The following is a 144,179-nucleotide window of genomic DNA, read 5'->3' as shown; positions in this document are numbered from 1 at the left end:
ATCCTGAAAGATGATGCTGTGAAAGTGCTGCATTCAATATGCCAGCAAAGTTGGAAAACTCAGCAGTGGCCACAGGACTAGAAAAGGTGTTTTCATTCGAATCCCAAAGAAAGGCAATGCCAAAGAATGCTCAAACTACCACACAATTGCACTCATCTCACACGCTAGGAAAGTAATGCTCAAAATTCTCCAAGCCAGGCTTTAGCCAGATGACACCACCCTTATCGCAGAAAGTGAAGAGGAACTAAAGAGCCTCTTGATGAAAGTGAAAGAGAAGAGTGAAAAAGTTGGTTTAAAGCTCAACATTCAGAAAACTAAGATCATGGCATCTGGCCCAGCACTTCAAGCTGGTTTTAGAAAAGGCAGAGGAACCAGAGATCAAATTGCCAACATCCACTGGATCATCGAAAAAACAAGAGAGTTCCAGAAAAATATCTATTTCTGCTTTATTGACTGTGCCAAAGCCTTTGACTGTGTGGATCACAATAAACTGTGGAAAATTCTGAAAGAGATGGGAATACCAGACCACCTGACCTGCCTCTTGAGAAACCTGTATGCAGGTCAGGAAGCAACAGTTAGAACTGGATATGGAACAACAGACTGGTTCCAAATAGGAAAATAGTACGTCAAGGCTGTATCTTGTCACCCTGCTTATTTAACTTCTATGCAGAATACATCATGAGAAACGCTGGGCTGGAAGAAGCACAAGCTGGAATCAAAATTGCCGGGAGAAATATTGATAACCTCAGATATGCAGATGACACCACCCTTATGGCAGAAAGTGAAGAGGAACTCAAAAGCCTCTTGATGAGTGAAAGAGGAGAGTGAAAAAGTTGGCTTAAAGCTCAACTTTCAGAAAACTAAGATCATGGCATCTGGTCCCATCCCTTCATGGGGAATAGAGGGGGAAACAGTGGAAACAGTGTCAGACTTTATTTTTTTGGGCTCCAAAGTCACTGCAGATGGTGATTGCCGCCGTGAAATTACAAGATGCTTATTCCTTGGAAGGAAAGTTATGACCAACCTAGATAGCATATTGAAAAGCAGAGACATTACTTTTCCAACAAAGGTCCCTCTAGTCAAGGCTATGGTTTTTCCTGTGGTCATGTATGGATGTGAGAGTTGGACTGTGAAGAAAGCTGAGTGCTGAAGAATTGATGCTTTTGAACTGTGGTGTTGGAGAAGACCCTTGAGAGTCCCTTGGACTGCAAGGAGATCCAACCAGTCCATTCTAAAGGAGATCAGTCCTGGGTGTTCTTTCGAAGAACTGATGCTAAAGCTGAAACTCCAATACTTTGGCCACCTCATGCGAAGAGTTGACTCATTCGAAAGACTGTGATGCTGGGAGGGATTGGGGGCAGGAGGAGAAGGGGACGACAGAGGATGAGATGGCTGGATGGCATCACTGACTCGATGGACATGGGTTTGAGTGAACTCCGGGAGTTGGTGATGGACAGGGAGGCCTGGCGTGCTGCAATTCATGGGTTCGCAAAGAGTAGGACACAACTGAGTGACTGAACTGAATCAATGATATTTGCATATTTGAAGAAAGCCTGACGTTCTGGTGGGAAGGAATGGGTGTCTGACAAAAACCAGAAGGCACAGACCCTGAGGGGAGCTTTAGGCACTAGAAGGCGCTCTTACTGCAGGGAGAGAGGGAAGGCTGTCTCCCTAGGGTTCCTGCTGCTGCTGCTAAGTCACTTCAGTCGTGTTCGACTCTATGTGACCCCATAGACGGCAGCCACCAGGCTCCCCCATCCCTGGGATTCTCCAGGCAAGAACACTGGGGTGGGTTGCCATTTCCTTCTCCAATGCATGAAAGTGAAAAGTGAAAGTGAAGTCGCTCAGTCGTGTCCGCCTCTTCGCAACCCCATGGACTGCAGCCTACCAGGCTCCTCCATCCATGGGATTTTCCAGGCAAGAGTACTGGAGTGGGGTGCCATTGCGTTCTCCCTAGGGTTCCTAGAACCCCCCAATGAAGGATCTCATCTTCCAGAGAGGCAGTCCCATCCTTGGGGGAGTGACCATAGCTCCCAGTGCGCTGGGTGTAATCTTACCTTTTCTGCTGCTTGCAGGAAAGAATATCAGAAGTGAGCATGAAAGCAAAGGTGGTTGCTGGATAACTTGCTTCTGCTAGAATGTCTTTTTAAAAAAGTCGACTTGCAACAAACTCATAGCCCCTAATTCTAGTGGCCCACATAGTCTTGTAATTATCCTCTGCACAACCACCTTTAATCATGATGATGACAACGATGATGGCTGACATCACCAAGTGTATCCATTGAGTCAGGGCCTTTGCCTTTATTGTATCATTTAGATCTGGCAAAAGCCCCATGCGGTACTAATTACGATCCTCATTTCACAACAGAGTAAGCTGACACTCAGAGAGCAGTTTACCCAGAGTCCCAAGGCTCCCCTGACTACTTCAGCCCTTAATCACAACCCTATACCACCTCTTCCCTGAGAACTTGGATAGGAGTCCCTTCTCGTCACGTAGACCCCATTGTAAACGTGAGCAGAGTAATCCAGCAATTCTCTTTCGGGAATTGGTCCAGCTGCTTGGTAGGCTATTTGCCTGTAGGGGGAGAGATTACCTTGGGAAAACATTTCCTAATTTCCAACAAATTGCTTGCTGGTTGGAAGTGGAGGGGGAGATCTATGCAGGAAGATAGGTAATTAAGGGGAAGAACTTTTGATTGTCTGTTGTTCAGTTCATCAGAACAATTGCTTAAACAGACTGTTATGAACTGACTGTATAGTTAACTGATTCAAACCTTCCTTCCTCTCTCATACAAAAGTCCCTTCAGTAATCAACAAGCATGCACAGAGTTCTTCACCAAAAGGGATGGACTTCCTTCCAGTGTTTGTTATCAAATATGAGCCCGTCTTCCTCCCGTTAAATTATCAATTAGGTGAAGACTTTCTATGAAGAAGAATCTATCATCTATTGTCCCACCTCTTCCTACTTTTGATCTTTTTTTGTTTGTTTCTTATGCTAAGAATACACGCAAGAGCTTATATAACATTTTATGCTGCCTCTCTACAGTTTTTTTGCTTTTAAGACAGGTAATAATAAACAAGCACATTTAGAAAAGGTCAACAGGAAACGGTTGAACACAAGCTGAGAAGGCTCTTAAAAAAGAGGAAGTGAGCTAGGGACTATAGAAATTTTGTGTCAGGAGGGTCATCAAAAAAGAAAAGGCTTTAAAAAAAAAAGGCCACACCTCTTGCCTGGTCTCCACACAGCAAGTCTAGACTATCAGCAGAATTTTCAGCTGTTTCCTGAAATAAGCCCAAGCTGCCAGTTAGACTGACCACAAGTTGCCTCCAGGGCTAAAGATTGTGTCTTTTATAATCAGTAAATTCCCCCAAATTGCCTGTGCTAGTTTTGGTGTGTTTTAGATACTCAGTAAATACTTAGTGAGTCAAAATGGACTTTGTAATCAGAATACAGGCTTCAAGAATCAGGGTGCTTTTATTGGTGAAACAGCACAAGAAATGAGAAACTACAGACTTCCTTTCAGAGTATGAAGGGGAGACTGTATGGTAGTAAATGCACTCCTCTCGTTGTATATGAATGATAACTGTACAAATGCAGCCAGCAGGGCATAGGGAAAGTTTTTCAGGACTTGTCACAGCTGCCTTCAAATTTAGCTGTCTACTTTCACTGTACAATTAACTGAAATAATTATTTGATTAAAAAAAAAAACCCATGGTGTGTGTGTTGTTTAATCCAAAGAAGCTAGTATTGAAAATAATTTTTAGGATTTGGCCAGTTCTTACCACCAGAAGTCTGAGGTCACTCATAGGGTGTGATGTGTGAGAAATTCTCAAAGACATCCCTTTCTCTTCCTAGGTCTCCCAAGCTTTTCTCCTCAAGCTTGTGACTGCTACTTAAAATCCTGAGCGGGGGAGGTAAAGTCTTGTCTCTGGATGACATCTGTTAAAATCATGTATTTGGGAAGAAGGGAGGAGAAACCATCTTGGAAGGGAGCAATTATTATGTGCCAGGCATAATGCTGGCAAATATGCACATGAAAAGGAAGCCTCATTAGTCATTAGGGACATTCAGATGAAAGCCATAGTGAGATACTACTATGTACGGATCAGGATGGCTAAAACAAAAAGCAAAGCTAAAAACTGATACACTCGGAATTCACTGGCAGTCCAGTGGTTAAGACTCCACATGCCACGTGGCCAAAAAAAAGTCAGGATCCCTTGCCTTCTGTAACTATCCAAAAAGAAATAAATATTTAAAACTAAGCAAAACTGATACTATCAAATGCTGAGAAGGATTCAGAGTATCTGTACTGCTTGTATATTGCTGGTGAGATATCTTTGAGGAAGCAGGAGGAAAATGTGGAATAATTTGGTCTCTTGTCTAGAATGGAGGTTTGTGTGTTGTTGTTGGGGGCTACCATGAAGTATTGTTATAAGCAGAGGCAGCAGCTCTAAACAGCAGTGACCAAGTGTTATGTGGTGACAAAAATCATTCTTAAGGAAAATGAAGAACCCTAGAGAAAGAGTAAGCTCATGATCTTAGCCTGAAGCCTGGTCCAAAGAGGGGGCATTTATTTGACATTTTTTTCCTATTAAAATTACACGGTCTCCAGAGGTTAGCCTAATTCAGTGCTGCCTCTAATGAATGCATCACACTGCCTTTTAATGCTCAGGTTTATGTACAGATTTGCTGTGTCCTGAATTAGTCCCAGCACCCTAACTTCCCAGGACTGGTGAAGGTTGGAGAAAATCTCTTGACAAGGGGATGCATGTGATCACAGGATTTACAGTACCTGTCACTATCAGGACTAATGACTTCCCCTCATTGATGGCTTTGGCTTTCATTTGAGCAAGAGTAGGGTACTTCCACGTCCAAGGTAAGAGAAATTCAAGTAAGATGGTAGGTGTTGCAAGAGGGCATCAGAGGGCAGACACACTGAAACCATAATCACAGAAAACTAGCCAATCGAATCACACGGACCACAGCCTTGTCTAACTCAATGAAACTAAGCCATGCCCTGTGGGGACACCCAAGACGGGCAGGTCATGCTGGAGAGGTCTCACAGAATGTGGTCCACTGGAGAAGGGCATGGCAAACCACTTCAGTATTCTTCCCTTGAGAACCCCATGAACAGTATGAAAAGGCAAAATGATAGGATACTGAAAGGGGAACTCCCCAGGTGCCCAATATGCTACTGGAGATCAGTGGAGAAATAACTCCAGAAAGAATGAAGGGATGGAGCCAAAGCAAAAACAATACCCAGCTGTGGACGTGACTGGTGATAGAAGCAAGGTCCGATGCTGTAAAGAGCAATATTGCATAGGAACCTGGAATGTCAGGTCCATGAATCAAGGCAAATTGGAAGTGGTCAAACAGGAGATGGCAAGAGTGAATGTCAACATTCTAGGAATCAGCAAACTAAAATGGACTGGAATGGGTGGATTTAACTCAGATGACCATTATATCTACCACTGTGCGCAGGAATCCCTAAGAAGACATGGAGTAACCATCATGGTCAACAAAAGAGTTCAAAATGCAGTACTTGGATGCAATCTCAAAAACGACAGAATGATCTCTGTTCGTTTCCAAGGCAAACCATTCAATATCACAGTAATCCAAGCCTATGCCCCAACCAGTAACGCTGAAGAAGCTGAAGTGGAACTGTTCTATGAAGACCTACAAGACCTTTTAGAAATAACACCCAAAAAAGATGTCCTTTTCATTATAGGGGACTGGAATGCAAAGGTAGGAAGTCAAGAAACACCTGGAGTAACAGGGAAATTTGGCCTTACAATACGGAATGAAGCAGGGCAAAGACCAATAGAGTTTTGTGAAGAGAATGCAATGGTCATAGCAAACACCCTCTTCCAACAACACAAGAGAAGACTCTACACATGGACATCACCAGATGGTCAACACCGAAATCAGATTGATTATATTCTTTGCAGCCAAAGATGGAGAAGCTCTATACAGTCAGCAAAAACAAGACTAGGAGCTGACTGTGGCTCAGATCATGAACTCCTTATTGCAAATTCAGACTTAAATTAAAGAAAGTAGGGAAAACCACTAGACCATTCAGGTATGACCCAAATCAAATCCTTTATGATTATACAGTGGAAGTGAGAAATAGAGTTACGGGACTAGATCTGATAGACAGAGTGCCTGATGAACTATAGATGGAGGTTCGTGACATTGTACAGGAGACAGGGATCAAGACCATCCCCATGGAATGTAAAAAAGCAAAATGGCTGTCTGGGGAGGCCTTACAAATAGCTGTGAAAAGAAGAGAAGCGAAAAGCAAAGGAGAAAAGGAAAGATAAGCATCTGAATGCAGAGTTCCAAAGAATAGCAAGGAGAGATAATAAAGCTTTCCTCAGTCATCAATGCAAAGAAATAGAGGAAAACAACAGAATGGGAAAGACTAGGGATCTCTTCAAGAAAATCAGAGATACCAAAGGAACATTTCATGCAAAGATGGGCTCGATAAAGGACAGAACTGGTATGGACCTAACAGAAGCAGAAGATATTAAGAAGAGGTGGCAAGAATACACAGGAGAACTGTACAAAAAAGATCTTCATGACACAGATAATCACGGTGGTGTGATCACTCACCTAGAGCCAGACATCCTGGAATGTGAAGTCAAGTGGGCCTTAGAAAGCATCACTACGAACAAAGCTAGTGGAGGTGATGGAATTCCAGTTGAACTCTTTCAAATCCTGAAAGAGATTGCTATGAAAGTGCTGTGCTCAGTATGCCAGCAAATTTGGAAAATTCTGCAGTGGCCACAGGACTGGAAAAGATCAGTTTTCATTCCAATCCCAAAGAAAGGCAATACCAAAGAATGCTCAAACTACCACACAATTGCACTCATCTCACATGCTAGTAAAGTAATGCTCAAAATTCTCCAAGCCAGGCTTCAGCAATACGTGAACCGTGAACTTCCAGATGTTCAAGCTGGTTTTAGAAAAGGCAGAGGAACCAGAGATCAAATTGCCAACATCCGCTAGATCATGGAAAAAGCAAGAGAGTTCCAGAAAAACATCTATTTCTGCTTTATTGGCTATGCCAAAGCCTTTGACTGTGTGGATCACAATAAACTGTGGAAAATTCTGAAAGAGAAGGGAATATCAGACCACCTGACCTGCCTCTTGAGAAACCCGTATGCAGGCCAGGAAGCAACAGTTAGAACTGGGTATGGAACAACAGACTGGTTCCAAATAGGAAAAGAGTACGTCAAGGCTGTATATTGCCACCCTGCTTATTTTACTTATATGCAGAGTACATCATGAGAAACGCTGGGCTGGAAGAAGCACAAGCTGGAATCAAGACTTCCGGGAGAAATATCAGTCACCTCAGATATGCAGATGACGCCACCCTTATGGCAGAAAGTGAAGAGGAACTAAAATGCCTCTTGATGAAAGTGAAAGAGGAGAGTGAAAAAGTTGGCTTAAAGCTCAACATTCAGAAAACGAAGATCATGGCATCCAGTCCCATCACTTCATGGGAAATAGATGGGGAAACAGTGTCAGACTTTATTTTTGGGGGCTCCAAAATCACTGTAGATGGTGATTGCAGCCATGAAATTAAAAGACGCTTACTCCTTAGAAGAAAAGTTATGACCAACCTAGATAGCATATTGAAAAGCAGAGACATTACTTTGCCAACAAAGGTCCGTCTAGTCAAGGCTATGGTTTTTCCTGTGGTCATGTATGGATTCTGAGAGTTGGACTGTGAAGAAAGCTGAGTGCTGAAGAATTGATGCTTTTGAACTGTGGTGTTGGAGAAGACTCTTGAGAGTCCCTTGGACTGCAAGGAGATCCAACCAGTCCATTCTAAAGGAGATTGGTCCTGGGTGTCCTGGAATGGTGTTAAAGCTGAAACTCCAGTACTTTGGCCACCTCATGTGAAGAGTTGACTCATTGGAAAAGACCCTGATGCTGGGAGGGATCGGGGGCAGGAGGAGAAGGGGACGACAGAGGATGAGATGGCTGGATGGCATCACCGACTCGATGGACATGAGTTTGGTTGATCTCCAGGAATTGGTGATGGACAGGGAGGCCTGGCGTGCTGCAATTCATGGGGTCGCAAAGAGTCGGACATGACTGAGGGACTGAACTGAACTGAGCGTACTTCCCTGGTTCTGTAATTTCCCTGACAACTAAGAAGGTTGTCAAGGTTACCCACTTATCTCCACCTGACTCAAATCACCCTCCTGGCCTGGGAGCTCTGGGTAGCTTACTAGACAGATGTTGTCACGGTTGCCTGACTACCTGCCAATATGGTTAAAGCAAGCAAATAAATATGCTCTCTGCCTTTTACCTCCGGAAGGAACCTGTCTGGAGCTAATTGAAGTAGAGAGCATCAAATAATCTAAATAGATACACATTGTGTTATACAGAGCCACTAAATCAAGCTGAAGAGTACTCTGAAGTGGAGTCCGTGTTATGACATGCCTGGATTGTTCATGTGGAGATCATTTCCTTGGAATGGAAAATGGCAGATGATTGTACAATCAATGGGGTTGCCATCTGGTTGATTGTATTCCAGTTACTTTGGCTGAATACCATTGGTCAGAAAACAATTCATCTGACCGTGGTCATTTCTAATTGTTCTGACAGAACTGAGGACTTTTTCAGCCATGGAAACAGACTTGTTTTTGTATGGTTTTGATATGTAGGAATTTGGAACCCCTTCCCTTTATAAAGGATTCAAAAGTTCCATCCTTTTTCTAAAAATAAAACATATATCTGCATAAAGGCTGAAAGTTTGCTACCTATTTATATAATGAAATCAGTAAACACTCTGAAAATGATCTTCCTTTTCACCTCAGATTTTGTATCATCTTGTGAAGTGAAGTGAAGTGAAAGTCACTCAGTTGTGTCCGACTCTTTGTGACCCCATGGACTATACAGCCCATGGAATTCTCTAGGCCAGAATACTGGAGTGGGTAGCCGTTCCCTTCTCCAGGGTATCTTCCCAACCCAGGGATCGAACCCAGGTCTCCCGCATTGCAGGTGGATTCTTTACCAGCTGAGCCACAAGGGTAATATTTTGGGGGTGACTTTAATATCTATATCCTGTCTCCATCTAGAACATTCTATAACTCACAGTATCTTATAGGGGCTTGTTCAAATGAGGGGCCCTGACATTTACTGGAAGCTTTATTAGCTTCTTTTAGCTTTATGGTAAAAATCACTCTACAGAGCACCTATCTTAGCCTCGAGTTATTAAATCATTAAGGTATGAATTAATATCTATCTCTCCTAGTAGACTGAGTTCTGAGAGAACAGAGACTATGTCTAATTTTGCTGACCATCAAATCTTTAGTATTTAGTGTGGTGTCTGGAGTTCTCACTAAATATCTGTTTGTCCAGCACAGTGCCTCATGGGACCTGAGGCAGGGCTGAATGAAACAGCAGAAAGAAGCCCTAGCCTTCTCAAACTTGCTGTAGGCAGAACGCCAACCCCCAAATAGCTGAGGTAATCAATGGGATCTGGGCAGATTTCTGAGTGGGGGAATGAGGAAGGAAGCAAGTCACATGCTTAGGTTGGACTAGACTGGCCTAGACTAGGAAGCCAGGGGTATTATGTGAGTGGGGCGGTACCTGTCACACACTAGTGCCTCCCTCTAAGCCTCATCAGGGATGAGCAGGAGGCTGTTTCTCACAGCAAATAAAAGGGAAAAGGCACAAGGAATCGGAAAGCAGTCAGAGAGCATCACTAGAATGGCCTAATAGTCATAAGAACTGCCATTTACCAAGCTTCGGGCAAATGCTCAATATTTTCCCAGATAGTATCTCATGTCTTCCTCATCATTGCTCTCTAAGAGGGATCTCATCTACATTGCATGCTGTGGAAACTAGGGCTCAAGTTGGTCTGGAATGCATCAGCATTCCCAAGCAAGTCCAAGTCCCTCTATGCCTGGTCTTTCTGAGTTCAGAGCCAGAACTCTGTTTGAACCACTATTCACTGGAAGAGGAATCGAGAAACACACAGAGCCTCCCGTGAGTGAGGGTGAAAGTAGCTGCCAGAGTACACTTGGGTTAGCTGCTGGAGAACCAGACAGACAGGTTTCTTGCCATGTGGGAGCAGGGTTTGGTTTCAGTCGTAACTAGGGCTGGAAGCAGGGTGGTACTGGGGAAAGACAGCTGTTGCTAAGTCGCTTCAGTCGTGTCCGACTCTGTGCGACCCCATAGACGGCAGCCCACCAGGCTCCCCCTGTCCCTGGGATTCTCCAGGCAAGGACACTGGAGTGGGTTGCCATTTCCTTCTCCAATGCATGAAAGTGAAAAGTGAAAGTGAAGTCGCTCAGTCGTATCCGACTCTTAGCGACCCCATGGACTGCAGCCTACCAGGCTCCTGCATCCATGGGATTTTCCAGGCAAGAGTACTGGAGTGGGTTGCCATTGCCTTCTCCCAGGGAAGGACTGCTACTGCTAAGTCACTTCAGTCGTGTCCGACTCTGTGCGACCCCATAGACGGCAGCCCACCAGGCTCCCCCGTCCCTGGGATTCTCCAGGCAAGAACGCTGGAGTGGGTTGCCATTTCCTTCTCCAATGCATGAAAGTGAAAAGTGAAAGTGAAGTCGCTCAGTCGTATCCGACTCTTAGCGACCCCATGGACTGCAGCCTACCGGGCTCCTGCATCCATGGGATTTTCCAGGCAAGAGTACTGGAGTGGGTTGCCATTGCCTTCTCCCAAGGAAGGACTAGGCCAAGACAATTAAAGGAAAATATCCAGAACCTAGGCGAGCTCCCGGTTTGGTTCTCAGTGGGGTAAAGCTGGATATGGCAGGGCTACTGGCTCTCTCCTTGGCTCAAAGAGTTTCCCTAGGTCAAGCAATCTATTCAGTGTGGTCACTGGGTGGCCTGAGCTGCCACTGTGCGCAGCTCATAAGTGGGAGCTCTGTGTTAAGATGAGACATGAGCCCAACTTCTAAGTTGTAGCCCTCTGAACCCGGTCCTTGCCCTGAACTCTTGAGCAATGGAAACAGCAGTGACAGCTGTGGAAACAAGCAACCTTGCTCATCTTGGCATTGAGTTATACAGTACATCATCATCACAGAGGGAATCAGTAACATCTGTCTTTCCTGGCCCTTATTTAACTTATTCTAGTTGTGAAACCTCTCCATGTTCCCACTCTCTAACTACTGTAAATGATGCAAAAGGGGAGCGAGAGACTGAAAGAGGGACGGAGAATTAATTTACCACTGGGTGAAATGAAAATGTACTGAAGTGTAATGGAATTTCATTAACTTTGGAAACTATGATGAATGCTGTCCAAATAATTCTTACTAATGCATAATTCACAGCTGAAAATAGAGCCAAACTCTCCTAAAAAGCACATCCACTTATGCCCCCAAATTAATTTGGTGTGTTATTCAGAATGGTTGACAGGATAAAAGATCTACTATGAAATGTAATCATCTATTAAGATTGGGAATCTATGAACCTTTCTAGTTTAGGAGAAGACGGTAGCTGATAACAAGTGGCATCTTGAGAGGCAGACACCCACAGTCCTCATTCTCATAATTTGACTCTCCCCAAAGACATCATTTTAGACATAACGAGAGAGAAGATAGGATGAGCTTTGAGATCTCCATAGCAACCATGGCCCAATTCATATATATCCCCAAAGCAAATTAAAATCAATTTCAAAAGATTCAAATGGGGTCAGGAAAAGGCCTATACCTTTTCTGACTGGAAATGCTTTTACATTATATGTTTATAGAGTATATAAATTATATAGACCATATAGGATATGCATTTACATATAACTACACAGAAAGATTTAAAAATTCCTTTCCCATTTTGTGTAATAGTATCTATCCTGTTCCATAAACTCTCAACTGACATTTATCTCTTAACATCTTAAGACATAATAATCCCTTCATTAAAACTCGCTTATGCTTTTCCTATACTCAGGAGAGTGGTAATGGGAGAGAGACCTTTTCACCTTTAGATCTAACACAAACCCCCACGTGGTTGGCAAAGAGTAACTCTTATTAAGTAGGAGGGCAGCTATTGGTCCAGCTCCCACCAATGGGAATACGTAGATTCAGAGGCCAGTTGACATCTGACAATGGAGGCATCATGGTTTCCCCTGCTCCTCTCTGGGTCCCTTCAGCCAATTAGAGAGAACCTTGGTCAGACACGTGCATAGTAATGTCAGCAATGGCTTCTGGAACCCTCTGAACTCCTTTCCCAAGGTAGACTGCACTAGAGGTGGACGTATAATGAAGGAGCACTACTTCCAAGATCATCCCTATTTGTCTTAAAGGCCAGATCTTATGATTTGGGCTGCTAGAGTGGTAAATAAGCACAGGGACTGCTGATACAGAGTATGTGACTAAGTAGGAGGCAGCTTTTGGGCCAGCTTCCACCAATGGGAGATCTTAGTTTGAGAGGTCAGCAATGCTTCACATTGGAGGCTACCTGGCTCCTCCCCCTCCCATAGCTCCCTTCAACCACTCAGAGAGTACCCTAGACTTGACGTTTGGGGATAATTTCTCCTACCTCTCAACTCCTTCCCATAGGGCAGGGTGCAGAGTATGGAAGTGGAGATGTCATGAAGGTAGCACTATCTTCTAAGGCCAACCCTATTTCTTCTCAAAGATCAGAAACTAGGATCTGAAATTCTAGGGTAAGATGCCAGCACATGGCTGCTGGTAAAAAGACTGTGAAGACAAGGAGAGTAGCCATTGGGCAAGCTTCCACCAATAGGAGACCTTAGTTTGAGACGTCTTGGAAAATTGGCCTTGGAAGATGGTTGTCCCCCAAGACACACCCACTTTCATTCTCCAGACCTAGTGCTAGGAAAAGAACTTGAAAGGGTAGCAGAAAATATTCCTGATATCACTATTCACATGTGAACACAAGGTGCTCTCTGATTGGCTGAGGGACTCAAGGGGTGTGGGGAGGAGCCTTGACACCTCCATTGTGAGGCATTGATGGCCTCTCAAACTAAGGTCTGTCAATGGTGGAAGCTGACCAATGGATGACTCTTACTTAATAGCAAACTCTGTATCAACAGCCAAGCTGCTCGATTTGATGGCAGCACCCCATGTGACAGGCCATTAGTAGTAATAGAGTTGGCCTTGGAAAGTAGTAGTCCACCTGGACACCCACTTTCATTCTCCAGACCTAGCCCTAGGAAAAGGACTTGACAGGGTAGCAGAAGCCATCCTTGACATCACTATTCATATGTCAGCACAAGGTGCCCTCTGATTGGCTAAGGAACCCACAGAGAGGGAGCGAGGAGGAGGACAGAGGAGCCATGATGCTCCCATTGTGAGGCTTTAATTGTCTCACAAACCAAAATCTCCCATTAGTGGAAGCTGGCCAATGCCTATCTCCTACTTAATCACGTGTTCATAGTAGAAATCAGTGTTCTTGCTTCCCACCTCGGCGCCCATACCACAGAAACTAGCTGTACCTAGAAGTTAGTACTCCCCCATAACACTTCCATCTTAACACAATGCTCCCTACCCCAGGGGAAGGAATAGAGGGTTGTATTAGTCATCCCTAACATCACTATTCACATATCAGCAGAAGGTGCTCCCTGATTGACTAAAAGGCCCCATGTGGGGAAGATGAATCATGCCTCCATTGTGTGGCATCCTGGCTCCTCCCCGCTCCCTCTCCACTCCACCTCACCATGGGCCCCTCAGCCACTCAGGCACATGAATAGATTTGTCAGGGAATGTATCTCTTTTCTGAACAACCTCCCTTGGGGCACAGGTACAAAAAGTAGTTATTTACTAGGGGGTCTCTGAAATCTCTCATGGTCCCATTTTCTCACCCTCCATCCTTGCACATCCCCACCCATCCTGCCCGCTGCTATTCTGTGATGTCACAGTCTCCCTGAGTTACAGTAACCAGGCAACCCTTGGTAAAGACAACTCTGCCCATTCCCATACCTAGGTGCACTCACATTGAGACACTACATTTACCTCATTATCCAATGTATTTTCTAAGGCCCATCTAAGTTTCCCCTACTTCAGAACCTTGACAACTTTTGAGTGATGGAAAAGCAGGCATTCATTAAACTCGCTGTGTAATTTGTCAGTTTGTTCTCCCTCTAGCCTCATCCATCTCCCAAGGCTCCTCCCCATCATCTTTGCTCTAGGTGCTTTACCCAGACCTAGTGTAGGTGTTAGAGCTCAACCTCGGCCTGAAATGGCTTTTAACTTCATCTCCACCCACACAAAGGCCACTTATCTTTCAAAGTCCAAGTCCATTCTTTCCTTTGAAGCCTGCTGCTGCTGCTGCTAAGTCGCTTCAGTCAGTGTCCGACTCTGTGCGACCCCATAGACGGCAGCCCACCAGGCTCCCCCGTCCCTGGGATTCTCCAGGCAAGAACACTGGAGTGGGTTGCCATTCCCTTCTCCAACACGTGAAAGTGAAGTCGCTCAGTCGTGCCCGACTCTTAGCGACCCCATGGACTGCAGCCCACCAGGCTCCTCTGTCCATGGGATTTTCCAGGCAAGAGGACTGGAGTGGTTTGCCCTTGCCTTCTACTCTAGTTCAAATTCTGTCTTTGCTGCTGGTTTGAATTGAGACCCAGCAGCATAACTGCATCTTTACCTTGCTCCTGGACTAGATTACCTGCTTTGTCCCTTTAGTCTTTTGTGCTGTATCTTACTCAATTTAAAATTTGTTTGGATGACTCTATTGAATGAATCTTTATAAGCTGTCTCCAACTCTTTTGGCCGCAAATAGAATAAATTAATAGTAAATAGAGTCTTGGAGAGTTTCACCTCGAAACCTTAGCCCTGCTGCTTCCTCCATGTACCCCATTCACTTTCTCTCCTACCTTGTTCTTTTTCAGGCAGGTCTGCTTCTGATGGGACTTGATAGATGTCAACTGCAACCCCAGGTGAGTGGATAGATGTTAGTGATTCTCTGGATGTGAGCCTAGCCACGCAGGTGGGCTTCTGATGTCTTCATCTAGGCCCTTCTTCAGAGACTGAGCTCTCACAAGGAGTGACCCTCTATTTATACCCTGGCCCTGCCCAGATTGATTGTGTGCTCATCAACTATTATGACCCGGCCTTAACTGTGATGTAACTCAGACCAGGACCAGGTTATATGTGAATGTGTTTTAATGACTGAGTACTTTTCAAGGTAGAAGAAACATATTATTAGATAAGCACAAAGACTGATACAATAACTATTAACCACAAAATGTTTTCAAGAATTCTATAGCTTCACAAGCCTACTTCCTCTATGGTTCATAAAGAGTGTGAACAGGCACTAGGAGTACTGCCTTAGCTCCTAGGCACTAATCAGAGCCCTGGGGCTTATTTCAGCCTTTGATTAGACCCTGGAGCCAAGACGTATCCCACTTCCTTAAGAACTGGAACAGCAGTAGCAACACATGTGAAAACCTTATGAGTTTAGTTCTAAGTAAACTTCATGGTTCTCCATGCTGTAAAACCTCTTGTATTAAAAAAAGTAGTGCTCACCATTTTTTAGCTTGTTATCTACTTCCTATAAAGTGCTGTTGCTTTCCTCTTCAAATATCCCTGTCCATTGCTGCAATGCTATAAGCCCAGCCTCTTTGCTTTGCTTAAAAAGAGAAACCCCATACCCTCTGTTGAAACAAAAAATCCAACAGCAAAAAAGTATCCATTGGGGCCCAGAGCAGGCTACCTCAAAATATGCTTTAATGACATATTAAATATTTTTAATAAAAGTTACTCAGACATGGTCAGTATAAGAGGGACACCCTGACCTCCTTTCTGTCTCCCCGAAAGAAGGAAATAAATCTCCTGTGAAAGGTATACATCTGCATCTGGAGGTAGGATGCTCTTAACACCAGAGGTGGGGAATTTAGGCTATCTCTGGTTTGTATAAACAAACTTTGTAGCTTCTTCCATTGATTACCCCAAGCTTATACTCGGTTTAGATTCCTCTTTAACTGAGCACCCAAAATCTATATTTCTTTGTCCTGTCAATTCCTTACAAATGTATTTCTTCTTTGTCTAAAAAGTATAAAAGCTGCCTGCTTTGGCTACTTCTTAGATCCTATTTCTATGACACTTTTGTACACACAAATTAAAATTTCTTTCTTTTCCTCCTTTTAATCTGTCTTGTATCAATTTTATTATTAGTCCAGCCACAAGAATGTAAGATGGAGAGAGGGGGAAATTTCCCCCTCCCCAACACCATATACTGTAGAGAACTTCTAGAACCCTCTTTGAGTAATGTTAATATAATAGTTAATTGTTCATATATAAAAAGTAAAACAAAAGTTGACAAACAGAATATACAATCACAGACTTATATTTACTTTTAGAATATAAACCTCTCATATAAATTACATCTATTCAGGTAGCTTAATTGGTTGCCCTCACTTAGATTTACCAATTGACAAAGGATAAAAGAAAATATTTACATTGGTTGTAAGTATATGGCTTTAGGTTCATATGACTTCAAAATGCTTTGAAACACAGAGGTTTTCTGACCTCAACAGAAACACTTGTAAAAATGGACAAATTAAAGAACTTTTAGAGGCTATTAGCTTACAGAAATAGTTACAATAAAAGTGGAGCATCATTCAAAGTGCAAGGACCCAGCATCTCATGATAAAACCTTAGCTGATCATTTTCGCCACTAAATAAGCAGCTTTTACTAAGATAATTGCTCCTGTAATGACTCAGAAAGGAGAGGCCTTAATATTAATCAACTCCTCTAAGTTTGTTGTTTGCTGTTGTTTATTGTCAGATAGAAGCTTCTAATTTGGAAAAAAAAATCTGGAAAAGTTTGAAGGCTCATTTCATAAAGACAATATTTGGTACTCTTGGTATGGCTAACTGGTTATGTCAAATTCTTTCAAATGGATGTTAGCCAGAATTCTTCATGATATTAACCATAATAGCAGAGATAAATTTGCCATGATGTTATACTTAATATTGTTGGGTTGGGGTAATTTTAGAGGCATGTTCCCAAAACATGCTCTACCTTCTAACAACATAAACCTGGTTAAACTGTACAGTTGGGTTGTGGACAGGAATAGAAGCTTTAAGGGCCATTTGAATACCTCCAAGTTAATTTCTACAAATATCTCCTCACGAGGCTATAAGTAGGCTTCCCGGGTGGCTCATTGGTAAAGAATCTGCCTGCAATGCAGAAGGCACGGGAGACATAGGTTTGATCCCTGGGTTGGGAAGATCCCCTGGAGGAGGAAATGGCAACCCATTCTGGTAGTCTTGCCTGGGAAATCACATGGACGGAGGAGCCCGGTGGGGCTATAGTCCATGGGGTCACAAAAGAGTTTGACACAACTGAGTGACTAAACAACAGTAACAAGGCTGTGAGTATCTGGTTACTGTTCATTTTCAGGGTGGTTAAAACGTTTTCTGGCAGAGGGTTACAGCCCTGGATTAGTTTGCTTGGGCTGCCGTAATAAAGCACCGCAAACTAGGTGGCGCCAACAACAGGAATCGACAGTCTCCCAGTTCTGGAGGCTAGAAGTCCAAGGTCAAGGTGTGGGCAGGGTTGGCTTCTTCTGGGGCTGTGAGGCCTTTCTCCTTCGCTCGTGGATGGCTATCAGTTTCCCTGTTTATGTGCCTGTTTCTGTGTCCAAATTTCTCTTTTTATAAGAATACTAGTCATACCGGACTAGGGCTAACACTGATGACCTTTCAACTTAACTAACTACATCTGCAAAGATTCTACTTCCAAAAAATCACTTTCTGAAGTTCTGAGGGTTAGGACTTCAACATATGAATTTGGGTGGCACACAATTAAACATGCAGTAGGTTCTAACTGGAAAAAATAAAATCTTAATCTCATTTTTTTCCATCGTGAGGCATTCCAACTTATGCCTGTAAGTCATAGTGGAACTCCTTTTACCAACGCCGTTATTAAGAAGCTCGGTAAACTTTTCCTCTTTCACCCAGAAACTTCCATTGTCCTTATCAACCAGCATCCTCATAAAAAATAGAGAGAACTAATTAGTATAAACTAGTAATGCTGTCAGAAACCCTAAATCTTGTATGACCTAAAGTATTGCATTAACTTTAATGTCTGTAAGGTCACTTGCCTCTGGGACCTACAAACTAGCTTATGAATTACTGAAGGTTAATGAAATAATAAGCTCTCTGTGTTTGGGAATTTCACCCTCAGCCTTCAATTCTACTCTGTTAATGCAAGGGATTCAGACAATGCCTCTGGCTTTATCACCTATGTGTACAGTCACATTGCCAAAATATCTAACCTGAACAGCCTTGATGTGCTCTGGCAACCAGGAGATTCATCTTCTGGAAAAGAGAGTGGAGAAAAACTGCTCTTGAGCCTCAAAAGAGAAGACCTTATCAGGTACTGTTAACACATGTCACAGCTGTATGGCTCCAATATATTGATCCTTGGGTTCATGGTTCTCAACTCAAAAGATACATGTCAGTTCATCCTGATTACAAGACATCCACTCTACTTGGAGACCTGAAACTTTGGATTCTTAGGAATCCTCCCAAGTCCGTTGACTTCAGAGGTGGACAGCTTCTATCCAAGATGACAGGACAAGTTGCTGACCTCTAAGGTGAACAGCATTTGCCCCAGATGACAGAACAGGATGAATTTTCTGATTCTTCTACCTTCTTTTCTATTCCTTTCCTCTTTCACTAAACCTCCCTATTATTCTACTTGATGCCTTTTAGAACACTAATGGGACATCCCTTATTTCCATCCCATGATTTTTGTCACCCTATGTCTCCTTCTATCACTTAAGAAAAAGCAAGACTTTCTTATGTGTTTTCCTGTAACCAGTGCTCTGAATTTAACTGACTGCGGACTCTGTTACCCGCTCCCTAACTCTGCTGGCAACAATTTAATAGCTATTCCTTGAAACACTTCAGGAGGTAGATTCCCTTTTACAAGTCCCTTCTGGTACCTGTTTTCCTCACAGCATTAACCTCAACCTTTAGTCTTATGAAAATTGGACCTTGATCTCACCTCAACCTAATGTTTCTGCTGAAGTTGTTATAATCCTATCAGCAAGGCCTGGTCAATCAGGAGTAGATGCTAATATTGAGCATATTTTGATTGCAGTGGTCTGTTTGTTCTCTTCCACCTGCTTTGTGGGAACTATTTAACTCCACTAAAGAGATATGTCCACCTTGAGAGACACAAATCGGCTCACCTCTGTTGTAGTAAGTGATAGTTGCAGCCCTAACATTGCATAACATAATCTGTGCCCCACGAGGCACCACTTCTCATGTGGACATCAGCCTTCCACCTTGAGAAGGATGCCCAGAAGCCTCGAAAGTGAGGCAAACACAAGTGATTCAGGAGTACTTCCAAGAAGGAGAATTGATTTCCTTTCTACATCTGCACTATGAGCTGAAATTCCCATAATGAGGATAATTCAACTAGAATAGGAGTCTGAAATTTGTCTCTGCCACTAATGGAAGTTGTAAAAGGTATGCTTCTGCTCTGGAGACTCAACAAACTCATCTAAACCTATTAGCCAGAGTTGTCCTGGGCAGTCACATTGCCCTTGATTTCCTCTTAGCCAGCCAAGGGGAAGTCTGTGCTAGAGCAATGTTACTTGTTATACTTATGTAAGCACTACAGGGCAAGCAGAAGAGTTTGTGACTAGGCTAAAAGAAAAAGCCACCTGCTTGTCTAAAACCAACCTGACTGAATTCTGAAACATGTTTTCATTATCTGGGTTTTATATTCTAGACTTCTGACTTCAAGACCTATTACTGGTCATGGATTCTGATGATTGCTTGTGTTACACTTGGCTGATGCAAAATACCCAAAGTCCTTTTATATTGACTTCTTATTGTGCAGTCATTTTCATATCAGAGCATGCAGCAACTCACTCTGCAGAAAGCAGGAGAGAAAAACCCCAGTTCCAGTACAGACTGTGATTTCAAAACAACCTCCCAGTCTGCAGCGGGGAAATCTGGCTACCCAAGAGTAATGCCCTGCAGCCTGACTTAACCTGCCTTGGGCCAAAGGAGAAGGAAAAGAAGCAGTCCCTGACAACCAGGAAATTGTCTGATGCTCACATCTGAGCCTCAGTGTTGGTATAGGTTGGACTGGTACTCACAGCTAGACCATGGTCTTCTCCTGTGAGACATAATTTTACAGAACACCACTGTCAGATAGGGCTTTCCAGGTAGCGCGAGGAGTAAAGAACCCACCTGCCAATGCAGGAGATGTAAGAGACAAGGGTGCGATCCCTGGGTTGGGAAGATCCCCTGGAGGAGGGCATGGCAACCCACTCCAGTATTCTTGCCTGGAGAATCCCATGGACAGAGAAGCCTGGCTGGCTACGGTCCATAGGGTCGCAGAGTCGGACATGACTGAAGTGACTTGGCATGCAGTGTCAGATAAGATTACTCCAAGACTACAGTCAAGTCAGACAAAACAAGGTCACTTCATAATTTTGTCTAAGCACAAACAAAAACAAGGTCACGGTGCAACCGACACACTGCCAAACATCGCCTTCTCCTGGCTAATCTCAGTGACTGCTGGTTACCTACCAATGCTAGCTTCAGCCTTTCCCAATTCTAGCTTTAGCCTCACTCTGGTCAGATTTACTGAGATACCCAACGATACACTGGTCCCCGCTTTCTGACAGCACCTTATCTACAGCAAACCCTTTCTTTCATGATTTTATTTATTTTTGGCTGTGCTGGGTCTTCCGTGCTGAGCGGGCTACTTTCTAGTTGTGGTGCGGGGACTTCTCATTGCGGTGACTTCTGTTGCAGAGCGTGGACTCGAGGGCGTGGGCTCAGTAGCTGTGGCGCACAGGCTTAGTTGCTCCACTGCCTGTGGGATCTTCCCAGATTAGGGATGGAGCCCATTTTTCCTGCAGGGACAAGTGCATTCTTTACCACTGAGCCACCAGGGAAGCCTTCCTTGCTTTCTTAAACTCTCCCCAAATTACCCAACCCAAACCCAAACCCTGTAATTAGTCTTTTCTACCTCCCTCTGACTGAGACACCTTATGGTTCCTCATGGTGTGCATTCTCCTTCGTGGCAACAAGTAATAAAAGCTCAACTGTGACTGTGTTCCCGGTGGCCTGTGGCTGGAGGGCATTGACATTAGAGCACTTTGATAGGGACCCAAGACCTGCTCATGAGACTCATCTCTAAGACCCCGAAGGAAGTATTTCAGAAAGCTAGATCTTTGCAAGAGGACCAACTTGAAGCATTTTACAGTGTTCCAGCTGGTTTAAAGGCTGTGATCTGACCTACTTGGATGACCGTAACTCATTGTCAGATAACAAGAGGAATAACGTTATTGCTGGGCTTCAATAAGATTTGGAGGGCACTAAGAGAAGGGCTTCCATCTGAAGGGACTTCCCTAGTGGTCCAGTGGTTAAGAATCCACCTGCCAATGCAGGGGACACGGGTTCGATCCCTGGTCCAGGAGGATTCCACATGCCACGGAGCAACTAAGCCCATACCACAACTATTGAGCCTGAGTTCTAGAGCCTGGGAGCCACAACCACTGAAGCCTGGGAGCCTAGAGCCCATGCTCTGCAACAAGAGAAGCCACTGCCAGGAGAAGCCCGTGCAGCACCGCCAGAGCAGCCCCTGCTCACTGCAACTAGAGAAAGGCCTGTGCAGCAACAAAGACCCAGTACAACCAAAAATAAGTAAAACAATACATTAATTAAAGAAAATGAAAACAGAGTATGAACAGAGGGAATAAACAGGGAAAAACTCAACTGAATTATTTCTCCTAATTAGTCAATTACTTCCCTCTTCCCTGTGCCCCAGGCTCCTTTGAATTCTGGCCTACCCATCTTCCTATGGTTGTCTCTGCAGGCCTGTGCTCTCCTGAAAGTCCTATTACCTCTGTTTAATGTCAAGGATTCCAGCCTTGGGGCTTCACTTGTACTATGGGGCCAGGGTCTAGTGAATCTGAGCTTCTGAAGGCCTCACACCTGAGGGCCAATCATTATAGTTGATAAATTAGGACAAAAGGAACCTGAAAAGGTGACTTTTCTCCCTTCCGGAGTCTAGAAATTTGACTGAAGGAAAGGCACTATCTCATGATGGCCTGAATGATCATTTATACCTAGGATGGGATGCAAGTAGAGGGAATTGCTCAGGGAAGGCTACACAGAGGAAAAAGATAGCTGTACTGGGGCTTCCCTGGTGGTCCAGTGGTTAAGAATCTGCCTGCCAATGCAGGGAACTTGGGTTTGATTCCGTGTCTGGGAAGATCCCATGTGCGTTGGAGCAAATAAGCCCCACAACTAGAGAGTAGCCCCCCGCTCTCAGCGACTAGAGAAAAGCCCTCAGCAATCAAGACCCAGCGCGGCCAAAAATAAATATATATATTTTTTAATTGGTGTGTTGCGTCTTGAAGGATGAGTGGGAAAATCGTTAGATAATTAAATGATAATGATATTATTTGTTGAAAAATTTTGGCAGAAGAGTCACATACTCAGACTGGCACTGCAGAGAAAGAAGTCTACTCTGTCAGCACCAATGCATCTTCCTGCTTTCTCCCTCATCCACTTAGAGTCAATTGTTAGCACGGCATGCTGAGTGATCCTTTTAAAACATGTCAAATCATGTTATTCTTCAACTCCAAACTATGTCATGACCCATATCTTGGCTTCTAGACATTATTATCCATTAAATGGAACCAGGGGTCCTAAAAGAATGGCAGACTGTAAGTCTGAGGCAGGGGAAATACAAGATAAACCTGGAGTACCTTGTGCAAGAAGGTAAGAAGTTCTCAGAGAATCACAGGCATGTGTTGGAACTTCTCTGGTGGTCCAGTGGCTAAGACTCCATGCTTCCAATGCAGGGGGCCCAGGTTCCATATCTGGTCAGGGAACTAGATCCCACATGCCACAACTAAGACCCAGAATAGCCAAATAAATAAATATCAAAAAAAAGAATCACAGGGATGTGTCAAAAGGACACAGAGCCCAGCTTGAAAGAGTTCCTGTTGGCAATTTGTCCCATTTAGGACTATGTGAACAACAAAATAATAATAGATTGTAAACCACTCAATAAAGTAAGAATCCATGAGTTCATACTGATAAAAATGAATGAATGAATGAATGAATATGGGAGAAGGGAAAGCTCTTCCTTTCTGTAGAAAACTTGCTAATAAGTGAAGGACAAATGATGGAAATAGAAAATTGGCATTTGGCAAACATTAGGCAAAAATTAGCAATGACTGCTAAAACTATTGATCGAAGGTTTAAGGAGTGCTATACACTGAATGTTTGTGTCTCAAATTCATATGTTGAAGCCTAGTCTACAATGTGATAGTACTAGGAGGTGAGGCTTTGGGAGGTGATTGGGTCAGGAGGATGGATTCCTAATGAATTGGATTAGTGCCCTTTTAAGAGGCCCCAGAGAGCTCCCTCATTCCTTCTGCCTTGTGAGGACACAGCAAGAATACAGCTGTCTATGAACCTGGAGGTGGGCCATCACCAGACACCAGATCTTCTGGTGCCTTGATCTTGGACTTCCCAGTCTCCAGAACTGTGAGAAATAAATGTCTCTTGTCTATAAGTCACCCAGTCTCTGGTAATTTTTTATAGCATCTTGAGTGAACTAAGACAATGAGGAATAGGATATTTACACAGACTAAGTATAAGGAGAAGTTGTGAGCAACCTAGATAGCATATTCAAAAGCAGAGACATTACTTTGCCAACAAAGGTCCATCTAGTCAAGGCTATGGTTTTTCCTGTGGTCATGTATGGATGTGAGAGTTGGACTGTGAAGAAAGCTGAGCACCGAAGAATTGATGCTTTTGAACTGTGGTGTTGGAGAAGACTCTTGAGAGTCCCCTGGACTGCAAGGAGATCCAACCAGTCCATCCTAAAGGAGATCAGTCCTGGGTGTTCATTGGGAAGACTGATGTTGAAACTGAAACTGCAATAATATGGCCACCTGATGCAAAGAGCTGACGCATTGGAAAAGACCCTGATGCTGGGCAAGATTGAGGGCAGGAGGCGAAGGGGACGACAGAGGAAGAGATGGTTAGATGGCATCACCAACTCAATGGACATGGGTTTGGGTGAACTCCGGGAGTTGGTGATGGACAGGGAGGCCTGGCGTGCTGCGATTCATGGGGTCACAAAGAGTCAGACACGACTGAGCGACTGAACTGAACTGAACTGAAGTATTTTCTTACAGATCACTTACAGATTACAAATGGAATAACTTTCACATGGAGAAATCTGTCAGACATCATCTTGACCAAGTGATCACAGTTAACATCCTCAATAATGGGACAAAATAACACCATGTGTGTCCTGTGTGATGCACTGAGAAGGACACATCACTTCTGTGCTATTCCTGCCCAAAATATATAACCTGAACTATGAGCAAAAATTATGCAAAACCAAATTGAGGGACATTCTGCACAATAGCTGCCTGTACACTTCAAAAATGTCAATGTGATTAAAGTCCAGTACAGGTTGAAGGAATATTTCCAGATTAAAGGATACTGAAAACTAATAACAGCTAAAAGCAGTGTGTCATCCTAGACTGGACCCTGGATCAGAGGGCAAAACTTCAATAAAGGACATTAGTGAAACAGTTGGTTAAATACGAATATGAACTGTATAGGAGATAATAGTACATCAAGGTAAGTTTCCTAATTTCGATAAGTGTACTGTGATTATGTAGGAACATTTTACCCCAAATAGCTAAGCTGGCCTTTTGTTAGAAATAGTATTACATGCTGTCGAGGGATGCCTACGTATAAAGCAAAAGTAGGAAGGTACGCACAGAAACCACTGCCAGCAGGGAGTTGGTGGGATGGTAGGTAGTGTTTGAGGTGTGTCTGTGTTAATCACTCAGTCATGTCTGACTCTTTGTGACCCCATGGACTGCCAGACTCCTCTGTCCATGGAATTCTCCAGGCAAGAATACTGGAGTGGGCTGCCATGCCCTTCTCCAGGGGATCCTCCTGGCCCAGAGATTGAGCCTGGGTCTCCTGCATTGCAGGCAGATTCTTTACCATTTGAGGTACCCAGGAAGACCCCAGTGTTTTTGGTAGCAATCAAATATAATCAAGATTGTCGTTGGAAATCCCTTAGGAAGTCACCCATTCAGATGGTTTTTCCTCCAGCATTGGACTCTTCCACTGTTTCTACGGTTCAGCCCTGAATTCAGTAGTGTGCTTGTGTTTGGGGGGCCATGTTGTATGGAAACCATCAGACTCCTAACTGGCCTGGTGGGATGCTCATTGCAGGAAAGGGAAGAGGGAATGATGACAGCCTGGACCTTCACCAGATTAAGGGTCTATTGTATTGTCCAAAACAGGGACAGAGTGTCACCAAGCTCAGCACTTTGTGTGGGAGGACACTTCAATCAGCAGAGCCATATGGCTCTCTAGACCTTCGAGTTTCCAGGAATGGATGGCTCATAACATCCTGTGATAGCTTTTTCTGGTGTTGATCAACCCCTATTGTCAATAATAACTTATTTATATTTAACTCATATCTCCCACTGCAGTTTCAATCCATTTCCTATTACTATATAGATATGGAGAACATTCTCCTAATAACCTTCCTGAGAATGGAAGGTAGCCATGAAAGCTCTTCCTCCTCAGGTGGCCTTTTTTTTCCTTGACCAAAAGGTTCCAACTTCTTTATTTTTTTTCCACATTTCATTTTCTAGTCAATTATTTCATTTGCACTACAACCAAATAAACTAAGCCTCAGTGTTTTTCTTTGAAAAAGCAATACATGCAGATGATTAAAATTCTAATAGTACAAAAGGGGTGATTCTATACACCCCTTCTTCCCCCTTCCCCCATGGAAAACCTACAGATGATAGGTTGACTCAGCCTCTTTTTAGATGGTCTTTTCCCATTTACGGTGTGAGGTGGAAAGGAAAATGCACTGGTCTGGGAGTCAGGAGCCTCAGTTCTCGTTCCTGCTCTGCCTCTCATAAGCTCCATGACCTTAAGCAATTCATTCTACCCTGTGGACCTCAGGGTTCCGATCTTGGAAATGCAGAGGGTGGCAGGAATCATGTCTGGATGGTTGATGGGATTTAGTATTTCCATCATCCCCAAAGGTCTTTACTGACACCTTCTGGGGCAAAAGCTACCTCCTCCATCTTGAGAATGACACCAACAAACCAGTTCTGGAAGTTTACTTCTTTTCAAGGCAATTTGAAGGCTGGATCTGCAGCGAGGGTAAACAGCTGGCTTCCCTTTACTGACAGTGTGAGATGTGAACAAGTTAATACTTCCTTGGCCTCTGCTTTCTGCTTCTAGTTCTGAACATCACTACCCCTTCCTCCCCATTGTCTTAATAAAATGAAACGAGCTTAAGTGAACAAGTGTCTGTTTAATAGATCCAGTTTACCAAAGCCATAATCAACTGGCAACTGAAGATAATCGTTACTGAAAACTGGGAAAGAGCCCTCAAATTAATGGGTTATTGCAGGTGTGTGTGATATACCTGAGAACTTTACTCCTGCTGATTTCCTGCTTGGGAGAGCAGCCCCGTGACGTGCTACCAGCCACAAAAAGGGGATGTGCCCAATCAACAAGCCCCATAAAGCTAAGAGCAGAGAGGCTGATCTGATCCACAGAAGAAGGTGACTGAGGCATGGCCAGCAGATAATGAACCTCCTGCTTTTTTATTTTTTTTATTTTTTTGCTTGTCTCCTTTCACATCAAATGTAGGGATTCAGAAACCAGATCTAGTCATTGGAAAAGCAAACTCATCTTCTGGACTCCACAGTGACACAGGGGTGGGAGGCTAAGGGAGTCTAGTCCTCAGGTAAGTGTCTTCCTTCCTTCTTTCTCTTTCACCTTCCTTTAAATTTCTTTAAACTACAAAAGTAACAGATATTCATCATAAAAACCAAATTGCATGTAATTGTATGAGACATAAAAGTCCTTAATTTCTACCCTCTCTTCTCTCTTGCCCTTTTCTTCCTTTCCTTCTTTCCTTCATTTTTTTTTTAAATTATGAAAGTAATGCAGGATCACTGTAAACAGTACAAAATGGTATGAGGCATACAGGAAACCCCTTTCATTCCCATTCTTCCTTCCTATCTCTGTTGTCCCCTTCCTTCCTGTTTCCCCTCCCTTCCTCTCTCCCTCCCTCCTTTTCTTTCTCCTTTCCTTCACGTTTCAAAATTATGTAGGTAATGTATGCTACTTATGAAAGAATTACGCAGTACAGAATTGTATGGTATTCTTTGTATATGTCAGTCGTCAGCCCCCCTCCTACAACCCAGCTTTCATGCCTAATAAACATAGAGACTTACCTTATTCCTTTTAATGACTGCATAGTATTCTGTAGTATGAATGTTCCAGCGTTTATTTATGGGGTGCGAGGTAAGTTTCTGAAATATACCTTGAAATTGTTAGAAAAGTTTAGAGGAAATGCAAGGAAGGTATAAATTGGATTGTTTGCTGCTGAAAATTCCATTTTATAGATAGCAATCATATCCATTTCTATAGCACTTTATACTTTGAAAATTGCCTTTGAAATATCACCTCATTTGATCCTCTTTTGTAGCAGCTCTGGGAAATAGGCAGATTATTATCTCCATTTTTACAGATAAGGAAACTGAGGCCCAGGAAAATGAAGGAACGGCAATAAGCAATACAGTCTCAAAGCTAGTTACGGATTCTCAGTCGGATCCTCTTCCAGCACTGGAAATTTAACCTGCATTTCATCTCGCAAGTCATAAAAGATTTAGACAGCCCCTTACTTCTAAGCTTGTAGTTTAGAAAATCCATCCAAGTCATACAAATTTCCTTATTATTCTAATGAGAATAGCAGTAGCACACTTGGTAAATATGAAGAGCTTTATTAACGGCTGGTGCTCATAGCACGCCCAAGACTCATTTGGTTTCCTAATTGGCTTCTGTTACTTTAAATATAAAGTGAGTCAATTCACTCCAAACCCTGCTTAGAAGTGGAAAGAAATATAATATGTTGCCTTATTCTATAGAAAAAAAATGTGAAAATCAGTGGTAAATCATTCAGAAGTGTATTTTATTTAAAATCAGAAAATACCCACCCGTGCCTTACTGCCAAGCTTTTGTAATAGTTTCCATAGGATTTGTAGTTTTAATACCACTTTTGGTTGGAGCAAGGGGGACTTCCAGTATGTTTCCCAAATAAGCAGCTTTGGTTATGATTATTTAAGGAGAGAAGGTGGGTCAACATAAGAAAATAGTCAGGTTTCTCTAAACAGATGTGCTTTTAGAAATAGCAATGATTTGATGAGTTACTTTTGTCTATCAGATCTTGCATAATGCTTCCTCCAAAAAGTTTAGCATCATTAAAACGGCAAGTTGGGTTGAAGTTGTGCGCATTAAGGTTGAATATATCACCTTTGGGGAGGGTGGGGGCGGCTCAAAAGGGAGGGGATATATGTATACATATAGTTGATTCACTTTGTTATACAGCAGAAAATAACATTGTACAGCAACTATACTCTAATTAAAAAAAAAAAAACGGTTTCTGAGATTTAAAGGAAAAAGGTTGAATACATCACCTTTTGTAATTATACATTTAATGACTGAGTTCCCCTCTGGGCTAACTGCCCCATGAAAGCAGGTATCTCTGTCTTGTCTTTCCAGCACTGTATTCCCAGTGTGTAACACAGTGTTTGACACATAGTAGGCACTCAATAAAATGTGTTAAGTGGATATGCAAATAAATCAGTCGATGAGGTGGCAGCCAAGCTGCATAACTCACAAGCATCTATATTGTGGCCGACTATGTCAGCTTTGGGTCTTCTCTAGTGGCTCAGTGGTAAAGAACTCCCTTGCCAATGCAGGAGACACAGGTTCGATTCCTGGGGCAGGATCCTTGAGAAGGAAATGGCAACCCACTCCAGTATTCTTGCCTAGGAAATCCCATAGACAGAGGAGCTTGGAGGGCTACAGTCCATGGGGTCACAAGAGTTAGACACGATTGAGGGCTAAACAGCAACAATAAATGTTGGCTTTGAGCAACAGGAAAAGTCTTGTGTGGGATCCGAAGGACAAGTATAGTAACATGCACTTGGAAATCGTTTGTTCTGACTGAGCTCAGCTTATTTCTGGTTTTTCATTGCAGGTTTAAACAATGAAAGAACACATATATCAGAAGCTTTATGGAACCATTCTCATGTCGAGTTTTATCTTTCTCTCAGGTAAGAAAATGTATTCTTATTAACCCTTTTAATATCTCATGGACAGTAGGTTATCGAAATAAAGTATTTGACAAATTGTTGGGTTGCCTCTTAATGGCCTCCTGTTAGTTCATATGGCTAGAGGACAAGTTGGAGCTTCAGCAAGTGAATCCACTCACTCAGGATTACCTGTGATGGATGGAGAACTGGCCTCAAGTAGACAATAGCTTGGACTACTGCTGTCTTTGACATTTCTTAATGAAACTCTGAAATGCCATTTGGGGGCCAATCTGCACTTAACTGAAGCTTTGGTTTTACTTTTAGACTGTTTTCTTTTATGCATAATGCTGTATTTAAAGCTCCCTGGAGTACTATGATATCATCTTCCTATCTCTATTATATATATAGCAACAATCATAGAATACACATGGGAAAGCTGAGGTGTGCCAAAAGCTGGTCACTGATTCATGGTAAGGAACGCGTATCTGATCTGGGAGGCCCAACCCTTGACTGGACTGTGATCAAAACAGAGACAGATTCTGTCTTTGTTTCTATTCTGCAGCAAATAGATGATTGAGAAAGTTGAACTGCAGTAGCTGGTAATTTGGAAACTTGAGAATGAGATCGTTTTGGAAGACTGCAGTGTCATCCATGTTAAGTGAATTCAGTACGATAACATTGCTCATTTAGCACATCAGTCTTTAGCTAAAAGGCCATACATGCCAATGAGTGACAATTCCTTGATGAAATATACTTCGGGTTTAATTGGAATGGCCCTCAGATTTGAGAGCTGATCTTCTGGAAAAATACCAAATCATCATCACCATCGGCAACAAACACTGACTGTGTGCAGGGCCTGATGGGAAACTCTGTTTCTTATCATGAAGCTTGAAATTGGATCTAGGGGTCACAGTGGCAACTCTGTCGCCTGGCCTTGACTACTTGCTAAGATGTTGACTTATCTTTTCCCAGTTTCCTCAAAGGCAGGATGTTTGTCCTGTTTCTTTATCCAAAGCATCCAGCATAGGTCTTGACACACAGCTGAGGCAGTCAGTACATATTTGTTGATTTAATAAATTCATGCGGTTTGAAATTATAAAACTTTGAACACCTGTATGGTGGTGGTGTGTGTGACACAAACTCTAAGTGGATTTTGTGTGTGTGGTGAGTAAAGAGGGATCTGGGAATAGAGGGACCTAGAAGTCTTTAGTGAAGTCATGGAAGAAAAAGTTGAAGAGTAAAATGCGTTTTGTGAGGATTGTCATTGATCAATAAAAATTACAATAGATGTATTGATTTTAAGCCTTAAAATTAATGAATCAAGACAATGTTTCTTTGAGGTTCAGTTCAGTTGCTCAGTCGTGTCTGACTCTTTGCACCCCATGAACCACAGCACGCTAGGCCTCCCTGTCCATCACCAACTCCCGGAGCCCACCCAAACCCATGTCCGTTGTGTCGGTGATGCCGTCGAACCATCTCATCCTCTGTCGTCCCCTTCTCCTCCTGCCCTCAATCTTTCCCAGCATCGGGGTCTTTTCAAATGACTTAGCTCTCCGCACCAGGTGGCCAAAGTATTGGAGTTTCAGCTTCAACATCAGTCCCTCCAATGAACACCCAGGACTAATCTCCTTTAGGATGGACTGCTTGGATCTCCTTGCAGTCCAAGGGACTCTCAAGAGTCTTCTCCAACACCACAGTTCAAAGCATCAATTCTTCTGCGCATAGCTTTCTTTATAGTTCAACTCTCACATCCATACATGACTACTGAAAAAACCATAGCCCTGACTAGATGGACCTTTGTTGGCAAAGTAATGTCTCTGCTTTTGAATATGCTGTCTAGGTTGGTCATAACTTTCCTTCCAAGGAGCAAGCGTCTTTTTAATTTCATGGCTGCAATCACCATCTGCAGTGATTTTGGAGCCCAGAAAAATAAAGTCAGCCACTGTTTCCCCATCTATTTGCCGTGAGGTGATGGGACCGGATGCCATGATCTTCGTTTTCTGAATGTTGAGCTTTAAGCCAACTTTTTCACTCTCCTCTTTCACTTTCATCAAGAGGCTCTTTAGTTCTTCTTCACTTTCTGCCATAATGGTGGTGTCATCTGCATATTTGAGGTTATTGATATTTCTCCCGGCAATCTTGATTCCAGCTTGTGCTTCCTCCAGCCCAGGGTTTCTCATGATGTACTCTGCATATAAGTTAAATAAGCAGGGTGACAATATACAGCCTTGATGTACTCCTTTTCCTATTTGGAACCAGTCTGTTTTTCCATGTCCAGTTCTAACTGTTGCTTCCTGACCTGTATACAGGTTTCTCAAGAGGTAGATCAGGTGGTCTGGTATTCCCATCCCTTTCAGAATTTTCCACAGTTTATTGTGATCCACACAGTCAAAGGCTTTGGCATAGTCAATAAAGCAGAAATAGATGTTTTTCTGGAACGTTTGTGCTTTTTCCATGATCCAGCGGATGTTGGCAATTTGATCTCTGGTTCCTCTGCCTTTTCTAAAACCAGCTTGAACATCTGGAAGTTCACGGTTCACGTATTGCTGAAGCCTGGCTTGGAGAATTTTGAGCATTACTTTACTAGCATGTGAGATGAGTGCAATTGTGCGGTAGTTTGAGCATTCTTTGTCATTACCTTTCTTTGGGATTAGAATGAAAACTGACCTTTTCCAGTCCTGTGGCCACTGCTGAGTTCTCCAAATTCGCTGGCATATTGAGTGCAGCACTTTCACAGCATCATCTTTCAGGATTTGAAATAGCTCAGCTGGAATTCCATCACTTCCACTAGCTTTGTTCGTAGTGATGCTTTCTAAGGCCCACCTGACTTCACATTCCAGCATGTCTGATTCTAGGTGAGTGTGAGTGATCACACCTTAGTGATTATCTGGGTTGTGAAGATCTTTTTTGTATAGTTCTTCTGTGTATTCTTGCCACCTCTTCTTAATATCTTCTGCTTCTGTTAGGTCCATACCATTTCTGTCCTTTATCGAGCCCATCTTTGCATGAAATGTTCCCTTGGTATCTCTAACTTTCTTGACGAGATCTCTAGTCTTTCCCATCCTATGTTTTCCTCTATTTCTTTGTATTGATCACTGAGGAAGGCTTTCTTATCTCTCCTTGCTATTCTTTGGAACTCTGCATTCAGATGCTTATATCTTTCCTTTTCTCCTTTGCTTTTCGCTTCTCTTCTTTTTGCAGCTATTTGTAAGGCCTCCTCAGACAGCTATTTTGCTGTTTTGCATTTCTTTTTCTTGGGGATGCTCTTGCTCCCTGTCTCCTGTACAATGTCACAAATCTCTGTCCATAGTTCATCAGGCACTCTGTGTATCAGATCTAGTCCCTTAAATCTATTTCTCACTTCTACTGTATAGTCATAAGGGATTTGATTTAGGTCATAACTGAATGGTCTAGTGGTTTTCCCCACTTTCTTCAATTTCAGTCTGAATTTGGCAATAAGGAGTTCACGATCTGAGCCACAGTCAGCTCCCGGTCTTGTTTTTGCTGACTGTATAGAGCTTCTCCATCTTTGGCTGCAATGGATATAATCAATTTGATTTCGGTGTTGACCATGTGGTGATGTCCATGTGTAGAGTCTTCTCCTGTGTTGTTGGAAGAGGGTGTTTGCTATGACCAGTGCATTCTCTTGGCAGAACTCTATTAGCTTTTCTCCTGCTTCATTCTGTACTCCAAGGCCAAATTTGCCTGTTACTCCAGGTGTTTCTTTTTGGTTATCCAACAATTAGTTTTCATTGTCCTTCAATTGGTGAGAAATTCATCATTTTTCCTGGAAAAAAAAAATCGGTTCTTGAAACAGTCCCCCTCGGACTTCAGATGAGTCTCCAGCTTCCCAACTATGAGGGTCTGTGTGGGAGACAGAGTGAGGTCAAGCCTAGATCGGGCAGAAGGTGATTCAGATGCCATCGTTGGATGAGGCCAGAGTATGGAGGAAAACCATGTCCATGGAAAGAATATCAAGGGTCAAGAAGAAGAAACCAAACCTGTCATAAGGCCTAAAGGGTGAGAGCAGCACCAGCAAGGAGCGGGTGAAGACTGAGGTCAGGACCTGAATGGCTGCAGAATGGAGGGGAAGGGGAAAGAGAAGGGAAAGAATAAAGCAGAAATAGCTGCTGGGCTCCCTGCTTTTTAAAAACAATTTTTTATTTTTTTTTAATTGGAGTATAATTGCTTTACAATGTTGTATTAGTTTGTGCTGTACCATGAAGTGAATCAGCCATAAGTATACATCTATCCCCTCCCTCCTGAACCTCCCTCCCGCCATCCCCCATCCCACCCTTCTAGGTCAACACAGCTGAGCTCCCTGTGCTGTCCAGCTGTTTCCCAGTGGCTATCTATTTGCAGGGCAGGAATAGAGACGCAGACACAGGGAATGGACTCGTGGATCCCAGCTTTTACTTTTGGTCTTTGATAGCCTATTCTCAACAGAGCAATCAGAGAAATCCTTTAAGGTACTAAGTCAGTCACTCTTTTACTCAAAACTTGTCAGTACATCTCCATCACAATTAGGATACTCTGTAATTAGCCCTAAAAAGCGCTGCATGGTCTGGTTTCCCAGTGCCTCTTGGGCCTCATTTCCTACCACACTTCCCCTCTCTCACTCCAGACACACCTTCCTAGTCCTCGAGTGTGGCAAGCACAGTCCCATCTCAAGGCCTTTGCATATACTATTACCCATGTCTGGGTCGCTCTTACTTCACATCTTTGTGACCCTAGCTCTTTTTTATCCCCTAGGACTAAAGTGACTCTTCTTCACAGAGGTTGTCCTTAACTATCTGATTGAATGTAGACATTCCTGACCCCCCGCCCCCCATTTTCTAGCTCATCAGCCTTTTAATTTCCTTCAGAGCACAGTTCAGAGTTCGTAATTCTTCTCTTGTTGAGTGATTGCCTCTCTCTCTCTCTGGAATGTTAAGGCCAGGGACCTGGTGTGGACATGTGTTCACTCTACCACTGTATTCCAACACTGCCACATGATCAGGGCTCAATGACCATCATTGTTCAGTAAATGAATGTTCCAGGATGCTTTTGGCTTTATGAATAAGAACATCTATTTGTTGAGTGAGACATGGCCTTGGATGCAAGATTTGAAGGGACAATCTCATTACCTTTGTGAAGGTGATTCCTCTGCCTCCTATTCCAAGAACTCTTGGCAAGCCACATACATGATCTGGAGGAGAGGCCATGTTGGATAACTCTGTGACTGGACTGGTGAGAGAAATGAGGCTCAAAGTTGGGTGCTTCTATATACAGAAGATCTGTTTTTTCATTTTTGTTTTTACATTTGTAGGGGGCAAATTTATTCATTGATGGTAGGAATTTTTTTTCTATATGTAAAGTTCCAGGTTAGTATACCATCTGTTTTAATTAGTTAAAATTTATTGAAGTATAATTGATTTACAATATTATACTAGTTTCAGCTGTACAGCATAGTGACAATATTTTTACAGATTATAATCCACTAAAAGTTATTACAAGATAATGACTAGAACTGCCTGTGCTATATAATATAGCCTTGTAGCTTATTTTGTACATAGTAACGTGTAATTCTTAATCCCCTACTCCTATATTATCCCTTCCTCCACTGCTTGTTTATTTCCTATATCTGTGAGTCTGTTTTGCATATACATTCATTTGTGTTACTTTTTAGAGTCCATGTATAAATGATATCATACTGTATCTCTCTCTGTCTGACTTATTTCACTAAACATAATATTCTCTAGGTCCATCTGAGTTGCTGCAAGTGGCTGAATTTCATACTTTTTATGGATGCATAATATTCCATTGTGTGTATGTGTGTGTGTATATATAAATCTTTTAAAAATGTTAATACTTATGTAAAATATTATTGTCGATAATATAAAAATATTAGTAATACCGACATTGTCAGGATACCTTTGCCTTATTAAGCTGTATCAGTATTAAGGTTCAGTTTGGAAATAGTACAATAGGTAGCACATCTTCTTTATCTGTTCATCTGTCAGCGGACACTTCGGTTCCTTCCATATTTTGGCTTTGTGACTAGTGCTACTTTGATCACTGGTGCATGTATCTTTTCTAATCAGTGTTTTCATTTTTTCCAAATATATACTAGATGGTGGAATTGCTGGGTCATATGGTAACTCTATTTTTAGTTTTTTGAGGAGCTCCACACTGTTTTCCATAGTGACTGCACCAATTTGCAATCTCACAAACAGTGTACAAGGGTTTATCTAAAGATAGTTGGTTCCTCACAAGACCAGAGAGAAGTATAGGCAGTGGATGGCAGTAGCCATCATCATGTGGACGGTTGTCTATATGATGGCCACAGTGATGTGGGTCATGGAGCTCCCCAATATCAAGCACGTATCTACTATATCTACTTAGACAGCCAAGGCTGGTCTACTAAATTTTTCAATGCTCTTGGATATTCTTTTGCAAAGATTTGTGGACTAAGAGCCAGAAGAGCCCTTTTATGAGTAATGACTTTTCCTTCGTTGAGGCAGGCATGGTATACCCTTGGCAGAATGTTCACCTTCAGAATTGGCAGATTCTTTACAGGATTGGTACAGCCCACGACTCTAGGGAGCCCCTTCCCTCAAATCAGCTCTGATTTCTCTCCTTCCTTGGACAGGAGGTATTGCCAGGTGGTTAGCTGGGCTTTGAGCCTTATGCAGTATTATGAGTTGAATTGTATCCCTCCCACAATTCATATGTTGAAGTCTTAACCCTCAGCACCTGAGAATGTGACCATGTTTGGACATAGGGTCATTACAAACGTAATTAGTACATTATTAAAAAGATGAAGTTACACTGTAGTAGTATGGGCCCCTAATTCAATATGACTGGTGGTCCTTATACAAAGGGGACATTTGGACACAGATAGGCACACAAGAAGAAGGCCATGTGAGGATAAAGGCAGAAATTAGGGTGATGTAGCAGAAGCCACAGAACACCCCATATTGTCCATAAACCACCAGAAACTAGGAGGCCAGAAACAGATTTTTCCCTCAGGGTCCCCATAAGGAAACGACCCTGCCTACACTTTGACCTCAGACTTCTAGCCTCCGGAACTGTGAGACAATACATTTCTGTTGTTTGTGGTACTTTGCTTAAGTACCTGGCTCCCTGGCAACTTATTCCACTCAGACACTCGGTCAGGGTCTCTGGATCAGAACTCTTGCATCAAGTAGAGGAAAGCAGGTTACTTTATAGGGGAGAAACAGAGACCAGGTCATGCCCACAGTGCCTGGCCAGGAAGGAACCCCATTTGTTGACTCCTCCTAAGATGGTGCAGAGCAGCGCTCCTGAAATCTCAGTCCCCTAACCTTTGAAACACTTTAACATTTCAAGGAGAATCTTTACCAAGAGAGGACAGGAAAGCTAGTATAGAATATATCTGATGATTACTAATCCTGTCTTCAGAAAACAAAGGGGATTTTGTTGAAAAAAAAATCATTCTGATTATCTACCTCTCAGGGTTCTAATTTTTTGTGTGTGTGGCCACATGGCATGTAGGATCTTGTTCCCCAACCCAGGATCTAACCCGTGCTCCCTGCAGTGGAAGTGTGGATTCTCAGCCACTGGACCACCAGGAAAGTCCCTAGAATTCTAAACTTTTTATTTACTGACTTTTACTTATTTTATTTTTTAAAATTTGTCTATCTATCTATCATCTATTTATTTTTGGCTGTGCTACTTGCAAGATCTTAGTTACTCGACCAGGGATTAAACCTGGGTCACAGCAGTGACAGGGCCAAGTCCTAACCACTGGTCTGCCAAGGAATCCCCTCACTGACTTTTGCAATGAAGGTATTTGTTACTTTTGGGGTCTGATAGGGAGAGTGAACTCTCTCCTGATATTTTGCCAAAGATTTTCTAAAACAGAGGGCCGGGCACACAAGTTCAGTTTGTAGTTCAGAATTTGTCATCCTATGCCAAATGGGATGCTTCACCCACATCGCTGATAACTTTTGCACAATGGACAGCCCTCCATCTACCCACTTGTTCGTCTCCAAGTCAGTGCCCTAATACAGTGCACAACCATTATATATTCAGTATGTAGCAATAAATGACCTACTATGTGCCAGCTGTTATGCTGGGCACTGGAAACTGGCAGTAGGGGCCAAGGCTCCAGTTATCCTCCTGCCCTGAAAATCAGATAATAAAAAGCAGGAGCCTTCTGGGGGAAAGTGGCATTGTTTAATGCTCAGTGAATTCAATTCTGCTTAAAAATTGCTTAAACTTGGCATCATCAGGCAAACGGCTTTGGAATTTAGCAAAAAACAAAATTACATACTGAGTAACAGACCTGGGGCATGATCTTGCTGTATCAATCTGCTAGAGTTTAAAAATGGTAGCTGATAGATGAAGACATCCTGAGAAAAGAAAAATACAAATCAATATCCCATATGAATTTAATGCAAAAATTCTTTTTTTTAATTAATTAATTTATTTATTTTAATGGGAGGCTAATTACTTTACAATATTGTAGTGGTTTTTGCCATACATTGACTTGAATCCGCCATGGGTGTACCTGTGTTCCCTATCCTGAACCCCGCTCCCACCTCCCTCCCCATCCCATCCCTCAGGGTCATCCCAGTGCTCCGGCCCTGAGCGCCCTGTCTCAGATGCAAAAATTCTTAACAAAATACTAACAGACAAAATCCAGTAGCATATTAAGAGGATTATCTACCCTGACCAAGTAGAATTTATGTCAGGAATGCAAAGGTGGTACAACATATAAAAATTAATGTGTCAATACAATACACTGCATGAATAGATTGAAGGGGAAAGACACATGATCATATTAATTGATGTAGAAAAAGTATTTGACAAAATCCAACACCCTTTCATGATAAAAGCATTCAACACACTAGAAATAGGACATAACTTCCTCAATTTGTAGAGGGCATCTATGAAAACCCCATAGTGAACATCATAGTTAATGGTGAAAAACTGAAAGCTTTTCCTCTAGATGAGGAACAAGACTAGAATATCCATTTTCACCACTTCTATGCAATATTATACTGGAAGTTCTTGTCAAAGCAATTGGGCAAGAAAAAGAAATAAGACATCCAAACTGGAAAGAAAAAGTAAAACTATATTCACAGATAATATAATCTTACATAAAGAACATCCTCAGGAATAAAAAAAAAAGAATATTTAAGTTAGCAAATAAATTCAGCAAAGTTGCAGGATAGAATATCAACATATACAAATTAGTGGTATTTCTATGCACCAGCAATGAGCATCTGAAATGAAATTAGGAAAACAATTTTGTTTACAATACTATCTAAAAGAATAAAATGCCTAGGAATAAATTTAACCAAGTAGGTGAAAGATTTCTACACTTAAACCACAAGCATTGCTAAAATAAAGAAGACCTAAATAAATGGAAAAGCTCCCATGTTTATATATTTAATATTAAGATAGCAATATACCGCAAAGAGATCTCTAGATTCAATGCAAACCCTATCAAAATTCCAATGCTCTTTTTTACAAATATGGAATAACTGATCCCACAATTCATATGGAATTGCAAGGAACACTGAATAGGCAACAAACCCTTGAAAAAGAACAAAATTAGAAGACTCATACCTCCTGATTTAAAAACACATGTGTACCTGTGGCGGATTCATTTTGATATTTGGCAAATCTAATACAGTTATGTTAAGTTTAAAAATAAAATAAAATTTAAAAAATAAAAAAAATAAAAAAAAATAAAAACTTACTACAAAGCTACAATGATCAAAACAATACATTATTGGCATAAGGATAGACATGGATTAATGGAACAGAATTAGAGTCCAGAAAGAAACCCATATACGTCTGGTCAATTAATTACTTTTTCCTCATTGAATGGTCTCAAGGGTACCAAGACCATTCGATGAGGAAAAGTAATCTTCAACAAAAAGTGATGGGAAAACTGGATCTATAAACATATATCCATTGTATACATAAAAATACATGTAAACACAGGTAAAAGAATGAAGTTCACACCATATAAAAAAATTAACATGGATGAAAGAGCTAAATACAAGAACTACAACTATAAAATTTGTATTAGAAAGCATAGAGGTAAATCATCATGACCCTGAAGTAGATTTGACAGTAGATTTTTAGAAATGACACCAAAAGAACAAGAACAAAAGAAAAATAGGTAAATTATACCTCATCAAAATTAAAATCTTTAGTGCATCAAAAGACATTAGCAAGAAAGTTAAAAGACAGCCTACAGAGACTTCCCTCGCAGTTCAGTGGCTGCTGTGCTGGTTCATTTGCCCAGTTGTGTTTGACTCTTGGCAATCCCGTGGACTGTAGCCCTTCAGGCTCCTCTACCCATGGAATTCTCCAGGCAAGAATACTGGAGTGGGTTGCCATGTCCTCCTCCAGGGGCTCTTCCTAACCCAGGAATCAAACCTGCATCTCTTGCATCTCCTGCATTGGCAGGCAGATTCTTTACCTCTAGCACCATCTGGGAAGCCCCTGGTAGTTCTGTGGTTAGGACTCTGCAATTTTGTTGCAGGGGACGTGAGTTCTATCCCTGGTTGGGGAACTAAGATCCTGCATGCCACATGGCATGGCCAAAAAAGAAAAGAAAAAGAAAAAAACAGCCTACAGAAGGGGAAATATATGCAGGTCATATATTTCAACATATTTCATAAGGTCCTAGTACACAGAATACATTAAGAGTGCTTATAACTCAACAAAAAGACAATCCAGTTTAAAAAATGGGCAAAGGACTTCAATAGACTTTTCACCAAAGAAGATATGTAAATAGCCAACAAACGCATGAAAAGATGGTCGATATCATTAGTCGTTCAGTTCAGTTCAGTCGCTCAGTCCTGTCTGACTCTTTGCGACCACATGAATCGCAGCATGCCAAGCCTTCCTGTCCATCACCAACTCCCAGAGTTCACTCAGACTCATGTCCATCGAGTCGGTGATGCCATCCAGCCATCTCATCCTCTGTCGTCCCCTTCTCCTCCTGCCCCAATCCCTCCCAGCATCAGAGTCTTTTCCAATGAGTCAACTCTTCACATGAGGTGGCCAAAGTATTGGACTTTCAGCTTTAGCATCAGTCCTTCCGAAGAAATCCCAGGGCTGATCTCCTTCAGAAGGGACTGGTTGCATCTCCTTGCAGTCCAAGGGACTCTCAAGAGTCTTCTCCAACACCACAGTTCAAAAGCATCAATTCTTCAGCGCTCAGCCTTCTTCACAGTCCAACTCTCACATCCATACATGACCACAGGAAAAACCATAGCCTTGACTAGACGGACCTTTGTTGGCAAAGTAATGTCTCTGCTTTTGAATATGCTATCTAGGTTGGACATAACTTTCCTTCCAAGGAGTAAGCGTCTTGTAATTTCATGGCTGCAGTCACCATCTGCAGTGATTTTGGAGCCCCCAAAAATAAAGTCTGACACTGTTTCCACTGTTTCCCCATCTATTTGCCATGAGGTGATGGGACCAGATGCCATGATCTTCTTTTTCTGAATGTTGAGCTTTAAGCCAACTTTTTCACTCTCCACTTTCACTTTCATCAAGAGGCTTTTGAGTTCCTCTTCACTTTCTGCCATAAGGGTGGTGTCGTCTGCATATCTAAGGTTATTGATATTTCTCCCAGCAATCTTGATTCCAGCTTGTGTTTCTTCCAGTCCAGCGTTTCTCATGATGTACTCTGCATAGAAGTTAAATAAGCAGGGTGACAATGTACAGCCTTGACGTACTCCTTTTCCTATTTGGAACCAGTCCGTTGTTCCCTGTCCAGTTCTAACTGTTGCTTCCTGACTTGTATACAGATTTCTCAAGAGGCAGGTCAGGTGGTCTGGTATTCCCAATTCTTTAGGGAAATGCAAATCGAACTCACAGTGAGATGCCACGGACACCCTGTAGGATGGCTATAATATTTCTTAAACCCCAGAAAACAATGGTTGGCAAGGAGGTAAAGAAGTTGGGACCCTCATAGATTGCTGCTGGAAAACAGTTTGGCTGTTACTCAGTAAGTTAAACATAAAATTACTCTATGACCCACTCCTAGGTATACACACAAAAGCAATGAAAACATGTTCAAGCACAACAAATAGCATGAATGTTCATAGCAGCACTATTCATAATAGCCAAAAGGTAGAAACAACCCAAATATCCATTAATGGATTAATGAATGTTTGAAATGTGGTATACCCATGCAATGGAATATTATTCAGCCATATAAAAGAATGAAGTACTGACACATGCTATGACATGGATGAACCTTTAAGACATTATGCTAAGTGAAATAAGCCAGACACAAAAAGGCACATTGTATGATTTCATTTGTATGAAATGTCGAGAATAAGCAAATCCACCGAGACAAAAGGCAGATTAGTGGTTGCCAGGGGCCAAGCTGAGGAGAGTGACTGCTTAATTGGTACAGGGTTTCCTTTGGGAGTGATGAAAATGTTCTGGAAATAGATAATGGAGATGTTTGTACACCATTGTGAATGTATTAAATGTCACTGAATTGTATACTTTAAAATGAGTAAAATGGTGAATTTTATGTTATATGTGTTTTATCAATACAGATACAATGGTGCCTGGCACTCCTGGTGGCTGTAACTTTGTCATTGAAATGAGGTTTACGATAGGGTTTTCCTAACACGGAGAACACATATATCATAATGTTAAGTGAGGAAAGCAGGGCACCACATTTTTCACACAATATGTTCTCAGTAACATAGAAACAAGCAAAAACCATGTATGGAACAAAGCAAATATTGTAAAATGTTTACAATGGTTGTCTCTGGGTGGTGGGACTCTGGCTGACTTTGTTATCTTTTTACTTTCTAATACTTTCCATTTTTTTTCTTTTAAAAAACATGTACAGTATTACTTTTATAATGGGAAAAAAAAAACACTTCTTTTTCTAAAATGGGAGAAACAATAAATGTAATTTAAAACAAAAGGAAACAGAGGGTAGAGGCAAAGAGACACAGAGGAGCCAAATCAAGAGAGAACACACTTCAGGGGAGCAATCATGCAATTTGAACTTGAAAATTGCCAGGGAACAGATGGCAGCATCCAAGCAGACATCTGCAGTGCATAGTTTAATCATATGCAAAAACACAAGTGGCTGTGAAGCAGGCCCTGGAGAGGCCCAGCAGAGAACGCTGGTTGGCTGGCCAAACAGAAGGACAAAGCCCCTGTCCCACCTCATCACAGCCTGGCCTCCTTGGAGCCCTGCTTGGGGCCTGGAGGCTGCAGAAAGGGCTCAGTGTGGATGCGCTTGCATGTGTGACGGCGCGAAAGAGCTGGTGGGAGAAGAGACCTCTGATAATGACAATGGCGAACAGGGCAGCTGACATTTATATGGGGCTTTACAGTTTACCAACTTTCTCACATATGTGACCGAAGCATTAGTTATTGCCTGAATTTGTTACTTATTGCATCTACTTTCATGACATCCCTGCGAGGTAGGTCATTATTCCTCCTGTTTTACCTTGGAGGAACGAGGCATAGAGAAGTGATGTTAGTTTATCTAACATTCATATAGTGCTCACTATGTGCCAGATACTGTCTTAAAAGCTTGCACATGGGAGAGGGATAAATTAGGAGTTTAGGATTAACATGTACACACTACTATATACACACTATTATATACAGCATGCTGCTGCTGCTGCTAAGTCGCTTCAGTCGTGTCCAACTCTGTATGACCCCATAGACAGCAGCCCACCAGGCTCCCCCGTCCCTGGGATTCTCCAGGCAAGAACACTGGAGTGGGTTATATACAGCATAGATAACCATATATCACAGGAAATTATATTTAATATCTTATAATAAGCTATAATGGAAAAAAAATCTGGAAAAGAATGTGTGTGTGTATATATGGGCTTCCCTGGTAGCTCAGACAGTAAAGCATCTGCCTGCAATGTGGGAGACCTGGGTTCGATCCCTGGGTCGGGAAGACCCCCTGGAGAAAGACATGGCAATCCACTCCAGTATTCTTGCCTGGAAAATTCCATGGATGGAGGAGCCTGGTAGGCTACAGTCCATGGGATCACAAAGAGTTGGATACGACTGATCAACTTCACTGGTTCACTGGTATATATATATCTGAATCCCTTTGCTGAGCACCTGAGACTAAACAACATTGTAAATCAACTATACTTGAATAAAAAATTTTAAAATATTTAAATGCTTTTACCTGCATTCATTTCCCATGTTCATGCAGCTAGGGAAGGGCTAAAACTGGGGCCTGAATCTGGCCTTTATGGATTTCACCACACCACACTTCTGCTCAAAGTAGCTCAGATAGTAAAGATTCTGCCTGCAATGCAGGAGACCCGGCTTCGATCCCTGGGTTGGGAAGATTCCCTGGAGAAGGGAATGGCAACCCACTCCAGTATTGTTGACGGGAGAATTCCATGGACAGAGGAGCCTGGCGGGCTACAGTCCATGGGGACGCAAACAGTTGGACATGACTGAGGGACTAACACACACACAAGCAGAAGTTACCTCTATCTGCAGGACCCCAAGTATGGCCACAGGTGGTTTCTATCTATCTATCATTTATCCATACATCCACCTTTTTTCTGATTAGAAATATAATGCCTTATTTATAAAGATTGTAAACATTACTGAAATAAATAACATAGAAAGTAAAAATCCCCCTAAACCCTCAAACCTAAAGATACTCAATTCTTACCTGTTTGGTATATATTCTTTCAGATTTTTTCTAGTGTTTGCCAGCACACACATTTTTCTCTTATTTTTGAAATAGGATCTGGCACATAGATAATACTTTCTGCCATTTATGTAACTCCCATTTCACATAATAGTAAGCTTTGGAAATCTCTCCACGACTCTATACATCTACTTTGCTTTATGACTCCATTGTATACAGATAACAATTAACTAGTCACTTCTTGGAGAAGGCAATGGCACCCCACTCCAGTACTCTTGCCTGGAAAATCCCATGGATGGAGGAGCCTGGTAGGCTGCAGTCCATGGGGTCACGAAGAATCGGACACGACTGAGCAACTTCACTTTCACTTTCATGCATTGGAGAAGGAAATGGCAACCCACTCCAGTGTTCTCGCCTGGAGAATCCCAGGGACGGGGGAGCCTGGTGGGCTGCCGTCTCTGGGGTCGCACAGAGTCGGACACGACTGAAGCGACTTAGCAGCAGCAGTAGTTACTTCTTGATAGACATAGAGATTTTCCTATTTTTTTCTCAGTTACAAACAATGCTGCAGTAAATATCCTTGTTCAGTTCAGTTCAGTCTCTCAGACGTGTCCGACTCTTTGTGACCCCATGGACTGCAGCATGCCAGGTCTCCCTGTCCATCAACAACTCCCGGAGCCTACTCAAACTCATGTCCATTGACTCGGTGATCCATCCAACCATCTCATCCTCTGTCGTCCCCTTCTCCTTCTGCCTTCAATCTTTCCCAGCATCAGGGTCTTTTCAAATGAGTCAGTTCTTCCCATTAGGTGGCCAAAGTATTGGAGTTTCAGCTTTAGCATCAGTCTTTCCAATGAATATTCAGGACTGATTTCCTTTAGGATGGGCTGGTTGGATCTCCTTACAGTCCAAGGGACTCTTAAGAGTCTTCTCCAACACCACAGTTCAAAAGCATCAATTCTTTGGCATTCAGCTTTCTTTATGGTCCGACTCTCACATCCATACATGACCGCTGGAAAAACCATAGCTTTAACTAGACAGACCTTTGTTGGCAAAGTAATGTTTCTGCTTTTTAATATGCTGTCTAGACTGGTCATAGCTTTTCTTCCAAGGAGCAAGTGTCTTTTAATTTAATGGCTGCAGTAACCATGTGCAATGATTTTGGAGCCACCCAAAATAAAATCTGTCACTGTTTCCATTGTTTCCCCATCTCTTTGCCATGAAGTGATGGGACCGGACGCCATGATCTTAGTTTTCTCAGATCATGTTGAGTTTTAAACCAACTCTTTCACTCTCCTCTTTCGCTTTCATCAAGAGGCTCTTTAGTTCTTCTTCACTTTCTGCCATAAGGGTGGTGTCATCTGCATATCTGAGGTTATTGATATTTCTCCTGGCAATCTTGATTCCAGCTTGTGCTTCATCTAGCTCAGCATTTCTCATGATGTACTCTGTATATAAGTTAAATAAGCAGGGTGACAATATACAGCCTTGATGTACTCCTTTTCCTATTCGGAACCAGTCTGTTGTTCCATGTCCAGTTCTAACGTTCCTTCTTGACCTGTATACAGATTTCTCAAGAGGCAGGTCAGGTGGTCTGATATTCCCATCTCTTGAAGAACTTTTCACAGTTTGTTGTGATCCACATAGTCAAAGGCTTTGGCATAGTCAATAAAGCAGAAGTTTTTCTGGAGCTCTCTTGCTTTTTTGATGATCCAGAGGATGTTGGCAAGTTGATCTCTGGTTCCTCTGCGTTTTCTAAGTCCAGCTTGAACATCTGGAAGTTCACAGTTTATGTACTGTTGAAGTCTGGCTTCGAGAATTTTGAGAATTATTTTGCTAGCATGTGAGGTGAGTGCAATCAAGCGGTAGTTTGGGCATTCTTTGGCATTGCTTCTCTTTGGGATTGGAATGAAAACTGACCTTTTTCAGCCCTGTGACCATTGCTGAGTTTTCCAGATTTGCTAGCATATTGAGTGCAGCACTTTCACAGCATCATCTTTTAGGATTTGAAATAGCTCAACTGGAATTCCATCACTTCCACTAGCTTTGTTCATAGTGATGCTTCTTAAGGCCCACTTGACTTCGCATTCCAGGATGTCTGGCTCTAGGTGAGTGATCACACCATCGTGATTATCTGGGTCATGAAGACCTTTTTTGTATAGTTCTGGATATTCTTGCCACTTTTTCTTAATAGCTTCTGCTTCTGTTAGGTCCATACCATTTCTGTCCTTTATTCTGTCCTTCATAGATTCTGCCTAATTGCCTGTCAAAAGACTGGACCAATGCACATGTCCTTCAGTAATGTTTGAGAACACACATTATCTCACTTAATCCTCAATCAATCTTGTAAGGCTGATAGGTGGGAGACTTATTTGGTGGTGACCTTGGGTTGTGCATTCATGCAACTTTGTGCTCCTAAATTCTCATTTTACTGAAGCAAACATTGATGCAACGGGAGGTTAGGTTACTTGCTCAAAGTGACCTACCTGGAGAGCGTCAGAGCTGGGATTCCAACCCAGGTCGTCTGACTCCAGAGTCAATGGTAACCAGGTCCATGGCCATCTTGAGCCTCTTAAAGCTGCTGCAGCCCTCTTAGAGAGGAAACGGTAGGAGGGAATCAGGTTGCACTCCGGGCAGTGCCACTGCACCCCTCCTGAAGGCAAACAGAAGCCCTGCAGCTCCAGCGTTGTCCATACTTCAGGCCCCTGTTAGTGCCTCAGTAAGAAGACATCTCCAGAGGCAGAATAAATCAGGTAATTTGGATCAGCAAAAGGCATTGGAGAAATAAATTGCTGTTGCAGTGTGAATATAATAAGGCAGTTAGGTAGATGGAAATGGTCATCTTTTGATTGTATGAGTGAGTATTACGTGCAGCAAATTTTAAGTCCAAGCTGCCTTTTCTTGGCCTCTCCCCACCACTAGCCACACACTTCTAACTGCCCCCTGCCCCAAATTGTTCAGTTGGTGTGTGCTGTGGCCTCTGGGAACACTAATCTAACTTTTCATACTATCCCAGGCTAAATATAATTAGGAAGAAGCTCTTCTGCCAAAATAAAGTCAATGTCAAATAGAGGTGATTTTTTTTTAATATCTACTCTTTTGGCTGACGCGCACCAGTATTGACTCATAATAGTCTTGTACAATCTGGATTTGACTCTATGGCTGCTGCTGCTGCTGCTAAGTCACTTCAGTCGTGTCCGACTCTGTGCAACCCCATAGATGGCAGCCCAGCAGGCTCCCCCGTCCCTGGGATTCTCCAGGCAAGAACACTGGAGTGAGTTGCCATTTCCTTCTCCAATGCATGAAAGTGAAAAGCGAAAGGGAAGTCGCTCAGTCGTGTCCGACTCTTCGCGACCCCATGGACTGCAGCCTACCAGGCTCCTCCGTCCATGGGATTTTCCAGGCAAGAGTACTGGAGTGGGGTGCCATCGCCTTCTCTGGACTCTATGGCTAAGGAAGATGTTAAAATTGATTTTTTTTGTTACTGAAATTTCATTTGTTTTCTCTTTTCCCTTCCCCCAAATGTGGACAGATGCACTCTCACTGAAAGGAAAAAGGCTGGATTTTTATGGCAAAGCTGATACATATGGCAAAGCCTGACCAATATTCCTGGACTAAGTCAATTCACAGTGGGCCTTGACCTGCGATTTGTGAGTGTCAAATCAAGTGATTGGATGGCTTTCTCCTACATTACTAATATTATTTATTATTAGTAATATTACATTACTAATAATACTTTCCTGGGCAGAGAAGACATAGAACTTGAACTCTCAGGAGATCATCAGCATGTAATTGTGTACAACTTTGGTGAGACCTTTCACATCTGTTACCACCTGATTCCATTTCAGTGGCACACAGTATGGTTAGTATGGAATTGTGTGAAAGGCAGATTAGAGCTATTCCTGAATAAGAAAAGGATACTGGTAATTATGGATCAACCACAAAACCTAGCGCCTAATGGGACTCTGGTTCTAGGACATTTTCTCAAGAAAGGCAATGACCAGGTTCAAGGCCTGGTTCTTAGGTTCACCAGCAGCTTGTACTACTTTCAACTCTGGGACCACATCCTGGGAAATGAGTTTATGAAGTATCTGAGAAGAAATGTGTTTAATTGGGAAAAAGATGTTTGGCTCGTCAACAAGATCATTCCAACTGTTGATGTGAAACTGCGCTGCTGTGAGTAACTGATGAATTGTCTTTCTTAGCAAGGATAGTGACGGTACAGAACTCTTCTGTTCGCTACTCTAAGCAACCCACTCCTCGGCTCAGGTTCTGTCTTCCTCAGGGGGGCCTAAGGTTGCCACAATTTTGTCATTTTTCTTTTAACTTAGAGCAAATATTATTTTCTGTCTTGTATTTTGATATGATTTCAAACTTACAGAAAAATCTCAAGAATAGGACAAAAAATTTCTATATATTCTCTACCCAGCTTCACTGACTGTTCCAATTTCCTCCTATGTTTTATCTTTCTCCCTCTCACTCTCCTTATTTTCCCCCACTCCGTGCACACATTCTCTCTCACACCCACAACCACACCCACACACACACCCCCCCACACACACGCACATACACACAAATTATTTCTTAATAATTTGAGATTAAGTTGCAGATATAAGACTTCATTTCAATCCCTTAATATCTCAGTGTGTAATTCCCTGAGAATAAGGAAATTCTCTTACAGAACCACAGTACAGTGGTCAAAATCAGGAAGTTTTACATTGATACAATACTAATATCTAATTCATAGTCCATATTCAAATTTATCCAATTGTCCTAATAATTTCTCGTGTTTTACTTGGTCCAGGATCCAATTCAGATCATGCATTTGATTTAGTTATGAGTCTTTATAGATTCTATCTGGAACAGATCCTTTGTCTTTCCCTGCCTTTCATGATGCCAGTTGGTCTCATTACTGCTGATGGTAACTTTGATCAATTGATGCTGATAATGACTGTTAGATTTCTCCACTGCAAAGTTACTATTTTTTTCCTTTGTAATTAAGTAATTTCCTGGGAGATATTTGGAAACTATGTCAATATCCTGTTCTTATTAAACTTTCACCCAGTAGTTTTATATCTATTGATGATTCATGCCTCACTCACTTATTATTATAATGACTACAAAATGATGAGTTTTAGAACTCCATCATTTTCCCATATTTATTAGTTAGTATTCTATTGTGAGGAAGAGTCTTCTTCTTTCACATTTACTTATTTATTCCTCTGATTGTTCATATGTTTATATCAGCATGAACTCATGGACTCTTAGTGTATTCAATGGGTCACAATCTGTTGCTATCATTTATTTTCATGCTCAGATTGGCCCAGATTTGGCCAGTGGGAGTCCTTCAATCTGGCTCTTGTGTCCTTTTGACATATTCCCATTATTTTTTGAGCACTTCCTTAGTTTCTAGCACAATACTAGTGTTACAGGCTCATCTTGTACTTTTCCCACTCAGCCCAAGACTCAGCCATTTTACCAAAGAACCCCAGTCCCTTTTAGTGGGAAACAGTATTGGTATACCAATTACTTCTTCTTTTGAAAGCAATAGTGATGTGGGAGAACCATTTAAAACTAAACTCTTGTAAGGAAATTGGGTTTTTGGAATTACACACGTATTTCTTTCCATTTTTAAGGAGGAAATTTAAGATCGTTTTTCTCTGGATGTCCCCACTTCTCAAATCCAATCTTCTCCATCATTGCCGGCAGCAGCCAAAGCGTGGGCGAAGGCATTGATAACAGCATCCAGATAGAATTTTTTCTCATTTCCTGAAATGTTCATTTGTTCTTAGAGGAATATTATTTACTGTTCTTATGGATTTGGGAGGGGGTAGAGAGGGATTCGGAGAAGGCGATGGCACCCCACTCCAGTACTCTTGCCTGGAAAACCCCATGGACGGAGGAGCCTGGTAGGCTGCAGTCCATGGGGTCGCGAAAGAGTCGGACACGACTGAGCGACTTCCCTTTCGCTTTTCACTTTCATGCATTGGAGAAGGAAATGGCAGCCCACTCCAGTGTTCTTGCCTGGAGAATCCCAGGGACGGGGGAGCCTGCTGGGCTGCCATCTATGGGGTCGCACAGAGTCGGACACGACTGAAGCGACTTAGCAGCAGCAGCAGCAGCAGCGGCAGCAGAGAGGGATTAGGGGCTATATCCATGCCTAATAGGGCTCTTACTGACTCTGGAGATAGGTTCTCACCAATGGTCTGGATGCTGTTTGAGTTAATGGCAGAGGCACATTCCGGAAGCTTTCTGTATTTCTTTGAGCTCAGACTAATGTAAAGGAACAGGAGAGCTATTCCTTTGAGCCACTACCTGAAGGCATTTGGTTTTTCTCTGTTGTGAAGGCTAGAAAATGAAAGCCAAAAGTCCAGGCTGGCTCTGCTTACAAAAACTGAGCTAGGAACTAGTAGGTTAAGCCTGAACAGCTCACTCAAAGCAGTTTCAAGTAACTTTATCTTTGATGGAAGGAACCAGAAGTATGGCTCTATTAAATCCATATACTTCGTGGTGGTCTTTGAAAGCCTAATCTGGCCAGTGAATGGCAATGGTCTTTCCTACACTTTGCTGGTAAAGGACTAAATCTAACAGAAGTGTTAAAGTGTTAGATGGCCCTTATTCATTTTGCTCTTTTGTACACTTTTTAATGTACAATCTATCCTCTTGTTCTCATGAAGTCCTGGTGGACATAATATACAAATAATCCAATACAATGAACAAGCAAAAGAAAACACAACCTAAAATAACAGTACAAGGAGTAGAAAAAAAAAGAAAATGTTATTTTTAGTATTCTGGTGTCTTCAAATGTTCTTTTCAAACCTTAGACCAGGGGTTTCTAACCTGAGGTGCAGAACAGCTTTGACGGGTGAGCAAAACCCTTGAGATGGTATGCACCATGCTAAAAATGTAAGGTGAATTTTTTTCCCCCGAGGACAGTCTGTAGTTTTCATCATATTCTAAAATAACATAATTGCTGCCTTTTACTGAGTCCTTGCTGTGTGCCAGGCACTTTATGAATGAGGAAAGAGAGGCTCTGAGAGTTTAAATAAATTGCTGAAGGCCACCCATCAAATAAGTAGTGGAGCAGGGATTTGAACAAAGATCTGTCCTGTTGCAAAGCCATTCTTTTCACCCTCCATGGCTTGCAGGACTACCTCAAAGGAGTCTGTGGCCCCCCAAAATGTTATGAGACGCTGTCTTAGAAGCTTCCTTTGAAGTGAATTGCTGCTGCTGCTAACCCACCTGGTTATCAGCTACGATCACTGCCTGCTCCCCACTGAAGGAACTAGAACACCACAGAATTTCTTCTACCTCCATGCTGCCGTCTGACATCTGGGAAAAAGAGGGCAATTATCTGAATAAATAGGAGTGGTTACTACATGTCTAGCTTCAGCTTTTGCCTAATAAATTGTTATTTATGTTCCATAGAAAGATTATGACCTTTCAAAAATAAATTGTAATGAGCACATTACTAGGTTGTAATTCTCAATAAATCTATGTACTCATAAATTATATATGTATATATTTATATATTCATGAGAACAAGGCTTTGGGGGAACGTTTGCTGAAAACCATGAACACTACCTGAGTTTAATAAACAAGTATTCATTGTAGTTGTGGATATCTCAGAAATAAACAAGGGGTTTATTTTAATAAAGGTGTTTATTATTTAATAAGAATCAAGGCAAAGGTGCTAATCATTAGTAATTCCGTTTTAGAGTAGTTTTAAAGCATCTCTTTATTTAAAAATATTGTAAATGCAATCCATATTGTTGTGAATAAAATAAACTCAAATAATACAGAAGTACATGAAGTATATAGTAAAACCTACCCTGCATCCTCTCCACAGAGGTGTCATTTTTCTTTTAGAATTTTTTCCTGTGGATTTATAATGTGTGTATGTTTGCACGGGTGTTATGTGTGTATAGTTTAAAAAACAAAAATAATATTCGCATATGTACACATAGTTTTACAGTTTGATTTGTTTTAGCTTAATATGATGGACACATGTTTAGTAATATACCCACCTCATTCGTTTTGGGGTTTCATATTAATATATCCATTGTACTACAATTTATTTGACTAACTCACCATCAGTGGGCATTTAAATTGCTTCCAACTCTGCAGTTACAAATAATGCTATAGTGAATTTTCTTGTACACACATCTTGGTATGGGCTTGTAATTTCATAGGACACATGATTAAAAGTACAATTTCAAGACAAAAGGATATAAGCTTTTATAGTTTAAATTGATTTACCATTTTTGCTAGTTATCTTATTAATTTAACTATTCATTAAAATTGATTCAGTTTTTAAATTAAAAGTAATGACATGCATGGCTAAAATTCAAACAATGCATAAAGATATAAAGTGAAAGTCTCCTTCCACTTCAATCCCTTAGCCCAAGTGCTTCTCCCTAAAAGTAATGATTAATTTTTTTACATATCCTTGCAGAAACAATTTAAAACTGTGTTTCAGTGTAAATATTCTTCATTTTTCTCTTTCACATTTGAGATCATGACCATAAGCATAGTCCTCTGTATTTTTTTTTACATTTTATAGTATATTTTGGAGATATTTCAATATCAGAAAATATAGGGCTTTCTGATTATATAGAATAGAGCTATGGTATAATTTATTCAATGAGCTCCCTTTGAAGGACTTTTAAGTTGTTTCCAGGCTTTAGATATGACAAAAGTCTAATGTATTTTTAAAAGGAATGGATGGTGACCAAAATTTCTTGAAGTGACAATTAGGGACTGATCACAAACTAAAATTCCTCTCTAGGTATGTTGAGCATAATTGCCTAATCTCAGCTCAGACACATGATCCAACAAAGATTTGCTCTGACTTGGGAATGTATGAAGGTGAGGAGTCTTCCTAAAGGTATGTAGATTAAATCACTCAGTTAATGCATTTGAAAAATCCCTTCTTGGAAAAGAATAAAGTAACATGAACTGAGTCAGTTCTGCAAAATCTACCCTGTATCAAAGCATAAGGTCGTTGTGTGCATGAAGCTGTTGATTTGCTGAGATTTATGAAATTAATCCATGGAATTCTCCAGCAAGAATACTGGAGCGTGTAGCCATTTCCTTCTCCAGAGGATCTTCCCGACCTGGAGATCGAACCCGAATCTCCTGCATTGCAGGGAGATTCTTTACTGTTTGGGCCACCAGGGAAGCCCATTAATTAATCTAATGCTCCAGCTGTTTTGAATTACTTTATGAACTAACCATTCTTAAAATATGCACTGATTGATTTTATAGTTTACATACTCTCTAAGACATTCGTCTGGCCCACTGTTAAGCTTTCTGTCCAATTACCAGTTCTGATAGGACGCTCTGATGGGCTCTTCTAGGTAAAATGCGATTTGGTTTTGCCCCTGTACATCAATTCTCTGTGTGATACTCATTTTTCATCATGAATGATAAGCAAGGGCTGTTTGAAGTTCGTTCAAACCTCCTTATTTGTATTCTCCTGTACAGGGTGACATTCGTCTATGGATTCAGAGATGGAAACTTCTAGCCTCTCTCTCTCTCTATTGCAGCATTCATTTTTTGTGTCCTTGCCTGGAAACTGAATACAGACACCATTTTGAAAACAATTTTTTTTTTCCTCATCATCTTAAAGATGCTCATTTTGTATTTTTTCTACCCCATAGGCAGATGTGTCTGTGACAGTTTCTGGTCACCATTATCTCTCACAAATCTAATAAACACACTCTGAATTATATTTCCAGAGGTCGTGATTGAAAGAAAAATCAGATGTGAAATGTGGTCTAGAAAAATGCAAAGATTTAATATGAGGTGATATACCCAAATCACAAGCAGAATTTGGTACCTTATCAAATGTTCTACTTAATATTCTGTGGGCAGGTACATCCGCAACAAAATGCCTCATGAATATTCAGCTACTCCATACCTCTGTCCTCTAGCTCCCAATGGTTACAATCATACAATTTGGTCCAAAGTGAAGGAGCAAATGGCAATGAAGTCCACAGGCCCCTATGAATTAGTATGGATTATCACCACTTTAAAATACACAGGCAGCAAAACTCATGCAGGTCATTTGCACAAGTGATCTCTTGTTCACAAAAGGTGAATGAGATGAAACACGTTCGTAAGCCCTTCAAAGATGGAGGCCACTCTCCATGGCTTCTGTGGTCTCTCCAGTACAAACGGACATTCAGTTATTGTTCAACTGCCTGCAGGGTGTAGACTTTTGGATTTGCTTCTTTTAATGAATTTTCATTGAGATAACTGTAGGTTCACATGCAGCTGGAGATCCCTTGTACCCTTTGCCCAGTTTCCCCCAATTGTAACGTTTTTGTAAAGCTATGACATAACAACCAGAATATTGACCTAGACACAATCCACTGATATTATTCAGATTTCTCTAGTTTTACTTGTACTCATTCGTGTGTGTGTGTGTGTGTGTGTGTGTGTGTATTAAGTTCTATACAGTTCTATCACCTGTGTTGGCTTGTGTGTCCATCAACACAGTCAAGATACAGAATGGCTAATGGTTTCAACACTGCAATGATCCATCATGTTGCCCTTTTATAAACATGCCCACCTTCCTCCCTTTCCCCACATCTCTGCTTCTCGCATCCCTAACCTTTGACGACTACAAATAATCTGTCCTCTGTTTCTAAAATTTTGTCATTTCAACCACATTAACAAATCGAATCATACAATATGTAACCTTTAAGGATTTGCTTTTTAAAAGTTTATCTATTTATTTATTTGTATTCTTGGCTGTACTGGGTCTTCATCGCTGTGCAGATTTTTCTTAGTTGTGGCAAGTGGGGGCTACTCTCTAGCCACAGTACCTGGGCTTCTCATTGTGGTGGCTTCTCTTGTTGCAGAGCACGGGCTCTAGAGTGCGTGGACTTCAGTAGTTGCAGTACACAGGCTCAGGAGTTGTGGTTTGTGGGCTTTAAAGAATAGGCTCAATAGTAGTGGGACATGGGCTTAATTGCTCCACGGCATGTTGGATCTTCCCGGATCAGGGATTGAACCTGCGTCTCCTGCACTGACAGGCAGATTCTTTACCACTGAACCACCTGGGAAGCCCAGGATTGGCTTTTATTGACTTAGCATCATTCCCTGGAGAGTCATCCAGGTTGTTGTGTTTACCCATAGTTCATTTCTTTCCACTGCAAAGATTCCATGGTGTGGATATAGCACTGTTTAGCCATTCACCTGTTAAAAGGCATCTGGGATGATTCTAATTTTTTGCGATTACCAAAAAAACCTCTGCTATGAGTATTTGTGTGCAGGTTTCTGTGTGAGAATAGGTTTTGGTTTCTCTGGGATGAATGCCCCAAAGTGTAATAGTTGAACATTTCATTTTATATAAAACTGTCCGATTGTTTGCCAAAGTGGTTGTACCATATTCTATTCTGCCAGCAGTGTATGAGTGGTCCAGTTTCTCTGCATTCTTGTCAGCATCGAGTATTGTCACTGTTTTTCAATTTAGCCATTCTGGTAAGTGTGTAGTGATGTCATATTGTGGTTTTAATTTGCATTTCCCTGATGCCTAAGAATGTTGAACCTCTTTTACTGTGATTATTTGCTATCTATATAACCTCTTCAATGAACTATTCATGTCTTTTGCCTATTTTCTCTTTTTTTAAAAATTGAAGTATAGTTAATTTACAATGTTGTGTTACTTCTAAGTGTACAGCAAAGTGATTCAGTTATACACATATATATTTTTCTACAGATTCTTTTCCATATAGGTTACTACAAGATATTGAGTATCGTTTCCTGTGCTATACAAGTCCTTATTGTTTAGCTATTTTATATGTAGTAGTGGAAAACCCCATGGATGAAGGAGCCTGGTGGGCTGCAGTCCATGGGGTCGCTAAGAGTTGGACACGACTGAGCGACTTCACTTTCACTTTTCACTTTCATGCATTGGAGAAGGAAATGGCAGCCCACTCCAGTGTTCTCGCCTGGAGACTCCCAGGGACGGGGGAGCCTGGTGGGCTGCCGTCTATGGGGTCGCACAGAGTCGGACACGACTGAAGCGACTTAGCAGCAGCAGCAGCAGTGTATATATGTTAATCCCAGAGTACTAATTTATTTGCCGTTTTTAAATTGAATGTATTTACTGTTGAGTTTTGAGAATTCTTTATATATTTTAGTCCTTTGTTGGACATATGTTTTGCAAATCTTTTCTACTAATCTGTAGATTATTCTTTTATCCTTTTCACATGGGCTTCCACAGAGCAAAAGCTTTTAGTTTTGATGAAGTATAATTTATTATTATTCTTTTTGTGGATCATGCTTTTGGTGTCAAGTCTAAGAATGCTTTACTTTGTGTTAATTTTGTGTCCTCCAACCTTACTGAACTCACTTTTAAGTTTCAGGAGGGTTTTTTGTGTGTGTGTGTGTGTGTTTTTTTTAGCTTCCTTGTGATTTTCTGCATGGACAAGACAATCACTTAATCTGCAATGCCTACTATTTCTTTTCCTTTTTTATTGGAGTGCCTCTAACTTTCCATACTATTTATGTTGAATAAGAGTGGTGAGAGTTGACATCCTTGCCTATTTCGCAGTGTTAGTGGGAAGACATTCAGCCTTTCACCATTATGGTTGATGTTAGCTGTAGGTTTCTTGGTGATCTTTATCAAGTTAATAGAAACACCCTCCATTCCGAACTTGCCAAGATATTTTTTTTCATGAATGGATGTGGGATTTTGTCAAAAGATTTTTCTGCATCAATTGAACAGGTTTGCTAGCCCATTCTAATTAGTTGCTAGACTTAGGGTTTGAAAAGATCTTTAATTCCCATGAATCTTGGTTAAAAAGCTTCTGACGGGATTAAATGGACTCTGTTTGGGATATGAGTGATTATTCAAGGAATATTGTTTCAGTTCAGTTCCGTCGCTCAGTTCTGTTTGACTCTTTGCGACCCCATGGACTGCAGCATGCCAGGACTTCCTGTCCATCACCAACTCCCAGAGCCTACTCAGGTCCATCAAGTCGGTGATGCCATTCAACCGTCTCATCCTCTGTCGTCCCCTTCTCCTCCTGCCTTCAATCTTTCCCAGCATCAGGGTCTTTTCAGATAAGTCAGTTCTTCTCATCAGGTGGCCAAAGTATTGGAGTTTCAGGTTCAGCATCAGTCCTTCCAATGAACATTCAGGACTGATTTCCTTTAGGATGGACTGGTTGGATCTCTTTGCAGTCCAAGGGACTCTCAAGACTCTTCTCAAACACCACAATTCAAAAGCATCAATTCTTCAGCACTCAGCTTTCTTTATGGTCCAACTCTCACATCCATACATGACTACTGGAAAAACCATAGCTTTGACTACATGGACCTTTGTTGGCAAGGTAATGTCTCTGCTTTTTAATATGCTGTCTAGGTTGGTCATAACTTTTCTTCCAAGGGGCAAGACTCTTTTAATTTCATGGCTGCAGTCACCATGTGCAGTGATTTTGGAGCCCAAGAAAATAGTCTGTCACTCTTTCCATTGTTTTCTCATCTATTTGCTAGGAAGTGATAGGGCAAGAGGGCATTATCTTCATTTTTTGAATGTTAAGTTTTAAGCCAGCTTTTTCACTCTCTCTTTCACCTTCATCAAGAGGCTCTTTAGTTCCTCTTTGCTTTCTGCCATAAGGGTGGTGTCATCTGCATATCTGAGGTTATTGGTATTTCTCCCAGCAATCTTGATTCCAGCTTGTGTTTCATTCAGCCTGCCATTTCGCATGATGTACTCTGCATAGAAGTTAAGCAAACAGGGTGACTGCACACAGCCTTGATGTACTCCTTCCCAATTTGGAACCAGTCTGTTGTTCCATGTCCAGTTCTAACTGTTGCTTCCTGATCCGCATGCAGATTTCTCAGGAGACAGGTAAGGTGGTCTGGTATTTCCGCCTCTTTAAGAATGTTCCACACTTTGTTGTGATCCACACAGTCAGAGGCTTTGGCATAGTCAATAAAGCAGAAGTAGATGTTTTTCAAGATGTTTGTTTAAATATAAACAACATTGTTTCAGAGCATGGCTATAATTTGGGATTCCCAATGGGTTTCAATGCCAAGGCTTGCAAGGTGTCTTCATGTTTTGGTTTAACACTGTGATGATCTCTTCTAAAGTTTGTATCTGACTGTTCTGGGTGATTGCTTTCTGTTGAGCAGTTCAGCATCTGCACAACCTGGCTTTTATTATTTAAGTTTTCCAATCCTTGATTCTTCTAGATAGAGTCCCTTCTTTCTCCAGGGTTTGTGGTTTTCTGTGTAAATTGAGGGCATGCACTTATGGGTACCGGATAACTGAAGTACCAGCGCACACAGTCTTATTTCTTCTCTACATGTTTCACCTGTGGAAATCTCATCTTTTCAACACTGCACCTCTTTGGGCCTAATCTCTAAGTGAGGGGATTGAATACAATCTCCAAGGCAGTTCTAAAATTCTGTGCTTTAATTACAGAAGACTTGAGTCTTTATTAAAAACATTTCATCTGAAAGATTCAATGGGATTTGTTTGCTGAAATATACAAATCCAGGTTTTAAGTTAAAATGTGTGCGTGTGTGTGTGCTCAGTTGCTCAGACTCTTTGCTAACCCACAGACTGCAGCTCACCGGCTCCTCTGTCCATGGGATTTTCCAGGCAAGAATACTGGAGTGAATTGTCATTCCCTTCTCCAGGGGATCTTCCTGACCAAGGGACTGAAGCCCTATCTCCTATGTCTCCTGCATTGGCAAGTGGATTCTTTACCACTGAGCCACCTGGGAAGCCCCTAAGTTAAAATGAAAGTTGCATTATTTCCTAAGCAATATCTGGTACTTAAAACGCCACCTGCTTGGCAATTTTGTTCAACTCATTTGTCTTTCTTTTTCTCAATCTTTTGCTTCTTTTTGAGATGCTTACAAGAAGTGTTAATAACAATTAACATCTATAGCTCAGCCCTCTCTAGATAAAATACCATGCCTAATTCCCATCCTCTATGTTCTAAAAGAGTTTCCCGTTACTTGTTAAGGGTTTCTGTAACAGTGCTGTTTGAATGCTGCATCAAAGAACATAACTTAGGCTTTTGTGGTATTTAGTGTATTATTGTTTTCCTAAAAGTGAATGCAGCTCAATCATAAATCATTTGTTAAGGAATGGGAATTGTGAACCCTTCTATCGATAATTAGTGCATTCATGGGGAGTGATTAAGGCCCTGGGATGCCACACTCCTCCAATGTGATATAAGTGACACTTTAACAGGTTTGCTAAGCCAATTGGCTGTGATAAAGCCATCTGTAAAAATGGGAGCCCAGATCCTGACAATTCTTTTACTTGCAGTTATGGTCAAATCTGAAGGCAGAAAGCTTGAAATAACTATTGTGCTGTTATAGCTTGATAGGATGTGAATCTCTGATAATTGAAATACTGTTGTAAAATTAAGTTAAAAAGCACTTCTTATACCATTTTGTTTTCTTTTTCTAAATGTGTGAACTTTTCAACTGATCTATACAGTTAGTGGCAGGTTTCTGATTGTCACTCATTCTATTTGCTGAGGACCACAGAATCTCAAAGAACATCCCACGCACATCTCAGAATTTCTGTACATGCAAATTAAAAGCAATTTTAATGCCTGAGACAGTGAAATAAGTTAGTAGATTGTCTACCACCATAGTTATTCCTATATCATAGATGGTGTGCTTCCCAGGTAGATTCAAAATAATAATTTCCCAATGGTAAATATGCATGATTTCATTTTGGGTGATTTGAACTGCAGAAAAATTATGACCCAGTCTTGAATTTTACTATGTACTGTTTTCTCTTAGATTTTCCACCATCATTCCAAATTCCCCTTATCCAAGCCTGAAGTGGGTGTTTTCCTTCTGAATGAGGCTGCTCTCCCAATTTTCCTAGTTCTATGACTATCACCACTGTTCTCCAATTAGTTCAAAAGCAGAAGCCAAGTTCCCTGAGACTTCTCTATCTTCATTTCTTAAACCTCTTTGCTAACATATCCTGTCAATTCTTCCTTTCCAATAGCTGTAGGATTGGGATTTCCCACACTACTCTCATCTTATTCCAAACCTTCATCATTTCCACTTGTCCAGTTAGTTAGCAAATATATATTGGACATCTACCATGTGCTGGGCACTGTATTAGGCACTGAGGATGCAATGGTGAGTGAGCAAAGAAAGACGAGGTCCCTACCCATACAGTGTAGTGAGAAAGACATATATTAATAAGCACACAGGCACACATGTAAAATTGCATCTGTGACAAGCACTATGAAGAAGAGGTATGAGGGATGTCATAAGAAGGTTGTCATAAGAGCCTAGAATAGATTGGTTTGACCCAGTCATGGAGGTAAAAGAAGGTAGGCTTCCTTGAAGAAGTGATGCATGAGCGAGATCTGGAGGATGAATAGATGTTAATCAGATGAAGAAGGGTGGGAAGATCATTCTAAGTAGAAGAAGCAGCATATGTAATGCTTTTGTGGTGGGAGAATAATGCCAAGTATTAGAGGATTAAAATGAGGCTGATGGGTTGAAGCCCAGAAAACAAGGGAGAAACTTAGTACAAACTGAGAATGAAGAGGTAGGTAGGTAGGGACCAAACCATGCATAGTTTATTTAAGCTCTGTTAAAATTAAAAAAAACACAAAACTTTATTTATGTATTTATTCGGCTGCCTCAGGTTTTAGTTGTGGCACGTGGGATCTTCACTGCAGCGTCTGGGATCTTTCATTGTGGTGTGTGGACTCAGTTATTGCAGTTCATGGGCTTAGCTGCTTTGCCGCATGTGGGATTTTACTTCCCTGACCAGGGATCAAACCCCCATCCCCTGCATTGCAAGGCAGATTCTTAACCACTGGACCACCAGGGAAGTCCTGACAATTTTTCTCTTTTAATCCTATAAGTAACACAAGGCCACTAAAGGGAGCTAAGTATGTGAAGGTGTGTGTGTGTGATACATGATCAAATTTGCATGTCAAAAAGATCATTCTGATTGTATTATGGAACAGATTGGAGGAGCACCAAGAATGAAGGCAGAATCTAGTTGGGAAGCTACTGTCATAGTCTAGGTGAGAGATTGATGGTGGCTTTTGGCACAGTTGTAAGTGATAATGATGGAGAAAAAGATGGAATCTAGAGATGTTTAGCAGGTAAGATCCATAGGACAAGATTATGAGTTGGCTATAGCAGATGAAAGAAAGCAAAGGAGACAGAAGGAGAGAGTTTTGACTTGCACAGTGTAATGTATGATGATGTCATTCACTGAGGGAATACTAAAAGAGAACCCAGTTTGGAGAGAGTTCAGATTGGGGCATATTGAGTTGAGGTGTTAATGAGATATATATGCAAGAGATGATGTCAAGTGAGCAATTGGTTATATAAGTGTGGAGTTTGGAATAGAGATCTAGTCTAGAAATATAACTTCAAGATTCATCTGTGTATTGGTGTAAGTTTGAATCCAAGGGGTGAAGAAACCATAGAGTGAGAAGAAAAGAGGTGCTGGGACCGATCCTTGGGGAACCCTGATATTTAATGGCCAGGTAAAATAAAGTATGTCTGCAAAGGTGATAGCCAGAAGGAGTGGCCAGAGAAGTAGGAGAAAAACCAAGAGTGCATTATGTCTTGGAAGTCAATTAAAAGAGTATTTTAAGAGGGAGGGAATGGTCAACGTTATCAAAAGCTGTTGAAAGGTCAAGTAAGATGAGGACTGACAAAGTATTCATAGTATTTGTATTCATAGTATTTGTCTACATGGAGGCCACTGGTGGCCTTAGTGAGTGCCGTTCAGTTGAATGATGATGGCAGAAGCCAGCTTACTGTGGGTGAAAGAATGGGTCAGGGGAACATGGATATAGCCAGTATCGATAAACTTTTTAAAGATTATTAGTTTTATTTTATTAGCTTATTATTAGTTTTATTTTATTTTATGGTGGCACTGCATGGCATGCAGGATCAGTGCCAGTGAAATTGCTCAGTCGTGTCCGACTCTTTGCAGTCCCATGGACTGTAGCCTACCAGGCTCCTCCATCCATGGAATTTTCCAGGCAAGACTACTGGAGTGGGTTGCCATTTCCTTCTCCAGGGGATCTTCCCAACCTGGGGATCGAACCCAGGTCTCCCGCATTGCAGGCAGATGCTTTACCATCTGAACTCAACCAGGGATCAAACTTGAGCCCTCTACAGTGAAAGCATAGAGTCTTTACTGTTGGACCGCGAGGGATGTCTGATAAACTTTTTTTAAAAAAGTTTGGGTGTGACGGGGAGAAGAGTGAGAGGACAGTACCTGTAGAAGGATATAGAGGTTTTGTTTTCTTTTGCAAGAGAGTGGAACGTGTTTAAAATCAGGAGGGGAAGTCAGCACAGCTAAGTTTCTGTCCAATGACTTCTATTGTTTTTTTTATGAAGTGAGAGGCAAGGTTACTTGATAAACATGTGAGGGTAAATCTGAGAATGGAGAAGACTATCAATAGTTATTGCAGAGTAGGAGCATAAATTGACTAGAGAAATGTACTAGGCTGGATGCACAGTGTAAAAGGCTTATTTGAGGTTGGTGATCATGAATTTATAGAAATATTAATTCATCCTCCTATATGGCTATGTCCAGCAGTGCTTGTCTGCTCAAGTGCAGGTGGAGTGGATGGCTGGGTTGGTGGGAGTGAGGTGGGGAGGAGGACTCTATCAGTGTTCTTAAAAGTCTCCTTGCCCTCAGTTTCTTCCCATTCCTATCCATCCTGTACACTGCCATAGAATTCATTTTCCTTAAAGACTAAGTCTAAGTGTTAGTCACTCAGGTGTGTCCAGCTCTTTGCGACCCCATGGACTGTAGCCCACCAGGCTCCTCTGTCCATGGAATTCTCCAGGCAAGAATACTGGAGTGAGTTGCCATTCCCTTCTCCAGGGGATCTTCCCGACCCAGGGATTGAATCCAGGTCTCTTGCATTTCAGGCAGCTTCTTTACCATCTGAGTCACCTTTTAAAATTTACTTTTTATCAACTCAATCTCCTTGTTCAAGAATTTACATCTTTGCAAATGGTATAGTCATTAAGACCATAGATGATAGACCTCCAAGTGTGAACTTGAGCAATTAATTCATGGAAAGATTCTGACACTCAGTTTCTTCAACTCTAAAATGTGGTTAATTGTGATATCTACCTTATAAGGTTGTTAGTTGCATTAAATATGAGAGCAAGTAGCACAGTGCTTGGCTTGTAGTAAGTAAAGCTGCTATCTTATCTTCTCCTATCTGTCTGCCCACCCATCCTAGTCTGACATTCTTCTGTACCCCTATCCAACATAACTCCCTTCCAGTTAGACTGGTCCTTTCAATGCCTCTCTATTCATTGCTGTGTGAGTTTGCTTTCACTATCCAAACCTTATCATTTCTCAAAAGGCCCACATGTTCTAAAAAAACGCTTCCTCATTAGCTTGGAGCTAGTGCACTGATCGCCCTTTGTATTGGGTTGACCAAAAAGTTCACCTGGGTTTTCCTGTAACATCTTATGGAAAAATCCAAACAAACTTTTTGGCCAACTCATTACTTTAGAGACGTGAAACCTGAGTATATTCCATTGCTCACTTTATTATCAACTGTATTATTTCATTGTGTTTTTACTGTTTTGTTTTTAAAATATTATGTTACATTTTGTCTAAAAATTTTTCAGTAATATAAGATTTTCCAATAAAAGTGTGAGCTCTCTGAGGGAAAAAATCATGCCATGAACTCTATACATTTCTCACAGAATCTACAATAGTATTTACAATACTTGTTCAATTTAATTGACTTGAATTGAGACATACGTAGGCTCCAGTGGTCTTCAAAGTGAGGTACACAATTCTAGGGAGCATACAGATAATACATTAGAGTGCAGGAAGAAAATATTGGGAAGTTTCTATTTATTGTTATCATTCTTTTGACATATTTTGACTATGTTTATAATATATATAGTGTAAATTTATTATATATATATATACACATTATTTGTAAATATACATACATAAATGGCATATGTTCAAGAAAATTTAAATCTTGGTGTCCCAGATCAAAACATTTTCAATCTACAGTATTGAGATGAATATAAGCAGTTGACAACAGTTAATCATTTTTGAGCACTTACTGTGCCCCAGGTGCTATGCTAAGAGATTTTACATGCATTAACTCAATTCTCAAAACAATTAAAAAAAATCTTTATTTATTTGGCTGTGTCGGGTCTTAGTTGTAGCATGCTCAGTCTTCGTTGCAGCATGTGGGATCTTGTTCCCTGACCAGGGATTGAACCCAGGCCCCCTGCATTGGGAGCTCTGAGTCTTATCCACTGGACCACCAGGAAAATCCCCTCGAAATAAGGTCAGTGTTATTATCTCTTATTAGAAAGGAGGAAAGTGATGCACAGAAAGGTAAACTAACTAGCCCAAGATTACATAATGAATAAGTGAGGGAACCATGATTTAAAAATACATCTGTTTGAATCCAAAGCCGATCTTGTTTTTTGGAAGACTTAAGGACATAATCCAACTTCTGTAATAGATACAGGACTATTCAAAGTTATCTATTTCTTCTTAAGTGAGTTTTTATAACTTGTGTCTTTCAAGAGATTGATTCATTTCCAAAGGTAATCCTCTTAATCAGTGTGCTACCATGCATCCCTCTGTTAGGAATGCCTGTTTTTTTTTTGTTTGTTTGTTTGTTTTAATGAAGATATAATGGAATTGATGTCCTTTGACTTGTTACTTAACCAGGGCATTATGAGAACCATATATAGATTTTTGGAAAGTAGAAAATCATCTTAAGAAAAACCAGGTACATTTGACCCTTCAACAAGGGAAAGTGAGGAATGGCAACCCTCCAGAGCAGTGAAAACTCCAATACAACTTACAATTGGCCTTCTGTATCTGTTGTTTCTCTGTATCTGCTGTTCCACACCTGAGGATTCAACCAACTGTGGATTGTGAATTACTGTAGTTTATACTATTGGAAAAAAAATCCATGTGTAAGTGGACCCACACAGCTCAACCCCTGTTATTCAATGGCCAATTGTAACCACATGATTGGATTTATATCTGATACTTATGTCCTCTTAAGAATATGAAAAGCCATTATAGAGCTCTTTCTTAAAGAATCTTTTCTGACTTCTAAAGTTGAATCCAAACTAACATATGCTTTGTAACTTTTCAGTTCTTTCTGAAAATATAATAATTCAAGAAACAAGTTCCACTCTTTCACAACAAATAGACTTGACAATTCCATCCCAAGTTACTGGACTAAAACCACAGAAGACTGCATATTCTTCTACAGTGGTGTCTAAAAGCATGCCTGTATTTGCAACTGATTATACAATTTGACCATATTCCAATACAACATCTCCACCACTGAAAACAATGACTGAACCAATTTTTTAAAATAAAATTTAGCCATATATCAACATCCTACACCAATTTTTTTAAAGACTTCCATAGTCTTTAAAAAATGAGACAGCTACATTTGCAGCAGACCTTTTGTCTACGTCAGCCGCCATTGCTCTGTCTACCAAGAGTACCTTCGTAGGCCCTACTACCAATTCCATGAAAATAACGAAATCCCCATCTTCAGAGAGCACAGGGACAACCAAAATGGCTGAATCCATTGCTACTGAGACTTCTCATTCAGCAGTAGCTACTAATTTCCTGTACACATCTAGATTTACCAACAATTCAATTGTATCCAAACCTTCAGTAACTGGATCTCAGTCGGCTGTTAGGAGGACAGCATCTTTATTCTCACCGATTGAGTCAAAATCCATGTCTACAATATCTTGGCCCAAACACAAATCCCCAGGTACTGGGGCACTCCCTATTGCCACAGCTAGCCAGGAGTTTCCTGCATCTGCAGCTGCTAGAAGTGTGCATCAGTCCACAGTGGATCCGACTTCAACTACAGCTACTCCCATTGGGACTGCATCAACACTGTCACCTGAGTCTGTGCTTATCTCCACAGCTGTTTCAATGGATTCTGTATTTCCTAGAAATCAGACAACCCAGGGACGGGGGAGCCTGGTGGGCTGCCGTAGATGGGGTCACACAGAGTTGGACATGACTGAAGTGACTTAGCAGCAGCAGCAGATAGCATCCACGTTGGCCACAACTGAGGTGGAAATACCATTTTCAGTTTATTCAACTAAGTCTATTGAGATGCTGCTGCTGCTGCTGCTAAGTCGCGTCAGTCATGTCCGACTCTGTGCGACCCCATAGACTGCAGCCCAACAGGCTTCCCCGTCCCTGGGATTCTCCAGGCAAGAACACTGGAGTGGGTTGCCATTTCCTTCTCCAATGCATGAAGGTGAAAAGTGAAAGCAAAGTTGCTCAATCGTGTCCGACTCTTAGTGACCCCATGGACTGTAGCCCACCAGGCTCCTCCGTCCATGGGATTTCCCAGGCAAGAGTACTGGAGTGGGCTGCCATTGCCTTCTCCCTATTGAGATGACACCTGTGCTAAGAACAGCTGAAATAGAATCACCATCTACAAATTTCCAGGCTGACTCTTCACCCACCATGGAAGACGCAATATCTACCTTCATACCAAAAGAGGCCTCTTCTATGGCACTTTCTTTCAGGACATCCTCTCCATACACCAGAGCTCAGGGTGTACAGATCGTTATTGATGTTGAGACGACACATACAGCCTTGACTCCTGGGCAAACACTTGCACCTACAGTGGCTGAAACTATATTCCCCACAATCACGGGGCCAGTATATGCACAGAATATACCCACAGGTGGTGGAAACATGCTTCCTCTGATTTCCACTAGATCAGCTTCCACATCCAAGGAATCTGAGTCTGGTCCCACATCAACAAGTGATGAAGGTATCCATCTATTCTTCACAAATGAGATCACTTGGACTTCCAGGCCAGATCAGACCTTGTTGACATCAGTGTTCCATGGGAGTCCTTCTAATACAGAGCATTCATCCACAGCTACTAATGTTATCACCCAACCAGAAGCATCCACAGAGTGCAAGGCCACCACTATGGCTAATACTACTACAGACAGATATACAACAGTTCTATCCAAATTGACATCTCCATGGCTCACTAACTTCTCCATGGTTTCTGGAGTCACATAAGTAACCAAACTGCCTGAGTCTAAATTTAGCACCTTACTACTCAAAACCACCCCTGCATTCACAGGACTTGGAAATGAACTTCTTTCAACACCAAGGGAGACAGGTATTCCACTTGTAGATAGAATATCTACCCTTGCTGATGTGGAACCAAGTTTTTCCACTGAGGAGAGTGCTTCTGAGAACACACAGAGACAAATGGTACAATTGCATTTGGAGAGACAACAGCCCCTGTTCCAGACTCTGCAATGATACAAAGATTCATTGCTACTGTGCCAAGGAAAGAAACAACTTCCCATTATCTTGAGGGAAAATCACCTCTAGCAGTGATGATGAAGGTTTCTCCATTTGCAGCAATGCTGGAAGCAACAGATGAGTCTATTTCCCCCTTTCCTGATGCAGAGAAGCTGACTACCCGATTGGATAATACAACAACTGCTGAGGTGAGAAAAAGTTGGTTTTCTACAAAATCAATGAAAACGACCCCTAAGAGTTCATACAACGAAACTACAGATATCTTGAATTCCACCCACATCTACATAGCACCTTGGACTTCAGAAACTCCACCTGAGGGGAATCCAGCTCCATCTCCCACTTCTGGGAGCACAAAGACTCCATCTACCTCAACCACAAGTAACACAGAGGAGGTCCATGTTTCAGAAATGTCTACTGGTCTTGGGAAAACAGCTCTCCCTTCACAGGCTCTGACAATTACCACACTTATATCTCCTGAAAAAGGGAGCATGAGTGCCCTCTCAGTATCTACTCCCAGGACTGAGAAAAAGATAGTAAGCACCACCTCTGTGACTCACCGTTTCTCACACCGCCAGGACAGCTGCTTTGTAGATACCATAACTTCTGGGACAACCAGGATATCAAATCCTATAAACAATAAAACAACTTTTTTGCACTTGCTTTCACCTGGGACTCAGCCTGAGGTGTCTTCAGTTGCCTCTCTCATTTCTGAAAGCACACAGACTTCCCCTGAGTCCCCATCTCCTTCCACAGCTCGACTATCTAGTGCCAATTTTATAGCTGTGTCTACTGACAGGATCACTACAGCCCTTTCTGCTTCAAATGTATCTATAGCACTTCTTGGGAAAACTTCTATGATAACGTCCATTCATATCTACTAGATGTCCTCACGGCCAGTTAGTGTCACTCCCTCCACCTCTAAAAGGGTTTTGGGCACTCCTACTGTACTAATGACTGGATTTTCTAAAACGGACATTCAGATTGTTTGAAAAGTACCTCTGTAGCCACTTCTGGGCCAGGTCTGAGATGTCCTCAATGTCAGTTGATGTCTCTGCTTTTCCACCTCCTACTGTTTCTTCTGATGCTTCCACAACAGGTGGATCACTCTATACTTCATTGTCTTCAGTTACCCCCAGGCCTTCTATGACCATGCAAACATTGTCATTAGATGTCACACCTTTGACATATGCTGGGTCTGCTTCAAAAAGTTCAGTGGCTTCCGTTGCTTTCACTACTTCAGAAATAACTAAAGTATCATCCAGCATCACACCTACATCCTTTTCCTCCCCAGCAGAGCCAACTTTTCCCTCTGGGAAAACCATTCCAACCACTGTCATGGCTGGGACAGTGACTCCATTCATAGGCATCCCTGTCTCTCCTCTACTCAGTTCTAAGAACACGGAACCTATTTCTTCCATTCCAAAGACCACATTTTCATCATTTCTATCAACAGCCCAACAATCATCACAAAGATATCAGGGCACCAGTCTGGGCATATTTCCTGGGATTACTAACAGCTCCCTTTCAACTGTAAGCAGTGGTAAAGTAACAGCTCTCATAAATACTCATTCCAGAACTGGTGCCCCTGAAAGTGTGCTTTCATCTACTCTGGAAAATCTCCACACTTCCTTGAATATTCAAATTTCCCCATCTTTGACTGGCTTTAAGAGCACTCCTGGATCCACAAAAAGTGTAAAAATTACCATTTATCATTCTTCAAATACAGAAAAGAAGACTTCCTCATCAGAAAATACTTCAACAGCTGAACTGACAAAAGGTGCCATGTCTGTGAATACACCTCTTTCATACCCTCCCTGGATTCCATCCGGTACAACTTCACCCTCTTCGACATTAGTTCTTTTTTCACCTCAAAGTACTGAAGCCAAGTTCTCTACTCCAAAGACTTCTCTTCCTCCTATGTCCCAAAGAGTTGAATCTCCAGTTCTACAAACAAGAACCACATCTAGTAATGCCCAGTCTCTGCTTTTGACTTCCTGGAACACACCCACAGCTGAAGATTCTGAATTTTCAGCTTCTACCACTGCTCATGTACCTACATCCCACAAGAAGCAAACAGAGAGTCCTTACGTTAGTCTAGAGTCTTTGTCAACATTCCCAGTCTCTCAGACTGGTCTTGTACTTGGAGATGTAATGGCAATGTCATCAATTTCCACAACAGGAACTCTTCCTACCTTGGGGATGTCTGAGAGCCCTTCATTATCAATATCTTCAAAATCTATCCCTATTACTTTGGCTGACATTAAGCACACATTTGAGAAGACAACTACATCTGTAACTCCTGGGACCACACTCCCATCAAATATTTCCGATGCTGCTTCAGAATCTATCATTTCAAAGGCTGCTGCTTCACCCATGTTGACTTGGATCTTATCTAGTCTTCCTTCAGGTTCACCTCTGGCAACTAGATCCAATACTCTTCACATTATATCTTCCTCTCCAGAAGAGATAGTCAGTTCACTTCAGTTCAGTTGCTCAGTCGTGTCCGACTCTCTGCAACCCCATAAATCGCAGCATGCCAGGCCTCCTTGTCCATCACCAACTCCCGGAGTTCACTCAAACTCATGTCCATCGAGTCGGTGATGCCATCCAGCCAACTCATCCTCTGTCATCCCCTTCCTCCTCCTGCCCCCAATCCCTCCCAGCATCAGAGTCTTTTCCAATGAGTCAACTCTTCACATGAGGTGGCCAAAGTACTGGAGTTTCAGCTTTAGCATCATTCCTTCCAAAGAACACCCAGGACTGATCTCCTTTAGAATGGACTGGTTGGATCTCCTTGCAGTCCAAGGGATTCTCAAGAGTCTTCTCCAACACCACAGTTCAAAAGCATCAATTCTTCAGCACTCAGCTTTCTTCACAGTCCAACTCTCACATCCATACATGACCACAGGAAAAACCATAGCCTTGACTAGATGGACCTTTGTTGGCAAAGTAATATCTCTGCTTTTCAATATGCTATCTAGGCTGGTCATAACTTTTCTTCCAAGGAGTAAGCATCTTTTAATTTCATGGCTGCAGTCACCATCTGCAGTGATTTTGGAGCCCAAAAAAATAAGATGTAATGGCAGTCTGACACTGTTTCCACTGTTTCCCCATCTATTTCCCATGAAGTGATGGGACCACATGCCATGATCTTCATTTTCTAAATGTTGAGCTTTAAGCCAACTTTTTCACTCTCCTCTTTTATTTTCATCAAGAGGGTCTTTAGTTCCTCTTCACTTTCTGCCATAAGGGTGGTCTCATCTGCATATCTGAGGTTATTGATATTTCTCCCGGCAATCTTGATTCCAGCTTGTGTTTCTTCCAGTCCAGCATTTCTCAAGATGTTCTCTGCATATAAGTTAAATAAGCAGGGTGACAATATACAGCCTTGATGTACTCCTTTTCCTATTTGGAACCAGTCTGTTGTTCCATGTCCAGTTCTAACTGTTGCTTCCTGACCTGCATATAGGTTTATCAAGAGGTGGTCTGGTATTCCCATCTCTTGAAGAATTTTCTAGTTTATTGTGATTCACACAGTCAAAGGCTTTGGCATAGTCAATAAAGCAGATATAGATGTTTTTCTGGAACTCTCTTGCTTTTTCCATGATCCAGCGGATGTTGGCAGTTTGATCTCTGGTTCCTCTGCCTTTTCTAAAACCAGCTTGAACCTCTGGAAGTTCACAGTTCACGTATTGCTGAAGCCTGGCTTGGAGAATTTTGAGCATTACTTTACTAGCATGTGAGATGAGTGCAATTGTGAGGTAGTTTGAGCATTCATTGGCATTACCTTTCTTTGGGATTGGAATGAAAACTGACCTTTTCCAGTCCTGTGGCCACTGCTGAGTTCTCCAAATTTGCTGGCATATTGAGTGCAGCACTTTCACAGCATCATCTTTTAGGATTTGAAAGAGCTCAACTGGAATTCCATCACCTCCACTAGCTTTGTTCGTCGTGATGCTTTCTAAGGCCCACTTGACTTCACATTCCAGGATGTCTGGCTCTAGGTGAGTGATCACAGTATTGTGATTATCTGGGTCATGAAGATTATTTTTATATAGTTCTTCTGTGTATTCTTGCCACCTCTTCTTAATATCTTCTGCTTCTGTTAGGTCCATACCATTTCTGTCCTTTATTGAGCCCATCTTTGCATGAAATGTACCCTTGGCATCTCTAATTTTCTTGAAGAGAGATCTAGTCTTTCCCATTCTATTGTTTTCCTCTATTTCTTTGTATTGATAGCTGAGGAAGGCTTTCTTATCTCTCCTTGCTATTCTTTGGAACTCTGCATTCAAATGGGTATATCTTTCCTTTCCTCTTTGCCTTTCACTTCTTTTCTTTTCACAGCTGTTTGTAAGGCCTCCTCAGACAACTGTTTTGCCTTTTTGCATTTCTTTTCCATGGGGATGGTCTTCATCTCTACCTCCTGTACAATGTCATGAACCTCCATCCATAGTTCATGAGGCACTCTGTCTATCATGTCTAGTCCCTTGAATCTATTTCTCACTTCCACTGTATAGTCATAAGGGATTTGATTTAGGTCATAGCATGAATGGTCTAGTGGTTTTCCCTACTTTCTTCACTAAGTCTGAATTTGGCAATAAGGAGTTCATGATCTGAGCCACAATCAGCTCCTGGTCTTGTTTTTGCTGACTGTATAGAGCTTCTCCATCTTTGGCTGCAAAGAATATAATCAATCTGATTTCGGTGTTGACCATCTGGCGATGTCCATGTGTAGAGTCTTCTCTTGTATTGTTGGAAGAGTGTGTTTGCTATGACCAGTGCCTTCTCCTGGCAAAACTCTATTAGCCTTTGCCCTGCTTCATTCTGTACTCCAAGGCCAAATTTGCCTGTTACTCCAGGTGTTTCTTGACTTCCTACTTTGCATTCCAGTCCTCTATAATGAAAAGGACATCTTTTTTGGGTGTTAATTCTAGAAGGTCTTGTAGGTCTTCATAGAACCAATCAACTTCAGCTTCTTCAGCATTACTGGTCAGGGCATAGACTTGGATTACTGTGATACTGAATGGTTTGCCTTGGAAATGAACAAAGATCATTCTGTCATTTTTGAGACTCCATCCAAGTACTGCACTTCGGACCCTTTTGTTGGCTATGAGGGCTACTCCATTCTTCTTAGGGATCTTGCCCACAGTAGTAGATGTAATGGTCATCTGAGTTAAATTCACCCATTCCAGTCCATTTTAGTTCACTGATTCCTAGAATGTCGACGTTCACTCTTGCCATCTCCTGTTTGACCCCTTCCAATTTGCCTTGATTCATGAACCTGACATTCCAGGTTCCTATGCAATATTGCTCTTTACAGCATCGGACCTTGCTTCCTTCACCAGTCACATCCACAACTGGGTGTTGTTTTTGCTTTGGCTCCATCTCTTCATTCTTTCTGGAGTTATTTCTCCACTTATCTCCAGTAGCATATTGGGCACCTACTGACCCGGGGAGCTCCCTTTTCAGTATCCTATCATTTTGCCTTTTCATACTGTTCATGGGGTTCTCAAGGCAAGAATACTGAAGTGGTTTGCCATGCCCTTCTCCAGTGGGCCACATCTGTCAGGCCTCTCCACCATGACCCGCCCATCTTGGGTGGCCTCACAGTGCATGGCTTAGAAGAGATATTAAAATCCTGACATTTCTGACTTCTGACATAACACCAACACACCCACTCACTCACTTTACAATAGGACCCTTTGTTGGTGTAAGTGCTGTACTCACCAAAACCACCCTTACACCTACCATGGGCGGTATCACTACGGGCTTCCCAAGTCCTTTCCCTGTGTCTGTAAAAATCACAGACGACAGTACCTACATTTCCAAATCTTCTGAAGCATTTTCCAGAATCACTGTGACTGCCAACTCCAGGACTGTGCCTCAAGCTGCATCCTTTAGCAGAATGAGTAAATCACCTCCAGTTGACCATACCCTATCTGTTGGTGCCATGTTTCTACCTAGCCCTACAACAACATCTGCATGGAGCAGAATCCCAGCTGCACCAGCACCTGCTATGTTAGTTCTTCCTAAGCCCACACAGGACTCCCTTCTAAATATAGCCGCCACTACATCTGCTGCTACTGGAGCCCCATTTCCGCTCATCTCCACTGGAGTAACACATCCTTTTACAGCAAATGTGTCCTCATCACCTTCTTCCTCTTTTGAGACAACCTGGCTGGACTCCACACCTTCCTTTTTATCTACCGAAACTTCGACTTCACCTATTGCCGTTAAGTCCATAGATATGTTCTGCAATGTATGTGGCATAATAGAATGTATGCACAATGGGATATGTGTTCTCAAAGAGAGCCAATTCTCTGAAGGCAGAAAGGGCAAAAGAAGGGTACAGGTGTTCCTTATCTCCTTCAGACAGTATCTACAGTGGGTACCTTATTCCAAACACAATTCTCTAGCCATCTTTCTTACCTTTCCTTTATTGACATATAATGCAAATATATGACATTTTTAAGCCTCCTTTCCATCCATTTTGTTCCTAATGCTCTGACTCTGCCAGTGTGGACATGGGTCAGGAACCTTACCCCCTTCCCTATAAGAAGATTATATGGCAGTAGGTCCAACATGTTGACCACATACCAGAAAACACCAGAAGATACTCTAGCTTGCTCTTTTTGAATTCCGTTAATGCAGGTTTCAGTCTTCTCCAGTTCCCATCTCCAGCTGTCTTCTAATGCTTATCTGTGACCAGGGAGTATATGGCTTCCAAATAATTCAAATATTGGATGTTCCTTCAACTTTTATATATAGATATAGACATATACATAGATATTTTTTTGGCCGCACCAATAGCATACAGAATTTCCCCAACCAGGAATCAAACTCATGCCCCCTGTAATGGAAACGTGGAGCTTTAACCACTGGACCACCACCAGGGAAATCCATTTTCTCAACTTTAATATTCTAAAATAGAAAATTTTTTAAATTGAAATTTGATAGTACAGACAAGAGAAACACGGGAATAAAGAGAAAAGCCCGAAGCATAAAGAAGGGCATAGGAAGAAATAAACATTTGCTCAGTACAAATGAACCTGTGAGATAGTGTTCAGCTTGGCCACTAAAAGGACTGGAAATCTGTTGGCCAATGAAAACTCGGATTTGGGAGGAGTTGTAGACTATCTGTCAGTTGTGCAGAAATCAAGGAACAGCCCAAAAAATTAACTTCTGCAAGTCCGGTCAAAACCGCTCTTCACTTTAAAGAAACCAAATAATGAAGCCTCATTCTTAAACTCTGCTTAATTTAACTCCAAGGTCAAGAACCAGTACTTTTGGATCCATATACCAAAGCAAACCAGGATGTACCCTGGCATCCTGTCTGAAATTTTTACAGAGAGTTCCCTACTTGGGGAACCTAGGAGAGCTGTTATAACATAGTGTATGCCATTGTACTTAAATATTTTTGTTTTCTGTACTTTCATTTCTTCTCTCTTTTATGCAAGAAATGTTTTATTTATCCTTATGTTTTTCTGATAATAAGCAGTAATACCTACTCTCTGTAAAAAATTCAGACAGGATGCCAGGGTACATCCTGGTTTGCTTTGGTATATGGATCCAAAAGTACTGGTTCTTGACCTTGGAGTTAAATTAAGCAGAGTTTAAGAATGAGGCTTCATTGTTTGGTTTCTTTAAAGTGAAGAGCAGTTTTGACCGGACTTGCAGAAGTTAAATTTTTTGAACTAAAGGAATGAAATTGATCTCCTTATTTTTACAGTTTCCTTTTATAATATTGAAATGCGCCTCTCTGTCTTTGATGAAGAGCCAAGGATCCCTATTACCAGTGTTGGAAAAGAATTTGCAAAAAAATGGGTAAATAATCTATTGACTATTTATGCTACATCTAAAAAAAGTGAATAAATATATGTATATAAATATGTAACATCTTACAGAAAAACTTGAACTTTTTAGCCAACCAGATATATAGAAAACTAGGCTGCAGTTTTTTCTATGCATAATACGTTACAGCACATTGGTTTTGATTTTTCTTTTTGCTGCAAATTTATCCACTCTGTAAGCAACACCATGAAGATGTATGTGGTCTCTCTTTTATAGTGTCAATGCTGGAAAGCTTTTTATGAGGTGCTATTAATTGGTTTAGAACTGTACATGTCTCTCCACTGATATGAATTCTGCACCTTTGCCACGTTTCCCTGCTTGGGGAACCTAGGAGAGCTGCGATAACATAATGTATTCCATTGTACTTAAATATTTTTGTTTTCTGTACTTTCATTTCTTCTCTCTTTTACGCAAGAAATGTTTTATTTATCCTTACATTTTTCTGATAATAAGCAGTAATACCTACTCTCTGTAAAAAATTCAGACACTAAAATCTGAAACCCAGAAAATAAATGTCCTCCCTAATATCACTTATTATATTAACACCTCTTAACAGTTTGAAGCATTTTCTTTCAGATTTTTTCTATATATACTAATAGTGATTCATACATGTTCTTTTGCAAAAGTAGCTGGAATCATGCTAATTATGCTATTCTGCAACTTGCTTTCTTTTCACTTAACCGTGTGTCTTTAGGCTCATTCATGCTAGTAAACATAGACCTACCTCATACACTTGAAAACAATTTCCTTAGGCGGTTGTAATGTGGTAGCTTTAATCCAGGCATCCTTTGGAGGACATTTAGTTTGTTTCTATTTTTTTTCTCTATTTGGAAACAATGCTGACAATAATGCTCTTGCAATAAATTTGAAGGAGGTGTACTTGAGTATTTCTGTAGGATAAATTCCTAGAACTGGAATTTCTAGGTCAAAGGACATGAATATTTTACATCTTGATAGCTATCATTAAGTGACCTCCCAGATAGGTGGTACCAACTTGCACCCTCACCAACAGTAACTGATGATGTCTGTTTCCCCTCTCTCCCCATCAGCATTTATTTTCAAGTATATACAACATGATTATAAGTGCTTGAAAATGGGTTGGTGTATTCATCCACCAGGCCTGCTATAACAAAACATGATGTACTAGGTGGTTTAAATGACAGACTTTTTTTCTTTTTCTTTTTAATTGAGGTATAATTGATTTATGATACTGTGCCAATTTCACACACACAGCAAAATGATTAAATTATGTATATATTATTTTACAGACATTTATTTTCTTACAGTTCTGGAGGTTGGAAGTCTAAGATCGAGGTGCTGGCAAGGTCGGTTTCTGGTGAGGCCTCTGTCCTTGGCTGCTCACTGTGTCCTCACACATGGACTTTTCTGTGTGTGTGTACACAGAGAGATCTCTAGTGTCTCTTCCTCTTTTCAATAAGGACACTAGTCCTATCAGATCAGGGCTCCACCCTATGACCTCATTTAGCCTTAAGTACCTTCTTAAAGGCTTCCCTGGTGGCTCAGATGGTAAAGAATCCGCCTGCAATGCAGGAGACCCAGGTTCAATCCTTGGGTCAGGAAGATCCCCTGGAGAGGGAATGACAACCCACTCCAGTGTTGTTGCCTGGAGAATTCCACGGACAGAGGAGCCTGGTGGGCTACAGTCCATGGGGTCACAAAGAGTCAGACATGACTGAGTGACTAACACTGTGCACTTTCTCTACCTTCTCAAAGTTCTTATCTCCAAATACAGTCACATTCGTGGGTTAGAGCTTCAACACGAATCTTGCAGGGATGCAGTTCATCCCATACCAATAGGTAAAATGTAAATCAAAAAGCTGAGTGGAGCAGATGGAAATGTTAAACCAACTGAAATAATAAATGCAGCTTAATGATCACATCATCTCAGGTAACTTTGCTGGGTTAAGAAAGAGGAGCAGGAGTACTAAAACAAATGTTTTATCTTTTACAGTTGAATTCTATATTTCAAGACAGTGAATTTGTTCTTGCTAATCTGGCTGTTCAAATTAAAAGCAGGTATGTGAATGTCATCTGCTGTGGGTCTGTTCCTATCTGGAAGGTATATCCTTGGTTTTTGTTTGAGACTGCTGCATTTTGAGTTGCATCTTCCCTTCTGACTATAGGTTCTCTTCGGATTGATAAAGAGGTTTGTATTATTACTGTAAGATATAAAGTCAATGAGAGAACAAAACAGAAAAAAGTAAATAGGGGAAGTAGTGGAATTGGACTCAGTTACCCCTAAAACCCCTCTTAGCTTTAAAATGCTATGCTTCTGTGACTTGGGGGAAAAAATCATGTCTTAAAGGGATGAAAGGTTAGGGATGGCCATTGTATGATTGATAAGGCCTTTTATTTTTGGATAATGCACTTTCAAGAATTAGAAATTCTTTTTTTTTAAATTTTATTTATTTTTAAACCTGAAACGCTGTATTAGGTTTGCCAAACATCAAAACGAATCCGCCACAGGTATACATGTGCTCCCCATAAGGGAACTTGCAATGTTTCAAGTGAGGAATGCTAGCTAGTTCCGGAATTGCCTGGGGCACAGATTTGGAGAGGTGATTGCAGTGAAATTGGCAGGTGCTGAGTACTATCCAGAAGACCGTAACAAAGTTAACTGGTCATCTGAGGAATATTTTCTTTGCTCTTGTCCTGCACATATACTAGTCCTCTGTTAAAGGAAAATCCCAAAGAATCCCTTTGAAAAATAAGCATGGTTCTGGTACACCATGGTTAGCTGATTTTTTAAAAAACACTGAGTGTGACTGCCTGTCTTCCATACACTGGGATTTTTGTTTCTTTTGCATGTTCAAACATAAATGGGTTCAAGAAATTTCACAGAAAGTAACGGAAGTAAATCCATGATAGGTTATTAAAAGAAAATTGGAAATGTCTAAAGTATACACCATTCTTTCAAAGAACTATGTCCATGATTTTTCTTTATTACAGAGGTAATATGTGGTCAATGTAAAAACTTAGAGCTTTACAGAAATATATGACATGGACAGCAAAAATCTCCAGAAAGCTGCCTTTCCCCACCTACTTTAAGAACTCTGCTAAATGGCTTATTTTATATATTTATATATTTCTCTAGATTTATTGTCATGAGTTTACTAAGAGAATGGGACCACATTCTGTTTTACAACTTTCTTTTCTTGCCTTAGAATACATCATGTATATCCTTTCCAGCTAATACTTACAGATGTAGCTCATTTGTTTTAATGACTGCATAGAATTCTTTTGTATGGATGTGCTGTGGTGTATTTATCCAACTGGACATTTGATTTTCTTCACCTTTGTATATATATTGTTATACACCCCTGCTGATACTATTATGGAATAGATCCCTAGAAGTGGGATCGCTGAGTCAAAGGCTTACCACCATTTTGGTATGCAAATAATGACCCAGCTCTTTTTTTTTTTTTTTCAAGAGGGTTGAACAAGCATTTTAGACCCAGCTCTAATTTTAAAGTGTCTCCTTAGAGCCCTAGTATTATCCGAATTTCAAGCAGGGGGATTCTACCATTCTACCCACAGTTGTCTTTCTCCTGAACTTGTTCTCTCATGTATTTGGTACTGTGGTTTATTTTCCTATAATTTTCTGGTGATTTTGGTACAGAGACATTCCTGGGGAAGAACTAACCATGGACCAATTTGTAAGTATTTTTTCAAAACAAATCCACTTGCAACCCACTCTATACCTGATTATATAAGGTAAATAGCTCTTCCATTCAAGTGCATATTATCAGGCAAGGTTCAGCTGTAATAATTGAAGGGCAAATTACATTACTTTCTTTGGGATCTGCACAAGAATACACTAAGAAAACCAATCTCTGCGTTTCTGAACTGTCTATGTGCTAAGTTTTTGAGGCACATTTTGGAGTCTATGGGAGTATGGAATGATTTGAGGATTGCAAATGATAAATGAAATTTCTTGGTTATAGGCATCTGGCAAAGAAACCTGTTTTTTCCAAGAGTGACACAATTATTTGCAAAATGGGCGTTCACGTAATAAATCCACTCTTGTGTAGAATTCAAGTCAATGTGACAAAACTATCTCCCATTATTTGTTCCAGTGCCTTAAAGCTTTACAATGTTAGATTCTGAAAGAATTAGTATGCACCAAGGTTTTAAGTTATTTAAATCTGAGATAAATATTTTGACTACGCAAAATATAGTCAAGCCTACAGTGCATTCCAAATTATCTGCCATCACTTAAAATGATGTAAATACCTGAGTCAGAATGTAAAAATTGAAAACAGTATACATAATGTGACATAACTAAAATTCCTCTCAAATAATAGGTGTAAAAGCCTTTCGGTGGTAATGTGGCCCCCAGAGTCAGGCTGCCTGAGTTAGAATCCCTGCTTTTCCACTTCCTGATTATGAGAACTTGGGCAACTTAATTAAACTCCCTGTGCCTCAGTTTCCTCATCTGTAAAACGGAGATAATAATATGACCATTCCTCACCAGGATGTTGGAAAGAAGGAATGGAATAACCCACATAGAGTGCTTAGTACAGGACGTAGAGCATGAAATCCTGGTAGTGTTTTATTTGTCATCACCATGTTTCGATCCAGAGTCTGAAGGCTTTGATTCTGCTGCCAGTTCTGTGACCCGTCAGCTGTGGGATACTGGGCACATCATTTAATTTCTCTGAGACTAGAAAATGGGGTGACACATTTGTGCATTATCCACCCTACAGTGTTGGTGTCAGGACTAATGCATTGATGTTTTGCAGGTGCTTTGTAGATGGCAATGGGTTACATAGATGTAAAGTATAATTATGATTGTAGTTGTTAACAATAGGCCTGTAGTCGATTGTGACATTTGTTTAAAGGTTTCAGTGACTATGTACTTTTTTGTTTGCGTTATTTGAAACAGAGAAGGGCAAGGACTGGCTACAATTTCCCACGTACCGTACAGGTAGGAGCTGAGTTTATTCAGAGCTGGTACATTTACTTTTAATTTTCTTTCCATTTAATTCTGTATGTGTAGCCTGTTGGTCAGAGCTGTCAGAGGGAGATCAAAGTACCTGCTGGTTATTTTGCAGATGCTGTAATTGGGCTCTTGCCTTCAAGAAATAAGTTGCTTCAGTTGGTCATGGCACAGCCTAGCAGCCTGTCTGCTGCCTCTTTGTAGTGAAAAGAAAATGGGGTCCAAAGTGGTCATAATTTGGGGATAGGGCAATATAGTGTTGTCATCAAAAAACTCCACGAAATACTGAGCAGGGAAATTGCAAAACAACCTGGAAAGCAGCCTCGGTCCTGTTCAGGCTCGTGGTCCAGGTCCTCCTGGAACGCTGGCTATTATTGTTGTTCTGCTTGATGCAATCCAAGAAGGACATATAGACCTAGAGGGGTGGGATGGGGGTGGGTGGGAGGAAGATTCAAGAGGGAAGGAGTGTATGTATACATAGAGCTGATTCACCTTGTTGTACAGCAGAAACTAACACAACATTGTAAAGCAATTATACTCCAATAAAAAAGAAAGAAAGAAAGAAAAAAGGACATATAACCACTGAAGTTTCATGGGAAGGTCATTAAAATATTCAGGGTGCGAAGGGTAGAGGGTCTGTTCTACTCTTGCAGCAAGAGGAGAGGTTTAAAAAGAAAAGTCCTCTTCAAACTGAGAAGATGAAAGCCAAGAAGAGACTGGCTACCAGTGGAACGGGTAGTATGAACAAGGACTTCACTACATACGGATCAACGGTGGGGATGGGGCAGGCGTGGCTTCGATTGGACATAGAGAGAAATTCTGAGTAAACACAGGCACATCTGACTTTTAAGAGCTGATAGGAAATATAAGACAGTATTCCTCCAAAAGATGGATCTACAAACAGAAATGGAGGAAAAGCATAGGTAAACTTGTGAGTCTGAAATGTGCTTTGTAATGGAAGATAGAGATACTGAGAATGTCTGAGGACCTCGCTATAGAGCTTGAAGTTAAGAGCAGCCCTGTTCTTTCACATCATACCTTTAATGGACAGAACATTCCAAAATAAGATATTAGGTCTTTGTGACCTTGGTTAAGGCTCAGTTTCTTCATCTGCAGAATGGGGGTAATAATAGCACTACCTCATAAGGTTCTTGTGATAACATGAATTAAAACATGCAGACAAGAGCTCTACAAATGTTGGCTACTATTATTATCATCATTATTATTTTATTATAGAAATAGGCCTTCTGCAGAACACAGTTTTCTAGACTAATTGAGCCTGTGCCTATTTGCCTTATTATTGAGGTAATGATGGATAAATTAGAGACCAGAAGAGTAAAAGGTTTTCTCTGAATGCTCCATCTTCTCTCTTAATTATCACAAACCCCTAGAAATTGCATAGCTAGTCAATTTCAACATAATGCAAATGTTGCTGACTGTTCTTTTAAAAATGGGTTTTGAGTTGTTTGTTTTGGATATGAGAAAATTTATCAGATGACTTCAATGTGCTATACTCCATCATTTCTGAAGATTTTCCACTTAATAGCTGTAAAATGCTTGATATTTATGGACTACTAATTAAGTCATCTGCACAGAGTTTCAGCACCGCAGGCCAAGTTGCACTCTGTGGCCATAACTGCAACATCTTTCTCTTTTGCTCTGCTTTTTAGCTGTCTTTGTCAGGGCATCATAAAGGCCACCTCTTTTTTAGCACCCACCAAATTGATTAGCAGGATCAAAAGTAAAATACATGGCAACTTCATGCATGGAAACTTCACACAAGATCAATTGATATTATCAGTAAAGTCTGGACATGCTGCAGTGAGAAAACTAGGTAATTTGGCTGAGTGTTTTCATATGAATTAATTCCCTTTTTTTATTAAGTTCCAAATGCACGCATAGCAAGAAACCCTGCCTTCAGAGGGGGAGAGAAACTGTCTTTAAGTTCCTTTCCACATCCTTGGTATTCATCGTGCCCTTACAGCCTTTTTACCTGGAAGAGCTTGTAAAAAAAACCCCAGAGTACCAGAGGATTTACCAGAGACCATCGACCTGCTCTGGATATTAGCAGCAGCCAGTTCATCAGTGGAGTGGGAGCACTTTTTCTCTGGCTTAAATACTTAGAGAAGGAGAGGAAGGTGTTTTATGTCCTTAGAGAGGAGACTGGGATGGCTGGGCAAGGCTTGCTGACCTGCTTCTCTGGCCACCCTGATTTCTGAAATCAAACAAACCAAGTGGGTGGTCAGTAAAAACTGGGACTTTCTAACAAAAACTTAGCTCAGGACACATCTCCCTTTATGTGACAACACTTGGCAGCAAAACTTTGCTTTTAACATCAATATCAGAACAGAGCATCCTGATCTATACTACTTATGATGAATACATTGAATTTATTAAAACCAAGTCCAGCCCAAAGTCCATTAAGAAAGAGAAGTCAGCCTTTAGTGTCTGGTCACTGCACCCCAAACTATTAACAACTGCACTCAAAAGGAAGGCAGTCGGCAGGTGGGGACTTTCGATTTTTACTCTACATCTCTTTGTGTGGCTTGACGTTTTTCAATGCGTATGTACCATTTTAATGAAACCAAAGCAGAAAAACTGTCCTGTCAAGTGGTAGTTTTAAAGCAAAGGACCAAATGTGAGATCTGACTGGGAGCCTTATTTTTAAAAAAAGATTCAATTTAATGTTATTTTCAACCTGCTTTAAATCACCTGGTAGAAAAGTTTCCCCTTTTATTTGCTGATGTTTATGTGCAGGGTAATAATGATGGGTGGTAATGGATGTTCATGAAACTTTTAAGTGCCTTTTGCCCTTTCAAATGCGCATTCATTTTCTCTGTAGAGCCTAGAAAGTGCAAAGCCGAAGAAACAGCCTCTAAATACAAAGGGACATATAAGTGGCTCTTAACCAACCCTACTGAGACAGCCCAAACTAGATGCATAAAAAATGAAGACGGAAGTGCTACTAGACTCTGGTATGCACCGGCTAAGTTCTAATTGCTAGTTGGGTACACAAAGATCTGCTTAATTGGGAGCATGTTTCCAAGTCCTTTGAGCACACCTCCTCCTTCCCTCTCTAGTGCCCATCTTCCTTTCTTTCACCTTTTGGGTCTGCTTAAGCATACACATGCCACGTAATAACAACTCAGAAAAAATTTCAAGATGACAAAAGAGAAAAAAAAAAAAAAAAACACCCATGATCCTACCACCTGAACACAGCTGCTTTTAGGTGGTTGTATTTTTTTTCCCACGTAGCCTTTTATGCATTTTAAATTTTATGTATTGGTATTCACCCTTCTTATAGCAGTAATGTTATTTAACCTTTCACTCAGTGGTTTATCAAACATTTTCCATGCTTTACATTTATTGTCTTAATGACCTTTTCAAAAACCTGCCTCGAAAGCTACCTCGTTGATAGGCCATAATAATTTACTAAATCACTCTACTATTCTTTACTTTCACATTTTCCTTTTTTCATCAGCCCCTCTTTTCTTGCTCTTTGCTACCGGTTTATGCCATTAACTTAAGTGCACAGACGGGAGGGACAGCAGGTTTTGACAAAAATGTAAAACCTGTCTTTTGGAAGGTGACTGAGTCCTACCTCTTCTTCCCTATGCCTAGTCACTTAGTGAGTAATGCAGCTTTTATGGTCACAAACAGAGCTCACATCTGCCCTTTCCTTTCTGACCCCACTGCCACTCCCTGGGTGCCTACAATTAGAGCAGTCCCCTGGCCTTCTAACTGCCCACTTCCTCCTCACCCCCAGCTCTACTTCACACTGCTGCCAGCATAATTTTCCCGAAGTATGGCTGCCAACATGCCGATTTCCCACTCCAGTTCTATACTGCTTTAAGGATTAAATCCAAAACCCTAAATAAAGTACTTAAGACCCTCAGGCCCCTTTCCTTCCCCTGCAGATGGACCGTTGCCCTTCTGGACTTGCATCTCTTTCTCTGCTTGTGCTATTTGCTCTCTTTGGTTGTAGGGAAGGGGCACTTTCTCCATCTCTGTTCTTTTAGTGCCCAGCTCAGCTCAAAAGTTACAAATAAGTTCTCCTTGCTTGGTGTTTCAATAGATTCCGTTTCATTTCTACAGTTTTTCCATTTCATATTTCGCCTAATAAATGTAGTTACATTTACAATCTCAAAGCACCAAGTTGCAAGCTCCTCAAGGAGCTGTCTTGTTTGTCTGTAGTACCTACTACCGGTCCTAGAACACAGAAGACTCCCGATAAATGGGTTAGCTGATTTGCAATGAACTGGCTTGAACTGGATCGGGCATAGTGGAGGGTGGATGATGCGGGCCAATGAACCACAGTGGGGGCTATACTGTCTTGAGTGATTGAATATGCTGAAATAAAGACCACAATTGTAACAGGAATTTTCTCTTAAAATGAGGTAAGAGGCAAAAGTGAGGGTAGGAGTCATGTCCAGAGAGGCAAAAATCTCTGCCTTGACTCTTGGTCTAGTGGACGTGGCCCTGCCCCATTTTGGGCTCTCTTGCCTGTCTATGCTTCCTTTATGGGAACCCTAGATTCACTTGCTCCCCAAGAGCAAAGTTTTCTTCACTGTACAAACACTGGGTTCCTACCTTTGCCATCTCAGCTAGGAATCTGGCAGTAGGCTAAGGGGAGGCATGCCAAAGACATACCATGTTCCTTCACCATTCGCTTTCAAACTATTTTGACCTCATCCTCCAACAATGAAGATTCTGTTCGTCTCTCCTCTCTTTTTCAGCTCAATCAGTATCGACACTGGCAAATCTCACTGGGAAAAACCAAAGTTTAAACAATGCAAATTGCTTCAAGCGCTTCCTAATAAGATTGTGGATCTTGCTAATATTATAATAAGTGACGGTAAGACTATTCTGCACACATTAGAGAAATAATGGATCCTCAGTTAGTTTGTCTACTTGACCTGAGATCAGAGAGAATACAGGCAAACCTCCCATAGGAAAATCTACCTGACAACAATCCAATTTCAGAAATGAGGTAGGTATTGGTGGTGAAAGTGGGAGTGGAGCATGAGAAGTCAGAATTGTCAGTGATTTTTGTTTCATAATATTTTCTATTTTATGATGTTTGGTTAGTTATTATTTTTGTTTTATTTAATTTTTAAGAGTTTTAGTAGATAATACTTCATATAGTTCAATATTGAAAAAATTAAAAAGGATATGCTGTAAAACCTCTTCCTCCCACAGCTGACCCCAGCCACTTAGTTAGTATCCATGGAGATATCTATGCATCTATAAGGAAATGTGCATGTGTATGTATATTCTTCTTCCCTTTTTGTACATATAGTGGAAAGTGATATACATGCTGTTCTGTACCTTGCTTCTTTCTCTTAATATTATATTGCAGAAATTATCATATTAATGTATGAAGAGCTGCCTTATTTTTTTTCACTGCATTGCATTAACACAGATATGCCCCAATTGATTTCTTTAAACTGTTGCCTATGGATGTCCATATGGATGGACATTTAACTTGATAATTACACCTTGTTTTCTAAAAAACTGCTGTAATGGATATTGTGCACGTGTCATTTTGTGTAAGTATGGTATGCTCAAAGCATAAATTCCCAAAAGTAGAATTGCTGGGTCAATCATACCTTTTTAAAGATAAATTATTTTTATTTGCTATGCCAAAATTTTTTGAATTGATAATGCTGTACTTTACATTAGCATTTCTTTTTTCTTACTTGCTTTATTTCTTCTGGCATTTTTGAATACTGGAGTGGGTAGCCTATCCCTTCTTCAGTGGATCTTCCTGACCCAGGGACTGAACTGGGGTCTCTTGCATTACAGGCGGATTCTTTACCAACTGAGCTATCAGGGAAGCTTTAAAATTGAAGTATAGTTAATTTGGGCTTACCTGGTGGCTCAGTGGTTAAGAAGCTGCCTGCTACGCAGGAGCTGCTGGAGACGTGGGTTCGATCCCTGGGTTGGGAAGATCCCCTGTAGGAGGGCATGGCATTCCACTCCAGTATTCTTGCCTGGAGAATCCCATGGACAGAGGAGCCTGGCAGGCTACAGTCCATGGGGTCACAGAGTCGGACATGTCTAAAGCGACTTAGCATCCATGCATGTATAGTTAATTTACAATGTGTTAGTTTCAAATGTACAGGAAAGTGATTCAGTTATACGTGTGCATATATATAAATTTTCAGATTCTTTTCCATTGTATGTTATTACAAAATATTGACTATAGTTCCTTGTGCTATACAGTGGGAACTTGTTGTTTATCTGTTTTGTATATAGTAGTGTGTTAATCCCAAACTCCTAACTTATCCCTCCCTGCTTCCCCCTTTGGTAACCATAAATTTGTTTTGTCTCTGAGTCTGTTTCTGCTTTGTAAATAAGTTCATTTCTCTCATATTTTAGATTCCACATATGAGTGATATCATATGATATTTGTTTTTGTCTGAACTACTGAGCTTAGTATGATAACTTGTAGGTCCACCCATGCTGCTGCTAATGGCATTATTTCGTTCTGTTTTATGGCTGAGTAATATTCCACATATATATACCACATCTTCTTTATCCATTCATCTATCAATGGATATTTACATTGCTTCCATGTATGGGTTATTGTAAATAGTGCTATGAACATTGGGGTGCATGTATCTTTTCAAATCAATCATACTTTTCATGATATCAAAATGCTCTCTGTAATAGTTGCACCAACTTATACTCCCACTTACAAGGTGTGAAAGTGCCTGTTTCTGAACATCTTCAAATCAACACAGCATGTTATCAGAGTTTTGGATATTTGTGATTTGATAAGTTAATCTCAATGTAATTAAAAATTTTATGGAGATATTGACATAAAATTCAGCCATGTAATGTATACAGTTCAGTGCTTTTTAGTGTATTCACTAGATTGTGCAACCATCACCACTAATTCTAGAACATTCTAATCACTCCTAAATGAAACGCCATACATGTTAGCAATCACTCTCCATTCCCTCTTTCCCCTAGCCCAATCTACTTTCTTTCTTCTTTTAATTTAATTTTATTGTTGTAAGAACACTTTACGTGAGACCTACTTTCCTGACAATTTTAAAATGTACAATGCATTACTATTGACGGCTGACACAATGTTTTATAGTATATATCTAGAACTTAGTCATCTTGCTTAACTGAATGTTTATGCCTGTTGATTAGTAACTCCTCACTTCCCTCTCCTCTAAACCCTGGTAATCACCATTTTATTCTGTGCTTCTGTGAGTTTGACTATTTTAGATTCCACATATAAGTGAGATCATGCATATTGATCTTTTTGAGTCTTGCTTATTTCACTTAGCATTATACTCTTCTGTTTCATCCATGTTGCTGCAGATGACAGGATTTCCTTCAGCAATATGTGAACCGTGAACTTCCAGATATTCAAGCTGGTTTTAGAAAAGGCAGAGGAACCAGAGATCAAATTGCCAACATCCACTAGATCATGGAAAAAGCAAGAGAGTTCCAGAAAAACATCTATTTCTGCTTTACTGACTATGCCAAAGCCTTTGACTGTGGGGATCACAATAAACTGTGGAAAATTCTGAAAGAGATGGGAATACCAGACCACCTGATCTGCCTCTTGAGAAATCTGTATGCAGGTCAGGAAGCAACAGTTAGAACTGGACATGGAACAACAGACTGGTTCCAAAGAGGAACAGGAGTTCGTCAAGGCTGTATACTGTCACCCTGCTTATTTAACTTCTATGCAGAGTACATCATGAGAAACACTGGGCTGGAGAAGGATGAGATGGCTGGATGGCATCACTGACTTGATGGACGTGAGTCTGAGTGAACTCCGGGAGTTGGTGATGGACAGGGAGGCCTGGTGTGCTGCAATTCATGGGGTCGCAAAGAGTCAGACATGACTGAGCGACTGAACTGAGCTGGACTGAAGGCCGCATAACATTCCATTTAATATGTATGTATACATATATACGTATAATAAAATTTTATTTATTCAATTACCTCTCTACAGACTCTTAGGTTATTATATATTTGTTATTATGAATAATGCTGCAATGAACAAGGAAGTGCAGATATCTCTTTGAGATAATAATTTTATATCCTTTGGATATATACTCACAAGTGGTATTGCTGGATCATATTGTAGTTCTATGTTTAACTTTTTATTATTTTCCACAGTGGTGCAGCAGTTTGCATTTACATAAACAGTGTATCAGTCAGTCAGTCAGTTCAGTCGCTCCGTTGTGTCTGACTCTCTGCAACCCCATGAATCGCAGCAGGCCAGGCTTCCCTGTCTATCACCATCTCCCAGAGTTCACTCAGACTCATGTCCATCGAACCAGTGATGCCATCCAACCATCTCATCCTCTGTCGTCCCCTTCTCCTCCTGCCCCCAATCCCTCCCAGCATCAGAGTCTTTTCCAATGAGTCAACTCTTCACATGAGGTGGCCAAAGTACTGGAGTTTCAGCTTTAGCATCATTCCTTCCAAAGAAATCCCAGGGCTGATCTCCTTCAGAATGGACTGGTTGGATCTCCTTGCAGTCCAAGGGACTCTCAAGAGTCTTCTCCAACACCACAGTTCAAAAGCATCAATTCTTCAGCACTCAGCTTTCTTCACAGTCCAACCCTCACATCCATACATGACCACTGGAAAAACCATAGCCTTGACTAGACAGGACCTTTGTTGGCAAAGTAATGTCTCTGCTTTTGAATATGCTATCTAGGTTGGTCATAACTTTCCTTCCAAGGAGTAAGCATCTTTTAATTTCATGGCTGCAATCACCATCTGCAGTGATTTTGGAGCCCCAAAAAATAAAGTCTGACACTGTTTCCACTGTTTCCCCATCTATTTCCCATAAAGTGATGGGACCAGATGGCATGATCTTCATTTTCTGAATGTTGAGCTTTAAGCCAACTTTTTCACTTCTCCTCTTTCACTTTCATCAAGAGGCTTTTTAGTTCCTCTTCACTTTCTGCCATAAGGGTGGTGTCGTCTACATATCTGAGGTGATTGATATTTCTCCCGGCAATCTTGATTCCAGCTTGTGCTTCTTCCAGCCCAGCGTTACAGCGTATAAGGGTACCCTTTTCTCCACACCCTTGCCAACACTTGTTATCTATTTATTTCTAATAATTACCATCTCATTGTGGTTTTGATCTGCATTTCCTTGATGACTAGTGATGTTGAGCACCTTTTCACATACCATTGGCCTTTTGTATTTCTTCTTTTGAGAAGTGTCTGCTCAAGTTCTTACCCTATTTTTAAATTCAGTTCTGTGGGATTTCTTCTACTGAGTGGTTGGAGTTATTTGTATATTTTGGAAATTAACCCCTTATCAAATATATGGTTTGCAAATATTCTCTCCCTTCTGTAGGTTGTCTTTTCGCTTTATTGACTATTTCCTTTGCTGTGAGAAGCTTTTAGTTTGATGTAGTCCAACTTGCTTTCTTTTGGTTTTGTCATCTGTGCTTTTGGTGTCACATCCATGAAATCATTGCCAAGATCAGTATCATGAAGCTTTTATCTTATGTTTTCTTCTGGGAGTTTTCAAGTTTTAAGTCTCAAATCCACTTAGAGTTGATTTTTGTGTGTGGTATAAGATAAGGTCCTATTTCATTCTTTTGTATGCAGATATCCAGTTTTCCACTTGTTGGAGAGAGTCTCTTTGCCCATTGTATATTCTTGGCTTCCTTGTTGAACGTCAGTTGATATATGGATTTATTTCCGGGCTTTCGATTCTATTCCATTGATTTATATGCCTGTCTGCATATGAACTTCATACTGTTTTGATTACTGTAGCTTTTTAATATATTTTTTACATCAAGGAGTACAATGCCTTCGATCTACTTTCTCAAGGTCAATTTGGCTGTTCAGGTTTTTTTTTTGTGGTTCCGTATGAATTTTAGAATTGTTTACTCTATCTCTGTAAAAAATGCCATTGGTTAGACCAGTTTGGTGAAGTCTGTTTCCCCTGCAGTGTACACCCTTTGATGCTGCTCCTTAAGATGAAGCCTTGGAGATGTACACATTTTCCTTGAGCACTAGGAATGACTGTGGCTCTAGCTGAGTTCTCTCTGTTTCTCTGATTTCCCCACTAAGCTGCTGGCTGGCCTGCCTCTGTTGGTATCACAGCCAACATCCTAGTTGATAGTTGATTGCTCTGTCATTTTTTACAAAACCCTAGGGTATAAATGGAGAAGGCAATGGCACCCCACTCCAGTACTCTTGCCTGGAAAATCCCATGGGCGGAGGAACCTGGTAGGCTGCAGTCCATGGGGTCGCTAAGAGTCGGACACGACTGAGCGACTTCACTTTCACTTTTCACTTTCATGCATTGGAGAAGGAAATGGCAACCCACTCCAGCGTTCTTGCCTGGAGAATCCCAGGGATGGGGGAGCCTGGTGGGCTGCCGTCTATGGGGTCGCACAGAGTCGGACATGACTGAAGCGACTCAGCAGGGTATAAATTGCTCCACCGTTTGATCCAATTAAAGTCTGTGCCCTTGTTAGGAGAAGAGTATTACCAATCTTTGAGGCTTTCTTCTATCCTCCTCTGGGCAAAATATCTGTCCTATGGGGCAAGAGCTTGGGGGTGGTGATGGTGGTGAATATGCCCTTCACCAGGTACTTCACTAGGGTCTTCCCAATGCAACAGGAGCTGTGTGTGTGCGCTTGGGCACAAGAGGGACTTATTGCTGACACTCAGCTGCTGCCACTGCCTAGTATGGATCTTCAACAGCTCAGAGTTGGAAAGGTGGGAACTGCAAACATTCACTTGCCATCAAATCCACTCAGAATAGTTCTTCCATCTCAGGGACCTGGGGGAGATGCTAAGTGCCACTCAGCTGCCTAGCCCAGTGGAACAATTCGCTCGCAAGGCAGATCTGTGGAGGATGGGTGCAGTTCCTAGCTCAGATGCCATGGCCCGCCACTGCACTTGACAAATTTCTGTAGACTTTCTTCAATAAATGCTTGTCAGTCTGCTGTAAGATCTCCCATCAATCTCCGGAGACTTTGAATGATTATCTTAGCTAACTTTGACCAGCATCAGAGATCTCTCTTGGTGAACGTTTCCCTAAGCCTCTCCTTACTACACTATCCTGAAAATCCTGCCTCTGCTTGTCAGTGTTTTTTAAATTATGCATAAAGTTTTGCACACAGAATTTCGGTTTATGCACATCCTGTCGGGCATTGCTCTACTGCATACAGTGGTTTCCTCCCATCATGAAGAGTTAGAAATTGAGATGTAGGCATTCCAGTACCCTGCAAAAGGGCCAGGGAAGAGCCCCGAGGCAGTGAATTTCTGAGTCTTGTCTTTTTGCAGAAGATTTAAGTTTGAGATCCTTGCCAAGGAATACCTAGAGGAATTAGAAAAGCAAGCACCTCTCTGATGGTTTCTGGATCTGAAATCATGAGTCCGGGCAAGAGAGAGTGTTGCAGCTTGAAGTGAGTGGGTGGCAAGATAGAAAGGTCTGTGTTTCCTGTTGGCCTCACTCCTTCTGAGTGACACATTTTTCTTAGACATGCTAATAGAATTTTCTCTGTGGAAGAAAAAGTTAACAAACACCCATAACAACAACCAAAGCATGGCGTTGGATTGGGATTTTTAGAAAATTAACTGTTAGAAGTCACTTTATTTAAAAAAATCTGCAGAGAAACAGAAGAGTGAGAGGGTGACTCTAATGTATATAACTGAAAAATAAACTATCAAATGTATTAGCTTTGGAGGAATCCTTCACCTTGTAAGGTAGAAGCTTAATGACAAATGAGTACAGTTAAGGAAAGAAAAATGCATTCACGTTGAAACAATTTTTCTTTAGCTTTCAATCTTGCTGACAAGTGTGAGATATCTTGATTGGAGAAAACTCATAAGTTCCCCACTTAAATTCTCAATTCACAAAACTCCTTAATATCACAGGTAGAAAAGCCACCCTTATTTCAAAGTTCTGTAGATTCTTCGTTGTGCTGAATTTTTGTTACCTCTATGATGTTGAGGCTGCATCCCTCTCTGAAGTTGGCTTGAACTTTTCACAAAACTGTCTCCTGTCTGTGTTCATTCCACCATCAGGGTAGAAGAGTATGTGATTGATAGAGAATGATGTAATTCTCAGGATGTCAGGGAGAAGGCCTGCAAAACACAGCTGCTCCAACCCCCAACACCATGGAGAAAAGGGGCAAAGGCACAAATGCTGTAGCAGGAAATGATATTGAAGAACACTAGCTTTGGAATCAAACAGGCCTGGATTAAAATTTGGGTTAGGATCTCTGTGTCTTAATTTCTTAATCTATATAAAAGACATAATATTAGTACCCACCACATAGGTTTAAGGTGATGATGAGGTGCAAAGAAATGTATGTATACAGCCCTGCTATGGTATCTTGTCTCCAAAGTAGCCACCATCGATTCATTCCCTCCTTGTCAACTGAGAGTAGAATCAGAGCTAGCTTGTGACTGCTTAAGCCGATAGAATTGGGCAGTAGTGACTGCTGCACCATTTATGGAACTAACTTTTAAGAAGACTGGAATCTTCTCCTTCCTTTCTATTGGTACGTTCTCATCCTCTTAGAACCCAGACTCCAAAGCCCAAACAGTGGTGTGCTGGAAAATGTTTCATGGCAAGCTCTATGGGGAAAAAGTAATACATTTGTAGCATTTGCTGATTTCTTTGCTGTAATACTCCTCCCAAGGCTGAACACAAACTACAACATATAGCACTGAACATCAAGTTGGTAAGAGATGCATGAACACAGTAGATGTGAACAATCACAAGACCATGGATTATTAAAATGCAGTAAAATAATTAGGAAGTAATGAGTTCTGATTATCACTATTATTTGTAATATGTTTTATTTAATTGGAAGTTTATGTAATTTAACTTTTAATAATGGCTCACAAAATTCCTGAAAATGTAACGATTGCTTCTCAATAGTTGATACAAGCTGGCTCCAGTACACCATAAACCAGATCCAGCGTACCACTGAGCCTAAGCCAGCGGGAGAGGGCATGTGTAGGGAAGAGCCTCAACTGACTCAAGAGGCAACAACCTCAACTGACCAGTCCATGGTAGCTTCAACTGCCAGGCGTGTGAGGGAGCCATCTTGGACTTCCAGTCCAGTCTAACCTTCAGATGACTCCAGTCCCACCTGTCATCTGACTACACCTACATGAGAGACTCCAAATGAGAAGTGCTCACCTGAGGTTTATCAACACAGAGAACAATGAGAGAGAACAATAAACTGTTGTCTTAAGTCATTAAGTTTTGGGGTTGTTTGTTCTGCAGCAGTAGATAACTAGAACACTGGCTTATAGAAGTTGCTCAATGAATAACCGATGTTACTGTTTTCATTATTGTAATTACTGGCAGATTAATTTTAACTACTTCAAGCAATGGAGGTTATTCTACAGCTAATAAAGGAGGATTCCTTTTATTGCTCTTGCTTGGGACCTTAGAATTTTTACACAATGCATGTAATTTGTCTTGAATTTTGCTTAAAAACCATACAACCCCCAGTGAAAAGTCTGTAGTTACTTTCCACAATATGTAATAGTCTCCCACTGGCCTATTGTTTACTTTCATTTGGCCACAGCAGGGAGTGCATGAAGTGAAGTCCCATCACTGAAACGCAAAGAATAATGACCCAGGGAGGCAGCTCCCATTTACAACAAAGCCTGGACAATTTAATAAGAGCAGTAGAAACATCTGTGACTGAGCATGCTCTATTTTTCTGCCATTGCTGGACAGATTGGGGTAATGGTTAAAGAGAGACAATTGAGAGGATCTCAGTTAAGATTATTTAATTTATGTTGATAAGAACAGACTAAAGAGAGAGACAGACAGACAGAGATTAAAGCAAGAAATGAGGAAAATGGGAGAAAGAAAAAAATGGCCTTTGTAAGCTATGTTGGGGATAAAGTTGTGGGGCGCTTGGGGTAGGAGAGAGAGGTTTGGAGAGATGCTGCCAACTGTGGAGGATGCAAAGAGAGAGAGAAACAGTGAGAGAAAGAGTTGGTCATTTGAAATGTAACTTGGGTTAAGTGTGTTATGAATGTAATCTCTCTCTGGAATTTTTCTCAACAGACTGTATTTTTCTTTTTAAAAGAAATTTCTCGAAAATCATTTATTGTTGGCTTTCACATTATTTTTCAATTATTTTCCATTATATTTTGGTTACTGGATTTGAATGTGAGTGCTCTAAGCTGCGAGGGCGCCACAAGGGAGCCCAGCTTCATCTCTCTCTCTCTCTCTTTAGTTGCTAAGTCGTGTCCGATTCTTGTGAGCCCATGGACTATAGCCTGTCAGGTTCCTCTGCCCATGGGATTCTCCAGACAAGAATACTGCTTCATATAGGTTGTATCAAACTGAAGCCTAGTTTTGTATTTGTCTAATAAAGCTGTTTAACAGTGGGTGATGATCCCAACAAAAAACTACTTTTAAAAAGCACTTATGAGACATGAGGACTTTTGAACACTGACTGGATATTTGATAATATTGAGTATTATTATAAGCTTTTGAAAGATATGATGCTGGTATTGTGGTTCTGACAAGTTTTTTATTTTATTATTTTTTATTTTTAATTGGAGGATAATTGTAGTCCTTTGTTTTAGAGATGCATTCTGAAGTGTTCATGGATGAAATGATATGATGTCTGGGGGTTGCTTTAAAATAATCTGGGGTTGGGAGAAGGTAGGCGGAATTGTAGATAAAATAAGATTAGCTCTTCATTGACACTTGTTGAAGCTAGGTGATTCATGAGGTACACTGAGATTCATTATACTATTCTTTCTACTTTTGTGCATATTTAAAAATTTCCATAATAAAAAGTGAAGAAAAAAGTGGGTGAATTAATATCTATTGTGCTTACTCTCTAGAAAAACCTGAAGTGCTCTTTATTGTTATGTGGTCCATATTTGCTTTTGTTCTGCACGTTGCTGGTTCTTGACAGAACAACATAATCACCATCCTTGATTATGAAAGCATAGAATGAGTGTGATATTTGAGTACAGATGGGATCTACTTAACTCAATCCAATACTCAAAAGTCTTAACTTAATTAGAATCTAATTGCAAGATAATCTTTAGTGACAAGAAAGGTTTCCCTAGGGGAGTATTTAAAAAAGGATTTAGTGAATAAAAATTTGACTTATGTGCTACTTTCTGGGACTCCATCAATTGTAGAAATTGAAGTCCAGTGTTTCCTTCACAAATTTTGTTAACTTGGTATATGTTTCCATTTTACTGCCTTTACTTTTTAAATGGAAAGACGCAGACCAGCATGGCTCAAAACTAGGTAATGCAGCAGCATTTATATTTCACTTTTCTTTCCCCAGAAAATGTGAATGATGTTGCAGAACACATTTTAATCAATGAATCCCCTCTTCTGGATGAAGAAGAAACAAAGATTATTGTTTCGAAAGTATCTGATATTTCACAGTGTGATGAGATAAGTATGAACCTAACCCAGACTATATTACAAATAATCAGTGCTGCTTTGGGAAAGCAAAACCATTCAGCATCTGATCTGCATGAAGTAAGCAATGAGTAAGTACTAGTACTTTGGTAAAATAAGTTATTTCAAAATATTTACAATATATACTGTTAATTCCTTTGCATACAGGCATTGCCAGTTCTAAAGGTCAGGTAGTTATGCGTTGAATGCTTTGTGAGCACAACATGCCGGGGGTCATCCTCTTGGAATCCCAATTGCGAAAGAATGCATTCAAATTCTAACTGAACCTTAATGACAGCAACTTTCCAAATAAATAGTTACCCCAAGTCAAACGTTCAATCTGCTTCCTGGTGTTCCCCCAATGTTCCCCATTTCTACATAATGCATCCACCCAAGGCTCAAGCAAAACACTTGAGGACACTAATTACTTCCCTCTGTTGTGTCCCACTCTTTGTGACCCCATGGGCTACAGCACACCAGGCTTCCCTGTCCTGCACTATCTCCCACAGTTTGCTCAAACTCATGTCCATTGAGTCAGTGACGCCATCCAACTATCTCATTCTCTGTCACCCCCTTCTCCTCCTGCCCTCAATCTTTCCCAGCATCAGGGTCTTTTCCAGGGAGTTGGCAGTTCATATCACGTAGCCAAAGTATTGGAGCTTCAGCTTCAGCATCAGTCCTTCCAATGAATATTCAGGGTTGATTTCCTTTAGGATTGAATGGTTGGATCTCCTTGCTGAGGAAGGGACTCTCAAGAGAGTTCTCCAGCACCACAGTTTGAAAGCATCAATTCTTCGGTGCTCAGCCTTCTTTATGGTTCAACTCTCACATCCCAGGCTTCCCAGGTGCCACTGGTGGTAAAGAACCCACCTGCCAATGCAGGAGACAGAAGAGACACGGGTTTGATCCCTAGGTTGGGAAGATCCCCTGGAGGAGTGCATGGCAACCCACCCCAGTATTCTTGCCTGGAGAATCCCCATGGACAGAGGAGCCTGGTGGGCTACAGTCCATAGGGTCACAAAGAGTGAGACATGACTGAAGCGACATAGCACCATCTCACATTCGTTCACGGCTACTGGAAAAACCATAGCTTTGACTATATGGACTTTTGCTGGCAAACTGATGTGTCTGCTTTTTAATATGCTGTCAAGGTTTGTCATAGCTTTTCTTCCAAGGAGCAAGCGTCTTTTAATTTCATGGCTACAGTCACCATCTGCAGTGATTTTGGAGCCCAAAAAAATAAAGTCTGACACTGTTTCCACTGTTTCCTCATCTATGTCCTATGAAGTGATGGGACCAGATGCCATGATCTTCGTTTTCTGAATGTTGAGTTTTAAGCCAACTTTTTCACTCTCCTCTTTCACCTTCATCAAGAGGCTTTTTAGTTTCTCTTCACTGTCTGCCATAAGGGTGGTGTCATCTGCATATCTGAGGTTATTGATATTTCTCCCGGCAATCTTGATTCCAGCTTGCGTTTCATCCAGCCTGGCATTTCACACGATATATTCTGCATATAGGTAGATAAGCAGGCTAACAAAATACAGCCTTGACGTACTCCTTTCCCAATTTGAAACCAGTCCCTTGTTCCATGTCTGGTTCTAACTGTTGCTTCTTGACCCACATACAGGTTTTTCAGGAGGCAGGTAAGGTGGTCTGGTATTCCCATCTCTTTCAGAATTTTCCACAGTTTATTGTGATCCACACAGTCAAAGGCTTTAGCCTCGTCAATGAAGCAGAAGTAGATGTTTTTCTGGAATTCCCTTGCTTTTTCTAAGATCCAATGGATGTTGGCAATTTGATCTCTGGTTCCTCTGCCTTTACTAAATCCAGCTTGTAAATCTAAAAGTTCTTGGATTCTTGGAGGAGGAGCCAAGATGGCGGAGGAGTAGGATGGGGAGAACACTTTCTCCCCCACAAATTCATCAAAAGAGCATTTAAACGTCGAGTAAATTCCACAAAACAACTTCTGAATGCCGGCAGAAGACATCAGGCACCCAGAAAAGCAGCCCAACTCTTCGAAAGGAGGTAGGAAAAAATATAAAAGACAAAAAAAAGAGACAAAAGAAGGAGGGACGGAGTTCTGTCCCGGGAAGGGAGTCTTAAAAAGAGAGAAGTTTCCAAACACCAGGAAACCTTCTCACTGCCGAATCTGTGCCGAGATTTGGAAGCACAGAGGGCAACATAAAAGGGAGGAAAAAATAAATAAATAAACAATTAAAAATCGCAGACTGTGAGCCCTACGGTAACTCCCCCAGCAGAGAAGCAGCGCAGACGCCTGCACACGGCATTAGCAAGCGGGGGCCGGGCAGGGAAGTGCGGCGCGGGCTGTGTCCCTTAGAGTAAGAATCAGGCCGAATGTCCGGAGCGCTATCTGAGCGAAATAATTTGGGCTAGCAAACCAGACTGTGGGATATCTACCACGCGAAAAGCCAGCCCTAACCTAAGACACCGCCAGGCCCGCGCACAGAACAAAGGACTGAACAGAGATAGCCGGCTGCAGACCTTCCCCCTCCGGTGACAGGCAGCCAGAGCCAGAAGGGGGCAATCGCAGCCCCAGAGAAACACTATCTATAAAACTGTAAGCAGGCTTCTTTGCTAACTAAAACTTCTTGGGGGTCTGGACGGTCAACATCTGCCTGAGAAGGTGCGCCGGTTTTACACCCAGATAACCGAGTGGCGGGGAGGCGATAAGTCGCAGCATTGGCACCCGCCAAACACATCACCTGAGCTGCTCGGATCTGGGAAGAGCACAAAACGCAGGCCCAACCGAGTCTGCGCCTCTGAGGACTACCCGAGTGCCTGAACCTGAGCGGCTTGGACCTGGGAGCTCAGCCCAGGGCCGGCCTCTGATTGTTCCCGGCGGAACAACCTAGAGCCCGAGCAGTGTGGGCAGGGAGGCTACACGCGCCGTGAGCGGGGGCAGGCCCAGTGTGGCTGAGGCACTGCGAGCGCACGCCAGTGTTATTTGTTTGCAGCATCCCTCCCTCCCTCCCCACAGCGCGGCTGAACAAGTGAACCTAAAAAAAAAAAAAAAAAAAAAATAGTGTCCTCAACCGTCCCCTTTGTGTCGGGGTGGGAACCAGACACTGAAGAGACCAGCAAACAGAAGAAGCTATAACAGAGGGAAACGCCTTGGAAGCTACAGGCCATAGATTAAAACCCTGTGGTTACTACGGATTACATAGGAAGGGGCCTATAGATCTTGAGAAATATAAGTCGGACTAAGGAACTAGCCAAAAATGAACTGAACCCACAATACTCACAACAAAACCAGAGAAAGACCTAGATATATTTTGACTATTTTTACGATCAATCTTTCTTTCTTTTTTTTTTTAATTTTTTTAAAAAAAATTTTAAGTCCTCTATTGTCCTTTAATTTTCACTTTTATAACTATTACTTTGCAAAAAAAAAAAAAAAAGACCCTATTTTTTTTTCTTCTTCAGCAAACTTCATATATATATTTTGTAATTTTTTGACCGTGTTTTTTTTTTTTCTTCTTTTTTTAACATTGTATTTTTGAAATTCCAAACTGTACTCTAGATTTTTAATTTTAGCCTTTTGGTATATGTTATCAATTTTGTACCTATAGTTTTTTTTTATAATTTCTGTGATTTTTTTTTCTTTTTTTCCCTCTGTTTCTTTCTCTTCTTCTTTTATATAACATCATATATCTGCAATTCCAAACTCTACTCAAGATTTTTAATGTATGCTTTTTGGTATTTGATATCAATTTTGTACCTGTATTTTCTTTATAATTTTTGCGACATTGTTTTTGTTGGTTTGTTTGTTTTCTCTCTTTATTTTTCTTCTTCTTTTTTTTTTAACGTTGTATTTTTGAAATTCCAAACTCTACTCTAGATTTTTAATTTTTGCTTTTTGGTATTAGTTATCAATTTTGTACCTGTAGTTTCTTTATAATTTTCGCAACCTTGTTTGTTTTTCTTTGTTCGTTTTTTCTCTCTTTCTTTTCCTTCTTCTTTTCATTAACATCGCATTTTTGAAATTCCAAACTCTACTCTAGATTTTTAATTTTTGCTTTTATGTATTTGTTACCAATTTCGTACCTTTAAGAACCCAATCTTCAGGACCCATTTTTCACTAGGGAGCGAGATTACTGGCTTGACTGCTCTCTCTCCCTCTGGACTCTCCATTTTCTCCACCAGGTCACCTGTATCTCCTCCCTAACCCCTCTCTACTCTACCCAACTCTGTGAATTTCTGTGTGTTCCAGATGGTGGAGAACACTGAGGGAACTGATTACTGGCTGGATCTGTCTCCCTCCTTTTCATTTCCCCCTTTTATCCTTCTGGCCACCTCTGTCTCCTGCCTCCTTCTTCTCTTCTCTGTATAACTCCGTGAACATCTCTGAGCGGTCCAGTTGTGGAGTGCACATAAGGAAGTGACTACTGGCTAGCCCACTCTCTCCACTATTGATTCCACCTCATGTCATTTGGGTCACCTCTAACTCCCTCCTCCCTCTTCTCTTCTCCATGTAACGCTGTGAACCTCTCTGAGTGACCCTCACAGTAGAGAAACTTTTCATCTTTAACGTAGATGTTTTATCAATGGTGCTGTATAGAAGGAGAAGTTTTGAAACTACTGTAAAAATAAGACCGATAACCGGAAGTAGGAGGCTTAAGTCCAAACCCTGACTCCAGGGAACTCCTGACTCCAAGGAACATTAATTGACGGGAGCTCATCAAACGCCTCCATACAGACACTGAAACCAAGCTCCACACAAGGGCCAACAAGTTCCAGGGAAAGACATACCAAGCAAATTCTCCAGCAACAAAGGAACACAGCCCTGAGCTTCAAGATACAGGCTGCCCAAAGTCACCCCAAAATCATAGACATCTCATAACTCATTACTGGACATTTCATTACACTCCAGAGAGAAGAAATACAGCTCCATCCACCAGAACATCGACACAAGCTTCCCTAACCAGGAAACCTTGACAAGCCACCTGTACAAACCCACACACAGCGAGGAAGCGCCACAATAAAGAGAACTCCACAAACTGCCAGAATACAGAAAGGACACCCCAAACTCAGCAATTTAAACAAGATGAAGAGACAGAGGAATAGCCAGCAGATAAAGGAACAGGATAAATGCCCACCAAACCAAACAAAAGAGGAAGAGATAGGGAATCTACCTGATAAAGAATTCCGAATAATGACAGTGAAATTGATCCAAAATCTTGAAATTAAAATGGAATCACAGATAAATAGCCTGGAGGCAAGGATTGAGAAGATGCAAGAAAGGTTTAACAAGGACTTAGAAGAAATAAAAAAGAGTCAATATATAATGAATAATGCAATAAGTGAAATTAAAAACACTCTGGAGGCAACAAATAGTAGAATAACAGAGGCAGAAGATAGGATTAGTGAGTTAGAAGATAGAATGGTAGAAATAAATGAATCAGAGAGGACAAAAGAAAAACGAATTAAAAGAAATGAGGACAATCTCAGAGACCTCCAGGACAATATTAAATGCTACAACATTCGAATCATAGGGGTCCCAGAAGAAGAAGACAAAAAGAAAGACCACGAGAAAATACTTGAGGAGATAATAGTTGAAAACTTCCCTAAAATGGGGAAGGAAATAATCACCCAAGTCCAAGAAACCCAGAGAGTCCCAAACAGGATAAACCCAAGGCAAAACACCCCAAGACACATAGTAATCAAATTAACAAAGATCAAACACAAAGAACAAATATTAAAAGCAGCAAGGGAAAAACAACAAATAACACACAAGGGAATTCCCATAAGGATAACAGCTGATCTTTCAATAGAAACTCTTCAAGCCAGGAGGGAATGGCAAGACATACTTAAAGTGATGAAAGAAAATAACCTACAGCCCGATTATTGTACCCAGCAAGGATCTCATTCAAGTATGAAGGAGAAATCAAAAGCTTTTCAGACAAGCAAAAGCTGAGAGAATTCTGCACCACCAAACCAGCTCTTCAACAAATACTAAAGGATATTCTCTAGACAGGAAACACAAATATGGTGTATAAATTCGAACCCAAAACAATAAAGTAAATGGCAATGGGGTCATACTTATCAGTAATTACCTTAAACGTAAATGGGTTGAATGCCCCAACCAAAAGACAAAGACTGGCTGCATGGATACAAAAACAAGACCCCTACATATGTTGTCTACAAGAGACCCACCTCAAAACAGGGGACACATACAGACTGAAAGTGAAGGGCTGGAAAAAGATTTTCCATGCAAATAGGGACCAAAAGAAAGCAGGAGTAGCAATACTCATATCAGATAAAATAGACTTTAAAACAAAGACTGTGAAAAGAGACAAAGATGGTCACTACATAATGATCAAAGGATCAATCCAAGAAGAAGATATAACAATTATAAATATATATGCACCCAACACGGGAGCACCGCAGTATGTAAGACAAATGCTAACAAGTATGAAAGAAGAAATTAACAATAACACAATAATAGTGGGAGACTTTAATACCCCACTCACACCTATGGATAGATCAACTAAACAGAAAATTAACAAGGAAACACAAACTTTAAATGATACAATAGACCAGTTAGACCTAATTGATATCTATAGGACATTTCATCCCAAAACAATGAATTTCACCTTCTTCTCAAGCGCACATGGAACCTTCTCCAGGATAGATCACATCCTGGGCCATAAAGCTAGCCTTGGTAAATTCAAAAAAATAGAAATCATTCCAAGCATCTTTTCTGACCACAATGCAGTAAGATTAGATCTCAATTACAGGAGAAAAACTATTAAAAAAGCCAACATATGGAGGCTGAACAACACGCTGCTGAATAACCAACAAATCACAGAAGAAATCAAAAAAGAAATCAATATTTGCATAGAAACGAATGAAAATGAAAACACAACAACCCAAAACCTGTGGGACACTGTAAAAGCAGTCCTAAGGGGAAAGTTCATAGCAATACAGGCACACCTCAAAAAACAAGAAAAAAGTCAAATAAATAACCTAACTCTACATCTAAAGCAATTAGAAAAGGAAGAAATGAAGAACCCTAGGGTTAGTAGAAGGAAAGAAATCTTAAAAATTAGAGCAGAAATAAATGCAAAAGAAACAAGAGAGACCATAGCAAAAATCAACAAAACCAAAAGCTGGTTCTTTGAAAGGATAAATAAAATTGACAAACCATTAGCCAGACTCATCAAGAAACAAAGGGAGAAAAATCAAATCAATACAATTAGAAATGAAAATGGAGAGATCACAACAGACAACACAGAAATACAAAGGATCATAAGAGACTACTATCAACAATTATATGCCAATAAAATGGACAACGAGGAAGAAATGGACAAATTCTTAGAAAAGTACGACTTTCCAAAACTCGACCAGGAAGAAATAGAAAATCTTAACAGACCCATCACAAGCACGGAAATTGAAACTGTAATCAAAAATCTTCCAGCAAACAAAAGCCCAGGTCCAGACGGCTTCACAGCTGAATTCTACCAAAAATTTAGAGAAGAGCTAACACCTATCCTGCTCAAACTCTTCCAGAAAATTTCGGAGGATGGTAGACTTCCAAACTCATTCTATGAGGCCACCATCACCCTAATACCAAAACCTGACAAAGATCCCACAAAAAAAGAAAACTACAGGCCAATATCACTGATGAACATAGATGCAAAAATCCTTAACAAAATTCTAGCAATCAGAATCCAACAACACATTAAAAAGATCATACACCATGACCAAGTGGGCTTTATCCCAGGGATGCAAGGATTCTTCAATATCCGCAAATCAATCAATGTAATACACCACATTAACAAATTGAAAAACAAAAACCATATGATTATCTCAATAGATGCAGAGAAAGCCTTTGACAAAATTCAACATCCATTTATGATCAAAACTCTCCAGAAAGCAGGAATAGAAGGAACATACCTCAACATAATCAAAGCTATATATGACAAACCCACAGCAAACATTATCCTCAATGGTGAAAAATTGAAAGCATTTCCTCTAAAGTCAGGAACAAGACAAGGGTGCCCACTTTCACCATTACTATTCAACATAGTTTTGGAAGTTTTGGCCACAGCAATCAGAACAGAAAAAGAAATAAAAGGAATCCAAATTGGAAAAGAAGAAGTAAAGCTCTCACTGTTTGCAGATGACATGATCCTCTACATAGAAAACCCTAAAGACTCCACCAGAAAATTACTAGAACTAATCAATGACTATAGTAAAGTTGCAGGATATAAAATCAACACCCAGAAATCCCTTGCATTCCTATACACTAATAATGAGAAAACAGAAAGAGAAATTAAGGAAACAATTCCATTCACCATTGCAACGGAAAGAATAAAATACTTAGGAATATATCTACCTAAAGAAACTAAAGACCTATATATAGAAAACTATAAAACACTGGTGAAAGAAATCAAAGAGGACACTAACAGATGGAGAAATATACCATGTTTATGGATTGGAAGAATCAATATAGTGAAAATGAGTATACTACCCAAAGCAATCTATAGATTCAATGCAATCCCTATCAAGCTACCAACAGCATTCTTCACAGAGCTAGAACAAATAATTTCACAATTTGTATGGAAATACAAAAAACCTCGAATAGCCAAAGCGATCTTGAGAAAGAAGAATGGAACTGGAGGAATCAACCTACCTGACTTCAGGCTCTACTGCAAAGCCACAGTTATCAAGACAGTATGGTACTGGCACAAAGACAGAAATATAGATCAATGGAACAAAATAGAAAGCCCAGAGATAAATCCTCGCACATATGGACACCTTATCTTTGACAAAGGAGGCAAGAATATACAATGGATTAAAGACAATCTCTTTAACAAGTGGTGCTGGGAAATCTGGTCAACCACTTGTAAAAGAATGAAACTAGAACACTTTCTAACACCATACACAAAAATAAACTCAAAATGGATTAAAGATCTCAACGTAAGACCAGAAACTATAAAACTCCTAGAGGAGAACATAGGCAAAACACTCTCTGACATACATCACAGCAGGATCCTCTATGACCCATCTCCCAGAATATTGGAAATAAAAGCAAAAATAAACAAATGGGACCTAATTAACCTTAAAAGCTTCTGCACATCAAAGGAAACTATTAGCAAGGTGAAAAGACAGCCTTCAGAATGGGAGAAGATAATAGCAAACGAAGCAACTGACAAACAACTAATCTCGAGAATATACAAGCAACTCCTACAGCTCAACTCCAGAAAAATAAATGACCCAATCAAAAAATGGGCCAAAGAACTAAATAGACATTTCTCCAAAGAAGACATACAGAGGGCTAACACACACATGAAAAGATGCTCAACATCACTCATTATCAGAGAAATGCAAATCAAAACCACTATGAGGTACCATTTCACACCAGTCAGAATGGCTGCGATCCAAAAGTCTACAAGTAATAAATGCTGGAGAGGGTGTGGAGAAAAGGGAACCCTCTTACACTGTTGGTGGGAATGCAAACTAGTACAGCCACTATGGAGAACAGTGTGGAGATTCCTTAAAAAACTGGAAATAGACCTGCCTTATGATCCAGCAATCCCACTGCTGGGCATACACACTGAGGAAACCAGAAGGGAAAGAGACACGTGTACCCCAATGTTCATCGCAGCACTGTTTATAATAGCCAGGACATGGAAGCAACCTAGATGTCCATCAGCAGATGAATGGATAAGAAAGCTGTGGTACATATACACAATGGAGTATTATTCAGCCATTAAAAAGAATACATTTGAATCAGTTCTAATGAGGTGGATGAAACTGGAGCCTATTATACATAGTGAAGTAAGCCAGAAAGAAAAACACCAATACAGTATACTAACGCATATATATGGAATTTAGAAAGATGGTAACAATAACCCTGTGTACGAGACAGCAAAAGAGACACAGATGTATAGAACAGTCTTATGGACTCTGTGAGAGAGGGAGAGGGTGGGAAGATTTGGGAGAATGGCATTGAAACATGTAAAATATCATGTATGAAACGAGTTGCCAGTCCAGGTTCGATGCACGATACTGGATGCTTGGGGCTGGTGCACTGGGACGACCCAGAGGGATGGAATGGGGAGGGAGGAGGGAGGAGGGTTCAGGATGGGGAACACATGTATACCTGTGGCGGATTCATTTTGATATTTGGCAAAACTAATACAGTTATGTAAAGTTTAAAAATAAAATAAAATTTAAAAAAATTAAAATAAAATAAAATAAAATAAAAGTTCTTGGATTCTTGTACTGTTGAAGCCTAACCTGAAGGATTCTGAGCATTGCCTTGCTAGCATGTGAAATGAGCACAATTGTGTGGTAGTTTGAATGTTCTTTGGCATTGCCCTTCTTTGAGATTGGAATGAAAGCTGAACTTATCCAGTCTTGTGGCCATTTCTGAGGTTTCCAAATTTGCTGGCATATTATTCCTGGAAACCATCTACTTCTCTCCCTTGCTACCAGTACTACTCTAGGCCTAGCTCCGTTTCTCTCAACTGATCTTCTACAGTAACCTCTTAACTGATCTCCCAACCTTTGCTCTTGCTTCTCTGTGGTCTCTCTTCTACAGAATGATCTTTTATGCATATATCACATCATGTTATTGTCTTGCTTTTAAAACCACTCAGTAGATTTCTGTTACATATAGACTAAAATCCAAATTTCTTGGCCTATGAGACCATGCAGGATCTGGCTTTACATATATCAATTTCATCTAATCTTTAATACATTCTTTTGAGATGAGTGCTCATATTATTAACTTTGCAAGTGAGGAGACTGAAGCTTGATGAGGTCATTTGATTTTCCCACACAGTTAGAAATTAGAGCAACTAAGCTTTAAATTTCAGCTGCTCTGACTTCAAAGCCTATACTCTTATCTACTAATTTCTAAGCAATATAAAGATAGTGATTAAAACTCAAAGAAAATTTTATGTAGAGGAAATTTTGTAAGGAGGATGGGTTTTACATTCAAAAGCTAGGAATACTCTTCTCTACCTGTCATTCCTTGCAGAATTCTGAGGATAATTGAACATGCTGGTCACAAGATGGAGTTTCCTGGGAGGGCAGCAAATCTGACAGTGGCCAGGCTGGCTTTGGCTGTCCTACGGGTGGACCACACATTTGAAGGCATGGCCTTCAGCATTCGCTCCTATGAAGAAGGCATAGAGCCTGAGGTGAGTGGAGCTCAGGGTACTGAGAGCAAATCAGCCAAACACTGCTCCAAATCTTCATTCATCTACTCCTTGGAAGGAGATGGGGTACTTTTTTAACCTTCATGGAGCCTTATGAAAATACAAATATCCCAGGGAAGATTCATGTATAACCTTTAGTAGGCCAATAGCTTGGTTGGAACAGTGTTCATGAGGTATGCAATAATACCTCTTTTGGCCCTGTGACCCCAAATCATCTCAAATGTCAGTTTATCAATAACTACCATTTATGGGGACTCAGTGGATACAGAATCCGCCTGCAATGGAGGAGACCTGGGATCAATCCCTGGATTCAGAAGATCCCCTGAAGAAGGAAATGGCAACCCACTCCAGTATTCTTGCCTGAGAAAGCCAGTAGACAGAGAAGCCTGGCAGATGTAGTCCATGGGGTCACAAAGAGTCGGACATGACTGAGCAACTAACACAAACCATTCATGGAGCACATACTATATGCTGGGCATTGTGCTACTATTTCACCTGCACACATAAGGAAACAGAGAAGTTAAGTAAGTTGCCCAAAGACATACAGCCTAATGGCTGAGCTAGAAGTCAAATTTATCTCTGGCTGGCTTTAAAGTCTGAACCCTTTTCTCTACTCCACACTACCTCATTTGTCCACCAACCCTGGCTCAGAAAAGTTCGAGAGAGCAGTCTTTTTAAATTTATAGTTTAAAAATTATGAAGTTTGCATATGGGGAAAGCATAAATTTGAAGTATACTTTCTCTGATTTTCGACAAATGTATCTGTGTAACTCAAACCCCTGTCAAGATATAAAACACTGCTATTACTCCTGAAAGTCCTCCTGTGTCCATTCCCGTCAGTCCCTGTGACTGCTACCTCTGTTGCCTATCACTGTTCTGATTTTTTTTTTAACCATAATTTTGCCTGTTCTAGAACTTTCTATAAATGAATTATATGATATGTACTGTCTTGTATAAGGCTTCTTCTATGTACTACAGTAGGATTTTTTTGAGATTTATTCTTCTGTTTTTGTAGTTTATTCATTTTATTGCTGAGTAATATTCCATTGTATGGATATATCACAGATTGTTTGAATTGTTTCTAGTTTGGGGCTATTATGTTTAGTGCTGCATTGAAGATTTAGGTAAAAGTCCTTGTGTGGATATATATTTTCATTTATCTTGAGTAAGGAGATCGGTCCTGGGTGTTCATTGGAAGGACTGATGTTGAAGCTGAAGCTCCAATACTTTGGCCACCTGATGCGAAGAGCTGACTCATTTGAAAAGACCCTGATGCTGGGAAAGATTGAAGGCGGGAGGAGAAGGGGACGACAGAGGATGAGATGGTTGGATGGCATCACCGACTCAATGGGCATGAGTTTGAGTAAACTCCAGAGTTGGTGATGGACAGGGAAGCCTGGCGTGCTGCAGTCCGGGGAGACACAAAGAGTCGGACACGACTGAGTGACTGAACTGAACTGAACTGAACTGAGTAAATACCTATGAATGGAATTGCTGGTTCATAAGTTATATGTTTAAATTTGTAAGAACCAACCATACTCCTTTTTAAAGTGGTTAAGGATATGGAGCGATTTTTCATTTTTGTATTGGCCTTTTCTATACCTTTGGTAAAATATCTATTAAAATTTTTGCCCATTTTTCAGTTGGATTGTTTGTCTTCTTATTGAGTTGAAAGTATTTTTTTTTTTTTACAACTTCTGGATATAAGTCAGATACATGTTTTGAAAATATTTTCTCTGTGGTTTATCTATTAGATAAGTGGTGTCTTTTGATGAGCTTAAGTTGTAATTTTGGTGAGGTATAATTCATCAGTTTTTATTTTCTTTCATGAATAACAGTATATAACTTGTTTAAGAAATCTTTGCCTATCAACAGATCATGACGATTCTCTTTCCTTTAAAAGATCTGTGGTTTCAGTTTTTACATTTAGGATGATAATCCTAATTAATTGAACTTAATTTTTGCATGGTATGAGGTGTGATATGGTGTGCGGTTTGGAGTTAATTTTGTTCCATTTAGAAATCTAGTTATTCCAGCATCATTTATTGAAGATTTTCCTTTCTCCATAGATTGCTTTGGCACCTTTGACAAAATATCAAATACTCATGTAAGTGTAGGTCTGTTTTTTTTAAAAAAAGTTCTTTTTTGACCCCACTGCATGGCTTGTGGGATCTTAGTTCCCCAATGTGGGCCCCTGGTAGTGAGAGCACAGAGTCCTAACCACTGGACTTCCATGGAATTCCTTGTGTAGGTCTATTTTTGAGCTTTCTGTTCAGTTCTATTGATTTTTTGTAAAAAAGAAAATATATATATATATATATATATATATATGTATCACACTATCTTTATTTCTGTAGTCTTGAATCAGGTAGTGGGAGTCCTTCAACTTTTTTTTTTTTTCAAGATTGCTGTGGTTATTCCAGGCCTTTTGTATGTCCATGTGAATTTTCAAATGTGCTTGTCAATTTGTAGAAAAAAACCTTGCCAAGGTTATAATTGGGATTGCACAATTTTGGGAGAATTGATTTCTTAGTAATATTGAATCTTGTAATATTTATCCAGGAACATTTATTCAGGTCTATTTTAATTTCTCTCAGCAATGTTTTTTTTTTCTTTTATTTATTTATTTTTCTTTTTTTAACTTAATTTTTTATTTTAATTGGAGGCTAACCACTTTACAATATTGTGCTGGTTTTGGCCATACATCGACATGAATCAGCCATGAGTGCTAAATGGAGAGGTATTGCCTGTCTTTTGTTAAATTCATCCTAAGTATTTTTTCTGGTACTGTTGCAAATGGAATTAAAAATTTTTTATTGAAGTATAGTTGAATTCAGTTCATTTCACTCACTCAGTTGTGTCCAACTCTTTGCAACCCTATGAACCGCAGCACACCAGGCCTCCCTGTCCATCACCAACTCCTGGAGTTTACCCAAACTCATGTCCATTGAGTTGGTGATGCCATCCAACCATCTCATCCTTTGTCGTCCCCTTCTCCTCCTGCCTTCAATCTTTCCCAGTATCAGAGTCTTTTCAAATGAGTCAGCTCCTTGCATCAGGTGGCCAAAGTATTGGAGTTTCAGCTTCAGCATCAGTCTTTGCAATGAACACTCAGGATTGATCTCCTTTAGGATGGACTGGTTGGATCTCCTCGCAGTCCAAGTGACTCTCAAGAATCTTCTCCAACACCACAGTTCAAAAGCATCAATTCTTCGGCATTCAGCTTTCTTTATAGTCCAACTCTCACATCCAATTACAATGTGTTAATTACTACTATACAGCAAAACAATTCAGTTATATCTCTTTATATATATGTACATTATTTTTCATGTTCTTTTCCATTATGGTTATCACAAGATATTTAATACAATTATCTGTGCTACACAGTAGGACCTTGTTGTTTATCCATTCTGTATATACCAATTTACATCAAATCAAACCCTCACCCAACCCCATCCCCCTGACAACAACCAGTCTACTCTCTATGTCCATGATTCTTTGTTTGATAGATGGGTTCGTTTGTGTCATATTTTAGATTCCACATATAAGTGATATCACATGGTATTTGTCTTTCTTTTTCTGACTTAGTACAAGTGAAATTCAGAAAACGAAGTTCATGGCATCTGGTCCCATCACTTCATGGGAAATAGATGGGGAAACAGTGTCAGACTTTATTTTTGGGGGCTCCAAAATCACTGCAGATGGTGACTGCAGCCATGATATTAAAAGACGCTTACTCCTTGGAAGAAAAGTTATGACCAACCTAGATAGCAAATTGAAAAGCAGAGACATTACTTTGCCAACAAAGGTCCTGTCTAGTCAAGGCTATGGTTTTTCCAGTGGTCATGTATGGATGTGAGAGTTGGACTGTGAAGAAAGCTGAGTGCTGAAGAATTGATGCTTTTGAAGTGTGGTATTGGAGAAGACTCTTGAGAGTCCCTTGGACTTCAAGGAGATCCAACCAGTCCATTGTGAAGGAGATCAGCCCTGGGATTTCTTTGGAAGGAATGATACTGAAGCTCAAACTCCAGTACTTGGGCTACCTCATGCGAAGAGTTGACTCATTGGAAAAGACTCTGATGCTGGGAGGGATTGGGGGCAGGAGGAGAAGGGGACAACAGAGGATGAGATGGCTGGATGGCATCACTGACTCAATGGACGTGAGTCTGAGTGAACTCCGAGAGTTGGTGATGGACAGGGAGGCCTGGCGTGCTGCGATTCATGGGGTCACAAAGAGTCACACACAACTGAGTGACTGGACTGAACTGAACAAGTGAAATTATTTTTAAATTTAATTTAAGATTAAATTTTACAATTATCTGCTGCAAGTATTTAAAAATAAAATTGATAAGCTATATCTATCACCAATCTCTCACTATCTATCCATCCATCTATCATTTATATAAATTTTGTATCCTATGAACTTGCTAAACTCACTTATTAGCTGTAGTAGTTGTTTTAGAGATTATTTGGGCCTTTCTATGTAATGCCATCTGAAAATAGTGACATTAGCCATGTTTCTCATTAATCTTTATTCCTTTTTTTCCTTCTTTTGGACTTATTTTGATATTAGAACTTGCAATAAAATGTTGACTAAGTGGTGAAAGTGAATGTCTTGTCCTGATATCAGGAGAAAAGTATTCACTATTTTACTATTACTATGATATTAGCCATGTTTTTGTTTTGTTTTTTAGATACCCTTTATTTGATTAAGGAAGTTTTGTTCTGTTCCTAGTTTGCTGAAAATTTTTACTGTGAGTGGTTGTTGAATTTTGTTAAATGCTTTTTCTGTGTCTCTTGAAATCATCATTTGGCTTTTGTCCATTATCTAATATGGTAAATTACATTGATTTTAAGATGTTAAACCAATCTTTGCATTTTTGGAAGAAACCCTAGTGGTTATGATGTATTATCATTTTTATACAGTGGTATTTTCGACTTGATAATATCTTGTTAAGTATTTTAGCACTTATGTTCATGAAGGATGTAGGTTTGAAATTATTTATTTGTTTATGGCTGGACTGGGTCTTAGGGTCTACACCGACTTTCCTCTAGTTGCGGGGTGCAGGCTTCTCATTGTGGTGGCTTCTCATTGCAGAGCACAGGCTCAGTATTGTGGTGCACTGGTTTAGTTGCTCCAAGGCATGAGCAGTCTTCCCAGATCAGGGATCAAACCCGCATCTTTTGCATTGGCAGGCAGATTCTTTATCACTGAGCCACTGGGGAAACTCCTGAAAGTTTTTTTCCCCCTAGTCTCTTTATCAGACTTTGGGTTGGTGTTTTGCCAACTTTATAAAACTCTTTCAGAAAGAGTTTGTGTGACACTGGTGTTATTTCTTCATTAAATGCTTGATAGGGCTCACTAGGAAACTCTCTGGGTCTGAAATTTCTTTATGGGAAGTATTGTGATACCAAATCCAATTTGTTGAATGGCTGTAGAGCCATTCTAATGTTCTGATTCATCTCATGTCTATTTTGGTTAGTGATATTTTTCTAAGAATTTATTTCAGTTCATTTTTCAAGTTTATTGGCAGAAGTTGTGCATAACATTCCTATTATTTCTTAACATCTTTAACATTTATGAGTGGTCAGCAAAACTTTTCTGTAAAAGGAAGATAGTAAATACTTTAGGATTTGTAAGCCATAAATGGTCTCCCTCTGCTGCACATTTTTTCTTTCCTTTGCTTGGTTCCTTTCTTCCCTTCTTCCTTCCTTCTTTCTTTTTCACACCGTTTAAAATATGAAATATAAAAGCCATATTTAGACCTACCAAATAGGCCCTTGGTGCGATTTGCCCTGCTGACCAGTTTGTCAGTCTCTGATCTATAGTGATAATCTGTCTTTCATTTTTGATATTGATAATTTTCTTTTCTAGCTCTTTTTTTCTTGATCAGTATAACTAGGGATATTTTCAAGTTTGTCGATCCTCTCCAAGAACCAATTTTTGGCTTTGTTAATTTTTTGTGGTAAAGAATCTGCCTGCAATGCAGGAGCCACAGGAGATGCAAGTTTCATCCCTAGGTTGGGAAGATCCCCTGGAGGAGGGCAAGGCAACCCACTCCAGTATTCTCGCTTGGAAAATCCCATGGACAGAGGAGCCTGGTGGGTTGTAGTCCATGTGGTTGCAAAGAGTCAAACATAACTGAAGTGACTTCACTCGCTCTTGCCATCTTTATTAGTAGTATTTCCTTGTATTTATTGTGGGTTTACCTTGTTCTTCCTTATTTAGCTTCTTAAGGTAGATCCATAGACCACTGACTTCAGACCTTTCTTCTTTTCTATTAATAATGTAGTCATAAAAAGCTATAAATATCTTTCTGTGTACTGCTTTAAGTTGTAGTCTGCAATTTTTGATACGTTGTATTTTCGTCATCAGCAGTTCAAAATATTTCCTACTTTCTTCTTTGATCCATGAATTATTCAGGAGTGTATTCTTTTGTTTATTTTTTAAAGATTTTTTGGATGTGGACCAGTTTTTAAAAGCCTTCATTAAATTTGTTACAATATTGCTTCCACTTTATGTTTTGGTTTTTTGGCCATGAGGCATGTGAGATCTTAGCTCCTCCATCAGGGATCAAACCTACACCCCCTGCATTAGAAGGCAAAGTCTTAACCACTAGACCACCAGGGAAGTCCCATGAGTGTATTCCTTAAGTCCCAAATATTTGGGGTATATCTAAGATATATTATTGCTGTTGATTTCATGTTTATTTCATTTTGGTTACAGAATATATTCAGTATAACTTCAATCCATTTAAATTTATGGACATTTGATTTATATCCCAGTATATGATCTATTTTGGTGTTTCATACACTTGAAAACCTAGGTGCTTCGTGTGCACTTGAAAAAATGTGCATTCTACAGTTGTTGGATATGCTGTACTGTAAATATCAATTAGATCTCAAGGTGGTTGATAGTGTTCAGATCATTTACATCTTTACTGATTTTTTCTTAGATGTTCCCTAGTTTAAAGGGGTGCTAAGATCTCTAACTTGGATTGTGAAATTGTGTATTTATCCCTTTAGTTGCATCAAATTTTACTTTGTTTATGAAGTGAATATACATTTATGTTGTCATGTCTTCCTGATTATACCTCTAATCTTAACCTGTTTATCATTATGAAAGAGCTTTTCTTATTTCAGATAATACTTTGTCTTGTAATCTATTTAAGTGGTTTTAATATAGTCATTCTAGCTTTCTTATACTTACTGTATGTATACATATATAATATATATTTTCAACCACTTACTTTGTATTTGTGCACTTATAGATAGCACACAGTTTGTGTTTCATTTTTTATCCATCTGAAAATATCTGCCTTTTAATAGAGTGTGTACTTCTTTAACATTCAACATAATTTTTGATACGGTTGTATTTAGGACTACCATTTGATTTTATTTTCTGTCTGTCCTTCTGGTTTTTGTTCCTTTTGATTTAATATTTTTTATAATTGAATTTTAATTTTTTCTGCCTCTTTAGTTATGTCTATTTGCATTATTTTCTTAATGGTTGCTCTAGAGATTACAGTATACATCCTTATATTTTTTGCAGTCTATTTAGAGGTACTATTGTACCACTTCATGGAAAATGTAGAAACTTTAACCATACATATCTATATATACCCTCTGTCTTTTTAAAAATGCTTTTAGGTTCATATGTTGTATTTTCATTTTTATTCAGTTCAAGAAATTTTCTCTCTTACTCTCTCTTTTTGTTTTTTTTTTTTTTCTTTTTGGCTGCATGGCATGCAGGCTCTTAGTTCCCTGACCAGGGATCAAACCTGCACCCTCTGCAGCAGACACACAGAGTTTTAACCATTGGACTGCCAAGGAAGTCCCTATACCCTCTGTCTTTTATGTTACGGTTGTCGTATGTATTATTAGTAACAAGATCAGAAACACCACTAGACAGTGTTATAATCATTGCTTTAAAGGGTCTTATGAAGTTGAGAGTAAATGTAGCCTTTTATGTGTGCAAGCTCAGTCACTTCAGTTGTGTCTGACTCTTTGTGACCCTATGGACTATAGCCCACCAGGTTCCTCTGTCCATGGGATTCTCCAGGCAAGAATACTGGAGTGGGTAGCCATTCCCTTCTCCTAGAGATCTTCCTGACTCAAGGATTGAACCTGCATTGCAGGCAGATTCTTTACTGTCTGAGTCACCAGGGAAAGTGTGAAAGTTTTAGTTGCTCAGTTGTGTCTGACTCTGCGGCCCCATGGAACCACCAGTCTCCTCTGTTCACGGGATTCTGCAGGCAAGAATACTGGAGTGGGTTGCTGTTCCCTTCTCCGGCAGATCTTCCTGACTCAGTGCTCGAACTCGGGTCTCCTGCACTGCAGGCAAACTCTTTATCATCTGAGTCACCAGGGAAGCCCTATGCTTATCGAGATGTTTATCATTTTCAATATTCTTCATTTCTTCCTGAAGGTCTGGTGACATTTCCCTTCAATTTGAAGAAATTCACTTAGCACTTCTTGTAGTATATGGTCTAATGATAATGAATTTTCCTGGCTCTCATTTATCTGAAAATGTTTTGGTTTTTTTTTGGCCTTTATTCTTGAAGGGTATTTTTGCTTACTATGGAATTCTGAATTGACAGCATTTTAGATGTTGTTCCATTCTATTCTGGCCTCTATGTTCTCTGATCAGAAATCAGTAATCATTTGAATTTTGTTTCTCTATTTGTGATGTGTAATATGTCATTTTTCTCTCTTTGCTTTCAATATTTTCTCTCTCTCTCTTTTTTTTTTTTTTTTTTGCAGTTTGACTATTATGTGCCTAGGCATGTTTTTCTTTATATTTTTCCCATTTGAAGTTTGCTGAGTTTCTTGAATCTGTAAATTTATGTCTTTCACCAAATTTGGGGAGATTTCCTCCATTATTTTTCTAAATATTGGTTTTTCACCATTCTCTCTCTCCTCCCCTTTAGGGATTCTGATTACATGGATGTAAGATTTTTTGATGCTGCCCCACAGGTTCCTGAGACTGTATTCATGTTTGTAATCATTTTACTATTTAGTCTTCTGATAGTATGAAGGCAATGGCACCCCACTCTAGTACTCTTGCCTGGAAAACCCCATGGACAGAGGAGCCTGGTGGGCTGCAGTCCATGGGGTCGCTAAGAGTCGGATGCGACTGAGCGGCTTCACTTTCACTTTTCACTTTCATGCATTGGAGAAGGAAATGGCAACCCACTCCAGGGTTCTAGCCTGGAGAATCCCAGGGACGGGGGAGCCTGGTGGGCTGCCGTCTATGGGGTTGGCACAGAGTTGGACACGACTGAAGCGACTTAGCAGCAGCAGTATAATTTCTATTTATTTCTCTTCAAGTTCACTGACCTCTGTCATCTTCATGTTACTACTGAGTCCACTGAGTGCAATTTTTAAAAATTTCAATATTGTATTTTTAGTTCTAAAATATCCATTTTGTTCTTTTTTGCTTCTGTTTCTCTGTTATTTACTCTTTTAGCATAATTGCAAAAATTATGTTTAAACACTTGAGCATAATTATACTAACTACTTTAAAATCTTTGTCTGCTAATTCTAACATCTGAGTAATCTCAAGATTGATTTCCATTGATTGTCTTCACTTGAAAATGGGTCATTTTCATTTTCTCTTAACATATAGGGTAACTTTGGATTATGTCCTGGCTTTTGTGAATGGTATATTGTGGAAACTCTGGATTTTTCTGTATTTCTCTGAAAAGTATTTGTTTTTGTTATACCAGACAATTAACATGGTTGGAGTCAAACTAGATTCCATCTCTTGGATGGCAGCTCAAATGTTGGTTAAATTCCTTTATCCTTAGTTGAAGCCTGTCCTATATGTATGTGGTTCCGAGGCTAGGCTCAGTTTACACTCAGAATTTTGGCTCCCCATCACTAGCTCTCTCCTTTCCAAGATATCCTCTTGACCTCCCAAGGGGAGATGGCTGTAGTTACTTTGACCTTTGTTTTCTGGTTCTTCATGCCACAAAGACTGAAGGTTTTCTATCAGAATTTTGAGTGTCCTTCACCGTGTTTGTTTCAGGCTGCCATCTGGCTAACAGCTGTAAAAACAGCTAATTCATCTTGTGATGCCACTTTTCCCCAAGTGTCTACTCTTCTCCAGAACCTGCCTGGTTTTGTTCATTTTCCAGCGTCTTCAAGTCATTGTATTCTGTGTCGTTGTTATATGTAGGAAGGCTGAGTCCATCTGGCGCTACTCAACCATACTGGAAGTAAATGTCTTCCCACTGCATTTTGTTTACATATAGGGTTTTCTATTAAAGACCCTGGTCAAGAAAAAAGCCAAGCAACCCCAATGAACTTCTTGGTACCAAAATCGCTCACATGTTGAAGCTAAATCATCACCTTTTCATAGTACTTGATTGCTGTAGCAAAGTTCATTTGTGCCAGGAGAAGAGCCATATGGCTTTTGGGCTCACAGTTCATTTTCAGAAATATTACAAACTTTCATCTCCCCATGATATACCCAGCAAGATAATAGTTCCTTGAAAAGCAAAATGGATAATGGGGAAAATGTGGGCGCAGATTACATTTATGTTTGTTCAGCTACATCCCAGCTGTGTGACCCTAGACAAGTCACTTAACCTTTCTGAGCCTTCATTTCCTGATATAATACTACATATCTTTCAGAGTCAATAGAGGGGGTTCAATGACAGGATGCGTGTAAGGGTCTCATATACCCTTGTTTTTCCTGGGAGAGCCCAGGTTTGCAACTGTTGTTCCAGTGTAATTATTGATAAAGCTCTTTCACTCTCAAAAATATACCTGTACTTATCAAATACTATTACCAGGGGGCGCTAGTAATAAGGAGCCTGTCTGCCTATGCAGGAGACATAAGAGACCTTGGGTTCGATCCCTGGGTTGGGAAGATGCCCTGGAGAAGGGAACGGCAACCCACTCCAGTCTTCTTGCCTGGAGAATCCCACGGAAAGAGGAGCCTAGCGGGCTACAGTCCTTGGGGTTGCGAAGAGTCGGACACGACTCAAGTGACTTAATATGCTCACACGCACCAATCAAATCAGCAAACTCTTCTAACAGTGAGCCTCTAATTCCTAAGGCCTAATGCCTCACTTCCCTGCCCCACTTTTTAAGAAAAGTGTTGCTCAATAAACTGTAAGACAATGCCTAATGTCACTGTGTTGGGTTTTTTTCTGTTTTTTTTTTTTCTTTTTCCTTCCTCTCTCAGAACTGTATAGGAGAAGGTAGCCTGCTTTTGAAGACGGGCCTTTATTCCTGAGAATTATGGCAAATCACCTTATTTATCATCCCTCTTCCACCTCTATGAATACCCAGGTGGAAGCAGATCAAAGGGACAGAAATAAGGATAGGTCAAGAAAGGAAAAATGGTGTGTGTGTGTGTGTGTGTGTGTGTGCGTGTGTGTGTTTGTGGGTCTGTGTTCCCCCCGGGTCACATCTTGGCCCGTAATCTGTGTGTGTGCATGTAATTGAGTTGGCCAAAATGTTCGTTCAGCCACAACAAAAGTTTTTCAATAACATTGTTCAAAAACCTGAAGGAGCTTTTTGGTCCACTCAATAAAAGATTTGCATAGCTGGTGGAGCTAGTTCTCACCCTTCAGCCCTCTGTGTGATCCTCCAGGACTAAGGCTGGGGTTGGGGCAGAAAGTGGGGAGGACTTCAAGCTGATGGATGATGACTCTGTTTTTTATTTCCTGTTTTTTCTTGACAGATTTCCCTAGACAAGGTCCCTCTGGGGAGAGTTTTGGCCTCCATATATTTACCTAAGTCACTGAGGGAGAGAATTCCTCTTAGCAGCTTACACACCATCTTGTTTAATTTTTTGGCCAAACTTCACTCTTTAAGATAAGTTCTTGCCTCTGGTAACTGTCATGAACTGACATATGGTGACTCACTGTAATTATGAACTCTTGCTATTTTCATGATGTGCTGTTTATTCTCAAATATGCTCTCTGATTTATTCTGCAAATCTCCCAGCACAACCCCTGGCTCTCAGCATGAATCAACGTCTACTTTAATGATGTTCCTCAGTTTTTCATTTTCACAGCTTCTCAGCTTGGGAAGGGACCTTAAGGATTATCTGGTGACCAAACGGAGGCCTCAAGATGTTTCAAAACCGGAAAAGAACAGCGAGTTCTCCTGATGAAATGCCATTTCGGCTTATCTGTGCTCCCCTCCCAAATCTCCCCTGTATCTTCAAAGCCAACATGCACATTTCTCAGGCCAATTTATTTGAAGCTGAGTGGTGTCCAGCAGGACACTTGCGTGCAGACATCATTGCTCTTCCCCACCGCCTCCACAGAACCTTCTCTAAGGGCTTCTGTCCTCACCTGTTATTAAACAGAGAGGCAGTAGGATGTGGTTAACAGCAGGGACCCTGGGGCCAGATGCAGAATTTAAAGCTGGCTGTGCCATTGTCCACCCATGTGAACTCGTGGGCAAATTCTTCAATGCCCAGTGCCTTTGTTTCTTCCTATGTAAACAGGAGGATAGTAGTACCTCACTGGGCTGTTGAAGGATTAAAGGACTTAATACATATAAAATGCTTAGAATAGTGCCTTGTACACATTAACACCATGTAAGTGTTTGCATTGATTTTACTATTTGATTATCTTGGGGCTCTGCCTAATGAAAAGCCCATTTCTTCAGCCTGCTCTGTCCCATCCGGCCGCTGGAAAGAGAGCAATCAGAGATGGCATGATGTTGCTGATGATCACTCTTAATTGTTAGTATTTATACTCCAAGACTCAAAGAGTGCTCTGATATGAACATTTGTATCCTCTCAAAATTCTTGTGTTGAAATCTTAACCCCCAAGGTGATGTATCACCCGGTGAGTCCTTTGGGTGGTGATTATGTCATGAGGATGGGGCCCTCATGAATGGGATTGGTGCTCTTATGGAAGAAGCCTCAGAGAGTTCTCTCACCCCTTCCACCATGTGAGAATACAGCAAGAAGGTGTCAACCAGAAAGCAAGCCTTCACTAGAACCCAACCATGTAGGCACCTTGGTCTTGGACTTGCAGCCTCTAGAACTGTGAAAAATAAATCTCTGTTGTTTATAAGCCACGTAATCTGGACTTTGTTATAGCAGCCCTAACAGACTAAGACACAGAGGTTAAGTAATTTTGCCCAAAGTCACACAGCTAGGAAGTGGCATAGCTAGGAATCAAATCCAGGATATCTGACTCCAAAGTTCAAGTATTTATGAGGTTCATGCATTAGTGCCTGGGTGTGCACATTTTTTAAAGAGACTATCCAAACAAATGAATTTCTAATGGTTAAATTTCCAGTTATTTGGAGGCGGTTGTACTGAGCCAGCTTAAACATACTGCATATCAATTCATTATAACATTATCTCCAGCTATATCTCCAGGATGCTGTTCTGCTGGAATTCTGTAATTGCTCACCTCTCTGTATAAATTCTATTTGTTCCTATGGGCTTAGCTCAAATTCTACCCAGGAAGTTTGCCTAAAGTTTATGAACCTCTGCTCTCTTCCTTACCCTGTGCTTGTATTCTTGTGTTACACTTCAGCCTAGTTTCTAGACTGGTATTCCCAAGGAGGTTGTGGCATGTGTCATGGTTCAGACATGTTTTATTTTCATAGCACCTATCATAGGGCTAGGTACTCAACATGCTTTCACTAGCTATATATTTATTAGGCATTTTTAATGGAGAAAAATAGCTGGACCCAGGACAAGCCAGTTAATGAACAAATAATCATAATAAAAATTAAGAATGTGATTCATAGCACTCAGACCCTTTTGGCAAGCTTGTAATTTCTGTCACCTTAGATGCCATTATTTTGGTCTTAGCTTCTCTCTTTTCTTCAGAGAGGTGTGCTTGTTTTGTAAAATAAAAGATAAACCTGTTTAGCATAAATTTCACACCTAATAAGTCATTTTTATTCACTAACACCTTCTACTGAAAAAGATTAAAGATCTTTGCCAATATTAGCCTTCAGACGTCATAGTGGCAGATGAAGAAGGATTAGAAGTAACCCACCATCAATTTCAGAACCGGAAGGGTCCTTATAATTCATTGTGTCCCATCTCCTTATTTTACCAATGAGGATATTGAGACTCAGAGAGGAGAAGGGACCTGCTGGAGGTGACACAATGTATTCATTTATTCACCCAGTTATTTATTCAACTAGCAAATATTTATTAAATTCCTACTGTGTGTATTGTGTGGTGCTGTATGGGGGAGGGTTCTCACATGCAAAGGGGTGACCTGAGGCTGGGACCTGAGCCACTCATTTTGGGGGAGTAAGCACATACAAGAAATGCCACAGTTTAACTACAAACCCTCCCCCGCCCAAGTTCCAAGTCTCACAGCTCTGCTTTCACACTATTTCTTCTAACATCTTTTGGTCAAAACCTTAACTGTCATTGCAATGTATTACCTTAAGTGAAAGTGTTAGTCACTCAGTCGTGTCCAACTTTTTGAGACCCCATGGATTGTAGCCCACCAGTCTCCTCTGTCCATGGAATCCTCCAGGCAAGAATACTGGAGTGGGTTGCCATTTCCTTCTCCAGGGGATCTTCCCAACCCAGGGATCAAACCTGGGTCTCCTGCACTGCAGGCAGAATATTTACTGTCTGAGCCACCAGGGAAGCCCCATATTGTTAATAAGACGCCACTCTTGGAAAACATGTGTCTCCTCTTCCACCCTTCCTCTAGCGGTGGCTCTTGCGGAGAGGGCCAGAGCCCAAGGCAAGTTCAATATGGCCCAGGGGCTCTGGAAGCACAGAGCCCCAGCACCCCAGCTGTCTGCGAGCTCAGGAAAGGCCTCTGTAGGAGAGGTGTCAGCGGAGATGGAGGTCGAGTACCAGCTAGAAGATTTAAAAGGGTGAGGAGGAGGGAGGGGTGTTTCAGGCAGAGGAAACCGCTTCTGTAAAGCTTCAGAAGTGGAAATCGGTCCAACCAGAGCCTAGAACTAGAGGGCAGAAGAGTGAGCAAGGGTTTAGTTCCTTTCCCTGAATGGCTGCCACTTTGTAGGTCAAGGAAATAAAGCCAGAAAGTAGGTTAATTCAGTCCCAAGTCACTATGTGTTTCTCCCCCTTTGGTCTTCTCACTACAGAAAACCACATCTCTTAGACTAAGTTGGGAGGGATGTTAGGTATTTGGTCCACCTTCCTTCATGTTACCAGTGTCCCAGAAAGGGGACTTTCAAGAAACAAGAGGGCCTGGGCTAGGACTTTTTTTTTTTTTTTTTTGACCATCGGCCAGGACCCTTTCCTCTGGATCTTGCTGCAAACCCTCCTCTACATAAGAATTGCCCAGGGGGATTCCTCTGGGAGGGGAAGCACTGACACACCAGGCTGGCTTTGGTTGAACAGAGCTGGTTGCGAACAGAAAGTGAGTAGCTGCCTCAGGGAGCCCCAGGCTGTGTTCATAATTCCTCATTTCTCAGTGGCTGAAGGGCTCAGAAATTATTTGTTGTTCAGTTTCTCAGTCGTGTCCGACTCTGCACTCCCATGGATTGCAGCACACCAGGCTTCCCTGTCCTTCACCATCCCCCGAAGCTTGCTCAAACTCATGTCCATTAAGTCAGTGATGCCATCCAACTATCTCATCCTCTGTCATCCCTTTCTCCTCCTGCCCTCAATCTTTCCCAGCATCAGGGTCTTTTCTAATGAATCAGGTCTTCACATCAGGTGGCCAAAGTACTGGAGCTTCAGTTTCAGCATCAGTCCTTCCAATGAATATTCAGGGTTGATTTCCTTTAGGATTGACTGGTTGGATCTCCTTGCAGTCCAAGGGACTCTCAAGAGTCTTCTCCAGCACCACAGTTCAAAAGCATCAATTCTTCAGTGCTCAGCCTTCTTTATGGTCCAACTCTCACATCCATACATGACTACAGGAAAAACCGTAGCTTTGACTACATGGACCTTTATACACTGTTGAGGTTTGTCATAGCTTTTTCTTCCAAGGAGCAAGCGTCTTTTAATTTCATGGCTGCAGTCACCATCTGCAGTGATTTTGGAAAATTTGAAGAAATTTGAGGGCTAAAGTGGCCCAGCAGGTTCTTCATGAGACATCATCAGGGCACCCCACTTCTAGGCTTTCTTGACAAGTCCTCAGAGGCTCTGCTTCCTCTCTATCCTGTCCTGTACCCGCCTCACCTCTCATCTCTTCAGGTGAGCCCCAGAAGCAGCTCCTTCCCAGCTGCCTGGCCACCTAGAACCTTGGGCTGTGGCACATGGGCCAAGGCCCATCTCAATGGCTCTGCATTAGCGAGCTCTGCATCTCAGTGGCTACATTTCCTTTAGACCAATGTTTATGACGCATCCCTGCTCTATCATTCACCAACTGTGTGACTTTGTCCAAGCTTTTGAGCCTTCCCAAGCCCCAGTATACCTGAAAAATGCCTACATTGTTCCAGTGAGAACTGAAGATAATGCACGTGAAACACCCTTAACAAAGTAACTGGCTCACTGTAGGTACAGGATAAAACCCCTGTTGTGTGCTAGGCCATGCAGGGGACACCAGGACACACAGTGCCTATGTTCAAGAGGTCATGGTGTCCTGGGAGGACACTGTTCCAAGCTGGATGATAATCAACCAGCTTCCATTGCCAATGAGGATGCAACAGGAAGAGGTTGTAACTAACCCATGATGAATTGATTTTCCTTATAAGGAGTTCAGTTCAGTTCAGTCACTCAGTCATGTCCAACTCTTTGCGACCCCATGAATTGCAGCACGCCAGGCCTCCCTGTCCATCACCAACTCCCGGAGTTCACTCAGACTCACATTCATTGAGTCAGTGATGCCATCCAGCCATCTCATCCTCTGTCGTCCCCTTCTCCTCCTGCCCCAAATCCCTCCCAGCATCAGAGTCTTTTCCAATGAGTCAACTCTTCGCATGAGGTGGCCAGAGTATTGGAGTTTCAGCTTCAACATCAGTCTTTCCAATGAACACCCAGGGCTGATCTCCTTCAGAATGGACTGGTTAGATCTCCTTGCAGTCCAAGGGACTCTCAAGAGTCTTCTCCAACACCACAGTTCAAAAGTGACAATAAGGAGAGGCTCTCTCAAAGAAAGCAAGGATGGATGAGGGTTAGAATTGGGATAAACTGCGTCATGTCAACCCACTCCAGTGTTCTTGCCTGGAGAATCCCAGGGACGGGGGAGCCTGGTGGGCTGCCGTCTATGGGGTCACACAGAGTCAGACATGACTGAAGCGACTTAGCAGCAGCAGCAGCAGCAGCAGCAGCAGCAGCGTCATGTCAGAGTCTGGAATTCACTAGCAGGCAATAGCTGAACTTTGTTCCAGGTGCAAAACCAGTGCTTATAGGATAGATATTTGGGTATATGGCTGGAAATTGGTCCAGCTGTGTATAATTTAGACCTGATGTGAAGACAGGAGATGAACTAAATTATCTCTGAAACTTCCCTCTTAGCTTGTGATTTTATTTTCCACATGTCTGTACCTAATGCATGCAGTACTTCAGAATTCTAGACTGATGATTAACATGCCAGAAATTAGAAAGGCAGGACCTGAACTCTTCCTTGTATGTTTCATCTGCAGACCAAAAACATCACAAAAGCATTAACCACATATGTCGTGAGTGCCAGCATTTCTGATATATCCATTCAAAACTTGGCAGACCCAGTGGTTATTACTCTGCAGCATGTTCAAGGAGACCGGGTAACATATCCATTTTCATCTCAAAATATAAGGCCTCAGAACCCCTCCCTGATTCTACTGTTAAAAATAATTGGCTACTTAACAGATGTGATTCCAAGATATAACGAAGATTGTTCCCTTCCAGGTAGCAGAGGTGTATTGTAATTGGGGACTTTAGAAATAACGCCTTAGTCCAAAGGGATAAGTAGCAGCAGGTTTCCAGTGCTGTGGCAGATTGGCAGGGGAGTGACTGGGGGCAAGTGGATCTTTTGGTTTTCCCATCACTCTAAATGAGATTTAATTCCATTTATTTTTGAGAAAGGCAAACAAGTTAATTCAACATAGTGAAACATTTTTATCCTTTGAATTTCCATGAAGAGCATTAAAATATGTATTAATTATCACCAAAGAATTAAAACCATAGTCATATGGCATAACATAAGGTATATATTACTAAATGCTCAAATTTAGCCATGATAGAAGAATGAACTACTACTCCGTTCTTTGATGTTAATCTATGTCCAGTGTGGAGTCTTAATAGCTTCCTTCATTGCCAATCTAAAAGACCATAGGGTACAGCATATTTTTTACAGGTCTTAACTCTAGAAGGAAAAAAGGAAGAGTGGGAGAAGGAGTTCTTTTTAAAAGATACCAAATGAAATATATTTAACGCGTAAGATCTCTTAATTCTGGCTGGGGCCACAGCTCTCCAGGCATCCCCAGTAACCAATTTCTAATTGCCATCCAGCTCCTTGGAGATTGCAGGAGCTGGTGAGGCTTCAGGAATGCTCACTAGACCTGATGAGGAGGCGGATTAATCTTTTTTTATTTTTAAATTTATTTATTTTATTTTTGGCTCTGCTGGGTCTTTGTTGCGGTGTGGGCTTTTCTTTAGTTGTGGTGAGTGGGGGCCACTGTCTAGTCGGTTCTTGGGCTTCTCATTGCAGTGGCTTCTGTTGTGGAGCACAGGGTCCATGTGGGCTTAGTAGTTTTGGCTCCTGGACTCTAGAGCGTAGGCTCAGTAGCTGTGGCTCATTGGCTTAGTTGTTCCACAGCATGTGGAATCTTCCTGGATCAGGGATCAAACCTGTGTCACACTGGCAGGCATATTCTTTACCCCTGAGTCACCAAGGAAGCCTGAGACATCTGAATATTGTATCCATAAGGCTTGATCTCAGCTATGAGCCCCAAATTCCAGAATTTCACAAGAAGCACCTACTGCACAGCAGAGCCACTCCAATCCTCCTCCTGGGCCTTGTACCAGGAAGACTGGCAAATTCTCCATTTACCAAAGATATTAAAGGATATATACCAGATCACTATGTAGCAGTAACATATTGTTTTGTTACTCACTTGTAAACCCGAAGATACTTGGAGTTTATTTTAAACCCAGCTTACAAATGGTGTGTGTGTGTGTGTGTGTCTACTCTTTAAGAAAACATCAAGAAGAAAAGACTTGTGTGTAGTTGTCATTATTTGGTGACAGTCACAAGGAAAGCTATTTGCCTCTGATTTTTCTTTTTTCTAGAATTATGATCAAGTTCGCTGTGCCTTTGGGGACTTTGGGAATAGCAGTAATTTTCATAGCAAGCTTTGGCTTTCACTCTCAATGAGACTTTGTCCCTGACCATGTTGCTATTTGGGAGGTACGTGGCAGCAAGCTGTAGTGAAGCTACTGTCTTAACAGACCCTACAGGGAATTCCCAATGACCAAGATATGAATATGCTTCATATCTAATTAGGGCATGGGAGTTTCATTTTTAAAACTTTCTTTTTGAAAAAAGACTTATTTGGGAGATTAGAAAGAAAGCACATAACTCAGCAAACTGGAAGAAAGAAAGTTGGAAGACAGTAGTACAGAGCAGCCTTGAGCTGTTTGAAGAAAGCTGAGGAATGAAGATCTGGCTCTTTATCTGAGATTTCCCATGAGATCTGCCAGATCTACTGACTCCTTTGTTTTCCCTCTTCTCTTCTATATTGACTGTGTGACCTTGAGTGGTCCGTTTACTCTCTAGGTGCTTCAATCTTTTGATCTTTACATGGAGGGGATAAGACATTCTGGTTGGTCTCTAAGGACCCTTCCTACTTGATTGAGTATGACTCTTTGGAGACCATAAGAGAAGGAGTCATGGAAATAATGCCATTTGCAGCAACATAGATGGACTTAGAGAAGCTCCAAATGTGTGAAGTAAGTCAGACAGAGAAAGAAATATCACATGATATCACTCATATGTGAAATCTAAAAAAAAAGGCTATAAATGAACTTACCTACAAAACAGAAATAGAGTCCCAGATGTAGTAAACAAACTTATGGTTACCAGGGGATAAGCTGGATACATTGGGAGTTTGGGATTGGCATATACACACTGCTGCTGCTGCTAAGTCGCTTCAGTCGTGTCCGATTCTGTGCGGCCCCATAGACGGCAGCCCACCAGGCTCCCCCGTCCCTGGGATTCTCCAGGCAAGAACACTGGAGTGGGTTGCCATTTCCCTCTCCAATGCAGGAAAGTGAAAAGTGAAAGTGAAGTCGCCCAGTCGTGTCTGACTCTTGTGACCCCATGGACTGCGGCCCATCAGGCTCCTCTGTCCATGGGATTTTCCAGGCAAGAGTACTGGAGTGGGGTGCCATCGCCTTCTCTGATATACACACTACTATATATAAAATAGTTAACTAATCAGGACCTACTGTATAGCGCAGGGAACTCTAGTCAATACTCTGTAATGGCCTATATGGGGAAAGAATCTAAAAAAGAGTGGATATGTGTATATGTATGTCTGATTCACTTTGCTGCACATCTGAAACTAACACATTGTGAATCAACTATACTCTGATAAAAAATTTTTAAAAAGAGAGAGAAGGGGTGATGGAAAGGGATTGCTGAATGGGTTCCTCTTAAGCTTGCCATTGCCATTGGAATCTGTAGGGATGTAGCCCAATCTCAGAAAATTCCCGCACAGAAGCAATTGCTCCTGGAATGCCAGGAGTGTCTCTGGGAGTAGTCCTTCCACCTGTAGAAGCTCTGTTTGGGATGTTTCCTTTTTTAGTATCCTTGAAATTCTGGGGTGGGGGAAGATAATACTACTTTCTTACAACAGAGATATCACTGTCCTTTCCTGGTCCCCTTCAAGTCGTTCAGGGTAAGATTTCTGTAAAATGATAAGCTTTGTCCCCCACAGCCTCAATAAGCTGATCTGTGTGTTCATTAATATCCATTAATGGGCTCCTTCCAGGTCATCTTTTGCCCCCACCCTCTGTCCATGGATCTAGAACTTCTGGAATCTCTTAGCGTTATCCTGGATGGACAAATTTTAACCACACTTAGCTGGCTGCCCTAGGAGAACCCCTCTGGTCTAGTACTACTCTAGAGGTTTAACTCTAAATGTCATCTAGTACCCAAGATCTACAGGTTCTCAAGGTATGTGGGTTAGTTCTAGAAGCCTGAGTGTGCTCAGGAGTGAGAAACTAGGCAGGTGTCAAGTAGACCAGAGGCTTTAATTGGCCCTAAGGAGTTCCAAGTCTGAGTGAACTCCGGGAGTTGGTGATGGACAGGGAGGCCTGGCGAGCTGTGATTCATGGGGTCGCAAAGAGTCGGACACGACTGAGCGACTGATCTGAAGGAGTTCTAGACCATAATTTGACTTGAATGCAAAACACTTGAGACCATTTGAATTCTAGATTGAGCTGGTTGTTTCAAATGTTTATTCCAGTCCCATTGAGGAACCCCACGCGTCATCTGTATTCCATAGCTCAAACACTTCAAAAAGTTCTAGATCTGTTTCCTCTTTGTGCTACTTGAAAAAAAACAGTCCTTACTGTCACTCCAACATAGTGGCAGGACTGTTGTTCATCATTAAAGTCTGTCCTCATCTGTAGAAGAACAGGAAAAGTGAGAACCAAAGAAGTTATGCCATTTATGAAGTCCTCCACAAGTCAGTTCTGCCTATTAGGATTAATGTAATTTCAGTGTTCAATTATACTGCTATCCTGCTGTCTTAACAAACAATACTAATCATAGCACACATTGGAAAGGTACATATAATGAAAAGTTAAACATTTCTGAGAAAAGAAAAATTGCTTTGAAATTCCCTTGTGTCACTTGCAGATAGGCAAGGTGGATGGAACTCATCAGGCTGTAACGTGAAGGAAACAACTGTAAGTTACACAAACTGTCAATGTGATCACCTTACCCATTTCGAAGTCTTAATAGTGAGTTGTCTCAGTGTGTGAAGTGTTAGTCGCTCAGTCATGTTGGATTCTTTGAAACCCTATGGACTGTAGCCCACCAAGCTCCTCTGTCCATGGAATTCTCCAGGCAACGATACCAGAGTGGGTAGCCATTCTCTTCTCCAGGGGATCTTCCCAAACCAGGGATCAAAGCCAGGTCTCCTGCATTGCAGGCAGATTCCTTACCGTCAGAGCCACCAGGGAAGCCTGGTTACCTCTTAATCACTCCTTAATAGAGTTTTGACAACTTTTATTAGATTACAGACTAGGAATATATGTATGAATTAAGTTATGGAAAAGTGGCATGCAAGTGGAAGAAAGCCGCCCACCTTGTTCATTCAAAGTAGAGCAAGTTGAAATGAATGTTTATTTTTTCCTTGTAAAATTAATGCCGATTTCTCAAAATTCAAACTTTACAGAAAAGGTCCCTATAACCCCCCTCCAAAGAAATCACATTAACACCTTTATGTATGTTCTTTCAGATTCTTTTCCTATATACGTATATTAATATATCTTTTGGTTTTTAAAAAATGGGATCAAATTATACATACTGCTTTTACCACTTGCTTTTCACTTAACAATATATATTGGACACCTTTAAGGCAAATATATGTCTATCTACTTAAATTTTTAAAAATATTTTTATGGTATTCCACTGTGTGAATTTAACACAGTGGAATTTAACCAATCTGCTACAGTAAGCATTTGAGTTGTTACTGTTTTTCTCCATTATGAAGAATGCTATAGTACACATTTTTATTTATTAGATGACACCACCCTTATGGCAGAAAGTGAAGAGGAACTAAAAAGCCTCTTGATGAAAGTGAAAGAGGAGAGTGAAAAAGTTGGCTTAAAGCTCAACATTCAGAAAACGAAGATCATGGCACCTGGCCCCATGACTTCATGGCAAATAGATGGGGAAACAGTGGAAACAGGGTCAGACATTATTTTTGGGGGCTCCAAAATCACTGCAGATGGTGACTGCAGCCATGAAATTAAAAGACGCTTACTCCTTGAAAGGAAAGTTATGACCAACCTAGACAGCATATTCAAAAGCAGAGACATTACTTTGCCAACAAAGCTCTGTCTAGTCAAGGCTATGGTTTTTCCAGTGGTCATGTATGGATGTGAGAGTTGGACTGTGAAGAAAGCTGAGCACCTAAGAATTGATGCTTTTGAACTGTGGTGTTGGAGAAGACTCTTGAGAGTCCCTTGGACTGCAAGGAGATCCAACCAGTCCATTCTAAAGGAGATCAGTCCTGGGTGTTCTTTGGAAGGACTGCAAGGAGATCCAACCAGTCCATTCTAAAGGAGATCAGTCCTGGGTGTTCTTTGGAAGGACTGATGCTAAAGCTGAAACTCCAATACTTTGGCCACCTCATGCAAAGAGTTGACTCATTGGAAAAGACTCTGATGCTGGGAGGGATTGAGGGCAGGAGGAGAAGGAGACGACAGAGGATGAGATGGCTGGATGGCATCACCGACTCGATGGACATGAGTTTGAATGAACTCCGGGAGTTGGTGATGGACAGGGAGGCCTGGCGTGCTGCAATTCATGGGGTCGCAAAGAGTCGGACACGACTGAGCAACTGAACTGAATTGAATACTGGTGTATTTCTATAGAATAAATTGATAGAAGTAGAATTGCTTCCAATTAGAATATTAAATTTTAATAGTTATTGCCAAATCGCAGTGTAAGAAAGAAATATTTATTTTTAATACTTGCGATCGTTAACCAAGCAAGAGTTTTCTGATCAACTTGCATATCCAGGCTTAGAGCCTTGGCAGTAATTGTTAATCCTTCTCTCCTTCATTTCCTTTGGTCCTCCCTAACATCAGGACTTGATGAGTTTTCCTTCAAAATGGCTCAAATGCATTTCCTTCTTCTTTACCCACCCTTGAATGCTTTCTTAGTTCTCCTAAGTTACTGTACTGTATATATTATATACTGGTATATGAGTATGTTGTGTATGAGTTGTTTCTTCTACTAACGGTAAACTCCCTGAGGGCTGAGAGTCTGTTTTATAGTTTTCTTTTTCTTTCTTTCTTTTTTTTTTTTAACCATGTCTACTCAACAAATAAGAGGTAAACCCATTGATACTTATTGAACTGTAAGAATTTTGTTTACCCACCTGCAAATTGGTTAGAACATTACAGCATGAGTCAAAAGACCATGGTTCACAGTCTAGCTCTGTTACTAGCTATCTATGTGATCTTGGTCAGGTTGTTTTACTTGTTTGGATCTTAAATTTGTTTTCTGGAATGTGAAAGATTGGAGTGGATGAGGATGTTTTAACCTTAGCACTATTGCTCTTTTGGGCCATATATTTCTTTGTTGTGGGTGCTGTTTTGTGCATACAAGGTTGTTTAGCAGCATTCCTGGTCTCTACCCACTAGATGCCAGTAGCCCCTTCTTCAGGTGTGACAACCAAAAATGTCTCCAGACATTGCCACATGACCCAGGGGAGGGGTAAAACTGTGTCCAGTTGAGAACTACCAGAGTAGACCAGCATTTGTTAACCTTTTAGGAGTCACGAAGCTCCATTGCCATCTGATGAAAAGTATGGACCGTCTTCCCAGAACATATTCAAATAATTTGAATTTCAAATATATTCAAGTAATTTGCACACCATCTCAAGTCTTTTATAGTTCTCAGGTTAAGAAATTACAGGTTTATGTGATCTCTAAGGTCCACTTTGTCTTTGAATTTTATGAAAATTATTGAAGGTCTAAGGGAAAGGAACATTTTTTTGATGTTCCGTGCAATGTTTTGGAACGCTCAGTTCAGATAATAATTCACAGTGTATCTCAAATTCACGTCTATTAGTTTGGTTATATTTGAAGTGTGAAACATGTTAATGACAATAAAACCAAGGACTAAATGTTCTTCCAGTGCTGTTGATGGCTCTCCATGCCCCATACACAGTAAGTTGCACTAGGCATAATCAATGAACAATATACAGTCTTATTGTATATCCATCTACATACTCTGGTTTTATAAGAGCTTTAACAGAGATGCCGTACATCCTGGGAAGCTACTGTTAGTCCGCACTGGAAACTTTTTACCATAAACTTGCCTAGCCAAATGTATAAAATACAACACATTGCATTCCCTAGGATTTATCCAGGTCTGCAGTGGATGCAGTGAATGAACAGATATTAGTGATTATAACATCCATCGGATGTGGAATCTCCTCCATTTTCCTGGGACCTGCAATAGTGACATACCTAGCTTTTCAGTAAGTTGGTAGAGTTTTACTCTAAGTTTAATTTGGTTTGATGGATGCTCTTGGCATTGTACCCTTGTTAATTTCATGTTAATGTAACAGAAATGTTCTTATTCATCACAATAGGCAGAGGTCACATCCTTTAGATTATGAAGTGGCCAGGTTAAAAAAAAATCAAGGCTCCTCTGAAAAAAAGATTGTAATTGAATTTTTAAAACAACAATAGGTTTGAGATAGGAAAAGATTTCTCCAACAGGGTACAAAAACACTAAGTATTAAAGAAAAAGTTAATCAGTTGGACTCCATTAAAATTAAGAGCTTTTTTAAATCAAAAGATACCATGAAAATAGTGAAAATGCAAGCCACAGATTAAGAGAAGATATTCACTATATATATATCTGACAAAGGACTTGTATGCAGAATATATTAAAAACTACAAAGCAAAAAGCAAAAGAAAGACAATACATTAAAAATAGGCAAAATACTTGAAAATTCTTTTCAAGTGAAAATTGAAAATTCTTGAAAAATTTCATGAAGTCAAGCGTCTGGATCTTTGAAATACCCAAGTAACTATGTGAAATGGTTCCTATAGTCATCCTGCTCCTTGGTCATGTGTAGATTTAGTCTTGAGTCAGTTGAAGGAGTGATGGTGGAATTGTAGTATACAAGGAAGTCTTTTCTTCCTTTTCTTCAAAGAAGGGGACTGCTTAGCTGAGAGAAGCTATGATTATTTCTATTACTAAAGGTCACCTTATTTGGAATATTTTGATTCTACCTGGAAAGATGGTGGGGGACTCAAAAATTTAGTACCTATAAGATAATATGAATAATTAAAATTTAATAGGCAGTTCTTTTATTCTTTTAATTATTATACATAGAAAGCATGGCCATGCTTGATCAAAAGCAGAGAGCCTGCCTCACACTGCGCCTTTTCCTTTAGCAAACTTCTGAAAGATCATCCTTCTAAAATCCTGATCACCTTGTACACAGCACTACTGATGCTAAACCCGGTATTTCTAGTCAATTCCTGGTCGTCATCATTTCAGAAAGCGGGCCTTTGTATCACAGCTGCTGTGGTACTTCATTATTTCTGCTCGTGTCTTTGACTTGAATGCGCCTGGAGGCAGTCCACGTGTATTTTGCTCTAGTCAAAGTCTTCAACATATACCTTCCCAATTATATCCTTAAATTTTGTCTGGTTGGTTGGTGTAAGTATATCTGCCATTGTCCTTGATGTCTCTCTTTCAAGCCTATGTCTGTCTAATTCTGTTATACAAGTATTAGGGACCAAAATTCTGCTATTATCATAAGTAAGGAATTAAGCATTGCCTCACTGGTTTTGGGGTGGGCATTTCTTTTTCTGTCTGTATTGCTCTGTGAATCAAGCTTTGGACCTCTATGGTGAGACACTGGTTCACATATATTTACTGAGCAGCTGCTGCTGTGCTGTGCTAAATGCTAGATCTATAGTAGTGAACCTGTCAGCTTTTATCCTTCTCTTTCTCAAGTTACAAACCCAACAAATACACATAGATACAATAGCCAACACTGAGGTAGTGTTCCATGTGCCCAACATGGTTCAAAGCGTCTCATTTAATCTCAGCTTGAATCTTCAGGGCTTCCTTGGTGGCTCAGAGACAAAGAATCCACCTGCCAATGCAGGAGATGTGGGTTTGACCCCTGGTTGGGGAAGATCTCCCGGAGAAGGAAATGGTAACACGCTCCAGTATTCCTGCCTGGAAAATCCCATGGACAGTGGAGCATGGGGTTGCAAAGATTCAGACATGACTGAGCAACTAAACAACAGCAACAACCTCTAATCTTCACAATATCTCTATGGGAAAGGTTTTATCATTATTCCCACTTAACAGATGAGGATGCAGAGGCACAAAGAGATTATGTAATTTGCCAGAATTTGCACAGCTAGTAAGCGGCAGAACTGGGGTTTGAACCAGGGAGTCTATCTCCATAGTTTGGACGTTGACCTCTAGGATGTAGTCAGATTGTTTAAGGGCCAGGGAAAACACCTGAAAGACGTGAGAGGGTGCTGGTTCAGACATACTCCGTTTCACACCACGTCTTATAACTGTCACCATTCTGCCACCCTAGAGAAGAAGCCAGGAAGGAATTTAGCGTGAATAGTTCTCATTGGTTGCTTTCCTGTAATTCTAACTGACATGAACAGCTCAGCTATTCCCCACCCCTTGCCTATTCAAACAAGATTTAGCATTCAGAAAACGTGTTGGATCCATAGGAGATGGAAAAAGGCAAAAGGGCAAAATGGCTAGTGCCAAAAGGCAAAACGACTGTCTGAGGAGGCCCACAAATAGCTGAGAAAAGAAGAGAAGAGAAAGGCAAAAGAGAAAAGGAAAGATATGCCCCTCTGAATGCAGAGTTCCAAAGAATAGCAAGGAGAGATAAGAAAGCCTTCCTAAGTGAACAATGCAAAGAAGTAGAGGAAAACAATAAAATGGGAAAGACTAGATCTCTCTTCAAGGAAATTAGAGATACCAAGGGTACATTTCATGCAAAGATGCGCTCAATAAAGGACAGTAAAGGTATGGACCTAACAGAAGCAGAAGATATTAAGAAGAGGTGGCAAGAACGAACACACAGAAGAACTATACAGAAAAGATCTTAATCACTCAGATTACCACGATGGTGTGATCACTCACCTGGAGCCAGACAAGCTAGAATGCAAAGTCAAGTGGGCCTTAGGAAGCATCACTCCGAACAAAGCTAGTGGAGGTGATGGAATTCCAGCTGAGCTATTTCAAATCCTAAAAGATGATGCTGTGAAATATGCTGCACTCAATATGACAGGAAATTTGGAAAACTCAGCAGTGGCCACAGGACTGGAAAAGGTCAGTCTTCATTCCAATCTCAAAGAAAGGCAATGCCAAAGAATGCTCAAACTACCTCACAATTGTACTCATCTCACATGCTAGCAAAATAATGCTCAAAATTTTCCAAGCCAGGCTTCAACAATATGTGAACCAAGAACTTCCAGATGTTCAAGCTAGATTTAGAAAAGGCAGAGGAACCAGAGATCAAATTGCCAGCATCTGTTGGATCATAGAAAAAGCAAGAGAATTCCAGAAAAAACATCTACTCTGCTTTGTTGACTATGCCAAAGCCTTTGACTGTGTGGATCACAACAAACTGTGGAAAATTTTTCAAGAGATGAGAAGATCAGACTACCTTACCCACCTCCTGAGAAATCTGTATACAGGTCAAGAAGCGACATGGAACAACAGACTGGTTCCAAATCGGGAAAGGAGCATGTCAAGGCTGTGTATTTTCACCCTGCTTATTTAACTTATATGCAGAGTACATCATGCAAAATGCTGGGCTGGGTGAACCACAAGTTGGAATCAAGACTGCCGGTCGAAATTATACCTCCTTAGCAATGCAGAGCTTATATTGGCATCCAGAGATCTATGGTGCTTTATTATCTTTTTCAAAAGTTTATTTATTTTTTAATTGAAGGATAATTGCTTTACAGATTAATATCTTTGTACTTCAGTTCAGTTCAGTTCAGTCGCTCAGTTGTGTCCGACTCTTTGTAACCCCATGAACCGCAGCATGCTAGGCCTCCTTGTCCATCACCAACTCCTGGAGTCCACCCAAACCCATGTCCACTGAGTTGGTGATGCCATCCAACCAGCTCATCCTCTGTCATCCCCTTCTCCTCCTGCCCTCAATCTTTCCCAGTATCAGGGTCTTTTCAAATGAGTCAGGTCTTCGCATCAGGTGGCCAAAGTACTGGAGTTTCAGCTTCAACCTCAGTCCTTCCAATGAACACCCAGGACTGATCTCCTTTAGGATGGACTGGTTGGATCTCCTTGCAGTCCAAGGGACTCTCAAGAGTCTTCTCCAACACCATAGTTCAAAAGTATCAATTCTTCAGCACTCAGCTTTCCTTATAGTCCAACTCAGACATCCATACATGACCACTGGAAAAACCATAGCCTTGACTAGACGGACCTTTGTTGGCAAAGTAATGTCTCTGCTTTTGAATATGCTATCTAGGTTGGTCATAACTTTCCTTCCAAGGAGTAAGTGTCTTTTAATTTCATGGCTGCAATCACCATCTGCAGTGATTTTGGAGCCCATAAAAATAAAATCAGCCACTGTTTCCCCATCTAATTGCCATGAGGTTTTGGGACCGGATGCCATGATCTTAGTTTTCTGAATGTTGAGCTTTAAGCCAACTTTTTTTTGGAGTTTATTTTTATCATTTTTATTTTTTTAATATAAATTTATTTATTTTAATTGGAGGCTAATTACTTTACAATATTGTATTGGTTTTGCCATACATCAACATGAATCCACTGCAGGTATACACGTGTTCCCTATCCTGAACTCCTCTCCCTCCTCCCTCCCCATACCATCCCTCTGGGTCATCCCAGTGCACCAGCCCCAAGCATCCAGTATCATTAAGCCAACATTTTCACTCTCCTCTTTTGCTTTCATCAAGAGGCTCTTTACTTCTTCTTCACTTTCTGCCATAAGGGTGGTATCATCTGCATATCTGAGGTTATTGATATTTCTCCCGGCAATCTTGATTCCAGCTTGTGCTTCTTCCAGTCCAGTGTTTCTCATGATGTACTCTGCATAGAAGTTAAATAAGCAGGGTGACAATATACAGCCTTGACGTACTCCTTTTCCTATTTGGAACCAGTCTGTTGTTCCATGTCCAGTTCTAACTGTTGCTTTCTGATCTGCATACAGGTTTCTCAAGAGGCAGGTCAGGTGGTCTGGTATGCCCATCTCTTGAAGAATTTTCCAGTTTATTGTGATCCACACAGTCAAAGGCTTTGGCATAGTCAATAAAGCAGAAATAGATGTTTTTCTGGAATTCTCTTGCTCTTTCGATGATCTAGTGGATGTTGGCAATTTGATCTCTGATTCCTCTGCCTTTTCTAAAACCAGCTTGAACATCTGGAAGTTCACAGTTCATGTATTGCTGAAGCCTGGCTTAGAGAATTTTAAGCATCACTTTACTAGCGTGTGAGATGAGTGCAATTGTGCGGTAGTTTGAGCATTCTTTGGCATTGCCTTTCTTTGGGATTGGAATGAAAACTGACCTTTTCCAGTCCTGTGGCCACTACTGAGTTTTCCAAATTTGCTGGCATATTGAGTGCAGCACTTTCACAGCATCATCTTTCAGGATTTGAAAGAGCTCAACTGGAATTCCATCACCTCCACTAGCTTTGTTCTTAGTGATGCTTCCTAAGGCCCACTTGACTTCACATTCCAGGATGTCTGGCTCTAGGTGAGTGATCACACCATCATGATTATCTGGGTTGTGAAGATCTTTTTTGTACTAAGATTTTTGTAAAGAGACATAATTAGTTCCAAAGATACCAATTGTAGCATTGAATTGTTTAGTAAGTAGATTTAATACATTAGAGTTTTTCAACATTGTATTGGAAAAGGAGGAAAACACAGATGTATATATTTTAATTTCTAGATTATTTTTTCTACAAGAGAGAACTGTGTATTTTTGGTACCTCTTTCTTATGTATGTGAATTTCATAATATTTTTTATTAATTCTAGTAGTTGATGGGAATATCTTAGATTACCTAGGCTGAAAATCATGTTAGTATAAAAATGTTGTCTAATAATTTTCTTTTCTTATTGCTGAAAACTACAATGTTAAATAATACTTTTGATAGTTATCACCATAAGCTTCCTGATTTAATTGAAGTGATTTTTAAGTTTTGTTATTTAAAGTGATACTTTTTTTGATTACAGTAAATAATATTTGTCATATTATAATAAGGTTACTTTTGCTTATTTCTTTTTTACAAAGTTTATGGGAGGACCGCATCTATTAACATGCTGCTGCTGCTGCTAAGTCGCTTCAGTCATGCCCGACTCTGTGCGACCCCATAGACGGCAGCCCACCAGGCTCCCCCGACCCTGGGATTCTCCAGGCAAGAACACTGGAGTGGGTTGCCATGATTATGAGAATCTACAGAAGGAAGCTAAAAAGATGAAAAGATAGATGATTCCAGCCTTTACAGTGCTCCCAAGCCAGTGGAGGAGACAGAACAGCCAATAAGCAGTAACACTTGAACTAGAGAGTGATATTGTTAGTGTCATTGGAAAGCATTGACTTGACTACTCCCGGAGTTTTAAAATCATAGGGTATGTTATTTGGGTACTAAAGACTTACATGGGACTTTGAGGATGTTCAGACCCAGTAGTTAGTATAAGCAAAATTAATTGCTATTATAACTCTTAATTTTATATGCATATGGATGAACTTTCAATCAAATCTCATCCCTAGAAACAATACACTCGGAGAAGAAAGAATTTTCCTCATTTGGTTAGTTTATGAAGTAACCATTAAAAAAATCCCAATTTGTTTGACATTTGTCTGGAAGGATAACAAACCAAAACACACCTGAAGAAAGACAGAGTCCTTCATTGTCTCATGATCAATACTAGACTGCACAGAACAGGGCACAGAAAATAAGGAAGAAATACCCCTCATTATAAATGTCATGACTAAATCCTATCTGACGCATTTGGCATTGGAGAATAATTGGAAATTCTATTTATGTTCCTATTTACACGTCTATTGTCAAAATTAATGATTCACTATAAGTGAGCAGTTTTGCCTATAGTCATCACCATCAGTGCCTGTGACGAAATGAAAATGCGTTTTTATTTCCACAAACCTTGATTTTCATTACAAAGTCCCAGACTCAAATTTTCCCATTCATGACCAATGGCCTAAAAAGTCTTCCCTAAATTGACAAATCCTTACCCTTCAAAATAAACATTCATGTTTGATAAGTTTTATTAACTACTGAACAGATAGAAATGTCTAGCATACGTCTAAGGAATAACAATGAAACAAACCCCGAATATCCACCATCAAGAAACGAGAAATGGATACATTTTAAAAAATTAAATTTTCCTTTGTATAAGTAATGCATTACATGCTATAAATTCAAAATTTACAAGAGGGTATACATACATTGAAAATTCTATCATTTTCATTTATGTAAATCCTTCCTTATTCTTTTTATGACTGCAGAGTATTCTATTTATAGATGTAATATCATTTACTTACCCAGTCACCTATTGATTTGTATTTTTCTTGTTTCTAATATGTTGCTTTTATTTTTAAAATGCTGTGATGACTAACCTTGTGTGTAAATCATTTAACACATGTTTGAGTATATCTGCAGAATAAATTCCTAGAAGTGAAACGGTTTGGCCAAAAGGTATATATATTTTATTTCCTGTTTTTTAAGGCATGAGTATTTTTATACAGAGAAAATGTATGCTTCTATCAACAATGCATGAGAGCGCTTACTTCCCCACACTTTCAAGAATGAACTGTGTCATTAAGCTTTGTCAGTGTTACAGGCAGCAAAAATTATATCATGGTGTTTACATTTGCATTTCTCTTATTATTACTGAAGCTGAGCACCTTCTTTTTTTCTATATGATTCCATTTATATGAAGTTCTCCAAGAGGTGAAACTAATCCATGATGATAGAAATCAAAATAAAGGTCTGGGGCAGAGATAGACTGGAAAGAAGTATAAGAAGTATAAGATATTTTTCCAGGGCAATGAAAATATTCTTAATTTTGATAGGTGCTGGGTATGAATGCTACTTCAATTTAGAAAAAAAAAAAGATAAGCACTTAAGTACTGTGCGCACAGTCTGTTTTGCAGCAGGTGCGTGGTAAGGACTGCTGAATGAAATGCCAGTGCCCTGAGCGATGATGATGGGCAAGGGTGGATTCGTGCTGGACTTCTCACAGGTTCCACTGCCTCCCAAGGGCAAGAACTAGCCATGACCCAGGGTTGCTCTTAGGACCCCTTTGAGCATCTTTTCATATGTCAACAGCTATTTTTATTTGCTCTTCTGTGAACTGTGTGTTCATCTTCATCTATTTTTCTAAGGCTTGTTGGTCTTTTTTCCTATTGATTTGTGAAAGCTGTTCATTTGGGGAACTTTGTTCTTTATCTGATATTAATTCTTCTCCTCAGTTCATTTATCTCTTTACTTCGTTTAGGTGGTTTTGCCATACATACATTCTTTATTATTGTGTAGTCTAATGTATCCATCTTTGTTATGGTTTTGGGGTTTTCTGAGAACGTCTATATTGAGAAAGTCCTCTCCAAGAGTAAAAAACAACAGACACTGAAACAGAACTATCATTCTCGACTCCTTCTGCTATTGATTGTAATATTATTTTACCCGTAGCATCTCTACAACTGACCTCAGGCACTGAAATGGAATGGCTTGAGTATAAAGAATTCTGCCTGGTGACACTTCAGAAACCCAGATGCAATGGAAATCTGATCCAGTTCTGTTGTTTAAAAAAACACTCATCAATTGTCTATTATGAGTAAAACACTGCGCCAGGCAACTTGTGGGATACAAAGAGAGAGAAAAAAAGGGGTCTTTCCCTATAAAAGGCTTGTGATACAGTGTGGGAGATAGATTTGGTTGGAAATACGAATCATCAATGTTCTTCTTTTTAGAATTTATTTTATTGAAGTATAGTTGTTTCACAATGCTGTGTTAATTTCTGCTGTGTAGCAAAGTGATTTAGTTATACATTCTTTTTCCTATTCCTCTCCATTATGGTTCGTCGCAGGATATTGAATATAGTTCCCTGTGCTATACAGTAGGACCTTGTTGTTTATCCATCCTACATGTGATAGTTTGCATCTGCTAATCCCAGACTCCCAATCTATGCCTCCTCCATCACCACCCGCCCCTTGGCAACCACAAGTCTGTTGTCTATGTCTGTGAGTCTGTTTCTGTTTCGAAGATAAGATGATTGATATTCTTATCATGTAGAGCAGGGGTCAGCAAGCTTCATTTGTGAAGGGCCAGCTAGGAAATATTTTCCGTTTACACCTATTCAATTCTGTCTGAACCATGAGAGTATCTACGTTCCAATGAAAGTCTATTTATGGATACTGAAGTGTGAATTTCATGTAATTTTTATGTTGTGAAATATTCTATTATGTTTTACTTTTTACTCAAGCTATAAAAAAAGTAAAGTGAGTGAGTGAAGTCGCTCAGTCGTGTCCAACTCTTTGTGACACCATGGGCTATAGCCTACCACGCTCCTCCATCTGTGGGATTCTCCAGGCAAGAGTACTGGAGTGGGTTGCCATTTCCTTCTCCAGAGGACCTTCCTGACCCAGGGATGGAACCCGGGTCTCCCGCATTGTATGTAGGCTGACGCTTTACAGTCTGAGCCACCAGGGAAGTCCTAAAAAAAGTAAAGACAAAAACACTTAGCTCAAGGAGCATACAAAAACAAATGGGAGGCCATATTCGACTCACTGGTCATAGTGAACCAACCCCTGATGTAGAGGGACAACTGTGAAATTCTACACTAGGAGGAAAGATGATTTGGGGGAAACCTATCAATTATTGAAACCCTCAAAAATAACTCTATTTGGTATAAACCATTAGGTTTCCCAGATGGTGCTAGTGGTAAAGAACCCGCCTGCCAATGCAGAAGACATAAAGACACCTGTGTTCAATCCCTGGGTTGGGAAGATCCCCTGGAGGAGGGCATGGCAACCCACTGCAGTATTCTTGCCTGGAGAATCCCATGGATAGAGGAGCCTGGTGGGCTATGGTCCATAGGAACACAAAGAGTCAGACATGACTGAAGTGACTTAGCATGCATGCTTGCATTAGTTTAAGGTATAATAGAAGCTACAAGGATAGATTTTACAACACAAGGAATATAGCCAATATTTTACATTAATTATAAATGGAGTATAACAGTTAAAAATTGTGAGTCACTATAGTGTACACCTCTAACCTAGATAATGTTGTACAGCAATTATAATTCAATAAAATAATAATTTTTAAAACTCTAAGTTCATCCCTTTAAGCTTTGCAAAAGGAATCTGGAAGCAATGAATGGAAAAACAGTGGATATGTGACCTGCTGCTCAGCTAAACTCTGCTTCAAGCTGGAGAGGATGGAGTTCTCTGAATTGCATTCACCGATTCCTTCCGTTAAACTGCCTTTCACCTAATATTTCTGTAAGAGAGTCTAGAAACTATGGTGATGCCATAGAAACACACAGCGAGAGAGCAGGGTGATGAGCTTGTGGATTGTGGCATGGCTGAGAGGCAAAAAGCTTTTTAGCTGCCAATCTCTAGGTAAAGTAATAGAATAAAAGAGAATGCAGCTAGCATCAGAGGAGCTTTGCTGTTTACAAAGCACTCTTCATGTATATTATCACCTTTAATTTTACACAAAATTCACAATAACCGTGTGAGGTCGTTATTTTGATGATTTTTACAGATGAGAATCTGACTTCTTTCTTATGGCCCTATTCGCATTGCCCTAAGCATAAGGACCAGATGTTTCTCAATATTAAAGGTAAGACCACAATTAGTAAATACGTATTTTCCTCCATTTACACTGGCGTTGCATCCCGATAAGCACATCATCAGTTTAAAAAAATCAGTAAGTCCAAATGCATTTAATGCACCTAGCCTACAGAATGCCATAGCCTACTACCTTAAACATGCTCAGAACATTTATGTTAGCCTGCAGATGGGCAAAATCATCTAACACAAAGCCTCTTTGATAATAAAATTGGAGTAGCTCCTGTAATTCACTGAATTCTGGGAATTCCCTGGTATCCAGTGGTTAGAACTCTACACTTTCACAGCCGAGGGTGCGGGTTCAATTTCCGGTTGGGGAACTAAGATCCCATAAGCTACTCGAAGTGGTGCCCCCTAAAAAATAATTAAATGATTTTTTTCAAATGTATTGAATACTATCCTGAAAGTGAAAAACAGAATGGTTGTCTGGGTACAGAGTGGCTATAAGTATATTGGTTGTTTACCCTCTTGGTCATGTGGCTGAAGAGGAGTTGTGGTGGCTGCCCCTGCTCAGCGTCACAGAGAGTCTCCTGCCACATATCCTTAATCTGGGAAAAGATTGAACTCCAAATTTGAAGTCAGATTTCTACTGAATGCATATCGCTTTTACACCTTCCTAAAGTTGAACCATTGTAAGTTGGGGTCATCTGTGATGGTGAAGATGATGATAGTCAAAGCCTGCAGGTCACGGGATATCGGTCGTGTTCCAGACACTAAGGCAACTGACATATGCCTCATTTTGGAGTCATTATGGCATTGTGTTTTTCATCACACACTTTTGGAGTCAGATGGATCCATATTCAAGCCTTTGTTCTGCCACTTAAGGCCCTGTGACGTGGGGCAAATTACAGAACTTCTCCAATTTTAAGTTTCCTGATCTATAAAAGGTAGGTGACATGATGCTACCTATTTCTTCTGGCTAGAGCATGAATCAAATCAGAATGTAAAATGCTTAGCACAGTAGCTCACACATACTAAGTGCTTGATAAATTGTTATTATTACTACACAGAGCTTATAATAACTCTGATGATCCTGCAAAGATGATAAAAATAATTTAATGGAATCCACACACCTGGCATTCAGACGATTAACAAAGCTTTGAAATCATTATAGACACACAGGAAGTTGCAGAAATAGTAGAAAGATCTGCACACGCTGCCCTCAGCTTCCCCCAATGGCAACATTCTTATATAACTGTAATACAATATCAAAATCAGAAAATTGACATTGGTATAATATTGTTAACTGAAGACTTTATTCATTTTCCACAATTTTTAAAACTGCATTCACTTATGTGTATATAGCTCTATGTAATTTTATCCCAAGTATAGGTTTGTATAACCACTACCACAATCAAGACACAGAACTGTTTCCATTACCACAAAGTAACTCCCTGGTGCTGTGTCTTTGGATTTGCACCTAACCCCCATCCCTCTCCGATGGCAACCACTGATCTGTTCTGCGTCTCTGAGGTTTTGTCATTTTAAAGTATTGTATAAATGGAGTCATACGGTATATAACCTTTTGAGAATAATTTTTTTCACTAAGCATGATGCCATTGAGATCCATTCAAATTGTTGCATGTGTCAATAGCTCATTTCTTTCTTTCTTTCTTTTTTTTTTTTTTTTACTGTATTCCACCATATACCAGAGTTTGTGCAACCATCACTCACTGAAGAGTATTTGAATTATTATCAGTGTTTGGCTATTTCAAGTAAAACTGCTATGAACAATAGTGAACACTTTTTGTGTGGACCTAAGTTTCCATTTCTTTATCCCCAAGAGTGTGATTGCTGGGTCATATGGTAAGTATACATTTAAAATGATAAGAAATTGCCAAACTTTTTTCCCGAGTGTCTGTACCATTTTACATTCCCACCAGTGGTACATGAGTGATACAGTTTTTCCACATCCTCACCACGTATTATCACTAATTTTTAACTGTTCTAATAAGTGTGTAGTAACAACTCTTGGTGGTTCTAATTTGCATTTCCCCAGTAGCTAATGACATTTAACATTTGTTCCTATGCTTATTTGCCACACATCTTCTCTTTGGTGAAATATCTGCTGATGTTTTTTTACCTGTTTTATGATTGGATGGATTTGTGTTTTTACTGTTGAGTTTTGAGAGTTCTTTTTATATAATGAATACAGAGCTTGTGTTGAATATATGATTTAAGTTGTGGGTTTAATTGTGTTCCCCCC

General features: G+C 40.7%; 2 protein-coding genes and 1 pseudogene across 2 annotated transcripts; all 3 read left to right on the top strand.

The window, feature by feature from the left end:
- Positions 1-25,944: 25,944 nt before the first annotated feature.
- On the top strand, positions 25,945-65,816 carry LOC112582604 (annotated as a pseudogene).
- Positions 65,817-66,070: 254 nt separating this feature from the next.
- On the top strand, positions 66,071-69,593 carry LOC112582605 (adhesion G-protein coupled receptor G4-like). Its single transcript, XM_045164463.1, is given in 2 exon segments — positions 66,071-67,007; positions 67,010-69,593. Coding segments are annotated over 2 exon segments (1,776 nt in total). The 5' UTR covers positions 66,071-66,184; the 3' UTR covers positions 67,963-69,593.
- LOC123331707 (adhesion G-protein coupled receptor G4-like) lies at positions 68,108-121,341 on the top strand. The gene is made up of 4 exons (XM_045164358.1): positions 68,108-69,609; positions 106,322-106,484; positions 118,831-118,963; positions 121,169-121,341. Exons 1-4 carry the CDS (start codon positions 68,108-68,110, stop codon positions 121,339-121,341), a joined length of 1,971 nt encoding a protein of 656 aa, XP_045020293.1.
- Positions 121,342-144,179: the final 22,838 nt, after the last annotated feature.

The sequence above is a fragment of the Bubalus bubalis genome, chromosome X, assembly GCF_019923935.1.
Source record: "Bubalus bubalis isolate 160015118507 breed Murrah chromosome X, NDDB_SH_1, whole genome shotgun sequence".
NCBI classification, from domain to species: Eukaryota; Metazoa; Chordata; class Mammalia; order Artiodactyla; family Bovidae; genus Bubalus; species Bubalus bubalis.
The sequence above is the reverse complement of the archived record's forward strand: the minus strand, read 5'-3'. Positions and strand labels throughout refer to the sequence as shown.

Bases quoted from the DNA above. Each gene is read 5' to 3' on its own strand.
- LOC123331707 (XM_045164358.1), top strand. From the start codon at position 68,108: ATGTCCTCAATGTCAGTTGATGTCTCTGCTTTTCCACCTCCTACTGTT. The intron at 106,485-118,830 runs GTGAGTGGAGCT...GTTATTAAACAG, and splicing joins AAGAAGGCATAGAGCCTGAG to AGAGGCAGTAGGATGTGGTT. The intron at 118,964-121,168 runs GTAAACAGGAGG...CCCTTCCTCTAG, and splicing joins GTGCCTTTGTTTCTTCCTAT to CGGTGGCTCTTGCGGAGAGG.